This window comes from Haemorhous mexicanus, chromosome 18 (assembly GCF_027477595.1).
Source record: "Haemorhous mexicanus isolate bHaeMex1 chromosome 18, bHaeMex1.pri, whole genome shotgun sequence".
Taxonomy (NCBI): domain Eukaryota; kingdom Metazoa; phylum Chordata; class Aves; order Passeriformes; family Fringillidae; genus Haemorhous; species Haemorhous mexicanus.
In genome coordinates this window covers 7,102,887-7,241,794 of record NC_082358.1, presented here as the reverse complement: position 1 = coordinate 7,241,794, position 138,908 = coordinate 7,102,887, and the positions used below count along the sequence as shown (strand labels likewise).

Genomic DNA, 138,908 nt, shown 5'->3' with positions numbered 1-138,908 from the left:
CATGTGGTATCAACTATTAATTAGAGAAGGAATAATGACACTAGGAGTTGTTAATTGTCCTAAATAAGTTGCTTAGAAATTTTATTTGTCTTGTTTTGGTGATTCTGTTAATTATCTGCTAATCATTTTCAGGTGCTGTGTTTGTGATATGCTGCTGCCTCAATGCTGAGAAAATGATGCTGCAGTGGGGTCACAGCCTCACTCCTCAAAGTCACCACCTGAGACCCCTGGTCACAAGTTCTTCCAGCTGATAATTTAAAAATATTACAACTAGAAAGTGGCAAGATTGTTACTGAAAAGCTGATTGTGCCTTAAAGCCACCACCGGATGAGTTACTGGAGTTTAATTCTTCAGCTCTGCAGGATTTTCAGCTGCCTTGAGTGTCCTGACACTTAAAAATAAATTGGCAAAGGTTGGGAGGTTTGCTGTGGAATAGGACCAAGACATTTGAATTGAAATCTCAGCCCAAACAGTCAAACTAAACCTCTTGACTGTGCTAAATAGGAATACTTTTATTTTATGAGATTTCTGGGTTCACTGCTCTGTGCTGTGGCCAAGGAGGGATGCTGCAAGGAGAAGGAGAGAAAATGACAAAATTTTTTTTACCAAACTCAAGCAATGGTTCTTCTCTGACCCACGTTTGGGGTAAGGTGGGTTCTTTGGGAAGGTGTGCTCCAGGGGCACCAGGAGCAGCTGGTGGGTGCCCATCCAAGCACCCAGCCTGTTGGGCAGGCAGAGCCATCAGCCTGTGTCCACACACTCCGTGGGGATGAGTTACCCCAGTGGTAACAGCCCCTTGGATCTGGGAGATGATCTCTCTTCCCAGCTCATCCTTCCCCCTCCCAGCTATTCCCACAGCCTGCCAGCACCTGCTAACCCATCCCTGCCTGCCCAGGGCCCTGGCAGCCCCCAGCCCTTCCCTGGGGGAGCCAGGTGCTCATTCCTGCCGAGCCTCCCCTGCTCTCTGTTTTCCTTGGGGAGCACTGCTCACATCTCCATGACTGATTGTGTTTGAGTTTGATCCTGGAGTGTCCTGGGATGTTTGCATGAGAGGTGCTACATAAGCATAATTTGGGCTGTATTTTCTTTGCCTAATGGGAGCTTAAGCTTGAAGTTAAGATAGTTTTGGCCCTTTGCTGAGACACTTCCATCAGCCTCAGTGCTTTGAGCTCTGCAGCCTTCTCTATTCACTGCTGGCTTAGGAAAAGAGATCAAAAAATAATATTGTGCTTTGTTCCCTTGTGTCAGTGATGCCTTTGAAATGCAGCCCAGGGTGGAGGCACAGCAGCCTTTCTCTCACACTGGCCTGGATCTCTGCTGGATCTTTGCTGTCCATCCCTGATGGGAAGGGATGCTCTTCCTACCAGCCCCAGCCTTGCCATGGGTCCAGGCAGAGCCAAGGCTGACCTGAGAGGGGATGATGTGCTGTTTACAGTGGAGGTGATGAGCTGGGAAACAGAAGGGAGATGCTGGTAGCTCATCACCTGTGTGGCTGCCCAAATAAATGGGAAAGGTCTTTCCCTGTTCTGACCCCCCCAGGAATTTTAGAAAAAGGTGTGGAAATTACCCCAGGGAATTTAGAGTGAGCCCAGCCAGACCCAGCCTGAAAACCTCTGCAGGTCACACCTTTTCCCCCCAACTCTCCTCAAGTGAATAAGAAGGGTATGATCTGAGCTGCAGGGAATTTGCAGCATTTGGTGGTTACATCCAAAGATCAAAATATTTTGGTATATGGAGCAAAGCATAAGAAAGAACCAATTCAGTTTTCAGTGGTGCAAACTTTTATTACTGCTAAAAATTATTACCTCTTGCTGCAAAATATTTACATTTCTTGTTTGGCACAGCTAGATCACAGCAGAGCAGACTAATGACAGGGCTTGATTTACAGGAGAGAGTGGTCCTGTGACAAGCATGAGTTTAATTTGTGGCTCTGACAAACTCCCTCCCCAGCCACAGACCCTTAGGCTCTGTATCTCCACACCCTGAGCAGAGTATGGGAGAAATTCTGCTCTTCTCCCTCCTAAATGTCTTTCAGAGAAAATGGTGGGCTTGCAGAGGGCTGCCATAATGGTGTGAAGAGCTTAAAAATAAGCAGAGCTCACAAGGATGTAAAATAGCTATTCTGTGTAGAATACAGATTAAGGAGCCCATTAGCAGATGAAGTGGGGATGAGATTACATGTGAAAAAATATATAATTCAGGTGATTAAGAGTACATGTACTTGGGCATAAAATGATCTTAATTACTCACGTCTATCTCTAATTGCCTGACTTCCTTGAGCAGCTGTGGTGGCTGCACTTGCAGCTCCTTGATGAAATACTCCCCTTTTTTTCCACAACGCATAATTCACACCTTCCATGTTTGCCAGAGAGCCTCCTCATCCCCACACCTGTGCATTTGAAGTAATTTGATTCTTGATGTGTTTTCTGTCAGGGGTAGCTGCTGAAAAGTCCTTCCCTGTAGGCTGAGTGGGCAGTGCTCTCCCAGCAGCAGTTACAGGGAATTAACTCCTGCCCAGACCAATTAACCTTCCTGCTAGCCATGCACTAAAAGCATTATTTCTTGTTCCCTTTTATTCCCTTTCTATAAGGATTATCAAGCACAGATTAAAGATCACACAAAACTCAACGACAACTTCCACAAAATCATTTGCTGAGTAGCCCTTGAGCTACTGTACCAAAACATTGCTTTTTTTTATTTTTAGATTAAGAAACTACTGTTTATTGCAACTGATCAAACATGGGAAGGAAGCAGACTGTGCTTATTAATTCAAATTCAGAAATATGGACTTTTCAAACTTCACTGGTGCATTTTTAGCTCATATATTTGCAGGAAAGAATCTGAGTATAAAATTTGGAAGTGACTTTGTGTTGATTAGCTGCAGGACCACAGTTCACAGTCCTGGTTTCTTGACTGGATACCAGGTACAGCCAGCCACAAAACATGAGCTATTTCAGTCCAATGTATAATTATAAATATTTAAGTATACATCTAAAATATATGTATACATAATATTTAATCTGTGTTTTACTGGCTTGGATAATGATAAAAGTGTTGGCTGGAAATATGATTTAGATTTTTCCTGACCACAATGACCACTGAAGTGCTCTGCAGGCAAAAAAATAATAATTACAAAGATGTTCAAAGGGTGTGCTGAAGAGCCAGTGCACTCAATTCTGTCACGGGATTAATTTGGATGCCCAGTATTATAAATTATTATTTTTAAGAGTTATTTGTTTGTTTTATTACCTATGCATTCCCTGTGTTCAGTGAGCTCAACAACTCTGCTAACCTTGCCATGCTTTCACCACAGGGCTGCCCCATATGTCAACCTTTGGCAGAAGAAACCAGGATGCCCCAGGCCATGGGATTTATTTATATCTATTTATGATCATCAGCCATGGATGGCACCTGAAAGACAAGAGGGGCAGGAAGGTGCTGAGGTGAGAGGACGTGTCAGGTGAGGGTGCTCAGCCATCCCCAGGGTGAGGGCAGGAAAGGAATGAATTTGCCTCAGGTAAAAGCTCAGACCTGTTCTGGTGCCTGAGCTCCAGTTTTTCACACCTTTTCCCATCCAGGACCCTTCCCTTTATCCTCTGCAGGAGTTTTGGAGCCCCATGAACACAAGAACTGCCAGTAGGCTTAAATCTCCCTAACATCAGATTGAGCCTGAAGTGTCTGTTCTTGAGCTTCTGAACCTTCTCCAAGGCATCTCCTGGCATTTCACTGTCAGGCTCGAGGGGCTGGCAGGACCATTACTGGTTCATTACAGTCTGGCCCTGATTTTCACCAAGGAAGCCCATCCCAGCCTGCCAGGCACACAGCATCTGCCAAAAAACAGCAACCCAGCCTGCACCTTATCAAGTGGAAGGAAGGTGTGGAGGGTGGTCAGCAGTGCACAGGGACCAGCCCCTGTCACCAACAGCCCGAGGAGGAGGTAGGTGATGGGTGTTGTGCTCCTCCTGCCTAGACTCCACCTGTTCTGAGAATAAACAACTTTTTTTTTTCCTCCTCTAGCTTTAATTCTGGAGGAAAATAAAATTAAAGCCAAATCCTAATGCTTTAACTAAATCAGAGCATTTACCAACTTCACTTAAAGAAACAGGATTCTTTTCACAGGTGTTTATTTGTACAGTTCAAACAAGATATTTTTTTTAAATATAAGCCCACCACAGATGTGCAACTCAGCCCAATCTCTGTTGACACCACTCAGAGGTTAGGAACAAAAATACACGTGTAACATGTTCTGCCTCTTTGCTGGCACAAGGCCTTTCTTTGGGCTGATTATTTAATGTAGGCCCCAAACAACTGGCAAAGCAGATCCTGCTCTGGGGTGGGAAGATGAGCAGGACCCTGTGAGATGATGGAAAATGCCAGGACTGCACCTGGTGCCCAAGGAGGAGGATGGAGGGATGCATTTCCCTCCTTTCAGAGGTGAGGTTTTGCCTGCTGGGGACAGCTCCATCCTCCCAAGACGTCAGCATTGCTGGGGCTTTGAACTGCACTTCAAAGCTGGGGCTGGAGTGAGGTTTCTGCAAACCAGAGAAACAGGTAAATATTTGTCAGAGTCAATTAACCCCCCTCATCACCTCAACAGCCACTGGTGTGAGACGGCTGGAGGGGTTTCAGCAGGCACAGAGGGGAGCCTTGTTGATTTACTGAACCACTTCAGGAGGTGGGCAGACACAAAACACTGCCAGGAGACCTGGAGGCCTCCCCTCAGCACGGTCCATGAGCCCCTGCACACACCTCATCCTTTCCATCACTGGAGCAGGCAGAGGGGAAAATCCTTTTCTTGTCTGGGGAGAAGATCAGTCCTGCTCCCAGCACTGCTGCTGTAGCTTTATAACAACTTCATTGGTGCCAGTTACTCCAGATGGGCATCAGCTGCTCAGAGAGCACGGGAGCACGTTGTAGGTCCCACCTGCTGCTGCAGGTTCAGCCACGAACACTGTGAGTCACCTATTCCAGGAGACACACCACCATATAACACCCATGAATTTATCAAGTTCTGGCTGCTGACATCCCACCAACCCATTGCAGGGGGACTCAGGGTGTTTGTTTTGGAAAGAGGACTTTGCTGGACCACTCTGTCCATGATGCAGTGGCTGGTGGAGGGGGAAACTCAGACACATCATGATGGGAGAGTATGGGCAGAGAAATATGTATGGAAAGTGGTTTGCTCAATGTCACTCCAGAGGTAGAAAACTTCTGGATTTCATCCCTGTGTCACCTGTCAGGCACTTGCTCTGCTTCAGCACTGCTGGGGAGAGCTGAACTGCTGCCGTTTCCCAGCCTTGTGCAGAGATGTTAACACACCCAGAGCCTCTGGGGGCATGTCCTTCCTGCCCAAAGCCCCTGAATCAATCACCTCTGGATGTCCCTGAGAGTTCCTGTGCTCTGCCTTTCCTTCTGCATCACCTTCCTGCACTCACCAGAGCCTGCTTTTAAATCCCCCCAGGCTTTGGATGATCGTCACCCACCTAAGCAGCATCTCCACCTCCCTGCCCCAGGCAGACCCTGGGGGAGAATTCACACCCATCCCAACATCCCACGGCACGAAAAAACACTGCAAACATCGCCCTCTTCCTTCAGAGGCAGGGAGGAAAAGCAGTATCTCTCTTAGCCCCAGCCTTTTAATCTGAGCCAACAAACAAACACTGGCAGTGTTTTTCTACAGTGAAAACCTTTTTCAGCTGGAGACAAGGAACCTTGCACTGGTGGGATGGTCAGAGGGTGTTTGCTGGTGCCCCAGTGGAGTTATGGGCATGTGAGTAGTGGGGCCACCCCAAGAAGAGGAGCGGTGGGAACAAGACCTCCCTGTGCAGCCACGAAAAACCTGCCTGTGAACCAGTGCCAGGTGCTCAGTTTCTATCTTAATTTTGGTCTTGGAAAAAAGGGAATGGAGTGAATACACAGGGGCTGCAGTCAAGCTGTGGCACACCCCCGTCCAAGCAAGAAAATTACATGGTGAGGCTGCCAGGGTGTCCTGACTTCACTTCCCTGGGTCTGGGCTTTCGGGGCTGGGATCCACTAGCCCCCGTCCAGCAGCTGATCCAGCCCTTTGCTGGACCACTCCCAACCACTACACAGTGGTTGTGCCAGATGATGAGGAAAGACATGATCTCAGCTCACCCCAGGTGATGAATTTTCTGCAGGCTGGTGAGATGGGAAATTCCCACCAGGACTCCTGGGTGTGAGCAATGGGTTTCCCACCACCGAGCCTGGAAAAAAATCATGCAGAAATCTGGCAGCAGCAGAGTAAAAACCCCACCAGCACCGTGTTTCCAGGGCTGTTGGTTCTGGCACATGCTGTGGGCACAGATGGATGTGGGCTGCACCTGCTGGGGCAGCTGTGGGTGTGCAGTGGGGATGGGGGGTGGGCACAGCACTGCTGTGGGGCAGGGGGACTCAGGACCCAGCCTGATTGCAGCTGGTGAGGAGCTCACAGCTGATGCTCAGCTCCCAGGTTTGGGCCTGTCTCGGTCTCAGCTGACTCGGGGTGTGATGGGTCCCTCTTCCCACTGAGCTGAGAGTTTCTTCTCACCTTGGCAGTGTGCAGTGAGACCATCACACACCCACAGTACTGGGCTAAACAACCATTTAGCAAGCAGCAAATTAGCTATCTTCCAAATTGTGCTGAGAGGAGCTTCCGTGCTATTTAAATGAATTTCTAAACTTAGTCCAGTTACTGTAAAAAAATACCTTTGTGAGCAACTACTGTCCACAGAGCTTGACTTCAGAGATGTTTATTTCTAGAGCTAGTGGAAAAATTTCTCACCTTTCAAAGGTTCCAAATATATCTTGGTGCTGGCTGGAGCCATTGGCCATCAGAGTTTCCTCACAGGCAGTCACAGGCTGATGGTGGGGCCACAGCTCTGACAGTGCCACAGGTGTTGTGGGGAGAGGTGGGGGGCTCACACCCACCTCTTCACCAAGGAGCTCATGGAGGATCATGTCAGCCTTGAGGGACACCTTAGTCAATACCCCAAAACAAGTGGTTTTTACTGCAGGAATCAAAAGCATTAGTCCTGGCCAGCTGCACCACTAAAAGGAGCTAATTGTAGTGCCCAGGTCACTTCTGGAGAGGGGTCAGGAGCCAGACTGAGGGCAAAGCTGCTCTGTGCCTGGGTGGTCAGACCCACAGGTGCAGCCTCCCGCCCACATTCTCAGCTGATACCTCTCTACACCATCACTATACATAAAATGGCAAAGGTTTTTCCTCACCTCAGCAAATTCACAAGCAGGAGCTGTGGGTTATAAGAGGACATTACACCTGAAGCACAGGGATGTGCTGGGCATTGTATGAAAGGCTCCAAGAGAGCTCCTGTCCCTACTGATGGTCACCTCTTCAGTATGAGGTCTGACAGTAGATCTTCCTCCAAGGTTCAGCTTAGCTCAGTAAGGGATTCAGCATTTAAAAAGAACTCTTAAGTAGGAAGAAGGATGACTTTGGAGTCCTCAGACTTCAAGATTGATCTCAGTTGTGTTACACCTCAACGGGTGTTTCACTCCTGGGAAATGACAAAAGGACGTACAGGAGCTCAGCCTGGGCTTACTCAAGTCACAAGATGTGGAGATCAAATCTTCCAAGCTCCAAGTCAGAAGGAAGATCTCCCTTCACGATGTGTTAGGAGGAACCAAGCTCTGCATATGCTGGACTTCTACAGGGCTCCAGAAATGAAAAAATCCACCAAAAGCCCCACTTTTCTTCCCCGCCAGGGTGGGCACCAAGGTAGCTGGAGCTCTTGTTGATGTTTTGGGGTGGGACTGGGGGAAAGGAACATCTTTCAGCAAAGATGGAAAATGAGCCTTTTAGTTAATAGAAAGGGAATATTTTACTCAAGCAACAGAGTTTGTGCATTGCCTGGGGAAAGTTTTGTTCAGACAGGACCCTGGTTTCATTGTGTTTTCCCCCAAAATGAGAAGGCTCCTGCTATGGAAATCCACATCAACCTGCTCCAGGCATCAGGAAGCTCAGGGAGCACAGCAGATCCTGACGTCAGCAAAGGGCAAAGCCCTGCTCAGTCCTGTATGGGCTCATGTCACCGTCTGCCACCTTGGAATGTGGGTGATGCCCAAAGCCAACAGATGGGAGAAATAAACATGACAGAGAAATCCTGCAAGTCCCATTATGTCTTATTCTGGAGCAAGCTGCTGTCTATTGGTCATAAAAGCATCAGAGGGTGTCTCTGCCAACAGAGTGCTTGAACGCAGTGATTTATCTTTTTTGTTCCCCCTGATGCTCATTGAAATGGGAATTTGCCTGCTGTGGCTGTATCCAGCTGAATGCATGTGCTTCTTGGCTCCCAGCGAGGTCCTCGCTGCAGATACCGTGTGCTTTGGCAGCCGGGCCAGTCTGGGCTGCAGGATATTACGCCTGGCAGGGACACAAACCCCTTCCAGTTCCTGGAATTTGGATTGTCTCGTGGAGTGCTGATTAAGCAGTGCTTTCAATCTGCACCCAAGACAAAACCCTCGCCTTGCCTCTGCGCAGAGGCCCAGCTGCTGCGTGGCACAGGGAGCTGCGGTGGGTTCAATCTCCCTGAGCCTCCAGGGAGACAAAAACTCAAAAAAAAAAAAAATCCCAAATTAAAAGCTTTGCATTTCACAGTGTTGGATGAGTATTTGCTGCTCAGGGCTCTGTGTTCTGTGAAATAATAGATCATTAAAAACCACCCTCTCCACAACACAGCCCCGGCGTCCTTACCTCAGTGTGCACTTGGCAGCAGCTGCACCTCCCAGTCTGCCCAGTTAAGATCACTGCTGCATGTCCCCATCTGCCTTTTTAATCTGCTGGGAATGAAACTGCCTTTACCAGCCTCACTAATGAGAGATTTGATATCTGGTTTGAGTGGAGGGAGGCAGCACCAGTGCCTGTCCCCTCGGTGCAGCACGAAGCGCTGTCCTGCTGCTGGTCCCTGGAGCTGACACGCCTGTCTCCAAAGATGAACATGAAACAGGGGTGTCTGCAGGGCTGGCAAACTGGGGATGGCACTTTGCCCAGCACCTGCAGAGAGGTGGCTGTTTTTTGGGGTGATCTGGTGCTGGAAGGTGAGACTGAGCTGGTTAGACCCCTACAACAGGCAGCCTGGAAAGTCAGAGGGCTATGGGAGCCACCCTGACACCCTGGCACTCCCAATGCAATCCACAACACAGCACAGCCCCCCACAGGATACCCAGCCCTGCTGGTTCATGGGGTGCTGCTGCTCTCAGCACTGAGGGATTCCCTCCTGCAGTGCTGCAGTGGGGCCAGAGATGCCCCAGCTGCATTTTCCCTGTCTCCTCACTGGCACAACCATTATCCCACCTGCTGGGTGGGGAGTGGATGGAAATACCCCTCTGGCACAAGTCTCAGCAGCTCCCTGGGGCCCACAGCACCTTGAATTGCGTTATGAGAGAGACAATGCCAGGAAAAATGTACAAAGGGTCTCTTTTGCTGGAGGATCCCAGCAGGGTGAGGCTGTATTGATACAGCACATCAGCTCAGCACCTGGGCCTTATTCCTGCTCCATGCTCAGGTCTGCACTTCCCTGAGCTCCTGGTCAGCTTCTTCTGCACATCACGCCTCTGGGGCAGCTGGGTGCAGCCAGCCAGGCTCTGGGATATGCTGTCAGTCCCTGCACAGGCGGGAGTAATGGGTCTGGGATCCTCAGTTCTTGTCAGTCAGGGCTGTGGGCATGAGATAAAGTGACCTGCTGCTACTGTGGGACTGCCTTCTCCTTCCTGCACTCCATCTCTGTGCCCCTTGCCAGCTCAGGAGAGGGAATCTGGCCTTGGTGCTCCTCTTGATGCAACTGAAGAGCCAGATCCTGGCTCCAAAGCTGCCTGTGGTGAACCCAAACCTGGTGAGGCACAGGGGGACCAGCACCTTGCTTACCTGGGGCAATGTAGCATGGGGGGGATGACAGCAGCGAGCCCTGCTGCAGGTCACACATGGCCACCTGTGCTGGCTTTGAGCACGGTGGGAGGAAGATGTGACCAGCATTGCAAGCAGCCCCTCCAGCTAGCCAGGTGTCTCTGTGACCTGCAATAACTCAGTTGTCCTCTGGCATCATGACTGTGTGGGTTGTTGTAGGGAAACACACTTGATGCTGCAGGATATGGCTTTCAGACACTACAGCCATTTCCCCTCCCCGGGGACAGACACATGGACACCGTGGAGGGAGCACAGCCCACTGCTTTCCCCTAAGATAACCCTGGCTGGGCACTGCCAGCTCAGGTCAGTGGTGGGGCCATGGGCAGAGTCCCTGTGGGCTGTGACAAGTCCCGGTCCTTGGGTTACACACAGGGGGCAACGCCCAGCCCAGCAAGTGGCTTCATCTATAACGGGGAGAGCGGCTGACCCAGGGACGTTTGTGGCCACCAGGGACATCTCTGCCATCTGCTAAGCTTGCACCAAAGTGGGGTGACCCTGGGGCTCTTGCTGCTTCCTTACCGGGGCAAAACCCCCTGTGCATCCCTCACCGACCTGGGTCCGCTTCTCTGCCCGCTGCTTATAGCAAAATCCCCGCTAGGGAACGAACAGCAAAGAGATGACTTTGGGAATCTGTCCCTGTGGGTAGCCTGAACAAACCCCCAGGCAGCAGCGAGGAGCAGCCCCTCCGCCCGCCGAGGCATCGAGCCGTGCTCTGCTCGCTCCCCCCGGCCCCGTGCGGGGCTCCGTGTGCCTGCGTGAGCCTGTGTGCGCGGAGGCACTCACCAGCCTATAAATCTCCTGGCAGGGCTCTTTCCAAACTTCAGGACGTTCCCCGGGGGAAGAGTTAAGATGCAGCTTGTGCGTCAGCGGCCGCAGCGGGCTGCCCGCCGGGGCTGAGCCGAGCCTCCCGCATCTGCCCCGGCAGGTTGTTCCCGCAGCTCCATCCCGCCGCCGCCGCCGGGCTCCGCCGCTCCCAGCGCAGCGCTCACGGTACGTGCTCGCGGGAACATCCTCCCGCTGCTCCGGGAAGGGCTGGCAGGGATGCTAGGAGGTGCATCGGCTGATGGATCAGGGGATATTCCAGCGTTTTCCCGTTTTTTTTTTTTTTTTGGTTTTTTTTTTTTTTAATAAAATACTCGACTTTTGCAGCGCCAATTTTTCTTTTCCACCTAAATCCTAACGAGTCATTAGGATTTCTTGACAATGCTTTTAAGTCTTGCTGTGAGTTTCTTTATCTGTGTGAGGTTTCTGTTTGTGCTGGGGATTTATTCAACAAACCAAACTCCTGGGAAGTTACAGGGCAGGCGGCTGCAGTCACTCTCAGCATACTCCTAACTATCCCCCGTGCCGCAGGTATGTGCCATATGTGAAAAAATGGGGAGACTTTCTACTGATTTCATCTTTTTTTAAAACAAAAAGAAAATCAATTCCCCAGGTATATCCCTGACAGTCCTGGGGAATTTGCTCTGATAAATAAGGTTATTAAAGAGATAAATTTTAAACATTACTATTTTTAACAGGGAAAACCTACTATTATTAATAGGGGAAAAGAAAATTTGTTTCCACCTTATTTTGGGAAATGGTGCTTGCACAGTGTTTGCAATCCTGAGTCGTGCCTGTGCTGTTTTCTCTCCTAGACCTGCACACCAGCAGCAGGGACCAGCAATCTCTCTTGTCCTTGCTTAACTCCGTGCAGGAGCAGAAATCTGCCAGCTGATCCCAGTGGGCAGGCTGGCATGGCTGTGCTCCACCTGCACCTGTACCTCACAGCCCTGGGCTGCTGGGTGACACAGCTGTCCAGCTCCTTCCTGCTGCCCAACGCCACCGAGCTGCTGTCCCCGCCCGCGGGCGCGGCCGCGGGGCTGCTCTGGGGCGAGGGGCTCCCGCGGGGCCGGCGGAAGCGATTCCTGTCCCCCCAGGACATGAGTGTGATTCTGGACTACCACAACCAAGTGCGGGCACAGGTGTCTCCCCCCGCTGCCAATATGGAATACATGGTGAGTTGGGCTGTGGCAGGGTAGTCTGCAGCTCTGGTGGGATCAAGGGGCTCACTTCTGATGTGGGAGCTCCAGCCTAGAAGGGATGTCAGGGTGCTGGCCAGGTTCCTGGCTGAACATGTGCTCTGGGGGATTTTTTGGGTCCCAGGGGCTAAGCAGACCCCTGCAGCCTCTATGCAGGAGGGATGGAGTCCCAGAACAGAGACGTTTCCCCATGAGGGCAGATTTAGGATCAGTGGGCCTGTGTCTGGGACATCTGGGAGATGGCTACAAGCATGAAAAGCTCAGGTCCCAACCCAAAGCCCAGGCAGGAGCCTCTCCCCAATTGCATCCGTGAGGGACGATCCCATCACAATCTCCAGGGTCCCTTTTGAGTGTTCCAAGTGGCGCCAGCTCCCAGAAAAATAAACGTTCAGGAGTGAGTCAAGGAGGGGATGCACAGCCTTGACAGGTTGGGCAGCTCCAGATGAGTGTCACTATGGGCAGAGCTTTCCCCAGGTTCTGTCCACCCTGCCTGGAAATCCTAACCCAGCCCTAAAGGTCCTCCCAGAGGAGCTATTTCCAGCCTACACAGGGCAGGACCCTCAGGGCAGGAGGTGCCACATGCTCCTCTGCTCCCAGGAAGGGGACCAGCTCTGAGGGAGCAGCTGGGTGGTCCCTGGATGTGGTCTGGAGAAGCACACAGCAGCCCAGCTTGCTGGGTACCAGAGCAGGTCAGACATGCCCAGGAGCATCCTGCACTGCTTCTTGCTTGGCCTAAATTCCTGCCTTCCAAAGTAACTCACACAGGCATCTCCCCAAAGGCGTTCAGGATGGGTGAGGGAGCTTTAAATAATGCATGAAGGAACCAGCTGTGCTCACCGGTCAGGCTGTGCCAGGGCTGCACTGAGGGCTGGGACAGCTGTGAGGGCTGCAGGGTTTCACCCCTGTGCTCAGCTCCACCTTGTGCAGGAGCTCATTCCTAGAGGGAATCACAGAGATGACACACAGAGCTTGCAGCACTGCAGGGCATCCCTGCTCTGCTACACTGTGTGTCCAGGGCTGTGGCAGCAGCTGGGGAGGTCCATGGCTCCTGGACATGCTGCTGTGCTTCATTCCCCTGGGTGTTCTCTAGCCTAATGCATGAGTCAGTGTTTTTTGGACATTCAGGGATGCTCAGAAAGCCCACATAGCACAAGGGAGCAGGTTTCTCCTCTTCCCTCCTCTGGGAAACCAAAACTCCTGCCTGCCCTTTTCCTTTCCCTGGCCAGGTGTGGGATGAGAGGCTGGCCAGGGCAGCGGAGGCGTGGGCTGCGCGCTGCCTGTGGGACCACGGCCCCCCCGAGCTGATGAAGTACGTGGGACAGAACCTCTCCATCCAATCGGGCAGGTGAGTGCCCTGCAGGCACAGTGAGCTCCTGGGAAACCCCCCCCACCCCACAATGCTGCAGGAGGAGCGGCAGCAGCCCCTCAGCCAAGGAGCAGAGGGGCTCTGAGCTGCCATTGCACGGAGTGAGATAGAGCTGGGAGAGACATCAAGGACCTCAGGGTGGAGGAGGAGGGCCCAGCTCTTGCAGATGGGTAAATACAGGAAAGCAGAGGTGCCTGCTGCTCATTTGGGAAGTTTGCTGCTATTCCCCGCTCTGCCAGGCACCCAGACCAGGGGGATAGGGGTCCTGGATTTCTTCCACGTGGCTGAGAGCTCAGGTGTCTCTGGTTTTCCAGCCTCAAGCACAAGTGGGCTTGGCACGAGGATGTCCTTACCGCCCTTTTCCCAGGAATGCTTGTTCCCAATGAGCCCTGGATCCAAACCATTTCTCTCCTCCATTTCCTCACTGTGGATCTTTCCCTTCCTTTCCTCAACCCATGAGCTCTGATGTGGAGGAGATCCACCTTAGCTGTAGCACTGTTGCAGGTACCGCCCTGTCATGGACATGGTGAAATCCTGGCACCAGGAGAAGCAGCACTACTCCTTCCCCCACCCCCGCGAGTGCAACCCCCGCTGCCCCTCCAAATGCAGCGGCTCTGTCTGCAGCCACTACACGCAGGTGAGCACTGCAGCCCCCGGGATCCAGATGCAAGGGGGGCCTTGTGCAGCTCACAGCTCTTCTGCCAGCAGCAGCTGGGATCCAGGGTCAAACCCTGGCAGCTGCCAGCTTCAGATCAGGCAGGTCAAACCCTGGCAGCTGGCAGTGTGTCTGCTGGAGGGATGCTGGTGATGCCCTCCCACCCTGGGCTTTTCCAGCATTTGGGCTGTTGTATGAAGGTCACAGGGGTTCACAACCCTCTGGAGGAGCAGCTGGGACCTTCTGGCCAATTAACAAGGAGGTTTCTTTTTTTTAAAAAGCTTCTTTCTCTCTCCTTTGGCCTTTCCTCACTGCACATCTGGCAACTTAAAGGTGGTGAAGAGAAAAAAAAAAAACTGCTTTGTACTTTTGCCAAGCAGGAATCCTCTTCTCTGTGATGGAACAGCTTCATAGCACCCATTTGTTTCTGGCTCCCTGGGAATGCAGCCCCTTCATCCCCTGGCACATCCCCACACAGCCTGGCCAGCATGAGGTGGAAAACTCCTCTGTTCCTCTGCCTGGCAGCAGAGCTGTGCCAACCCCTAATTGCCTCTTCTTCATGGCTCCAACCTCTGCCGAAGCATCTGCATCCTCATGAGGCCCATCCATGAGGATACTCAGGGTTGCTCTCGGTTGCAAAAGGGCAATATACACTTTTTATGGAAGAGATTTAACCTGGAGAGGCTTTAGGAGGAGCTTTAGTCTCTGCTCAACCTCCCTGTGAGCAGGGTAAGCTGCTGGCCATGATTCAGTGTGAGGTTAAGGAGCTAATTTGGGTAAATTGGAGCAGTGACCTAGACTCTGCTGCTCATGAATGTGAGCTTGGCAAGGCAATCCTGTGCAGAGCAGTGCAGGTTGCAGGTAGGAGAAAGAGAGCAAAAACTCACCCTCTGCTAACACAGCACTGCCTGTGATGGGCCAGCATCCAGCCAGAGATTGAGGTAGCTGGGATGCAATTCCCTGGGGGAACAGAGCCCTGTGCTGGCATCCTGGGGCTATCACTGTGGGATGTCTGGGTGGATGGACACCAACAGTGTCTTTTCTCTGTCCTGGCACAGATGGTGTGGGCAACCTCGAGCCGCCTGGGCTGTGCCCTGGGCACCTGTGCCAACGTGCGGGTGTGGGGCAGCACGTGGCGTCATGCCACCCTCCTGGTCTGCAACTATGCTATCAAGTAAGTGACTGGGGAGAGCCCCCCGTGCCATCCTCCCTCCCCACAGCAGTGTCAGCAGTGGGCTGATGATGCTCAGAGGTGATGCCCTCCTCTCTTTTTAGGGGCAACTGGCTGGGAGAAGCGCCCTACAAGGTGGGGCGGCCATGCTCAGCCTGCCCCCCCACCTACGGCGGGGGCTGCTCCAACAACATGTGCTTCAGCGGAGTCAAATCCAACCAAGTCAGCTGGTTCTAGAGCTGCAGCCCCAGGAGGAGCCCTGGGAATGGAGATGGGGTGAACAAGAATTATTTATAGCACTGACCCCCCCCCGGCAGCCTAGCTGTCCAACCTGCTTCATCCTAATGCCACGTAGGAAAATGCTTTTCTAACACACATCTCCAGCAGTGCTGTCTGGCTGCTTCCCACCTTGGGGGAACTATGGACAGTTCAGGTCCCTATTTTCTGAAATGGGGATGGTTTTGGGGTGCATGGAGGGAGTAGGGCTGGCTGGCATGGTCCCTGCTCTGCAGACTCAGGGGGTTTTCCTCACTGTCCCCCCCCGGTGCTAAGGCAGAGGCTGGTGTAAGTGTTCCAAGATGTTCCCCTCGTGGTGAGCAGCTGGATAAGTGGGGAGCCCTGAGCATACTCCTGCTTCCCATCGGCCCCTCTGACTGTGGGGCCCCCAGCTCTGAGCCCCCCAATAAAGCAGCCTGGAGACCCCCATGCTTGTGTTGGTTCTCCCTCACTGGCAGCCTGAAGCCTCGGGGTGACACTGAGCAGTGCCTTTGCTCTGGTTTTTGGGGTAAGCAGCAAAAGGGGTGCAGAAGCCCTTGGTGGGGCCACGGGCTACGAGCACAGGAGATGCCTGGGCGCTTTGCTCCATCGTGTGGGAGAAGCCAGCACTGCTGGGACATGGACTGGTGACGCTGAAGGGCCACAAACTCAGTGTCCCGCCCATGCTGTCCCACACCATCCCACTACTCTACTTCGCCCCCAGTGCCACTGAACACCCTATTATTCACACCCTCTCCCTCTCTAGAACCTTTCAGCACTCAGCAAACTCAGGGATTCCTGAATTACAAGTCCTTGGATTTGAGCATCCAGCTGTGGATTCCTGTGCCGCAGCCCTCTGCATCCAGCAGCACTCTCCCCACTGCATGCTCCTTTGGGATGTGCTTTTCCATTCCAGAGGAGCAGATATCCTTAATTTGGCCCCCTCAGGGCTGCAGGGTTTCAATAGCTGAGGTGTTGGGGGGATCCTGAGACTGGCAAGGACCCCTCTGTGCCTCCTCCAGCCTGGTCTCTTCCTGAGATGTACAGGAGATATGGAAGGCTCTGTGCTGATGGATAATCATTTTTTCAGCTTCAGCTCTGGATTCCCCATGCACTTGGTGTCCTCCCAGCAACACTTGTTGCACATGGCCCTGCTGGCTTCACACAGCCCCTGGCAGCCCAGACTGCTCCTGACATGGAGCCGCCAGTGGCACAGGGGCTGCCACAGCCTCACGGGGAGCCCATCTGCACATCTGCTACCATGAGGTCCCGGATGCAGCAGTCCCAGAGGGAGCACAGATGACCAAAAGTGGCTGTGGCCACCTCATGGTTTGGGGAACAGAGAGAGACAGGGAGGAGCTGCAAGCACCCTGTGCCCAGTCCTGTGCTCAGGGCATCACCCTGCACCCACTAGAGCATCCCCAAGCAACCTCTCTGGTCTGGCACCAAGCAGACAAGCCCCGACTCGTGGCCTGGGCATTTTGCCCCTTGTGCCTCAGCCAGGCTCTGCTGTGCCCTTGCCAGTCCCTTGTCCCCCAGCCCCTGGTCCCCCATGCTGTGTTTTCCCTGCGCAGTACACAGGCTCAGACCTGGTTTTCCCACCTCGGGCGGGTGATGGCACAAAACCCAGCAGCACCTGGGGCAGTGCAGAGCTGGATCCAGCTGCCCCCACTCCCCGTGGCCAGGGGTGAACCCCAGCCCGGCGGCTGCCCCGGCCTTGACACCATCTGCAAGCGGGAGCCCCCAAAGAGTCCAGTAAAAGCCGTGTTTGAGTTTCTAGCTTGGCAGCAGTTACTATAGCTACAGCGACGGCACCTTGCAGATTGGTTTCCATAAGAGCTTGGTTACTATTTAACATCTCCACCCACATTAGCCCTGATTAAGCGAATCAATAAGATAACAGGAGAGGCAGGTTTCCTCGCCCTGCCTCTCCGCGCTCCCTCCTGCCTTCACCTAGTTCCTTAGTGAGAGACATTTTTTATTTATTTATTTAGATTTCTTTTTTATTCCTCTACTTCCTCTGGTTTTCGCCCCAAGTCCCCATAGCAGTAGCCGGCGAGACATGGTCAATGTAGGCACCCAGCTAAGCGCTAAGATGGAGGCTCCATATGGTGAGTACAGCGTTCCCAGCGCCCGCGCTGCCGGCCTGCCGTCGCTCGCGGGGAGCGGGGCTGGCAGCGGCCAGCAGCCCCCAGCCCCACCGTGCTCCCCCCGCCTCAGGCAAGGCTGGAGGTGGAGGCAGGAGAAGGGTTCTGGTTGATTTGGATGTGATGTAAATCCTCTATGTGTGTTTTCTCTCTTTCACTCTGCTTGACCCAAAGAGGAAGGCACGTGCCTGAGGGAGCAGAGCGGCCCCATGTGCTGGCAGAGGGGCTGCTGCTGCTGCTGGGCTCGCAGCAGAAGTGGCAGCAGTTTAGAGGAGGTGAAGTGCTGCCCTAGGACACACAGGCTGCAGGTGGCCCGTGCCATGCCTGGGCTGTGTGAGTGGGCACAGCGGGCACCTGCCAGCGCCGTGCTCCTGCCCAGGGCCGGTGTTAGGCTGGGCAGGTTTCCCAGCAGGGAGTGTAGTGCCTGGACAAGCAGCAGCCTCCAGCCTCTGCGGGGCACAGCATCAGCTGGCACAATGCTGCCTGGTCACCTGGCTGCAGCAAGATGCCTGCCAGGCCTGTGTCTCTGCTCCCAGCGTGGCACAGTGGGCACCAGCCTGGAGCAGCTCCGGGTTGTGCTCCTTGGCTCTGACAGATGCCAGCTGCCAACAAATGCACGTGGACCCCTGGGGACAGGTGCCCTTGCCTGGGCTGATATCAGCCCATGGTTATCCTCAGGATGGGACAACTGTGCCTGCGTGGCAGCATCCCCACACAGCTGGTTTGGTCCCGTGTGTTCTGGCAACCCTGGTTCCCTGGGCATGGCCAGGCTGTGGAGGGACATCCCAGCAGTTGAGCTATCACAGTTAAGAGGTTCTCCATCACATCCTCATAGCTCTCCAGCACTTCCTCGTAGCTCTCCATCAGATCCCTATGGCTCTCCATCACTCTCAAGGGCTCTCCATCGCTTTCCCTGGCTTTTCATCACACTCCATGGGGCTCCCCACCACACTACCTTGTTTTCCTCACTCTATTTTTCATGTCCTGCTCCTCTTCTCCTTTAAAACCGTGCAGCCCCTGCCCAGCCCACTTTCCAGGTACTGTGTGTGCAAACCTAGGTCCCAGGAGGGCTTGTGGGACTCAGACCATCTTCCTGCACTTTGCTCATGGTCTCTCTTTAGATGGTTGCTTCCCTTGATCCAGGCCTGCAGCCTCCCACAGGTGTCACCTCCAGCCCTAACCCATCTCTGTTGTGGCACTCATGCTGCTTTGTGACCCCTTGCCCCAGCCCCCAGCACTTTAGTACCCTGCAGATCACTTTATTTCAGGTAACATCACCCCATGGTGAGCAAGGGCTAGACACAGGGCACGTCAGCATTTTGGTGGGTCCATGGCCTATGGCAATGGAAATGTGTAGGAATTATACAGGATCTGCAGTAGTGTCACTGGAGCAGGCAGTGGTGATCAAGCAGTTACAGAATGCTGAGTTTTAGCCTGGCTTTTATCCAGTTGTGCATCCCCAGCCCACAGAAGCCAGGTCTCTGGGGGAGCTCCGTTCACTCCTGCCTCTGAGCTGCAGGAGCCAACAGCAGGAAAATACCTGGAAAACTGTCCAGGTTTTGGTCTGTTAAGTGCAGACTGTGTCTTTGTGTCCAGCTGGGGGTGCTTGGACAAAGTGCAAGGAGCCATGTGGTGAAGGACATGTGTGAGCTGATGAAAGGAAGGACTGATTCCTCTGAGATGTGCAGAGGGTCAGATCCTGGAGGAGAAACTGGCCCAGGAGGAGCCAGTGCTGAGCATCCCCAGGCTGAAGCCCCTGCTGCTGGTGGGAGCTGGCTCCTGACCCACCCAGCTCCCAGGGACTGACCTGCACCTCATTTGCAGGAAAAGGGGAGGTTCAAGGGATGAACATCAGCCTGGGAGACGTGGTGGTGCAGGGTGGCCAGGTCTGTCTGTCCCCACATCAAGGGTGCCTGCATCCAGCTTTGCCCCAGGGTGCAAAGCCAACTTAATTTCTGCAATGAGCAACCAGCTTTGCCTGGCACATGCAACAGGAGGAGCTGAAGAAGCTCTGTAATCACATAGGATGAAGTTATTCTGCCCACTTGCAGCTGGCTCTAATGTGAGCAGCCACTTGCCAGCCCTGGCACATCAGTGACCTTAAACACAGGCAGGTAAACATTTCTGACAGTGATTTTTTTAAAGATTATTTTTATTAATTACGATTTTTAAAGTTGTTTTTAACTTTTCGGTCTGAGAGTCAGTAATTGAGCCACGTGCTGAGCTTGGGCAAGTGCAGGCAGAACCAGATGCTGTGGGGTGGAGGGGGAGCAATCACTGCCCATCCCACCTGTGGCTGCTCTCCCCATCTGCTCCCGTGGCCCAACAAAAGCAGACTCTGGCCAGCACCTGCTGCAAGCCTGGGGCCAGGCAAGGGGGAGAGAGAAATAACGAGAATAAAAAAGTGAGATGGGCCTCCCAGACTAAAGTGAGAGGAAACTCAGAGTGTTGGCAGAAGGAGGGGAGTCCTCATAAATAAAATGGGTGAAAAAGTTATCCAAATAGAGGTGAGGAAGGCTTGGTGGGATGGGGAATGGGCAGTGCCTGGATTCCCTGGCAGCTCTGTAGGGTTGGGTTGGGGCTGGGCAGCAGAGTGGGCACAGCAGCTGGGATGCACCATCCTGCAGATGGCAAAGTGGTGACCAAACCCTTCCCAGGGTCACTGGGATGTTTATTCCCTTGCAAAGCAGTGGAGGGGCTCACACAGCAGTGGTGGTGCTGAGCCCCAGCCATGCCCATAGCGATGTCCTTGCAGCCAAGAGCTCCAAGCCCTCAGCAGGACAGGCCATGGAGCTGGCATGCCTGATGGGGGCACACCTGGGTCCTCCAGAGGAGCCGTCAGCCTTGGAGAGGGTCAGAGTTATTTTCCATTTCTTTTGATAGATGGAAGGATTTTTCTGATTTTTCCCTTCTCCCCACCTGTCTTTGGAGCGTCAGGATTTCAGCATCCATCTGAAGCCAGGGGTACATTCTAATAGGAGAGCCTGGCACTGGCATTCAGCCTTGGGGGCAGGTCTAGCCCTGTCTTGTCAGTGGTGGCATCAGTAAGAGCATCCCCCCACTGCAGTTACTGCAACCATCCCCATCCATCCCTGCCCCAGACTGTCACCAGCATTTTCCCTAAACAACACCTTGGGGACACTAATTTCCCTCCCATCAGAGCTGTGCCTTGTGTAAAGGACTTGGAGGATGCCCTGCCAGGCAGTGACAAAGCTGGCCTGTCCCCAGCACCCTGGGTGGGTCCCTGGGGGAGAAGGGAGTGATGCTGCAGCTCTGGAGAGACCTGGAGCTGGAGGCACATTCACAATCCTCAGAAGCACCAGCTGAGGACGGGCTGTGAGCTGCAAAGGGCTCCACTGGTGCTAAATCCATGCAGGAAGCTGCAAATAGGTGTGTGAGAAGGTGGAGGATGGAGGGGGGGGCAAGGGGAACATCTCCTCCTGGGCAGCAAGGAAGGGATGAGCCCCTTGATCCACCTTTATCCTCCCACTGAGACTTGGCACAATTTGGGCAATTGGTCTCAATCCCAGTGCAGGCAGCACCACCCCTTCATATTTTGGACCTCCTCAGAGCTGGGGATCCCCAGGGCTAGTAGTTTCAGCAGGGACCAGTGCTTGATCAGGGCTGGCCCTGCTCAGTAAAGCAGCTTTGGAAAGCAGCTGAAAAATGCCAGATGTCATTGGTGCTCAGGAGCACTGGTCAGATGTGGGCAATAGTTTCAACTGAGAAACATAAGAGGGGGCCAATTTTCACAGTATTTTTAATTTTCACTGTCAGATGCATTGAATTTTTTACAGGTTTCCTCTAGATATGACCTGAACTGAGCTTTTCCTCCTCAACTACTCACATCAGCTGCTCTTTAATTCCTCTGTTTATTCCTTGGTCTCTGTGTCCAAGGCCTGGACCAATGGGTCTTGGGACACCTGGCACAGCTCCACTCCTTGTCCCCACTCTGGCCACCCCTGCTGGATGTTGGGGTGGCTGTAATACTGGTGCTGGCAAAGTCAGCACTTTCCAGTGCCTGAGCAGGATGTTAGTGGAGGCAGGAATAAGCACAGGTATTTGCTGGGATGCAAAAGGCACAATCACTGTGTTAGAACCTTGGCCTGCTCCCAAGAGCTGTTTGCTGCTGACAAAGGTTTCCTGGGGAATAGCTGGGGATGCTGCTCAGTGTCACAGGGTGTCTGCACTTACCCACAGGGCTGTGACTTCTCCCACCTCATTTATGGGGCCAGCAGCACTCCCCCAGCTTCGGCTTTGCTTGAAACACAATGGTATTTTTATAGGGGGAGTGAGCCCAGAGGGCTGCCGGCAGCAGGAAATGAGCTTCAGCTCTGGAAGGTGAGCAGCAAGAGGCTCAGGAAGTGCCTGAGAAGTGCCTGAGAAATGTTCTGAGCTCAGCAGGGCAGATGTGGGTCTGCCAGTCATACTATGTTAGTCATCTGCTGACATTTCTTAAATGGCATTAAAAAATGTTTACTTAGCACGAGTGCAAAGGGAGGGTGAGTGATGGTGGTCCCACAGACAGCAAGGGATGGGTGAGTTTCTCCTAGATACAGCAGTATTTGGAACAGGATCAGGGCCAGCAGTGGGGCACAGGGCACCACACAGAGCAGAGCCAAGGGGTACATCAGGGGATGTCTGCAAGTATCTCTGCTGGCAGGCTTGTGGCTAAAACAGGGCAAAGACTGCAAAAAAACATCCATGACTGTTTGTGTTCAGGATCCTTCTCTGTTTGCTCTCCTCAAATATTCAAGCAAACAAGGTTCCTGGCAGAAATGTATGTGGAAATGGCAAATGTTGCAGAATTTTCACGGAAGCTGAATTTCAAGGTAGGGGTTGTAGGGTGAACCCGGGGCTGAGGGCTCTGCTCTCCTGTCCTGGGCAGAGGCACTGGGGCCTCTGAGCAAAGCTGGGTCCCAGAAGCAATTCCCCCCAGGAGCAGCTCCTGTCCAAGCTCCATCCTGAGCATCAACGGAGATTACTCAGCAAATACCTTCAGGAAATACATGTCTCAAAAAGTAAGGTAGGCTCAGGATGCTGCACCAAAGGGGTGGGAGGAGCAGCTCAGGCAGAGCAAGTGGCTTTGAAAGTCAAGGAGCAAACAGACTCTGGCTCTGCGAGGCTGGACCAGATTATCTATCCCAAAATCCTGCAGTCACCAGAGGGATTCCAACTGCATCCTCATGGTAATGGAGCTCTGGTGCTGAGACAGATGGGGACCATAACTGTGAGCTCAAGCCCTCCGAGCCTCCGGCACCAAGGTGTCCCTGAGGGCACAACTGCTGCTAGCAGCTCCTGCTGGGAAGAGGGCTGGAAGTAGGAATGGGTGATAGTGTGTGTCTCCATTGAGGGTGACCAGGCACAGCCCATATCCTCTGTGACGGTGCTTTGGGAGCATCTTCTCCTTCTCTGCACACCCAAGTTGGTTTGACAGCCTGATTTTCATCACAGCCCTACAGAACTCAGACCTTGCTCACTCCACTCCAGAATTTCAGGGCAGGACCTTCCCTGCAGCTTTGCTCATCCATCTGTCAGGGTGGGTGGCTCACCTCCTGTCACTGAGCATAGGGAACCCAAACCCACCAACCAGTGGTGGGGACCAGCAGACACCTTTCACCTGCTTCTGCACAAGAAACCTGTCCCAGCCATGGGTGTGTGTGAGATTTTATAGGTGATAACTCCTGGGAAAGTGGGAAACACAAGGAGAGACGCACACTCAGCTTCCTGGCATGGCCCAACGCTCTGGTTAGGAGAGCCAATGTCAACAGATAGACCTGAAGGAAGGAGCAAAACCAAATACATGGGTACTTCTCAGAAGAAGAGCTGTAAAACCTGCACAAACCTGAACAAGTGCCACAACATTGGTTTATATGGTCAGAATCAACAGTCAAGCTCACTCAACGTGTTTGCTGACACACAACGACAGCCACCGTGCTGGGTTTATGGCCCAGTGCCCCTCATGGAGGCAGAGCCCAGCTCCTCCTGCCCCACTCAGCCACTTCTGTCCCCCTCTGCTCCCAAGGCATGCTGATCATTTTGCCACACGGTCCCCAAAGCCCTGATACCCTATGGTAAGGGGGGGTCCTGTGCCAGGGACAGGCTCAGGTGGAGGTGGCCCAGCAAGGAAGGACAAAGCACTGATGGATGCCTGAGGGAGCAGCTCATGCAGCTCATGCAGTTTCGTTGTTGGCGGGCCAAAGGCAGCAACAGAAAATAAAGAGTGGAATAAGGATGCAGGAGGGACAAGGGAACAAACAGCCAGGCTTCAGATCCACAGCCCTGCCTAGGGTCTGCTGCCACCAAGGTGGTGGGACCGAGGTGGTAGAAGCAGAGCTGAGTGCTGCCTGTGGCTCATCCATGGGTGTGTGCCTCGAGACTGCCATTGTCTGGGAGAAATGTCTGTTGACTTGGGTGTGTTTCCCTGTTACAGCCACTAAAACCTGTGTGGCAACACAGGGGTGCAGGGAGGTGTCACGGGGTTACACACAGTTCAGTCCCAGCCCTGCCCTTGACGCTGCTCCCTGCTCCACGTGGGAATGCTGGGCATCAGCCCCTGTTGCCAGCACATCCCTCCCTGGGCACAGAGCTGAGGGACAGAGCTCACTCCCCACTCCAGGAGCATTCTGGAAGCTGCTGACTGTGGGCACTCCAGATTAACTCAAATATACCTCAGGCAGGCCTGGGTGGAAGCAGAAGTCTGTGGAGGCAGGGCAGGAATGGTTTAGGAACACTTTTGCTCCATTAGACTAGTGCCTTTGAGGTGCTGCTTGGGGCCTGATGTCTGGAGGGCAGGAATGAGCTCTCTTCTCCTTGGCACAGCAAAAGCAGAGGTGGGCTTGGCAGGAAGAGTCATCCAAGGAGGAAGGAAAATGCAGGAAAATCGGTGTTTGAGATGGGGTTTTTCCCTGAGTTGGTTCTTCTGGACACAGAGGTTGATGAGACCTGGCCCTAGCTGGGTCACAGCTATGCAGCCCAAGGTGGTGCCCAGGTCTCCTTTTCAGCAATCCAGTCACTCAGTGCCTGTGAAACCCTAGTGAAGTGCCACTCTATTCCCTCACACGATTTTCCTCCTCCATTATAAACATGGCCACACTTGCCAGACCACACTTCCTGCAGAGAAGAAAACTGGGTGCTCAGCAGCCTCCCTGCTCCCCTCTGGACTGAGTCATCCTGCATTGTGATGTCAGCTGGGAGGGGAGACCAAGGTTGTTGCTCAAGGATATGGTGTTCTGGCTATTTATATAGAAACACTTTAAACCAAAAGCAGCTTCTCCCTGAGGAGCCAGACTCACTCCTGCTGTTAGACACACCCAGACAATTTCTGTATCAACCTCCAGGTCTGCACATATGGTCAGGTACTCCTGCCCTAAAGAAACCCAGTGGCAGGGCAGAGAGCAGGCTCAGAAAGGTGGCCCAGAAAGCAGCGGGCATTGCTGCGGGCACTGGCAGAGGGGCACAGACTCAGAGCCACCTTATAATTTTCCTCCGGGTAGTGGCCAGAACCCTTTAAAACCTGTGGCTCTGCAGCACAAACTGCTGCTCCCCATCAAATCTCATTGTGACCAGCATTAAGGGATTAGCCTGTCCCTGCTCTGCGCCACAAGCAGCTCCTGGGCATGGCTCGTGCCCCGCTGCCCGCGGGGGGCTCGCCGGCTGCACGGCCCCAGCCAGGGGCCAGACTCCCCTAGCTCTGCCCACGGAGCTGAGCGCCCCTGGAAGATGAATGGCAGCAGATACCACCTGTTCCAGGAAACACCAGGTACCCCCCTGCTCCCCCAGAACTTGCAGCAGGGAGAGAAGCAGCTGCAGAGCCAGAGCTGCAGAGTTTATGTGAATGAAGGGCATTGAATGAAGGGTGTCCAGTGTGGATTTGGAGCTGCCAAAATATGCTCCTTCCCACTGGTATTGCTGGTCCCCAGAGCTTGGGACCCCCATGTCTCTGGTTTCTGTTTTGCTTTGTGCAGGGTGCACATATCAGGTTTGTGGGTGGTGATGGCTCATGTCCCCAAGTTGGTTCTGGAGCTCAAGAGAGAGATACCCCAACATGGGGCAGCATGGTGGGTGCTGTGACTCCTGGGGGAAGAGGTGGTGGAGTCAGGCTGGCATCCCATGGATACCCCAGTGATTGCCTGTGCTGTCTGGGAAATGATTCAGTCATTGTCAGGCCAGTTCCCAGTGCCTGGCATTACTGTCCTGGGCTGCAGCCTCAGCTGGCCTGGGGATGATCCTGGCACTCACAGCACAGCCTCTGCTCCTGAGCCAGATCTGCAGCAGGACTTCCCAGACCTCAGAACGAAAGCTTAGAAGCAACTAAGAGAAAAACACTTTGAGCGCAAACTTTACTGGTTGCATAGACTCCTTACCAGAAGAGTTTTTAGGGTTCCCCTCTGTGGCCCCCTCCAGGCAGCTCTGTGCTCAGCCCCTCAGCCCCAGCACCCATGGGGACCTCGGTGTGGAGGTCAGGAGGCTGGGTAGGCTTAGGATGCACCAAATGTGTCCAAGTTCTGCATACCACTGCCAGCACCGTGAGGAATTTGGACATGTTTGGTGCTTCCTGAGCCCTGGACCCCTGTGCCTCACACAACCCCATCCCCAAAACACCCCAACAGCCTCCAATCCTCTCTGGGACTCAGCAAAAACTGAGCTGCTCCTCTTGCTTGACCACAAGCAGGGCTTGTGCTGGTGGTGGGGTTTGATCTTCCAGGGGTAGCCTGCACCCCCAGTCACCATCCCCACCATCCCATGCCAGTGGGGAGTCACATGCTGGGGGCTGCTCCCAGCAGTACCTGCACTCTTTATCAGCTGGCAATTGATTTAGGAGAGCTCATGGCTTCAGCGTCCCATGATACGTTTACTTCAAGTGGTTCATTTCCTCAAATGATGTCGTTTATGGTCATAATATATTTTAATTTCTTTATGATACAAGAGGCCAATGGCACTGGGACTTGCAGGAATGTAAAGGGACAAACAATAGTGTCATCCAGTGTTGCAGACCTAGGCTGAATACTCACAGGCTGATCAGCAGTTCCCATGTTTGTTAGCTGGGAGCCAGGCAGTTGTCCCTGCAGTGTCCTGGCTGTGGTTTCTGGAACTGTAGGGACGTGCGATCCCCTGCCCTTGCTGTGTTCTCATGTTCCCATACCTTGCTTTCTGCTGTGTTTTTGTTTCTCTGGCAGTGGACAGGAGGGTTGTGTCACACAGGAGGGTGTGGGGGGGCGTGCAGCTCCTGTGGACGTGGAGCTCCTGAGAGTTGTCTGGCTCTCACTCACCCATTGCTGTGCTCTGGTGATTGAGGACATTGAGGACATGACAGGTTACTCAGGCATTCCTGCAGAGAAAAAAATTTTGCACTAACTTGTTTCCTTCTGTCTCCACAAACTAGAATCTCCCAAATTTTAACTGACCACACATTTGTGTGGTTTTTTGTTCTTTTTTTTCCCATTCCCAGCCTACCTTTCCCAGTTCAGAGCTGCCAGTGCTCCCACCTGCAGCAGCCTCCCTCCTTCGTTGTGTTTCCTCACACCAACCCCACATGGCCCTGTCCTGAGATGTTCCCTCAAGTTCAGCCCCCAGCTGGGGATGACTTTGCCAGCCAGCTCGGGGCAGGAGAGAAGCTGGAGCTGTTGGGTCCAAGGAGATGCTTTTTGCCCTTGAGGTGCTCTTGACTTGCCTTCCTCCAGGGCCATGGGCTTAGATTGTCCCCTGACACCCTTGCCCTATTGCAGCTCTCCCTCCACCCTTCAGCAGCATTGCAGTCTTTTGCCTTAATTTTGAGGGAGGGTTGATCCCAAGAGCCCCAGCAGCCACTGGAGGTCACTTCCAGGCGTGGCTTGCTGATGCACCTAGCTTTGCAAAAAGATATTAAAAAAAGGGAAAAATTTGATGTGTAACCACTGTTGATTTTGGCTGTTCTCCTCCTTCACCTATTGCTCCACAGCTGAAACGATTCAGGGGCTGTTTCATGTGTGTATAATGAATGCATAAAGTCAATGAAACCTAAAAGCCCTGCAAACAGCTGGCAGGGCTGAAGGGAGAGACTCACTTTCCTGCCAGACTGTGAGCTCAGTAGGGATCCTTTTCCTTGGAAGCTTCAGGATTACTTCAGGTCCAAAGGAATTATATCCACCTGCTAAACAAGTTCTCCCCAGGTCCAGAGCGGGCTGCTGAGATGCCTGCCACACTAAATATGTGAGCTGGCAAGGCACAGACAGCAATAGGTGTCTGCTGCTGGCAGCCAACTCTCTTTCCAGAACTGCTGCTGCTGCTTCCCTGAGGCTCCTGCTCCCCCATTTCAGTGGGGCTTAAACCACTGGATTTCAGCCAAGCTTTTGCCAGTGTAGTCAGTGAACCTGGAACAGCACATGGCAAAGTCAGAGTTTTCTGGACTTCCTCCCAAACAGGCAGGAGAGTGTTTAGCAGGAAAGTGTCCAGGTCTCTTCTAGGTCGGGGTTTGGGTGGAGTGCAGAGCCTGTGGTGTAGGGTTTGAAGGGGGCAAGTGGGATCAGTGGTGGGAGATGTAGCTTGGGCCAAGTTGCAGCCTGTAGTGTAATGGAAGAAGATGAATCTATTCCCCTTTCTCTCTTGGGCCCAGGTCATTGCATGATTTTATATAAAAACAGAGCAGACAGATTTCCAGAGTCACAACTGAAAAACTGCAGGTCCCAGAGTCAGATGCAGTCAGGGGCTCCAGGGGAGGCAGAGTGATGGCAAATACACATCAGCAAATGCCCTGGCATTTTCAAGTACAACCACCCTCCTGGGAACAGCTCAAATTTACTGTTCTTGCATAATAACAGCTCTGAGGAGAAATAATAATTACTTCCTCAAGAGTTCAGAGCCCTTGTTAGGCAGGATAATAAACCCCTCTGCAGTCCTGGGATGAAAGGCAAGCACAGTGTTATCACCAGAGCAGTATATGCTGAAATGGTCTGTCTGTCCCCACGTTTGCAGTTCTTTCCTCACCACTTTTGCAGAGCAGCTATTTCTTTTAGCTCCAATAATTGCCTCCAGGCTCAGCATCATCCCAGCTTTGTCTGAAATGCACTTGTTGCTTTTGGAGAGGAGTTCAGGCAGAGTCTTATACCTTCTTCAAAGTGACTCTTCCCCATGCCCAAAAGCTGCCTCAATTCTCCATATGGGGATTTTGTGGTCTGGAGACCAGGACAGTATTGGTAGGTGTGGCTACTTTTTGATAACTTCAGAAACAGCCTAAGGTTGCAATGGAGCTGCCTCTGTCACCCTAAGCTGTGCTGGGGAGCCTGGAGTGCCACCACAGGTCACATGCTCATCAGTGACAGCATGTCTGGGGTCTGCCCAGGGTTTGTCTGTCCTGGCCATTGTCCCCAGCTCCAAACAGCAAATCTGCCCCAACCCGAGACAGGCGCTTCAGCCCTGGGGAAAGCAAATCACCAAGAGTGATTGCTGTGGAACCGGATGATAAAATTGATTGCATCTTCCCCAGGCAAGGTCTGGCACATGGCTGTGGTCTCCTCCTGCCTCTCATTGCTGGTTCTTTCCGATCCACCTTCCTGGATGGAGTTGATGGCTCATTTTCACCTCTACAAAGTGTTTTGCTGGGGCAGGGATGTGCAGTGTGCACCTGGCAAGGGGCAAACAGACCCTAAACAACCTCTGCTGAATCATCTGTTTTCCTGGAGGCTTCTCACAGCTTCTGGGGACATTCTGGGGAAGGACATGGGAGCAGACCCCCATCTGTGTGTCTGTCATATGATTGCCCAGAGCAGAGGCAAAGATCTGCCCCATGATCTGGGGGCTTGTGCATCTGCACTGACCTGCAGCCCTCCAGCCCCCAAAAATTCCTTGAAGCTGCTTATTAACACACTGACAACTCTGCTCTGGAGTCACAGCATGCCGAGGCAGAAGGCAGGAGGGTTTGACAGTATGGCCTAAATACCCCTGTTTACAAAAGTCTGACAAAACACAAGCCCTTGGCTTTATCTTTCCCATTTGGAAATAGTCACCGAGCAAATATACTCAAGGCATGAAAGGAGGGGGGTTTATATTGACTTTAGAAAAAGCTGTTCTTTAAAAACAGGGAAAAAAAGCTCATCCTCGAGCTGTGCAGACTGGCTGTGAGACCCAAAAGAATCAGTGTAGGGGCTTAAAGCACGCCTGCTAATCTGTAGCAATTCTGTGTGAGCAAGTCATGCAGTAAACTGCTCTCTGTTAATTTTTTAATGCAGAATAAACAGGTCAAGAAATGATTAGCATGAGAATAAGTTGAACTTAATTGAGAGAATCAGAAAAGATGAGAGGGAAGAGGCAAATTGGAGTTATCAGTTAACCATACAGAGTGGCTCTGCCTCCACAAGCTCATATTCCCTCTAGTTTATCAACCCCTCTGAAGCTGCCTTTTTTTTTTTCCCCTTCCCTTACTTAAATGATGAGCTAAAATTGCTGGTACAAGCACAATGGAAGCCCTTGTTCCTCCTTCTCCTTTTCTCTCTGCAATGGCTGGCCAAATGAATTGTAGGTGATAAGGCTCCTACCTGGTTATTCCCGAGGTTCTTCCCAGAAAGGAAGCTGCTGACATTAAGCGCAAAATCCGCTTTGTGCAAATACCAGTGCTGTGCTCCAGTGCAAAATTTTCAGCATGTTCCTGGGAAATCCAAGGACTGAGCAGACACATCCGTGGGCAAGGGGAAGAACAGTCCTCGGGACTGCTTGAAGTGGAGTTTGGTCAGTGGTCGGAGATCTATATTCTCAGATAGGCAGGACTTTGTCCACAAACTGGAATTTGAAATTTCAAAGGGGAAAAAAAAAAAAGGCAGAAGGGACCTTTGCATGTGTGGAGATGACTACGCTGGTGACGTTCCCCTGGGACTTTTGTTCTTTGTCTTGTACCTGGGCTTCCTGCTTCCCCACAGCTCGCTCGTGAAATGGCGGCGGGCCGAGCAGGCCCTGCCCGTGCTCAGGGCTTTGCTGCTCTGCAGAGGTTCCACACCTGAGCCCACCTCTGCTTCGTGGGCATGAGGGGAAAAAATAAAGCACCATGTGAAATATTGCAGCTCCACAGTGGCCTTGGAGGTGTAAGTGACAGGGAGCAGAGCTCTGGAGTCAGGGCTGCCAGGCCAGCGATGGCGTTGCCGATGAAAGCTGAGGGGGTCCTGCTGGCTCTGGGCACTGCCTTTTCTGCAAGGCACTTCTTGGGAGAGAGAAAAGCAAGGGGCAGGAGGGCCCCTGGTCATGGTCCATGCTCAGAACATCTGCAGGCAGCCCCAGACTGGGGTACCTGGTGGATCCACTGGCAGGCAGTGCTGTGTCCTGCAGCAGGAGATGGGCCAGCAGGAACTGCAGGAGCATAACACACACAGGGGCATCAAAAAATGGGTCAGGCTCCTCAAGGGGTGCATGGCTGGAGATCAAAGGGCATAAAAACTGCAGAGAGGTTCAGCCAGTGTCTAACCATGAGGACAGTCAAGCACCAGCTGGCTGCCAAGGCTGGTCTCCATCCTTAGAGGTGTTCAAGACCCAACTAGATAAAGCTGCAAGGAGCCCATGCTGCTCTCACAGATGGCCCTGCCTCCAGAAGGAGCCTGGGGCAGAGACTCTGAGGTCGCTTCTAACATCAATTATCCTCTGATCCTACAACACCCTGTTCAAGAAGCAACAGGGAAGAGCCCCTTGAGAGCAGCCTGCTCACCTGCTGGACATGCAGAGCTGGCAAGCACAGTAGGTGACGGCATCCTTTCCAAAAATGCCCTATTAAATACTCTGTTCCTGACCCTCACCTATTGAGAAGCACAGATCTTATCTTCAGGGAATTCCCTTTAGGTTTGCATAAATTTGCCAGACAGGGACATATAGATAAGGCAGAATTAGTGCCATGATGTGCCAGCGTGCGAAAGGATTTACTGCTCCTCAACAGATAAAAATTAAATAATCACTTGGCACAGAACAGGTCAAGCCCCAGAGCTGTCATGGTCTCCTTTGCAACCATGTCCTGACATAGGAAACAGTGGGTGGAGTATACAGAAAACAGGGACAGGAGAGAGGAGCAGAACTTCCCCAGAGCACCTAGTCTGGGAACAACCTTCACCTGTCAGTGGGGGTCTTCCAGCTATGAGTTGTCTCTCTGTGTGGAATAAAAATGGCAAAATGTCTTCTGTAGCCAGAAGTGTTTGAAACAGCCCCACAAGTAGGTGCTGACTTGAACATCTCCCACCAAAAACAGCTACAGAGCTCTTGGTCAGTACAAGCCATGACAAGCTGCACTGGCAAGTTGTCCCAAAACTCACTACACGAGGATGCCAGGGGGAGACACCAGGGGAGACACCAGCAGCAGTGCCCAGGGAACAGCCAGTGCTTCCACCAGTGCCCATCTCCAGGGCAAAGGAAGTGCGTGGTGTCCTTGGCTGGTCCGGCCCTCGACCTCCACACCAACATGAGGGATTTGGGAGGGGCCACTGGTGATCCACAGAGGACACAGGCACTGAGAAAACAACAGTCAACACAGCCCTGGAAGGAAAACACCACGTCCCATTGACAGTCCCGGCCTCGTGAGCCACCTGATGCTCTCCAAACTTCCCTGCTCCTTATCTGCTGCTCTCCTGCACATGCTGCCTCTCTGATTTCTATTCCTGGCCCTTCTAATCCTTCTTGCCTGGGAAGTAAATGGCCTTTGCAGCCCCCTTGCTCAGCAGGCTATTGAAGCAAAAGGTTTGTTTTGCTGAGCAGGGTAGAACAGGCCCTGTTTTTACGATATTTTACTAGACGCTGTGGCAAATCCTGCACATATTTGACCTGGTGTCTGTAGCATTTATCTAATCAAAGGGATCACCGTGGCCTGGCTGGGATTGGGACTGAGGTCCCTGGGATGAGGCTATGGAGGGGGCTGTACTCTACTCTTGCATCTCCATCCCAGTCTGCACATCATAAAACCAATTTTTGGCAAGGACTGTATCTGCCTGAAGGAAGAGCCACCAGCACATTGAGCTCTGGCCTGTCCCTCAGCAGCACTGACAGAATGACTCTTTCCCCTGCAGCAGAGGATCATTTATCACCATTCCCAAGTGAGAAAGAAGGGGCTCTCCCCTGTGCTCAGATTCAGACCCGTAGCCTCAGGGTAGAAGAGCTGTTTAGAAGTGCTCTGCAGGTCATGGTTTTGGGGGGCAAAGTGCTGCTTGAACAATTCTGTGTGCTCCTAAAATGCGAACAGAAATCATCACTAGCACAACTGCTCAAAGGCGTGTACTGGTGTGGAGCCAGAGACCTTGGGTTCATGCTGTGGCAGTGATGGCACTGTGGCCAGGGAAGCTCATGGTGCCAGTGGGGTTGGGGCTGCATTGGGGTGCCTGGGAAGAGCAAACACAAGGCACTGGGAGCCCAGATCAGCAGCATGTGGACTTGGTCGCTGCTGGTTGCGAAACCACGGGGCTGTTTTCAATGTAGAACAAACTGATACCAAATCATTAATTGCTGATTCTCTTGCACCATGAGCCAGTGCCATTCAGAGATAGATTAAATTCCCACTCAATGATCTCACAATTGCACTGAAAACTCTCGGTTCTGGCTGAAGTGGAGGAGTGGTGTGGGGCAGCTGGGGAGGGGAGCACAGGCAGCTCTGGCCCCACTGCCCAGCACCAGTGGGCTCAGACCCAGGTCTGAGCAAGGCACAGAACCGCTGCTCTGATGACAGCAGACAGTGCACCCGCAGAAGGAAAGCTCCTGCTGCTCTGTTGAAACCTGTCTCATGAAACTTTTATGACAGATCAGCCAGTACCCAAGGCTGGGGGTGTCGAGCACAGAGTGATTTCAGCTGTGGGACAGGAGCCACCCTGGCCATTCCCAGGGTGTCTGTGCCACCCCTCAGCCCCGCTCACTGTTTGGGCATGGCTGCAGAATGGGATCTGTTTATAGGGCATCCAGCCCCCTGTAAAACTTGGTTTATAGGGAAGTAAAAGGAGTCATATATTTCACTTTACATAGCAACGTGTAAATTTCCAGGTAGGAGCTGACCTTCTCTGACTGTGAGGGAGAGAAAACGAGGAGTGGAAGGGATGGAGGGAGTAAGAGAAGGGAAAAACAAGGGTGTAGGCAATGGTGAGGAGAGGAAGGCAATGACAGAAGTGGTGAAGAACCTTGTTCACTTGGTAGGGTTTTTTCCAAATTTTCCACGCCAGGTATAATTAAGAGCAACACCAGCAGTTCAGCATCAAGGTCAATAGCCCTTGGTGAGTGCCTGCTCCTATGGTGCTGCCTGCACCTAGGAGCCAGGATCAGAAACGCCTTGAGATTCAATCATAAACAGTCAACAAGAATCACTGCTGCTCCACCAAAAAAAAAAAAAAAAAAAAAAAAAGCTTAGCAGTATTCGGCAATGGGTGAGATGATTAAAGATTAACCCCCTGCCCTCCTGCCTCCACCCCTCTGGGAGTATAGGCCTTGAGGCTCAGCAAATCCTTTCAGAGAAATATCTGAATTAAAAGACAACAGGTAGGGGACGCAGTGAAGGCAGAGGGAGGCAGGAGGGCCAATAGCCTGGGCCAAGGGAATCGGTGCAATCTGGCCCGTGTTTGCCCAGGATAATGCGCCTTTCCAAAGCCCTCATAGACATGGAGATGGCAGATTACAGCGCAGCGCTAGACCCGGCATACACCACCCTGGAGTTTGAGAACATGCAGGTGCTGGCTATGGGCAATGGTGAGTCCCCTCTGTCCTCTCCCCTCTGCTGGGTGGGATGAGCTGGGGGTTGCAGGAGGAAAGTCCCTGGGGTGGCCACAAAAAATATTCCTGGGGAGGGAAGGGGTGTCAGATGGGGAGCTCCCAGCGGGGGTTCTGTTTCCCCAGGGGAAAACAGAGGGGGGAGAGCAGAGCTGTGTTTGGTACAGGTGGGATGGTGTCCTGCAGCCCAGAGCCCCTGGCAGCAGGCACACACCAGGAGCTGGCTGGAATGAGAGGTCTCCTCCAGATATTCAGCCCAGGGAATGGGGCTGGGTCCAAACATGGTGGGGGTCTCCCAGACCCCAGCCAAAATTTCTGCTTGAAGTGCTGTTAATGGTTCAGACAGAAAACTGACCCTCTGCCTCCAGAGCTGAGAGCCAGTCCCTGGAGCAGAAAGGCATTTAGCACCTGGTAAGGGTGAAAATCACTGTCAGAAGTGATTTAGGCACTGCCGCTGCAGCTGCTGTGAGCCACAGCCCTTCCCCAGTGCAGCACTGGGGGATGGGGGGCATCCCCTTTCCTGGCTCAGCCCCCAGTCAGAGGGACAAGGGGACCTTGAGAGGACAGACAAATGTTCCCATCCCTTCAGGAGGGTAGCATCACACTTAACCCTGCAGAATTCACAATGTTGGCCCACCCATTTGGGGACCAAAGAGTCTTGGTGATTAAATGCTCAGAGATAACAAGAGATTCCTCTCCAAGTCTCCCCTAAAGTCTCTCTAAATATGAGGTTAATGACTAAACGAAGCCACAGAAAGTGGCCCTCTGAGCCCTTTCCTTCCATGTGTTGTGTCATGGGGGCTGCTGGGCACCTCTGTCCCACAAGTGCTGTGCTGGCTGTGTGGACTCTTCCATCACAGCCTGTGTGCGTCTTCCCAGGGTTGTGGCTCTGCTCTGTCAGGGATGTAACACTGTTGTGCCAAAGTGGATCTGCTGTGCAATAACCCCCCACCACTCTGGGTCCCAGCCCCTTCTCCACTCCTGGGGGCTGGTCCTACCCCTTCAGGTGCCTCTGGGCCACAAGTCCCCCCCTTTGGCTCTGTTGATATCCATCTGGACATTCTGGGACAAGCTCAGGCCCTGCTCCTTCCTGGTGCCCCTCTCCCCTCCAGTGAGCTGGGGCTGTGATCTGCCTGCCCCAGACCCAGGGCTCCATGGAGCAGAGGGACAGGAGAATTTCCTGTGACAAGATCTAGTGTGCTGTGACACTCCAGGATGAGTCAGCTGGGGCACACAGCACCAACTCCTCTCCTCCTGGGCCCAGCTCCAGGCCAGGGACAGCCCTTGCTCCAGGTCTGTTTTGGCACTGCAGCAGCTGCCCTGGAGGACACACCTCCTGCAGGACCTCCACCTGCAGAACCTGTGCTTCTTTTTCTGGCCAAGGACTGCTCAGAGCCCAACCACTGCCTGCCACAGCTCTGCAGCTCAGCCCCAGGGCTGCTGCTCAGCAGGGACCAAGTTTGCCTCTCACTGGCAAAATGCATCTTGTGCTCAGACAGTCTCAGGGATCTCTTGAGCAGCTCCTGTCCTAACACATCCTAACACAAGGCTCAGCTGCAAGGTCTCAAATTCAGATTTAACTCCAATCACTTGACTGCAGCAGCCAGAGCCCACATTTTTGGCACATATTTGTCAGAATAAACTTAATTGGAAAATTATCCATTAGGCAATAATTTCATTGTTGTTGACTATTAGACTGAGATGTTACAATTTCTTTGATAAGAGTGCCAGTTTTTCCTGCTCTATGTTCATCTGATTACAGCCTGATAGATTGCTAAAAAGGGATTTTTCTGGGCTGCCACAGATATACAAGTAATGGGATTACAGGCAGATCAGCTCTTCCTCTCACATCTAAGTCCTATGTTTAGCTGAAACTGGGAATTTGACTTTCCTTCTGGAGTGAGCTGCATTTAGCTGAGCCCTGGGGATATGCATGGAGGAAGGCTGTTTCAGAAACAAGCTGCTCACAGGGACAAGAGACAGCCAGAACAGCCTTGGGAAAGCTCAGGGCTCTGGGAGTGGAGACAGGAGCTTTGCACTGGTGCTGCTGGAGCTGTGTGACAGGGTGTGCCAGGCAGGGACACAGAGGCAGCAAAGTGACTCGCAAAGAAATACAGGAAGGACATGAGGAATTGGAAAGACAGAAAGCAGTCAGGGAAATGAAAGAAGTTACCAGAGGTAGGGAACTCAAGAACCCTTTGTGCCAGTTACTCCTGCTGAGGGGTGGCATGAGCAGGATGTGCAGCACCTGCTGAAATACCCCTTTCTCTGCAAACTAGAAGCTGAAAATGCAGCCCTGCCCCAGCCAGACTTGCCTTGGCCCCCCCAGCACCACAGCTGGGCTACCATGGGGAGCCCAGCTGGGACCAGCCCTTCTGCTGGGTGCCAGGTGGGAGCAGCTGTGGTCCTTCCAGGGTGAGCCTTAACTGAGTCCCTACAAAAACCCAGAAATCAGGGGCCAATAGACTCAAGCATTAAAAATCCCAGCAGGTTTCTATGGCTTTGTAGATCCTGGGTATGATTTGTGACTGGCATTTCCACTGAGGGAGGGGGATGTGCCTGTGCTGACACAGAAAAACGTACATGGGAGGGGACAATTAGATCAACTGAATTAAGGGCTGATCCCTTCAGCCTTGAGGTTTGTTTGGCCTGCTAGAGGGGTTTAGTGTAGCCCTTGTATGGTTTTTTAGCCTTTCAGATGTCCTTTCCTCCAGAGCCTGCTGCAATTCCCTATCCTCCAAAAAAAGCCCTGCGAGTCCCAGTTCCCCTTGGTCTATAAGGACTGCAAGACAAATCAATTTCCACTGTGATCCTACCAGACTTTAGAAGATACCCAGCCTACAGCCTTCTCCATGCCAGTGCCACCTTTTTTCTTTAATCAGTCCTTCCTTGCATGGGTAGCCTTTGTCCACATGAGCTTTCCAGCTGAAGTCATTTGAGTTTGCTATTTACCTAAAGTCTTGTTTTCCCAAAGAAGGGCTGTGCAGGCTGGAGCTCCATGGCTGGACAAGGGAACTGTTCACCTCATCTGGTCAGGGCTGTCTTGGGCTCTTTCAGTGCTATAACACAAACACCTCCCTAACAAATCAGCTGCTCACCCTGAGCTGTAATACCTCAGCTTTAACTCTGCATCAGCTTTTTCTCTGGCCACACTACTGCAGCCCAAAGTGTCTGCAAATCCCCGAGGAATTTTGGCTCTGCCCTGTGACTCCTGCGCATGGGCTTCCACTTTATCTGAAGGCAGTGCTGCTGCCAGGCCTTTGGGAAGAGGGGTCTCACCATGGAATACAGGAAGTTTTAGTGCACCCAAAATGCAATTAAGCAATGCAATTACTTAAGCACTGAGAGCTTGCACCCTCTCTCCTAACACACCTCTCACACAGCCAAGCTGCAGCTGCCTGATTTCTCCAAGAGTCTCTGACTCTAGCAAATGTTGGCTGGCTGTTGTCTCACTGTCTTGCTGTGTCCTTCCCCAAGCAGACACATCTCCATCAGAAGCAGCCAGCCTCAGCAGCTCCAGCAGCCTTGGGGTGAGCACGCTGTGTGCCATCTGCGGGGACCGCGCCACCGGCAAGCACTACGGGGCTTCCAGCTGCGATGGCTGCAAAGGCTTCTTCAGGAGGAGCGTCAGGAAGAACCACATGTACTCCTGCAGGTGAGGACAGAGGGCACAGAGACCCACGGCTCAGACAGTGCAGCCCCTCACAGCTCAGTGGCAAAGCCCTCAAAGTGCAGCAGCACTGCCCTGCATCCTCCCTGCATCATCCTCCACTCTCCCTGAGCTAAACCCTCAGCTGGAAGGGGTCAGGGACTGCCCTGACTTTGGGACTGCCCTGCACTGATCACTGGGAAGACCCTGGGAGGTCTTGTCCCATACTTTAGGGGCCAAATGGGTATGGCCAACCATGGATGTGGCCAGCAAGTAGCAAGTAACCAGGGGAGAAGCCCCATTTCAGGGACTTAGCAGCTCACTGCTCAGTGCAGCACAAACCTTGCTCTCCCTGGGGGCGATCCTTCTCCATCACCAGATGGATGTGTGCCTGCCATCCAGCTACAATGCTGTCCCTGCCTGTTACATGACACAAGAACACCTGAGGAGCACCATGAGGGGCAGCACAACATGCACTTTTCTGAGGATGAGGCACTCATGTTGCTCCTGAAATTCATGCACTGCACCTTGTGCCATTGGGGGTAGCCCATGGCTCTCCTGTGCCATCAGCAGCTGTGACCTGCTCACAGCTGGCTTTGAACAACTCACATGTAGAGAGTCACAAAGGAAACTGAAGAATCCTCAGTTCACAGTGCCTAAATCCCTTGGGCTTTTTGAGTCAGCTACTCCTGATGGCCTGACAGCCACAGGAGAGCATGAAGAGCAACATGACTCTAAAACCTGAGTGACAGAAGAAAGCCCCAGGTTTATGAATGCCTGTGAAGCACACCATCATTTGCACTCCAGGGTTATTTAAGGCGGCTGCCCAGGGAGCCCCCTCGCCACAACTCCATCAGAAAAGCCAAGGTGCCCAGTTCCTTGGAAGCTGAGGCTTTTATATGCACTACAGAAATATTTTAAGAGCTCCTTTCAGGCACACAATTGGGCAAATCAAAGCTTGGGGGCTTTAAAAAGCAGAGTAGATGGAAGCCCTTTCAAAAGCTACAGAATTCAGCATGGCTGGGAACCCTTCTCCAGCTCTGTACTCCTTTGTCTTTACTCTGCAAACTGGATCAATCTGCTGTAAATTAGAGCAAATTTGCAAGTGAAATTCATGCTGCAAGTGGCCACCAGGCTCATGAGTCACACACATGGGAGATCAGTTTTCTCCACCATGCACAGGGGATTTGGTGACACAAGCCTGGAGGGAAGGAGCTGATTTCTTCCCAAGTCCTCTCTGACGTGCAAGTGACAGCAGAGCAGTTTGCAGAGCAGCAATGCTGCCCAGAGGTCAGAAACAACCTCTGAGAATCCCAGACACAGCTCTGGAGAGATACAGGGACTTAACCTCACAAATGGGCTACTACAACCTTCCACTTCTTTTTCAAATTCACAATAAAGGTATTCTTCCTTCCGTTCTACTGGGATCTAAGTTAACAGCAGCTTCCAAGTTGGTTTTGACCCTCCTAGATCACACTTTTAACTTCCCTGGGGTTCGTTAGTTCACTATAAACATCCTATCCATAATGCTTACTGAGTAGTCTCAGCTCCTGCATGTGACTCAGTTCTAGTCTGTCCTTATTGACCATCCAGACGCACAGGGGAGAGCTGAGATTTTGATGCAAAAAAGAAACCACAGGCTAAAGCAAGAGTGCAAAATCACAGACTGGGGCTCCTTTCTCAGGGTGAGCCTCTGGGAACCTTCTCTGAACATGTTTTGGAGCTTGGGGCTCTGTCTTGTCCTGCCTTTTGGCTCAGTCTTGCTGCTCCTCACACCTTCCTTTCTTTCTTCCTTCCTTCCTTGCCAGGTTTAACAGGCAGTGTGTGGTAGACAAAGACAAAAGGAACCAGTGCCGGTACTGCAGGCTGAAGAAGTGCTTCCGAGCAGGAATGAAGAAGGAAGGTGGGTGCCTCTGCCTTCCCCCAGCAGCAGTCCCTCACCCCTGGGTATGTTTGGGGAAGCCCTTGCAGCCAAGGCTGGTCCCTGCCAGGTGCACACTTGCCCAGCCACCTCAGCCCTGTGTTCCCTGCACTGTGCTCTCCTGGGCACAGACCCTGACCTCCACCACAGGGGGATTTAGGGAGGGTCCATGCCTGTGTCTCAGAACTGCCCATGTTCGTGCACACAAATCACACCCAGGGCTCTCCAGCTCACACTGATACACACAGCACCTGGGCTCCCACACTGCCAGTCTACTGGAGGGGTTTGGGAATGCTTCTGCATATCACTGACGAGCAGAAACTTCAAAGAAAGCCTGGGAATTTGGTAATACTTTGGTAAAACTGCTCCAAGTGCTGTTATCCCTGAGTGACCACAAAACCCACAGCTGGCTAGGTGAGTCCAGCAAAAGTCACACTGACATTTTGCACTTTTTTTTCCTTGACAGATATGTAGGTTCTTGCTGACCTTCTGCAGAGAGGCAGTGAGTTTAGTTTCGTTTCAGCCACAGCAGAAAGGATCCAGAGTAAAGTGGAGCATTTTTGCTATTTAACTGTATGAAAAGAGTAGAGATACCCCTACATGGCCCATGCTCACCCCCTCAGCTCCCCTACCTCCCTGTCTCTGCAGCACTTATAGGTCCCCATGTCAGGATCCTCCCCTTGTTTAGCCCTGTCTTGAGAAGGGACAGGAGACCCTGGTGGCCTTGATGGTGCTCCTGTTAGTGGAGGAACAAACTGCCAGGGCAGAGGCATCCCACAGAGTTCACTTATGTCTGCAAAGGGACAGCTGGGAGGCATTCAGCCCTGTTATTCCATGCAAGGAAATTAAACCCCATGCTCCTCCCAGTTCACACTGCCTCAAGGAGAAACCTGCACCTTTGGAGTAAAAGGGTCCTTGAAGACAGCAGGCAAGTACCAGTGTTATGCTGGTGGCTGCAGGATGACCTCTGAGCAGGAACATTTATTCCCTGTGAAAAGGGATGAGGTATCACAAGCAACTTTTCTTAACTTTTCCTGAGGAATATAGGAATCCTCCTCTCCACGCAGCTCATCCCCTGCCCAGAGCTGTGCTGTTGTCTGTTAATATTCAATAGAAGTTACATTAGGTGCATGACCAGCTAATACTGAGCAAACATTTGGAAAACATCATGGCATGACTGAACTCGGGGGCCTGCTACTGATAACAAGCAGCATAACCTTGAGAGCTCCTATTTACAGCCGCTGACTGCAGGGCTTTTCTCCTGGCCCAGCCTCATTATTGCTTTTTATCAGCTGGATTTATACATGGAGAACGTATCAATCCACAGAGCCACCAGCCCAAGGCAGGGCCTGTGCTGTTTCCCCTGCCATGGATCAATAGCTTATTTGAGCAGATGGCTCTGAGTGGCGTGGCCAGGGTGAGTTACAGCCAGCCCAGGCCTCGTGACAGACAGAGCAGGCAAATCCTCCCCCTCCAAGCCCTCAAGACTAGACCAAACAGGGAGGCACACTGGGGTCTAACCTGTACTGGGATGCTTTTACAATAAGGTATGAGAGAGCTCTTTTGCTCTGGATGGATCAGCAGGAGCAGTTCTGCACTCCCTTCCTTATTGTAGTTGAGACAGAAGTTTTCCAACTACACCTACCCAGGGCAGGTGGGTATGGAGCTCTGAATGGAGCTTCTGAATGGAGCTCACAGGAGTCATGTGGGCAAGAAAACCTTGCAGATCCTCCTCCATTTCACACATCAGCTTTGGGCTGCATACATGAGCATGGCCTCTGTTTCAAACCCCATATCAGGAAATCAAAAAACTCAGATCCTTTGCCAGGAAATTTTCCCCTCTGAACTCTATAGGTGAATGCATTCTGAATCAACCCCATCCCTGGAAAGTCTAATGAAGCAAATAAGAAATCAGATCCCCCAAATGCAGTCAGCTCTCACTGGCATCCACCCCAAACCAGACACAGCTGCACCTCCACCCTGCCTGGCAGGGAAGCTGGGAAACTGCAGCTAAGGAAGGCCAGAAGTCTGTGCTAGTTTTCAGTGTGCATTGCCATGAACCACCTGCAGCTCAGCCAAAATCCTCTCTTGCAGCTGTACAGAATGAACGAGACCGAATCAGCACCCGCAGATCAAGTTACGAGGACAGCAGCCTGCCCTCCATCAATGCCCTCCTGAATGCAGAAGCCCTGGCACAGCAGGTACCTCCTCTTCCTTCTTTACCAAATACAAAAGCATCAGGCACTGCCTGGTGTGTAGAGCCAGTTGAGTATTTAATAGCCAAGTCTTCAAATTATCACCTCTTTTCTAAGTGGCTTATCTGCCAACTCAACAACGATTTTTCAAAAAGCATTTGTTACCTGAAACCATCCCTTTGAATCTCCTTAGTCCAGAACTCAGTTGTAACAATATGCAGTGATTTGTTCTGCTTTAATAGGACACAGGAAGGCTGGAGAGCCTGATGGAAGAAAGTAGGGTAGGATCATTGCAATCCAAAGAGCTGTGTCTGCCTAAGCCCACGAGGGGCTGGCCTTGCATGAGCAGCCTCCCTTCCCCAGGAGCTGTTAGGAACTTTGGATTCCTGCACAGTTTCATGAGGAATCAGTTTCCTGCTTGTTTTATGCAGAAATCTTTTCCAGTGCTTGCCTGAAATTCCCTGTTTCCACTCACATACTGCCAAGATTCGTTTCCTAGAGTGTTCACATTGAAAAGATGACTCTGATTTAACAGGCTGGATACTGCAAATGGTGTACACAGCTCTGGGAAGACACAGGACAGGATGGGCACACACAGCCTTCAGGGAGGGTTTGTCTGTGAGAACAAGTGATGAGGATGGAGCTGTGCTGGAGGCAGGAGCTGCCACTCTTCATGGAGCTGGGGAGAACAGAACTCTGTGTGCTGGGGAAGATGAGCAGGGGGTTGAGTTGGCAGTCCATGCTGCTTCAAGGGTCACACTGCCCTGCAGGCTGCCCTGGGAGATGCTCCAGGACAGGACGTGCTGTGCTCTGGGCTCTCCACATGAGGCTCAGGCTGTAAGGTCCACTTCCCCAAGGAGGGGATAAGCCAGAATGGCCAAGGGCTGATCCTGTACACAAAAAGCACATCCAATCTCATCTCACATCTCACCTCGTCCTATGCAGGCCCTAATATATTTATATACCCTATAAAAATAAGACTGATGCTGCTCCTAGAGGTGTGAGGTAATGGGGTCTCCAGCCACCAAATCTACAAGGGAAGGACATTTCTGGGGCTCAGAGTCCTGCAGTGCCATCACATGTAAGCAGGGTCTGCTGATAAAAACTACAACCATGGACAAATCCAGGGGAGCTCCTGCTCCCCCACAGAGCACAGAGAGATTCATTAAACAAGGCAGGCTCCAGCACGGTAATTGGTAACTTTTATGTGCCTTGCTAATTAGAACAAGATACTGCTGAGGAGCTGCTTTCTCCAAGATCTAGGGTCACTCACCCAGAGGTCTTTATTTATTTGCTAAGCCTTCCGGGCCCTCTGATTAGGGTAATACATGGTGAGATTTTTGCAATCTTATTTATTCAATAATAGCTAGTGAGCTGGAAAGCCTCCAGGTAATGCAACCTGAAAAAAAAAAAAAAATGCAGGTGGCATTTGAATTTCATTTCCTTGGGGAGGCCAGCAGGGTCCGAGCTGAAAATGCTGGCAGGAATAGGACAGGAAGAGCTGATGTTGTACAAGAGCACAGAGGGCAGTGATGGGGTTGAGTTAATTGCTTACAGAAGCATGAGGACAAAGTAGTGACTAAGGGCAAATTTTTAGATGACCTGGGTGAGCAGCTATGCATGAGAACCAGGCAGGAGGTTGGGTGCCTGGTTTGGGGAAGATGTCCTGTCCAGCTCTGTGTGAGAGTACTTGCAGAGTTGTGAGGGCTGTCCTTTGCAAAGGAAATGGCAATCACAAATAATTTGCCATGTAACAAATGTCACCCGTGCTGTGGGCATGTTTGAACTTGCCCAGTTTTGTCAAAAGGACCTAAAAGCCCATGGGAGGTGGGAGACTGTTATCTTTAAATTCTGTCCTTAGCTATTCAGAGTGGGTGATGTCAAATGTTAATGACCTGATGCTCACAGAAAGCAATGTCAGACCTAGAAAGCTGTGGCCTGGTGAGCTCATGATGACTCAGGAGAGGAGCAGAGCCTGCTGTGGAAAGCAGACATGGCAGCTCTGGCCAAGCCCTGCCTCTGGAGCAGGCTGGAAAGGGGAGCAGCTCTCTGGTGGGACCAAGCAGCTTGTGCAGCAGCACTGGCTGGATGTGTCTTTCTACTGGTGAGGCTGACTGCCACACAAGCCCCTCTGTTCCCTTCTGGATCTTCACTGAGCACACTTGTTCAGTGGGAGGAAGATCCTGGCTTTAGGAATGTTTCCTCTGTGCTTTCCAGTCTATTCAAGGCATTACAGTTTACCAAGATGATCCACAGCCTCTGCTCTGCAGAGTTTCATGTTCACAGATCCCCAAGCTGATCTGAGTTTAAATGAGTCTTGTTGGGTCACCTGTTCTGGGAGCTGGGTGTGTGCAACAGAAAAATGTAATTGAGTCTGCATCAACACAACCCATGGGCTGGGGATTTTCCTCTCTGTGGTTCCTCTGTGGCACTGAAAGCTGAAGGATTTCTTCTCTCATTCCAGATATCATCCCCTGTTCCTGTGCTCAATGGAGACATCCGAGGGAAGAAGATTGCCAATATTTCTGACGTGTGTGAGTCCATGAAGCAGCAGCTGCTGGTGCTGGTGGAGTGGGCCAAGTACATCCCCCCCTTCTGTGAGCTGCCCCTGGATGACCAGGCAAGTTCCCCCATCCACCCCACCTTGCTCTGCCCTGGTAAAGGCAGCAGGGAGCCAAAGCCAGTTGAGACCTTCAGAGAAAATGCTCATTGTGCACTCTGTTATCCTGACTGCTGCAGCTGATTGGGAACAGCATCCATACAATGCCAGCCTGGGCCAGGCATCCATACAATGCCAGCACGGGCCACTTGCATGTGCCTCTAATCAGCCCATGAGCACAGCCAGATAACACTGAGCTTGAATTAGGTCGTTATCAGATGAGCATTTCGGGGTCAGCCAGTCATTTATTAATTATGGTTTGCACAGCACTTTGAAAACCTGAAGTGCTTGACAAATGCTTGGGGCGATCAGAATTAGCAGGAGAGACTTCTGGCCTAAGGTCTGCCCAGAATTTAAAATCTGCCTGTCTCTTGCTGCTTCCTGCCTAGGGGTATGTTTTGTATCCATGCTCCCAGCATGGAATTTTGAAGCTATACACTAGTTTGCTCCCAAGGTAGTGGAAAATCTTTTTTCCAGGATTAAAAAGCAAGGATATATTTGCATTTAACAGAAATTACTAAAATGGCAATTGTGGGTTCCCTAATGAAGATAAGCAGAGTGGGTTTGGTGTCCTCTGTAGAACTGTACTGCAGGATCCCAGGCAGCCTCAAAGGGTACAAGGAGAGGCCTCCCATGGATGTCTGAATTTCAGAGGTCTGCAATAGGTGTTGAACGACATGATGTGTGCCCAGCCTTGAGCAGCACATGTGGCTGGGATAGCACTTCTGGCAGGGCCAGCACAGGTCCTGTCACAGGCAGGAAGGTATTTCCAGTCTGTCCAGTGTACAGTCACAAACTCAGCATGTGTTCTCTTCAGCTAGGACCAGTCTCCAGCCCCATTGACCTAGAGGTAATTTTTATATAATGAAGAAAAAGGATATCCAGTTGAGAGTATCCAGCTTATCAAAACCCCCTAAATCCTAAATCTGAGCACTTTAGTAACCAGCCAGCAGCACCCAGAGCTCTGGGGAATTCAGTGCTTTTAAAATGGGAGCATGTTTCTTTCTTTTCTATTGTGTACAAGTGCTAAATTGTTTAAAATTATAAGAAATCTGTTAAACTGCTAAGGAAAGTACAATTCATAATTTATGGAAACCACAATGGACTCCAATGGCAAATGCCATTTACACAGCATATACAAATAAATAGGCTGCAGCCCAGCACAGACCTGGGGCAGCTCTGCACAACCCATCACATCCTTGTGCCATTTGGAACAGAGGTCCTAAACCTGGCCAATAACTCTGCAAACTACAGCAACTTCCACATGAGCTCATTTTACAGTTGCGGGGCTGCAAAATTCCTCAAAGGAGAAAACAGAGCCTAAAGATGGCACAGTTTGAACCCTGCCTTCCCACAAGGGAGAGGCTGCTCCATGAAACAGATCTCCTTTGTAGAAAAGATCATACCCAGCCCCTCATTCTCCTTCTGCACCAAAATGTCAAAACTACCATGTTTGGTGGGGCAAAGACATTTAATCTCCAAGTTCAGGTTCTGCTTTGTTGTGTTACAACTGTATATTTATCCTAGTTCTCAATGGAATGATGTATCTCAGGTTCATCACTGCAAGAACAAATATCAAATGAGATGATTGGCCTTCTTGAAGTAATTCACTTTAACTCTGTTCAAACAAGGAAATTCTATGGACACAAAAAAAGGTGGCTACAAACTGAACCTTCTTGAATTTGCAATAGGCAGGAAATTTTTAGGTGAGAGCTTCACTCTCCCCTGGAGCTGGCAGTTTTTTCCTTGTCATAGCTTTGTCGGGTAGGAAAGCTCAGTTTTGTGCAGCTCTGGTAATTCCAACAGCTCAGCTAACATATCCACCCATGTTTGGACAGAGATAGAGAGAGGCTAGATTTTGGCAGCTAGATAAAGATTCCCCAGTATCATGTGTGCACAGTCTTTTTGCAAGGATCTCTATTTATTTTGCATAACCTTTTTTACCATCTGGGATGGAAAAAAAAAAAAACCAAAAACCCCTCTCCTAACCAGAGCTCTCTTCTATGGGTGATACATTCTCCTTGCATTCCTGGTAGGGTAAGACTTCTCTTGGCTTTGACAGATGCTGAGGGTAACACACTGGAAAAGTGGACCATTCCCATCAGGACATACTTTTCAGCATTTCTCTATTAATGTTTAATGATTGTTTTCTCCAGCAGAAGGTCCTGGCTGGACATTAAGAAGTCTCTGTGTCAGGGTGTCCAATTGTTAACTTCTCTTTCTGCCTAAATCTCTGAAATTTTTAACTGAAGGAGGGCAAAAGATTCAGAACATTCTCAGAAGCCACTGGAGGGTGTAAAGTGAAACACTTCAATCATTAACATCAGGGGAGAAAAACATCCCTTTGGCTTCCCTGTCCCCAGTTCCTGTGACTGTGCAGGGGATGAATGGCCAGGGGGTGACCCCACTGGCCAGCTGGACATGGGTCCCCACAGGTGTGATTGCAATGGGAGGTGGGCACAGCCCAGAGGGACAGCAATGTCCAACAGCAGGGATTGTACTTCTCCCCAGTTCCCAGGATGGAGTGTGGTCCCTGGTTCTGCACTTGGCAGGAGTTCTCTGCAAACAGCCCACACTGGTGGGAGGTCCTGGGACAGCCTAGAGTGGTCCTGCTCATGGCATGTGTCCTGAATATGGGATATTTCAGGTGCTGTCTACTACCTGCTGGTTCTGCTGGATTTATAAATGGTTTAGCACAGAGCATTATTTGATCTCTTTCTCTGCCTGTAATGGAAGAGGGGCCCTCACTCCCATCCTTGTGTACAGTACAGGATGCTGAGCTTTCCCTCTTGCTGACATGAAATCACAGCTTTGTCTCAGTCTCTGTGTCACCCAAATAACTTTTCCCTGCCCTTGCAGGTAGCACTGCTACGTGCACACGCAGGGGAGCATCTGTTACTGGGAGCTGCCAAGAGGTCCATGGTGTTCAAGGATGTCTTGCTGCTAGGTAAAAATTGAACTTCTGCTCCCAGCCCACCTGCTTCTGTGACACTTCCCTGCTGGGGTGAAGGAGAGGGTGGCTCAGTGTTTGTGGACATCCTTTTTGCAGGGTGGTGGTTTGAGCTGTTCTGTATTTTAACAAGCCCAGCACAGCTAGGCCTGGTTGACATCGACATCAAGGCCATGAGGTGTGACAAAATTGGGGACTGTGTGAACATTCATGGTGCACCCCCAGGTTTGTGTAGGCAGGCTGTGGTGGGATTGGGAAAAAAGCTCTCACTCCTTGGTCAGCTCTTCCTCACTTGAGTGGCTCCTGTGTAATGAGAAGCTGCTCTGGCAAAACAGATCAAAATTTCTGGTGTTCTGAGACAGGGTAGGGGCTGAAAGAGGAACTTCTTAATTCCTCCACCCCAAAATTATTGCAGCATTAGCTACCTGCATTTTGAACTCCTTGTCACCCCAGCTAAGTCTTGAGCAATCCTAAGGTGATGGTCTCTGTGCTGCTTGTCTGCAGGCAATGATCACATCATCCCACGGAACTGCCCCGAGCTGGTGGAGGTGAACCGTGTGGCCATCCGCATCCTGGACGAGCTGGTCCTGCCCTTCCAGGAGCTGCAGATAGATGACAATGAATATGCCTGCCTGAAAGCCATCATCTTCTTTGACCCAGGTATGCCCCAGCTTGGGGAGGGTTATCATCAGAGGGGCCTAGTCTGGATTATGCTGACTAACACCAGTCCTGAGTGGTAGAAAAGTTGCCTGGTCTCCTATCTAGGCCAGACTGTTCTTAGAGAGGGAGGAGAGATGTCAGTCTTGAGAAAAATTGTCCTCTGCTGTTATAGTAGCTTTTTTGAGCTAGGTCCTATAAGCTTTTGGAGGGCTATAACACACTTAGCTCAGCTACTTTTGGGAGCATAAAAATCAGCAAGATGGCTTCTGTTGCAATGTTAAAAACAAAAAGATTTAATAAAAGGCAAAATAACAAACAGAGAAAAACTGAGTCAAGAGTAGGAAGTCCTTCCTCTTAGTAAAACACCTTACAAAAGCGATTAGTTTCTTTGTTCATTTCTTCTTCTAGTAAATTGCCTAAGCAAGACTTTTTGGCTTCTGTCCAGTTAGTTCTCCTTAAGTTTGAGGTGAAGTCTTCTAAGCCTATGAAGTAGCTTTTACCTCTAATTAAAGAGAGAAACTTCTAAGCTTCTTCCCTTTTTAAAGAGACAAAAATAGTTTTGTCACCCCGTCAACAAAGAGCGCACTCCTATACATCGCAGCAGACAATGGGGAACCAGAGGCAGCTCCCCTCAGGCTGTGCCCAGCTGTCTCTGACAGGCAGCAGCCTGGAGACTGGCTGTGTGGGTCGTTGCAGATGCCAAGGGGCTCAGTGACCCGTCCAAGATCAAGCGGATGCGGTACCAGGTGCAGGTGAGCCTGGAGGATTACATCAACGACCGGCAGTACGACTCGCGGGGCCGCTTCGGGGAGCTGCTGCTGCTGCTGCCCGTGCTGCAGAGCATCACCTGGCAGATGATAGAGCAGATCCAGTTCGTCAAGCTCTTTGGCATGGCTAAGATTGACAACCTGCTGCAGGAGATGCTGCTGGGAGGTGAGCACTTGAGGGTCTGACAAGAGGTCTCTCAGCATTCCCTGACTGTTGTCCCTTTGAGACCCTCCTTAGTCACTGCTCCCTATCTAGCAAAGAGACAGCCAGTCTGCAGGTCCTTTGACTCACACAAAATCATCTCCCCTGTCCTTGACAGGGGTAACCAAGGTCCTCTACTTCTTCTTTTAAAGAGATGCATCAGCTGTGCCTCTGTTTACAGAGAGGCATCCCCAGCCTTCTGCACACAGACAAGCTTTGCTGTGCACCCCCCAGACTCCTACCTGGCAGCCATTCCACCAGTCCTCCTCTGTCAGAAGGGACTCATCAAAACAAAAAGGTCTAAAAGCTCAGGTTGAAAGAACATCCTAGATTTCCTAGTGGGAGCATCCAATGGGACAAAATGAAATGAAAAGTTCCCACTGTGCTATTCTTCATGTGGAGGTGTGACTAAGGAATGTAATCCTGTATAAGAGGACATGCAGGAAGCAGGCAGGGGCTAGTAAGTCCAAGGCATGCATGGAGGAAAAAGGGAAGGGTGTGCTCCAGGTGCACAAGGGGATGGTGCACAAAGCCTTGGACATTTGGGTGCAGTGGGTCTGCCCATCTGAACTCTCCTTCTGCCATTGTGGCAATTAATGTCTCCTGCATGTTCTTAGGCTCATCAAGTGAAACGCCGCACACCCACCACCACCTGCACCCTCACCTGATCCAGGAGAACCTGGGAACAAACGTCATTGTGGCCAACACAATGCCTCCTCAGATGCACAACGGGCAGATGTGTGAGTATATCCAGAGACACAGAGAGCTCTAGGGAGAAACCAGGAGCTTTCCCGTGTGCCTGTGGAGGTAGTTTCTACCTTGCATGGAAATCTGCAAGCAAGACAAAGTCTCTGGTAATGAGCGTGTGAGAAATTCCTATGCAGAAAGAAGGGAAAGACAAACAGAGAGGTGGGTTAGATTAGATTAGGCCAGACTAACTGATTCAACAAGATACTCCTTGGCAGACTGCAACTTTTACATAGCTCTTAAGGGATGAATGATCCTATCCAGAGCTTAGTGAAATCAGTGGAAAGGCTCCCCTTCCCATGAGTGGTTCAGACTCACTTCAGTTTGTCCTCTGCAAAAACACGGGAGGATCTGGCCCGCCACATGGAGCCACCACTGAGGACCTTGTGCTAAAATGAGCTTGGCTGACCAAAAATGTGGTTAGTACAGGTCAAAATGTCAGCAGCTCCCCTTATTTGATGTTGGTTATTGTGGTTCTCCTGGGGCATCAAACCGTGCCTGTGTCTGGGCTGCCCTACAGCAAACACATAAGCCCTTAAGAGCTTCTGCTGTGCTGACATCTGAACCCTGCACGACCGAGGACAGACCCCAGTGCTGTCAGGTTTGTGAGGCCCTCTTTTAATTTGGTTTCTCTCTCCTCAGCTACTCCAGAAACTCCACAGCCTTCTCCACCTGCGGGCTCAGGGTCAGAGCAGTACAAGCTGCTGCCTGGAGCCATTGCAACCGTGGCCAAGCAGCCCACGTCCATCCCACAGCCTGCCATCACAAAACAGGAGGTCATCTAGCAGCCCCCACCCAGCCAGCCTCCTTCAGAACACCGTGTGGGAGAAAAGCCCAAACTGACTCTGCCACTGTGAAAAGAGAAGCCATCCAGAGGTCCCTGGGCACAGACACAAGGATTTGCTTTTTGGACTGACCACCACCAGAAGGTGTCTTCCTGCAGCTACGGACAGCACGTGCCATGGACAGCCCCAGAGTCCCAGAACTAAGGCTGAAGCCTTGCCAAAATCCTCAGTCCTTGTAAGGAGGGCCAGATTTCTGCCTCCCTCTGCAGGGAGGTGGCAGTGACTGGCTGGGGACAGGCTGCTGCCCCACTGCCACCTCAGCACTGGTTCAGCCACAGCAGACCCTGCGAACGAGAATTCCCTGTGCCGTGGGAGTGGTGGGCTTCCCTCCCACAGCCATGCCAGCCCCCCGAAAGTCCCCAGTCCAGCCAGACTTGGTGGAGGTGGAAGCTCCTCCAGGAGCTTGACAGCAGGTGAAGCACATGGGGTTTGCCCAGGCAGCACTGCCAGAACTGCTCCTCAGCCTTGGCTAGTCCCAGGTCTTTGCATGGTGTCACCCACCACCACACTAAGCCCCCCAGCCAGACCCAACAAATCTTTTCAGCTAATGCTGGGGCAAAGTCTGGCCCACCAAGATACTCCACTATTTGGATCCCTCTGCCTCTTGAGGGGTTTTCGTATTTCCATGCCATGCCTGCTATCTGACCACAATGCTCAGAGAGGCAACCACTGCCAGGCCCTTCCCTTGCACCACTCACTGCCTCCTGGCAATCAGAGGAACCATGGGATTCCAGAGATTCCAGCTAATGGGATGGGGTCACCCCTTTACAGGCTGGCAGCACTGCCCAAGATCTCACTGGCCCAACTACTGCCTGTCAGCAGTCAGAAGACCACTGGATACCCGTTTGGAAGGAAGTGGGGGAAAGATGTAGGAAGGGGAATGACCTGTGGGGTGAGAGGAGTTTGAGCCTCACAGATTGTACCAAGGTCCTGGGCTCTCTAAGTGCTGGGAGCATTGAGACCCAGGACCTCAGTTCAGACCAAACCTAATGCTAAGATATGCCACACAATCTACTTCTCTAGTGCAGTGCCACTCCTTCAGCTTAGAGTGAGTGGCTGATAAAAGATTTATAGTTCTTCATAACACGATAAGAATTCGTTATGACTCCTTCAGACCTCAGAGTGTTTGAGAGCACCAACCTCAAAATACAATTCTTGGGGTCCTGCAGAGAAAAGCCACAGAGGTCAAACAATAACCCTGTCTCAGCCAAGCCCCTTGGGTCTGCCCCAGCCTTGGGTCTGCCCACCCTGCTCTGCTCCCTCCCTGTCCCTGTTCCTCTGTGCCTGCCTGTGCCAAAACCCTGCGGATCTGACCTTTGGTTTACAGCTGAAAGCAGGAAAGGAGCCCTCCTGCTCCAGGTGCCAGCAGGGCTGGAGCTCCCAGAGCCCCGCACCACAGCAGGTCTGAGCCACTGCTGGCCTCTCAGGAGGATGAGGATGGTGGCCCCACGGCTGCCAACAGGTCTCTGGTGGGGACAAATGTGAGCCAGCTCAGCCAGAGGAGCTGCAGGTCTGGCCCTTGATTTCCAGTACAAAATGAAACCCCTCGTGCTGGCAGTGTCAGAGGTATTGTGTGGTCCCAATGCTGGTGGCATCGTACCAAGTAATTTATTGCAATGATGAATCCAATCATTTTCTGTAAATTATTTTGTAAATCACATTGATTATTTATAATTGGGAGATTAAATGCAAAAAAAACCCAACCCCAAACCTGTAATAACCAGGCTGTCTTTTCCAACTGCAGCGACCTTTTTTCCTGTACGTAGACATACTTTGTGGGGAATCCTTTTTGGTCCATTTGCACCAAGTATTCCTCGATATTGTACATTAATTTTTGCTGGTTTCTGCCTTCCAATGGAAACAGAAGAATATTTCTTCACAAGAGTTTGTATTCATAAAAAAAAAAAAAAAGGAAAAAAAAAGAAAAATAAATGCAAAAATATTTTCTAACTTTTCCCAGACAGATGGATTTCTTTCTTCTGGGAGGATTTATTTTAAATCAAGGGGCTAACCTCCCTGTTGGTCTGAGCACAAAGCATATGTGTATGGAGAAAAAAGCCCAAACAAGTGTTTGATGCTGTTGCCAGCTGTCACTATTTCCTGGCAAGCCCAATGTGTCTGTCCTGAAGCCATGTGTGCTGGAACCATAAGATTGAACGACAATCCCAATTTTCATTAAAAGAAAAACAAACACGAAGAACAAATATTTACTTTCATGATTCTGGGGAGCTTAAAGGCTTGAGGTAACCACATTCTGAAAGCCAAGCAAAGGAAGCTAAAATGTATTATTCACATTTCAAACATGTTCATTTTATGTCCCTCTTGTATTTCAAAGGTAATTTCTGAGCACTTTGGGGTGGGTGATTGTCCTTTGTTTCAAACACAGCCACCCTACTGCTGGCAGCAGGTGGGAGCCAGACTGAGCCTGTGGGGCACAGTAAGATGATCAAATGAAAATCAATTTATCACTAGCTGTAAAGGTGAAGAAATACACAGGCAATCAGAGAAGGCTCTTAATGACCTGCTTTTCTGACCACGGGAGCCTGTGCTCAGCTGTAGCATGCCCAGGAAGAGAACAGGAAGAGAGGAGAGAGGTGTAGATGGCTGTAAAGATTAGCTCTCTGGGAAGGAACAACATCCAGCATTTCCAGCTCTGGTCTGCAGGAGCTGGCCCTCATTTACCCCATATCCTACTTCTGATGAGAGTTGTGGTGGGCAGTCTCATCCTAGGTACAAGGGATGAGAAGCAGCCTGATTTTCCATCCCATTAGCATATCCAGTGGTGTCCCAGTGACAGTCATGCTGGTGGAAACTGTCAGCAGGAATGAGATGCAGGGATGAGATCCAGACTGTGTTTGAGGGCTCTGTGGAGACAGCATTTAGAGCCTGCTTCCACTCTGAGTCAAGGACCTGGGAGAATAGATCTCCAATAACCTGCCCTCAGTACCTGTGCACCTGTGGTGATCCAGAGCCCCTGCACCACTGCTGAATGCCTGAATAAGGGAACCAAAGGCAGTCACAGGATGTTATCCCAGCACATACAGGACTGAGTGGTTAGTCCAGTCAAGGGAAAGAAAAGGATTTCGTTCATTCTTTTTAAAATAAAAGACCCCTGGGACTCCTCTGCTGTGATTCATGGTTGGTTTTACCTGGGTATATACTCTAAAAACTCCATATATGTAATATCAAATCTTTGAAGCAATAAATTCTCCTGGGCTCCTTCCCATGAACTGCTCTATCAAGGTTGCCCTTTACCTGGTTAATCTTAAATCAGAGCACTTCCTACAGGAGATTTCTTATTGCTGGATTCAGCTCACTTGGGAAAAAACCCCCATGAGCTGTCCCAGAAACAACCTTGTCCTTAATTGGCATCCTCAATCCCAGCTCTCACCTCTTGTCCCTCCAGGCTGGAATCACCCTGAAACACTGGTCTTGCCACTCGTGGGCTGTGTTTTATCCTGCTGGGCTCCCTGGAGCCTACAGGCCATGTCCCATGTCACAGGAGGTGGCTCTGAGGATTGCCCTTTGACACACAACTTCCCTTACATTGTTTTTGAACACAAGAGCTTTCTGTGCCTGCAGCTCAGCCCAGGGATGATTTCCTGGAGAGCACCATCTCCAGCTGCGGAATCTTTTCATCACATCCAAGCAAAGATCTGTGAAAGTGGTATTTTTAGGTCCTTTGGCCACCATGAAATGCATTCTTTTCATATTCCTTATATAACTTCCATCTGAAAGAGCCAGCAGGCTTTGGAGCCTTTTCCACAGCTTTCATATCTTAGTGGGAGGAGGGGGAAAAAAAGGCAAACAAGTTTTATGGCCTGCATATCATCTCTGACAAAAGCAACTATTGCTGCTATTAAACTTACAAGTGCACACACAGGCACAGATAGTCATGAACACCAAGAGGCAGCAGGGACAGCTCAGCAACGTGGCACTGCTGAGCCAGGCAATTCCATGTGCCAGGCTGGCCAGTTCCCTCTGGGCTAAATGCAAATATCACCAACCAGCTGGGGAACTCGGGCCATACACAGGTCCCTTCCACTCAGAGAGGCTGGAGGAGGAATGGTAAGGTGTGGGTATGTCTAAAATCCTTCTCCCCATTCCAAACTGAGGTGTGACCCTGACAATCATAAACACACCTAGCACCGAAAAATTGCCAGCCAGGCCAATAAAAATGGCAATATATTGTCAGCTTTGTTATGTGAGGAGAGCTTGGCACAAACAACCCTGCAGGCATGACCTGTAGTTGTGTCCTGTGAGAGGGAAGAGGCTGCTGGGACCAACAGAGTTCTCCCAGTTCAAACCCAGGGGAGAAGAGCTGAGTCTAACCCAGGTCTGGGATAGAAGGTGGTTTGGGAACTGTATTTCCTTGGCTTACTCTGGCTTTGGATCTGGAGTGATGCCAGGCTTGCCTGATCATGACCAAAATCTTCCAGAGGCCTGAGGGCACCCCTAACCTGGGGTTTAGTCCTGGGTTACACAAAGCCCTGGGCTCTGCTGCCAGGCTCCACTCCAGCCTCTCCCATCTGTAGCTCTGCCTGGCTGGAACCTGCAGTCCCTTGGGACCCCATGGATTCACAAAGACCAGGGACCCCTTGTGAGCCTGGAGGACCCCACACCAGATGAGGGGTCTGGGGGAGCTGTTGTGATTCCCCAGCTTCTCCTAGAAACTGCTCTGGGTGCAAGAAACAGCACAAGAGCTGCCTGAGGGGATGCCTGGACAGACACCCAGCACAGAAAGCATCCCAAGTCAGACAGGAATTCCTCTCAGCTGCTGCCAAGCCAGGTGTCAGCACTGGCTGGAACAGGACATGCTCCCCCTCACTGACCGGGAAAGTCATTACAATAAAGTAACTCCTAATACTCTGCTCCCTTCCAGGACTCTCCAAAACACCACTGTGCCTTAAAAACACTTTTAATTAATCCTGCTGATGGGTTACTTACCATTAACCACTGACATGGAGCACACTGGCTCAAGCATATCCTGGAATCCACTCAGAGCTGATTTGCAGGGAGCCACTGAGAAAAAAGCTTGAGGCAGAAGCAGCAAAGAGAAACCTCAGTGCCAAACCCAGAATGCCTGACTCAGACCTATAGCACTTCCAGCACAGATAAAGAACAACCATTGGGATCCTTGCTTCTGAGGGGTTTTAGCCCTCTCTTAACCATTTTCTAAGGTGTGGGATTAAAGTGGCACTTTCTCACCTGGGAGAGCACACAGGAAACCTGCTGTGCTGCACACCCTTTGAGGAGGCAGTGGAGACAGCTCCAGCATTCCAGGCTCTTAATTTTCTGTTGAAATCCTACTATTTACTGCATGCAGCCCCTCCCATCACAGTCCACCATGCAGCTGAATTCCTTCACCCCAAAGGTGTGCAAAGATTTCACTCAGAGGTTACTCTAAAACCCAGCCCTGCTTCACTCCTTCCCACAGATTTTTGGGCTTCTGATGAACCCCAGGCTGAAAGCCCCAAGAGCTGGAGCACCCAATGCAACCCTTCCCTCATTCTGCTCCTAGAAAGTATCCTCCACCATTTACCAACTGGTTTCCTGCAGGAGCAAACCTGAGTGTTTCTGACAGCTGCAGCCTGTGCCATGGAGGGGCTGCAAGGAGCAGCTGCCAAGGTCCCAGGGCAGCCCCATCACAGCTCCTTTCAGGAGTTAATCCTGCCAGGGACCCATCCTGCCTCGGAGACAGCTGCTCTCCTTCCAGAGAGCATCATGAAACACAGTGAAAGGAAATGCTCAGCTCAGAGCAAACTGGGCGTTGGACTAGATGACCTTTAAAGGTTCCTTCCAACCTAAGTTATTCTGTGATTCTATAAAATTAAACTGCAGAAATCCTGTAATATTTAAAACATTCAGAGGTCCTGCCAAGCACATTCCTCACCAAGCTTTTGCAAAAACACTGCTCATCTTGAAGCTGGTAGAGCCAAGGAGAGGGGAAGTCTTCCCTCGAAGCCTGGGTCGGGTAAGGCTGTGTGTCTGTGTCCCACCACACACTGGGCTTTCTGGGGGTCTATCAGCCCCTTAGCACAGCTTTGTGTGCCTGGGTGGTGGTGCCTGCCTGTGTACAGCTGCTTTGGCAGCAGATAGTACAGATTTGTGTGCATTTGCACATCAGTGCTTGTTTCCATAGCTGTGTGTGTGGGTCTGGTGTGCCATCTGTGTGTGGGGAGGGCATGAGCAGAGCAGGGATGGTCCCCTGCAGCCCAGGGTGTGCTGCTCCCAACTGAGGCTCCCATCTGTGAGATCCCCTCCTTGCACCAGCACATGCAGGGTGACAGCAGGCACGGAAGCTTGTCCTGGAGGATGCACACTTTCAGGCTTTGAGTGGAATAATTTTGGTCATTTAGGGCATATTTTCTTAGTCACTCCCTCCTCTGAGCGCAGAGCTGTTGGATTGTATCACAGCCAGGCACCATGTCTGGAGCCTGGCATGGCCCTGCCTGGGCTGGTTTGTAGGGACTGCTGCTCCCCTCCAGCCCTTCCCATTCTGCTGCACTGGTGCAGGAGGAGCAGCTCAGGTTTGAGATGGAAGCCCTGTCACGCAGGCAGACCTTGTCCAGCACTGCAGCACAAGTGGCTCTCTGCTCTGATGCTGAGTTACCCAAAAGGGTTCTGTCGTTTGTGGGGCCCAGAGGTTCCACCTGCAACCCAGGGACCAGAGCCCCTCCTGGACTGAACTGCTCACAGATTATCTTTATGACAGGACTGTTAGGTTTGCACAGTTTAGTGATTTAATATCAGTTTAAAGCCCTCTCTGTGAGCAGTGCTGTTTGAAGTCATGCTCTCGCTTTTCAGCCTCAGCTTGCCAAGACTGTAAAACCTTTATTGCTAATGGTGGAAAAGCTTAAAGAAGCCAAGATAACTTTCCCAGGCTGGGTACTAAGACTGGGATCGGATAAGTAAATAAGTGAAGAGTATTACATGGACTTCATTAAATATCAACCAACACCAACAGCCACTCATTTATAACACAACGGCAGAGCATGGGAGCACCCAGAGAGCTGAGAAAGGCATGAATCACATGTGATAGGAGAGATGAACATGAGAAGGGCTGGATTCCCCACAGGGCTCCGGGTGTGGTTCCCAAGGTCACAACACAACTTCTGACAAAAACTCCTGCAAGAATGTAGGTTTGGACCTAATAGAGTGCCAGACTTGGTGGGGTTCATCTCCTCTCAGCTGGGGAGGGTTGTGGGCATGTGTGCCAGACTTGGTGGGGTTCATCTCCTCTCAGCTGGGGAGGGTTGTGGGCATGTGGTGCAGCATGTCCTTCTCCCTTCTGATGCGGTGGACAAGGACAAAACTCTCCTTCCTAGGAAGGAGAATTTAAATTCAGGCTACAGCTATCACATCTCCTGGGACTGTCAGTTCCTAGATGTTTGTTTTCAGGTTTTAGCTTTTACTTCCTTATAGACAGATTCTGCCTTTACTGGTTTCTAGTCACAGGATGCCAACACCAGGAAGAGTAAATTACAGAAGCTCTTGGTACAGCTCCTGTGATTTCCTTTGCCAGTATTTTCAAACTCCCCCAACAACCTGGCTTGATGCTTGAACCCCCTCACTTCCATTCAGCACTCACTGCTCTCCATGAGTTCAACATTCTCCACATTAAAAAAGCTGAGGTAAGGCAGTCACTTCATTTGGGGACAATCCCCAGATTATACTCCACTCCCAGCTCTTCCTCACTGTGCAGTTTCCTCAGTTCTACTTTCCTTCATCACTCTCTCTCACCTGCCTAAGGCTCTTGCTCTTATTTTTATTTCATTGTTCATATCTCTCAATTTATTGTTCCTGATTCTCCCTTATTTCCTGCCCTTCTTGTTCCCCAAAACAGAGCTTCATTCACATTACTACTCCTTTCAAACATCCCTGCTCACTCCTAACACCCTGTTGCAGCAGCCATTAACCAGTCAGGACTGGAACTGTCACCTCCCTGCTAAATTTTCCTCCCTTGTCTGAGAGGTGCAAATTCCAAGCAGATTTTGCAACCTTTAGCATAAATTCCTGTTTGCAGCTCCAGTACTTCCCAGCTGTTTGGTGTTTTGAAGCCTTTTCTCAGATCAGCAATTAAATGGATCAGGTGATCCAGGAAATTCTGTCATCCTTTCAGCTGGGAGGCCACAGGTCCATGTCCACAGCACACACCTGCGACTCCAGGGCCCACCTGGCTGCTTCTGTCACACTTGTGTCTGTGCAGGAGGAGCAGGTCTCTGTGCCCAGGAGCTGTATGAATGCAAATGGCAGCAATGCAAAATCTCTTGTCCTCCTGAGGTCCCTCCCAGCCTCATTTGTCCCACAAATCTACTGGAAAGGGCACGGAGCAACATCACAGACAGGTCCAGTTTACTCAGATCCAGACTGGACCCAGCTTGCCAGGTTGCACCCAGGTCTGGAATGAATGTGCTCCCCTTCCCGGGAACAGCTCTCTGCAGGTGACACTGGTGACACACTCCATTTGTTTCCATGCTGGCATCTCTCTTACCAGATACAGCGCCCCTGAAAGGTTTTCTGTTTCGGAAGGGTGAACCCTTGGCAGAGAAACAAATGAGAGCTGAACCTCGTATGCTGCAGAAGGGCCCTGGTTCCCACTGTGGGCTCTGGGGCTCCCACTCTTTGTCCAGCTATCCTCGACTCCCTCTCCTGGCTGAGAACGCGGCTTACAGCGAGAGAGGAGAGGAACCACCGCGCCCCGGGGACAGTCCCTGCAGGATGCTGGGCCCTTTGCAGTCAGCCTCTCTGTCCCTTCAGCTCCGGGGTTAAACGTGGCATTTCCCTCCCCAGCGCTCCCCGTGAGCCCTTTGTAATGCAGCAAACCTGGGAGGGACCAGCTTTTTTATTACAAATTCCATGCAGACAGACCAGGCATCACCTCCTGGGGGATAATGTGGTTTTCTGTCCTGTCAAAAAGCAAACCAAAGCCAAACTACCCCAAAATTCTCCTTTTATTAACATTTAGTCCTTCTGTTGTGGTTTAAATCCAAGATACAGCTGGGACATCTCTCGGGTCCTGTTTCCATCCAGCTGTGCTTGCTTGGAGCCTGCATTGAGGCTGCCCTAGCTCTGGTCAGTGATCCCACACCAGCTCAGGCTGGCAGGGAGAGGCCCTGGGATACAGATTTGTATAGAAAATATATAGGATATATTTGTTTTTATATATGTCTGTGTATATGTGTATGTATATATGTAAAAATAAGATGTATTTTTATATATGTGATTATATATTATATATAAATACCATGTAATCTGTAGATTATATATGTAAATATACTTGCTGTGTTATATAACTACTTACATTATATAACAATATTATATACACACATAACATACATATATCCATACGTACATGTAAGTGTACACACAAGTGTATTTAAACGTATATGCATACATACATATGTGTATATATATATACACACACATATAGCATGATAAAAATATTTTTATACACAATATATTCTATACATATAAAACGTGTTTTACAAGTGTAAAATGCAGTTATATAATGTTTTATAAAATATACATATTATTTACATATGTGTGTAGATATATGTATGTATGCATGTGTGTGTGTGTGTGTATATCTATATATGCATATACAGATAGGTATACATGTATTTGTACATATACAGAACATAAAATTCTGCCTTCGGCTGGAGGCAGCGGCTGCCGTTGTCGCAGAGGATGAGGTGGCACTGAAGGACAGATGTTCCTTCGGGGAGCGTCCCCGGACCCCTCTCGCTGCACGGAGCAGCTGCCAGACGCGGAGGCAGCCCGGACTCCGGGCCCGGGCCGGGCCGCACGACAGCGGGCCCCGCGGGAGCCCCGAGCCCCGCCGGAGCCGCGGGCCCCGCCCGAGGCCGCGGGCCCGCCGCGGGGCCATGGCGCAGGCGCGGCCCGCGCGTCACTTCCGAGCGGCCGGGGCCATCCGGGGCGGCGGGGCCGGGACGCGGCTGCTCCGCGGGAGCTCCGGTACGGGCGGGTGTGGGGCCGGGAGCTCCGGTACCGGTGGGTACGGAGTCTGGGAGCTCCGGTACGGGCGGGTGTGGGGCCGGGCGCTGATGGGCTCCGGGAGCTCCGATACGGGCGAGCTGCGGGGCCGGGAGCTCCGATGCGGGCGGGCTGCAGGGCCGGGAGCTCCGCTGCGGGCGGGCTGCGGGCGGGCTGCGGTCCCTGGCAGCCTCCTGGCCCCTGTGCCCCGCTCCGGCGGGGTTGGTGCTGCCCAGCCCAGGCTGTGCCCCGGGGGTACATCGCTCCCTGGGAGCGGTCCCGGGGCCCGTCCCGAGCGGCTGGGGAAGGGGAGGCGGGAGTGAGGCATTGAAGGGTCTGTCAGTGCAGGAGGAGGGCGGTATGGTGACAGGTGTCCCTGTGGCAGGCGGTTCCGTGTGATCAGCAGGAGCGGTGTGATGTGCTGTGGGTGACGGAGTGCCAACAGCTTAGCAAAACAAAGCCATGTTTCACTGCCAACCCCAGGTCCAGCTAGAGGAATTATGGCAGGCTCGTGATTTTTCTAATTTTTACTCATCTCTGTCCACTTGTGACTGGATTTGGAATTCCATCTCCCAGGTCAGACATATTGACATCACACTAAAAAGCTAAAACTAGATTAAGCTAGCCTCAATACCCATGCAGTGCTGGCATAAGAGTCTGCAATTTTCTTACTTGCTCATCCAGTCTGTGCACTGCAGCCATTTTTGATATTCCTGAGTGCTCCTCCTCCCGAATTGCTCAAAACATTCACCTGGGCAGAGGTGTTGGTAAGTGCATGTGTTTGCCAGAGAAGTTAAGGAAAACACCTGGCTGGCTGGGCTTAGATGGGGGAGCTTCTCAGAAGAGGATGTAATTCGACCAAATGTGAGAATCATGACAAACTGGGATGTTTGCTTTGCTTGAGTTTTCAACTGGACATAGGAAATATACATTAAAGCAAATTTAATTGTGCTTTGCAGTGAAGTTGTGTAATTCTGTATTTTAACTTGAATTGGTTAGGTTTCATCCAAGGTAGCATTCTACCTGCTAGGTAGGATAAAGAGATTAGAGTAACTTGCACTTTCTAATCCTGGTAGGAGAATTAAAATGAACCTTGTGCCTTGACTGTTGTTGGAAAGGAAGCATCTTCAGTTAGGAAACAGAGGTATACAGTAGATAATAAATATGTAAACAGTCACTGTGGTTTCAAGCCTGTGGGTTTGTTTGTCATGTGCAGCACTTGTTTTTTGACAGATTCCTGCTGCATTATGTCAGGAGAGAGCGACTGCACCAGGACAAGTCCGTCAGCAGGGTCTCCATCAGACAATGAGCTCCTGCCAGACCGGCCAAAGTATGTTTGTACCCTGTCTCCTGATCTTGTTACCAAAGCCCGGGAGGAGCTCCAGGAGAAGCCTGAATGGAGGCTCCGTGACGTGCAGGCCCTCAGGGATATGGTGTGCAAGGACTATCCCTCCCTGGGCACGTGCCTGGACGATGCTTTTTTGCTGAGGTTCCTCCGAGCCAGGAAGTTTGATTACGATCGAGCGCTTCAGCTCCTGGTGAACTACCACACCTGCAGGAGGACCTGGCCAGAGGTGTTCAGTAACCTGAAGCCATCTGCAATAAAGCCTGTCCTGGAGTCAGGCTTTGTCACTGTGCTGCCTCACCGGGACCCGCAGGGACGTCACGTCGTCTGCATCCGCCCAGGTACTCCGTCCTGAGTGTGTCTGTTCCCTGTCCTCGAGGTGTGTCTGGGCCAAAAGCCTGTTCCCTGCTCTGCTGTGAGCAGTGGTGACTTGCACAGAGTATGTGGGCTTTCTCAAATTTGAAAAGCTGACTGGGGAAGGGACATGCTGGTCCTTAGCCAGCATTATTCCAGTTCCTTTTCCTGTGTCAGCAATAACTGTGGTCATGGCAAAATGAAAATGCAGTGAGGTGGGTCGATGAAAATTTTCAAGGAAATATAATTTCTCAAGGAAAATTATTATGCAGTCACTCAAATTGAAGCAGGGCTGCTGGCCTACCCTTAGAAGCTCTTAATTTGTTTTTACAATAAGCAGAGAGAGAAATGTATAGCTCTGACTCCTGTGTAAATAATCAGAGTCTTTCATGTGTTTTTGGTGCTGCCAGGCTTGCTGTAAATTTCTCTCCATTCATTCTCCTCTTTTCCATTTACCTGCCTTCTTTCTGAGCTGAAACTGCTATTAATGAACTGTGCTGGGTGGAGAACGGGGTTCTTAAAACCATTGCCTTTGCTCCCTGAAGTAAACGTGAGTTGCCATTTACCTCTTGTTTAAGAAAGGCTGCTCTGAACTAGAACTGTGGCTATACAAAGTAACTTTTGAGTCCAGGAGAACAGAAAATCAGTTTTTTGGAATGTGTATTGTTAGCTTATCTTCACTCTCCGACTTACCATCCCTGTCTTGTAACCTCAGACAGATGGACACCCAGTAATTATCCGATTACTGAGAACATTCGTGCCATATACTTAACCTTAGAAAAACTCATTCAGTCCGAAGAGACCCAGGTGAATGGAATTGTAATCCTGGCAGACTACAAAGGAGTCAGCTTATCTAAAGCGTCTCATTTTGGTCCTTTTGTAGCCAAAAAAGTGATTGGAATTCTTCAGGTAAGACCTGAACTGGTGGGAAAATAAGCTTGTGCATTGTAAATGACTGCTTCTGTGTGTCGAGTTCTTGACTATGTCACCACAAATGTCATCATCTTGGCTTTCACTAGCAGAGTTAAACAAGTCTCTGCCCAACCAGTTTCTCACACCCTTACAGCCAACTTACATGACTTGCCCTTTTTTTTTTGACTTTTGCATACCTAAAACTAAATTTGCATTAGAAACGCAGACTTTGAGTTGGAACAGACAAAAGCAGTTCTGCTAGGTAGTGGTAAGTAAGAAAGAGGGCAGAGAATTACAGTTAGAGATGAGACAGTGAGGAAATGGCCTGAATTTAAATGGTTCCTGTGAGCTGAGGTGGAGCCAGCCATGGGGCAAGTGCAGGTTCCAGCTCAAGGGCTGCTGCTGCAAAAATGTTGAGGACTTTTGAATGGGTGTGATTTGAGGAGGATTTCCATCCATGCCCTGAAGGCAGAGGCCTCTTTAGCACAAGAGACATAATGAAAACAGCTCTGCCTGTATGTGTGGAAGGAAAGTGTTGGAGAGCAGGTCAGAGCAAGGGTATAAACACAGTGAAGCTGGACAAAATGGGAAGGGGAAAGAACTCAGAAGTAGCCTGGCCAAAGTGGCTGAAGGCCTGATGATTTCATTTGATGTTGATACAGTCTTGGAGGAGTGAGATGAGAAAACTTCTCTTGAATGGGTTCATTCTATCATTACTTTTGCTCTGGCCTGAGCTGGTTACATCCTTTATTGTATCCATGGGATCAGGAAGGAGAGGGTGAGTCAAGGGAGTGTAGGAGATGAGACTGCTGAGTTAAGGAAGGCCTTTATAAGAACTCACTCCTTTACATTATGATCTAAATGTATCACTTAACTGTAAGCCCATATTTAATTAGTACAAATAAAGCCAGGGGTGTCCTGCTGTTCCTACTGGAATATATTCACACAACAATAGCTGGACTTGGGGAAAGACATAAAGGTATGGGGGAATATAAATGTGTTCCATCAGCCTTGCTGAGCTGCAGCTCCTGTAAAGATGAGGTAATTCACTGATGCTCCTATGGAGAAAAATATTCCAGCAGTGCCTCTTGTCTGCTTTTCACTCCAAGCACTGACTGATTTGTATTTGTAGAGCTCGTTATAAGGGAAAGAAACCTCATGGAGTCCTTAAGTGCTGATCACGAGCTTTTGCCTGTGAAAAATTTTTCTGAAACTAAATTTCTGCTGCAAAAATCCCATAATAAGCTGTTGTTTTAAACTGGCCAGTATGGGAAACAGTGTTTCCTGGTGATATTTGATTCCTTCTTCACATAAAAACACACTTTTAGAGTGTCTTGGGCACCAAATCTTGTTGGACACGCTGTTAGAAGCAGCATGCTCTGGCACTGAGTGTGGTGCACTCCTCAGGAGCTGCAGACATCACTTTGTGACTGCATCCTTATCAAGGCTGGGAATACCCAAAGGACAGGGGTAATCTAAGTGTTTTTGTCAAGGGAGATAAACATCAACATTAGAAATGAGGATTTACTGACAGCAGTGTATTTTTTGATGGTTTTCTTGTCCCTTGATTTTGTTTTTATGCTCACAGATGTCATCCTAGGACAGCTCTCTGTAACAAGTTGAATTTCTGTTGTATTGGTTTATGTTGGTACCTCAGATTAAAGTTGGGGAGCCAGTGGGTTGTGCTGGCAGTCAGTCTCAGAAAATTTTAAAAAGAGAAAGATGGCAAATGTTTTTTAAACTGCATTATAAAAATCTTTTTACCCTTCAGGATGGATTCCCCATTCGAATAAAGGCTGTTAACATAATAAATGAGCCTCGTATATTCAAAGGCATTTTTGCAATCATCAAGCCTTTTCTGAAGGAAAAGATTGCAAACAGGGTAAGGATCTATGTGATTTTAACATTAATATTAATGTTTGTAAGTTCCTTGCTTGGCCACTCTTAGGTAAAAAAGAAAGAAAAATTATAATACTTGACAGTTAGAAAAATATTGGTGCCATTTTACTTTCTGCTTTAAAACCTGTTGGGAAAATTCTCTGTGAGACAGAAACTTTGAGGAACTCAATACTGGCAAAATATTAATATGGAACTTTAGTACCTTTGCTCTGTATCCTGGACATTATCCCTGTGGTTAATTAATTGGCCCCAGTAGCACTTAGTTCATGAGGTGGTGGCACAGGAAAACTGTGTTGCCCCTTCCTTGCTCTTTTCCCTTATGCAAGGGTCCTGTGTGGCACACGTGTCCTCTCCACAGGACTGTGGTTGCCAAGGATGATTTTTTTTTTTTTCTGTCCACAAGGATAAGTACTTTCAATCCCATGAGTGAACTTGGGAATTAACTGAATCTGGAACCTGAGCCCAGGCACATGTCAAGTCTCTCTTTCTGGGATTTAATCTGCACAAGGTGTGGATTTTGTCTCAAGACTTCTCTCACTGGTGTGTCTGACTACACCTGCCCACTGTTCTGTGCTGCCACTTGCCCATGAACAAATCACTTCTTAAAGTTGTTCTTTAGCTCAAAATAAGCTTGTTAGCTGACTGTTCCAGCAGTTTGCTGCAAAGTGTTTGATGTGCACTTTTAAAGCTTTTTGCTTTCTCCTTCAGTTTTTTCTTCATGGCTGTGATCTGAATTCCCTTCACCAAAACATTCCTCCAGTGATCCTTCCTGAAGAGTATGGTGGTACTGCAGGCAAGCTGGACATCTCTGCCTGGAATGAGCTGCTGCTGGCCTCTGAAGAGGACTTCCTGCATGATTTCTCAGAGCTGGTGCTGCCATGTGACAGCTCTCCCCACGACCTGCTAGTGAGTGGGGATGCTGATGAAAAGCAGTGTGATGATTCCCTGCGAGGGATGAAACCTCAGCTCTATTACTGTTACTAACAAATCACTGGAGGGAAGTTTTCCAGCACAGTTAAGGTCTGCTCTGCTAGGTGATGTTGTGAACTCTGCCTTACTCCTAAACCTGCAGTTTTGGGACAGACTGCTGAGGCACTTTACACTATAGAACCAAAGGAAGCTGGAGAGGGCACAATGGGGGCAGGGCAGAGTTCGGGGAGGGTAAAAGCAAAGAGCACAAGTTATCTAGAAGACTTGAGGCTCATCAACCTCTGTGTGAATGGTGCAAACTGGCCTCTTCTTTCTAATGATAAAAGGAAAAAATTACTGCAGATAGGTAAGCTTGACAATTTCTTGTCCCCACCCCACACAGGTGAAAAGTGAGGATGATTTACGAGCTTTGTGATTATCTGGTCTCTTCCCCTTCTGCAAACACCAGAAATGAAAGACTGGTGAAAGAAAGAAAATGGCTTTTGAACCCTGCAAAATATAATTCTGTAATGAAGATTGCTTAAAATCATAGAAATCTAATTTGGCCTGTCCTCTGTCATGTGGTTCAGATTGTGAGTTGGCGTTTCTGAAATATCTCAGTAAATATTTCTTTCAAATTAATACAGAACAAAATTTACTCATGAGTACCTGTATGGAGGAACTGTGACTGATGGATTAACTACCATAACATCTATACCAAGGTTTATACAGCAGATGCAGTCTTTATTTTCAGAAAACAGCAAGTTTTTCAGATCATTTACTAAGGCCTTTGATTGGACAACAGCCTCAAATAATGAGGTTCAGAACCAAATAAAAGAAAGCTGTGTCAGCCACTTTTCCACATTGACAGTTCTTTTCTGGTTGAGATAAGGAATTGGGTAAGTACCTCATACCCAGGATGTGTGAGGAGCTTTTGTAGCAGTCGGCATGTGATGTATAGAAGGCAATACTTCATGTAAGACAGCAAGGTGCTGCTTTAGCTTGTTACTTTGGGCTGAATTTGAGTTTTAAGTCTGTGAAACCAAATGCAGACAGGCTTTTTAAAAGCACATTCTTAAATTTCCTGATATTGTAGCATTTTGTTCACTGTGTTTGTCAGCTCTTCTGTGAAATGTTACAACTTGGTTTTTAACTTTGTTGACCTCTTTTGTCTTTGGTTGTCATGTTCCTGTATGAAGTTAGACTTGAATCATCTCTGTGATATTTACCCATAACTTGTATGCCTGTGCTTCTAGGTCTTTGTCTAGAGACAGAACTAACGTTGATGTCAAACCAGGGTAAGATACCTGTGTCTGAATAAGCTGTTCCCACTCCCCAAGTTCATTTTATTTAATGGTCTTGACTTAACTCTCAGCACACTCTTTGCACACATTTTTCTGCACTATAATGGTGTGGAGATGGGAAACCTCACAAGGATGAGGAAAGCACAGTCTGTTACTTCAAGGTGAAATAATTCATTATTTGGTGGAAAAAAACATCCCTTCTAATTGGGAACTTATCACTAGAGCACTTTATCTGGATGAAATCTTGATTTAGTGCCAAATGTGATTATAGGCACCAGTTACATTTTTGTAAATATAAAACTAAATTATCTTGAGGATCTCAGACATTCATTTTTCAAAGTGCCAAACTCTGTTTTGAATGTCTTTCTTCCTCTTAGCCCCCTTGCAGCATGACTGCACTGCCAAAATGAGACTTCTGTAATGACTTTCTGACCTGGCAGCAGATCTCATCCTGGAACTAAGGGGTGGCAAATGCCATACCTGTCATCCTGACATTGTAAAAGAGACTGGGTTCTGAAAAGAGGTAAAACCATGAAGCTTTTTTCCTTTTCTCTGTGGCAGTTCAGAATCTGTAGGAGCAGAAAACTCATCACATGAGCAGTTGTAGGTTAAAGGTGGGAAGAGATTAATTTTCCTCACTGAAAGCATCTTGTTTTTCTTACCTTTACAAGTCAATTTTAACTCCTCTTTGGTAACTATTACCTTAAGTGCAGGGAAAAAAACCCAACTACCCTTTTCATCTACTTAAGGTAGAAGAGTACTGCTAGGCAGCTCCTCTGTGACCAGAATATGCTGTTTTGCAGAAATTAATTCAGCTTTTTGCTACCTAGAAGCCAGTAGCACACAGCACCAGGACTTGGACAGCTAAGTGGCTGCCCACACTGCTGAAGTGCTAGAACAGAGTGATGCCTGTGTTGTTTTAGTGCCTCTTAATTCCAGTCACAGTGTACCCATGAAAAAACCAGAATGGACCATTTTACCTAGAGATGACAGCCTCACTGATCATCCTTCCTTAATTGTGTTGCAGGGTTAGAAGTGAAGGTATAGTGACTGCAGGAACAGCTCCTTTCATCCCCTTATGTAACTACTAGAGAGGGATATTCAAAATTCAGTTTAGTGTCCTTCAAAAAGAAATAAATCCAGTGGTGTTCAGCAGAAGGCTGAGGAACCTCTACAAAACTCATCCTTTTTCAGGCTTTTACATTTTCTTGCATGCCTTAAAAAGTAGGCAGATTAGATCCACCTCACCCTCTTCTTTCCTCTGCTCACTAAGAATAAAGAATATGATTTAAACATAGTAAATGAGGTTCTAGGGTTGTGCTGGGTTTGGCTGGGGTAGAATTTTCTTCATAGGAGTTGAGGTGGCCCTGGGTGAGTGAGCAGCCATGGTGCTGGCTGGGGTTAAACCACCACAACTGCCAATGCTGAAAAGTGCCAGTCTTGTGCCTCCAAAATTTCTTTTCCTTAAAGCTGGCTTCTGGGCAGTGGATGTCAGGATGCTGAATTAAGCCAGGCTTTATCAGGCACCTGTTATTTCTAATTTGCTGTTCCTTGGCTTTAGAACTGAGCCAGGAAGTGCAGCTTCACTGAGCTGTGTCTCTAACCCTGAAGCCACTCTGCCCAGTGCTTGGCATGTCTTACAGAAAGCACAGCTCTGGCTCATGTGTGCCTGGCTACAGAGCTGAGAATGTTCTCTGAGCTTTAGCAATTAGTAGCAAAGACATCAGTTTGTTCCCAGAATTTCTCATGTTTGGAAAATAAACATTTGTGTCACGTATAGCATCTCCTTATCTGCAAGTAAAGAGAAGAGCTAGGAAAAGCTTACAGGAGGGGGTAGTTTTTTTGCTTGGGGGTTGTTTGGTTTTCTTGTTTTTACAGCACCACAATCACTTTATTTTCTTCTTCCCACTTGAAATAACTTTGTTTTCCATGCTTATATATGCCTTTTCCAGTACATAAGCCATCCCTGCAAAATCCAACCCATAATAAGGAAGGATACTTGAGCTGCATTGGCATTAGGTGGCACAAAAGGTAGCTGCAAACTGTACATAAAAGTACTTGAATTTATACTCTTGTAAATGGGTGTTATGAACCCTGAGGTATTTTCAGGAATTGGCTGAAGTATCATTTTCGTTAAACCTCATTTTGGCTCGAGTTAATCATTGTCTTATTCAAATATTAATTTTGCTTTCTGTTATATATGTGGGCCTAGAGGTGTTGGGTGGTTAAGTGTACATCTTATTTTGATAAAATTTATTTTTATATTGCATTTTATAAAACAAAGTTGTCAAAAATGTGTAAGTTTATGATGCATGACTGGGTGATTAAACACATTGTAACAGCTGCTCATTTGATATTTTCAGTATGTTTGTCTTGTGTCATGTTGGGATATTTTACTGTAAACCTCAGTAACAACACCCAAGTTCTACATTTACACATAATCACCACAGCACTGCATTAGCAAAAGGTGTTGCTTTCTGCTGGAAACAGAAGTCTGCTTGAACTGAGCAACTTCAAGGAACATGATTTGACAGTCACAGACTCACAGGGGAGATACTGGTTGTTTCAAAAAAATCTGTCACTTAGTGTTTAGTGCACAGAGAAAAGCCCCAGTCCCATCCAGCTGGACACTGCAGCAGCTGAGCACTGCATGGGGTATTTTCCACTGGAGAAGGAACTGCTGCTTCTTAACACTTCAACAGAGCTGGGCCACTTTCAGTAGTTAGTCTGCTTTATTCAAATGAGTTTACAGTGCAAATGCCTTAGAGCCAATAATAATAATTCTGTGTATGTTACTTTTATTAAGCATATTGGACAACTGAAACCACTCAATCAATAAGCTCTATTTTCCAACATAATCATAAAGTTGATTAAGCTACTCATACACTTTCCACTCTATTTGGCAAACATCCTAAAAATGAAGTTACCATAGAAATTGCCTCTTAAAAAGGGCAAGTTTGTCTTAAAAGAATTAAGAGTTAACCAGTTTTTCAACTTCAGAGTTGTTCTTTTGGTGAGGAATGAGGGTGCTTTTTGCCACAACACAAAGTTAAGTAATTTAAATAAGCTTTCCCTGTAAATAAACTTTAGCAGTGGAATGTAGAAATCAAGCAGCATGGCTTACACTTCCAGAAACTGAAGCATGAGCAGAGTAGTGCATTATGCTGATTATAATTGCTCTTTAAAATATATTACTTCATATTTAACTAAATGTTAACTTCTTTTCAGTAGATGGTTGTGGCTTTTGGACAGAATAGATAATTTATTTTGTGCTTTGACAGCACAGCTGTAGTGAATTTTAAAAATGCAGTAATAAGATAACCCTGGTAAAGGTTAAAATAGAAAGATAACTGATAATTTTGATGCTGCATCAAGCATTATGCAATATATAACTGTCTATCCAACTGCATTTTAATACCAACATAAGAAACAGTAACTAAAGCAATAAATGAACATTTTGGCTGTCAGCAAAGAGTTCCCCACTTTTGTAAGCTCAGACAGGTGCAGGAACTTAATTGAAGTCTCTATTAGTAAGGACAAGAGGAGCCACTAAGGTCCAAAGATAGAGAAGCAGACAAACCCAGCTGGAGGTAATCTTCACCCACACGGCTGGCCATTTACTTGTCATGGTTTTGAAATCTGCATCAGGGCTAAAAAGCAAAATAGTCCATTAGCACACACAGAAAGCACCTCCCCCTGTTCCTTGGTACCTCTCATATGAATCTGAACTGAGGGCAATCCTTTGGGGCACTCCAATGCAAGGCCCTTTGTGAGAACGTAGTGAGACAACTAAGCCAGCAGTTTCCTGTGGCTCCATCACAGGCTGTTCTTGGAACCCAGTTTTCAAGCCTGCTTGCCCATGCTGATGTGCTGCTGTCCTGGGAGCAGTGGTTCTGACCTGCAGCAGCACAGGGCATGGCCAAGTGTTTCCAACAGATGTAGGAAATCACATCTCTGATAAGCAGCACATATGGCTGTCCCTGCACATCTTTCCCAGGATGAAGAGCCACTAACAACAGTTTAGAAGTTTGGCTTCTAAACTGCACGAGGCCACCTGAAACCAACTCCACGTGTATCCTTCCTGCTACTCCTCCAGCTGAAAAATGGCAGCCACACTTTCTGCCCTTGCAGCTCTGAGGTAGTGCCCTGGAAGCACAGCTGCTGATTGTGCCATGCTGCCTTCTCGCATCTTAATTCAGTAACACTAAAGTGAGAAGGCACAGCTCTACTGCAGCTGGCACAGGGACAGCCCCTTCACCTGCCTGGCAGGAGTGAGTCCCCTATCCACAGAGAACCATCCCCTCCCCTCTGGCTCTTACCTGTACCAGTTGGTGAGTGTCATCATGATGTACAGGGAGGCGAGGAAGAGCATGAAGTGGAAGAAGGTGTAGCTGTACTGGACGCCATCCTTCTCGTTGTCCGTGACACGGCGCACCTCGCCCTCCTCGGCTGTGCCACTGCCTGTCCCCACAGTGTCCTCCAGGATGGCAGTGTCACTGCCAGACAGGGTCAGCTTGTTCACCTGGCTGTTACTTGAGGAGCGGATGCTGCAGTGTAACCCAAAGAGAGACCTGGTCAACAACTCCTTTCACAGGCAGCTGTGTTTGATAATCGAGCAAGCAATGGACCACAGTGAATGTCTGGGACTAGCAAATAATATGTTTTTAAATCCATCTGGAAGCATAAGGAAATTCCTCCAACTGTTTTTATCCAAGGTTTTGTTAACTTAATTAAACAGCATTCCTAGTCCCAGATCATAGAAAGTTGTGTTTTGGAAGGAACCCTAAAGATTACCTCATTCCAATGCACCTGCTGTGGGCAGGGACACATTACACCTAGACCAAGTTGCTCACAGCTCCATCCAGCCTGGCCTTGAACACTTCCAGAGATGGAGCACCCACAACTTCTCTGGACAATCATTCCAGTGCCTCATTACCCTCACAGTAAAGATTTTTTTTTCCTAATATTTCATCTAAACTTAGTCTTCCAGTTTTAATCCATGTCCTTGTAAAAGTCTCTATGTTCTTTGTCGGCTCCCTTCAGACACTGGAAAGCCACAATTAGGTCACCCCAAAGCCTTCCTTTCTCTAGGAACAACCTCAGTTCTCCCAGCCTTTCCCCATAGGAGAGGTGCTCCATCCCTCCTATCATCTGTAACACATGTTGTTCTGTTATCTGGATTGGGCTTACAAGGCTTATCCTCGTGCACAAAGCAAAACACAGGTTTATGAGCCACATTTGGCCTCGGGCCTGAAACAGCAGCTGGATGTGAATAAATGCAGGTACATTTTGCACTTGACCCAGATTTAAACAAAGGAGGCAAACCCCAATTCTTTCCCACTGGATAGCAGTGCAGATCCTACCTGGAATACAAGAGGCAAAGGACAAAGATAACCAGTCCAACAACACTCTGGGCATCCCACCACTGCAGGGACTTGGGTGGAGCAGGAGTGGCAGGTGGGACAGTGGCATTGGCTGGAACAGCTGTGGGTGCAGCTATCTGGGTGATGATGTTCAGCAGACTTGGGTTACAGGTTCTTTCTGAAAGGGATTTCAAGGCAGAAGAGAGATGAGCTTTGCCAGCATTCAGCTAAGAAAAGATGACAGGTAAGCTTGCAATTTTTCATTCCCTTCAACTGCTGATCTCTTCGATTCTCCAGAGGCAGAAATTGCCTGCAATAATTTTCCTGCCAGTGAGCTAGACAAGGCTATAATAAATAAATAACATCAGAATGCCCTGACACTGTTTCTTTTTCCCCCTTACAACACTCCAGTTTTGTTCTGCAAAGAGGCAGTTTGATGGTTTCAGTCAAGTCAGGTTTTCAGCCTCACTGGATTTGATCTGATCAGCAATTCCAACAGAGTGATCTGTAATAACCATCAACTTCTGCTTTCACACCAAAATATGTGACTCAAGACAGAGTATTGCTTACCAGGCTCATTGGACATGGCTGCCCAAGTGAGGTACATGGTGTAGAGTGTGATGACAGAGGACTGGAGGAGGCCAGAGCGAGGCTGATGTTCCTGTTCCAAAGCAGAAGAGCAAGCCAAGGTCAAAAGGGCAAGTTTTACCTAGAGTTGGATGGTTTTACCCCACTGCCACAGATGAAACTATTACTAGCATGAAAACCATTGCTGTAGAAATGTATAGGGCTTTGTTCTATGTTTGAAAGACTGGAAGAAACTCCTTAGAGTTATATAATTTATGCAAAAAGCAACTCAAACAGAGAAAGAATAACCAAATCCTTTTCTTTTTGTGCCTAAGACTCAATTACAGGCTTTTACTGAGTTAATAGCAACGTTTTAAAACAATTTTGTAGATGTGAACCTAGCACGTGATTTAAACAATACCAGTTCAGAGTCAAGTAACATGCAATTTTCCTCTTATATTAAACAAGTTTACCCCTAATTTCAAAGCCACAGTATTAAGCAAGTAAATCTCCAGCTACTTTGCTACTCCCTTACAGATTCCTCTGTTCTGCCAGGGCCTTCACCACTAAAACCATGCCAGCAGTCCTCCACATGGAAACAAAGTCCAAAACCATGTTAGCTCTAAAAGGCTCTCTTCAGCAATGTGTTACTAAGTAGTAAAATGGTTTCAGAGCAAGATATTATTTTTTTTTTTTTTAGTTCCTGACTAGCAGAGCTATGATAGCCAAGTTTTAAAGTTCTTATGTCCGTCTGAACTGCTACTACATCCTTCTCACTTCATCCCTGCTTGGTATGTCAGAAGAAAAGAGCAGAGAAAAGTAATACCTGAACTTTTGGAAGGATAGAAACAATGGAGACAGTAATGCACAGGATCATGTTAAAGCTTATGAAGAACTTGTTCTCAGTGCAGTCATCAGGCTTCGTGTAGAAAACGTAGAAGAGAATGACAAAAATCAGGGACAAGGCATAGAACAAGCTTGTACAGGACAACAGAGCTGGAGGAAAAAAAAATTTACATTACACATATAGTTTTACTAGTACATCTAAAATGGCTTAATGTCCAGCTAACACTGCAATAAGACACTCTTTCTTCCTCACGTGGCAGTCTGGGTCACAAAACCAGACTAGGAGACTGCACTTTTGTAAGGTAAGGCTAAATTTCTGCTTGGGCTCACCAAGCAGCAGAGCTCAGAGAAAGGCCATGGCTGCCATCAGGGGAACAGGACTTGCCTCTCAGGGGCAGTTTAATTAGTTTAACTGGTATCAGGCCACAGTGGCATAATGAGAGAGTGCTTTTTGCACACTTCTCATGGACATTTACCTGCCCTGGATTCCTGTGCTTGAGGTCACCCATTTTTGTTTCCACTCTGTTCTTTGTAAGAAGCTACAAAATGGTGTTGCAGCATTCTTAGCTATGAGCTAAGAACCACAACAATTAGCACTTTGTAATTAGTGGCCAGCTGGGGAGCAGGCACAAGGCACACTCAGTGTGGTACTGCAGCCACTGTCACAGACACAACTGAGCTCCTGGGGACACAGCAGGGGAGGGGTAGAGCAGAGCTCAGGTTTGAAGGGAAGCAGGCTCTGAGCTCTGCACACACCCTGCAAACCAGGCAAGTGTGGTTTATTAGGACTGTCAGATGTGCTACTCACAAGCCTAAAATATTTCACATTTTATTGAACAAGAAAAAGGAAACATTGCTGCTATTAATTTCAGGTGTTTACAGCTGTGACTCAGGGACACTGTGCAGTTTAGTTCTAGGTATGTCTGCAAACCAGTAAATGATATTCTGCAGCCTGCTGGCCAGTACAAACAAATCCTTTATAGGTTAAGATTCTTACCTGCATACCAGCATTTGGAATTCCCCTCTTCCATTTTCTCAACCCAGCTCTCATTCCAAGAGTGAGCAAAATCCACAAGTAGAACCAACTGGATAAGAATGAAGCAGAAGGCTCCAGAAACACCAATCCAAAACCAAGCTAGAAAAGGGTGCAAGAAAAAAAAAGGTTAACTTTCATCATGTGGATGTTACCTCTGTTTAAAAACAAAAAAAACTTCTAATTACACTGCAGACAAATAATGAAAAAACCTAAAACTACAATTAGATGTGCAGATGCTGTTAATCACTTTGGCCTCAATTTGACAGGAGCATGGAAGGAGTCCCAGCTCTTCAGGGATGCAGCCAATGCTGGTCAAGCTGAGTGTGTGAATGTTTAGCCCAACACATTTTCAGGACAAGGCAACATCTAACATGTGGCATCTTTGTGTACATAAGTGCCATCATGCCACATTTCTCTGAGGGTCAACAACCCTTTCAATTCCTCTGATGTGGCCAGACAGTAGAGGTTTCCCACACAGATGTTTCAGAGATTCTAAGGAAATATTCAGCATTTGTCAGTGTTCTGAGCTGCCCCCAGTCTAGTGTCAGAAGATCAGCTCAGTAGTGGCTGTCTCATGAAGGAGAAAATCATCAATAAACAAAACCTATTAGGTTGAAAAGGGATTTCTTATTGCCATAACTTCAGCTGGTCACCAAAATACTGGATGGACCAAGGCACTCCAACAAAGATGGGCAGAAACTGCATCTTCTACAAAAGAACTTTCAGTATTGCCTATTAATCTGTAAAAAGGTTTGAGCTTATACAAATCAGAATTCCATGATGAACATTAACTGTACCTCTTGTGAAAGGCCCTTCAGGGATATAAAATGCTCCAACCATGATAGCCACAATGGCAGCTATTTTGAAGAACCAGAACCTTTAAAAGAAGACAGAAATCATAAATATTGGTCTTACTCCACACACAGTCAGTTCACACACAGAGGTCATGTGCTACATGGTCTGTAAGCAGCTTGGTCCTGCTCCAGCCAGGGCTTTGGATCATATGATCCTGCTGACCAGGGAGGCTGAGGATTTTCCATCCCTGGAAGTGCTCAAAGCCAGGCCTGGATGGGGCTCTGAGCCACCTGGTCTAGTGGAAGGTGGGGGGTTGGAAGTGGATGGTCTTAAGGTCTCTTCCAACTCAAACCATTCTGTAATTTTATGATTCTATGCTCTCCAAAGGTCCCTTTCCAATCAAATGACTCTATGATGATTCAGTCATCTAGCCCAAAACTAACTCAGTTAAATCAGGGAATTGGAAATCAGAAACCAGTTTCTGCTGGCTGAGTCAGGCTGGCCTTGACAATGACCCAGTGAGTGCCAGAGACAGCACAAGGTTGGAGATACAAACTAGCTGCAATCTGACATCTCTATGAAAACACAGAGCACTGCCCTTTTGGTTACCCCACCTCAGAGTGGCACCCTCAACCAGGACACTGAACATCTTACATAAACAGGGAGCTTTTAAGGAGAGCCAAGCACTACTCTGTACTGGGTCCAAAAGAAAACCAAAGCTGTGTATGCATAAAGGAATTTCCACTGTGTTCAGCAGAGAAGCTGGAAGGAGGAAAGCAGCTGGAAGGGCAGCCAGCTGGCTCACACCTACCCATTGTGTATGGAAGCTCTCGGGTCATTACTTGTTTTCACTTCTATCATGAGCAGGGAGAGGAGGAAGAAGAACACGGCCATGGCAAAGCTGACACGATAGACAGCTCTGTACCCCACAAACACATCACAGCTGACAAAGCCCTCCAAGTGGGGGATCTGAGTGTGAAGCCCGTCGTCACAAAATCCAGGTATCTGGGTAAAGACAAATTCACATTCCATTGTGAATTTATGACTGCATTTGCAATTACACTTTCTAAGTCCTGTAACAGCCAAGGCTTTCAGTAAAAAAACTTCTGAGAGATCAGAGAATAAAAGACCTTGCACTCAGACCTCATTATCATCTGTGTCTCCCCGTGTCAACACTTTTCACCCAGGAAGATTAAGACACCCCAGCAGCAGGCCTCTGATAACAACTGACAGTCTCCAGGTCTGGTCAGATTTCAGAGACCAGGCATGCACCAAAAAAGGAACATTCACAGAATTTGCTGTTTCAGCCAGAAGCCAATCAGTACACACAGCCTCTTAAGTCAGGAACAAGGACACTTGGGTGTCTGCATCTCACACATAATCCATTCCAAGTAAAGAAAATCAATAGCCACTGGCACTAGTAATGGCATTTAAAACAGTCAGAAGAAGATTTTCCCCCTCCATACCTTTTTCAGCTGCTCTTCCATGCCTGGTGCCAGCATAATGCAGGCAAGTGCAGTACTGAGGAGGAGGAGGAAGGCATAGATAAGTCGTGTCACTGTCGAATTCTTGCTGTTGGGACAACATCGGCACAGCAAACACGAGGCACCGCTGCACAGACAGGGAATCTGAAGGGCAGAGACAGGAATAGTAAGGGCATTCCCCTCGAAGCTGACACCTGCGCGTTAGGCGACACCGAGGGGAAAACCCGAGCCGCATTTAGAGACACTCCACTACCGGACCGCACAGATAAACGGCTAATGGGCGTTTTTGACAGCGCGTTTGCGAACACCCCGGAGATAACCGCGTTTATCGGCCTGGGCTGCCCCTGGGGCCTCGCCGGGGCGGGCCCCGTCCGGCAGCCACCCGCTCCGGCCAGGTGGGCCCCGGCAAGGACAGGGCTGGCTCCAGCCGGGCACCGCTCCGCTCCGAGGGGCTGGAGCCGCCCGGGCTCCGGCGGGACCGGGACCGCGCCCGCGGGCACTGAGCGTGGTCCCCACGCCGGGCCCGACCCGGGCCGCCAGCGGAGGCGCCGCTCCGGGTCGGCCGCGCTCCCCGGGATGTAAGGGGAGGCTCGAGGTGCGAAGGGCGGGTTCGGGGGGGGAGCGGAGCCCCGCACTCACCCAGCTGGCCAGCGAGCAGACCCCGAGCACGGCCCCCATGGCGCCACCGCCGCCCTCCGCCCGCTTCCTGCTTCCGCCCACAGCCCGCGGCCAGGGGCGGTGCCAGATGGGCTCCGCCCCGAGCCGCCGCCGCCGCCGCTGATTGGCTTCTTCCCAGCGCGGGGACGACCACCCGCCAATGAGAAGGCGCGATGCAGCCGCCTGCCAGGGGGCGGAGCTGGAGGGTCGGCGAGGGCAGGGGCGGGGCGATGTTGTTTATCAACACTTCTTCCGCCTTCGCCGAGGGGAAGGGAGGACGCTGATTGGTCAAAAGGGCAGTGAGTGGGCGGTCCTTACAGCCTGACAGCCAATGAGCGAGGCCGCTGGGCAGTCCGACAGCCGTTCCATAGCTGCCCGCGGCCGCTGGGGGCGCTCGGCGGTGCCGGGGCGCGCAGCCGTTGCCATGGCAGCAGCGCGGGTGGCGGGCGCCGGGCCTGCACCGGGCTGGTCCCGAGGTGGCACCGGGCCGCCCCCGCCCGCCCGGCATTGTGACACAGCACACCGCGTTTCTCTTCCCCTGGGCACCAGCAGCCCGCAGGGCGCCTTGGCGCCCGTCGTGCCCCGGGTAACTGCGAGCCCTCGGGCCCACGGGGCGCGCCCAGCGCGGTGACAGGCGTCACGGCCGGGGGGGTGACACCCGCGTCACCGTGACTCACCGGCGCCACCGCCACAAGCGGGATGCCGGAGGAAGCGAGCCACTTCTGCCACTCCATGTCGAGCCTGTGTGGACCGTGGTGCGAGCAATGGCCGTGGCCCGGGGCCTGGCGACACTGCTGTCCCCTGCCCTGCCAGGGCGCCGCTGACCTGCTCAGCCTCTCGAAGCTGTTTGAATCTGTAACTCCTTCCCACTCTTGAGCGATCATGGTAAAAGACACAAGTAAGTGCTTGTGCCCCAGAACTCACATCACACAGAATGCCCCAGGCTGGGACAGTTCCATCAGGATCATGGAGCCCAGCTCAGAGCCATGCATGGACAGCCCGGGAATCCCACCATGTGCCTGAGAGCGTTGTCCAAACACTCCTTGAGCTCTGGCAGGCTTGAGGCAGTGACCACTGCCCCGGGGAGCCTGTCCCAACCTGTCCTTTTGGATGAAGAACCTTTTCCTAATACCACTTTGCTGCCCCTCCTTTCCTTTATGACTCGCTGAGCGCTGTCCATGAATTTTGGCCTGTCGTGTTGAACTCTGGGTGGAAGTGGGAAAGCTCGGGAGCTTTTCACAGGTGGGGTTTCTCAAGGTGACACTTGTGCAGCAGTTCACACTTGGCTCAGTTCATACTTGGAAGGTGCACAGCTGCAAAAGCTGTAGGTGGGCTCCTTTAACATGGAAGAAGAGGAAGGTGGAGGAGCCAGGTGAAAGGAGATGCTGTTTTGCAGCTGCCCAGAGCACAGGGGCTTCCCTGAGTCTGGATTCCCAGCACACTGCGCAGGCTGCAGCCTGGAGGAGTTGGAGAGGGGGACAGCTGAGTGATTTCACTCCTCCTCACAAAAGTCTGGGAGCAAATGAAATGGATGAGAGTTGGTTGTGATGATGTAACAGCACAAGGATTTGGCAAAAGTTTGCACAGAGGTTGAGGAAGGCAGTTTGCATTGGTTTTAATTGGCATTAGTGTTGCACAATATCACAGGGCAGAACTGACCAGCTGGGGTTACAGGATATTTTCTGGCTGTAACAGTTCCAGCTATTGCACATCACTTTACACTCTGTCAGACCCTTCACACAGTCCCTGTCCAAAAATCCTGCTTCTATCTCAAAAAGGCACTAACGATCAGAATGACAGCTTTACTGCCATCTAAAATTGCCAAGAAATGACAAAGAGCATCCAGTAAACCTGCCACTTATTTTCCACAGCAGTTTTAACACTCAGAATATATGAACACTATGTTAACAGTATCATCTCTTGCAATCAGCCTTATTCATGAGGACATACAGGCTTCTTTCAGAAAAAGGTCACTCCATAAATCATTGGAACTGTGCTTCTTTCAGATAATAGATGAGCCTTTACTTTATTGGTGATGTATTTTTATTACCCTTCTGGTTGCACCAGCTGGATCTCTAAGAAGGCTTTTGCCATATCCCTGCTCCCTCACTGTTTGTTCCAGTGAATATACGCAGAATAAAGGCACAATCACAAATTCTGTGTTCCCAGTAATCCTGGGCAAATAACTCAAATGCATCGGAATATTGTGTATTAGTAATGCAGTGATGAAACTCATCTAAATCTTGAACCTGCAAGTGTTTTCTTCTCAAGAAATTTATGAGACAAGTAGTTTTGTTAAGTACTGGTGATCCTCCACTGGGTTATGCTGGGCAGAGACAAAGGATGCAGATAAAAAGCTTTTTCCTTCCACTGTCCGCGTAACAAGAGATTTCCAAGTGCTCATTTTACTTCCCAGCATAAACCCCCTCTGACTCTGCATCACATCACCTAAACCCCTACATGTTCAACAGGAGATAAGGATGAAGTCAACCTAAGGACTGTCAGCTCTGAGAAGGAGACAGGATATGGCAGGAGGTTATCCTGGTTTGCACAAAAATACCCTGCTCTGGTTTGTTAATCAGCTCTGACAGCAGAAAGAAACGGTGCATCCCTTCTGTAGCTATACATTACATCCCATACATATATGAGCTGAAATGCCTAGAATAAACCCCTTGGAATTAGGTAATATTTAAAGGAAATGTGTCAGATTTAGTCATTTGAAAGCAGTTCTCTGCAGTTCCTTTGTGCAACTGAGCTCATAAAAAATTGTCACTCAAGCTTGTGCGTTAGTGCTATTCTTGTTACTCTCAAGGGTCTCCTTTCTGTGATAACAAAAACGCAGAATTTTTCCTGATCTTCCCCTGAGTATGTGAAGAGTTCCTGCTTTGCATGGGCTGTGTTTTTGCAGGCAGTGGATCACACTGACACATTATAATTGAATAATCCTTTGACCATCCAGAATCTTTCAGTCAGGCAATGGGAACTGCAACTTGGAATGGCTGTACCAAACTGTAAAATTTAAAAAAAAATTATCTAATTTATTTATAAAATTTTTAAATAATCAGACATTGTCTGTGTTTCTATAGTAGCCTTGGCTTGACTCATATGAAGGTCTAAACATCTTACTGTGCTCTGACCTGCATAAACTTCTAAATTTAGATGTATTGGCATACCTTTCTAATATGATCCTCCTAATTATTTGACTTCTGTAAAGTGTTTAGCTTTAAACTACGTTTACATCTGTGCTTTGATTTGAGCTCCAGAGCATAAAGAATTGCAGTTTTCTTGAAACAACTGCTTTTCCAGCTGTTTAGTCCAGAACTTGAATTGAGCTCTGCCCAATCATTCAGATTTTAAGCAGTGCTTTGAGAGCAGCTGTCAAAGCCCTCATCCATGAGGAGGTAAGTCATGAGATAATGGGCAAAATACTGCTATGGCTGGCACCACCAGTGGGTTTAATTAGTCTTTAAACAATCAGAGTTAACAGCTTCTACAAAATCACGATGCACCAGCAGGGTAGGAAGTCCTGCCAAGTATAAATATTGTTAAGTTTGTGGATGAGTTTCAGTGGTGTGTGATCTCCCTGTGTGCTGTGCACAGCTCACTCAGTGCTGCCATGCAGACACCAGGGCCAGCTCTGCTGCCATTCCCTGGGGACACACAGGTGAATGTCGCCAGGGGCTCATCTCTGCACACAGCCTGCCTTCACACTCACAGCCTCCTGATGTGACACCAAGAAAAATCAACCCAGTCCATGCCCTCGAGTCTCCAAATACACAAGCTGATTTCTCTGCAGTCCTTTGCTCCCGATTTTATAAATCTCTTCTTCCCTTGACTGCGTGCTCTGTGACTGTATTAGCACCTGCCTCTGCACTTCTTAGGCTCTCTATTTTCCTATCATGTCATGGATACGTGAGTCATCTTATTTGTGATCTGCTGAGCTGAGTGAGAGTCATAGTAGAGTTGTGTGCTTCAAGGCCATTAGTAACGCAGCTAAAACTTGCATAATATATTCTTCTGTGTCTAAATCCCTGAGAGATTGAGTAACTGTTTTCTTTTTCACCCCAAGTGACTATGCAACTGGATGAGTCACTGCTGTTATGATAGAAGGAATTGTAATCTCTGTGTCTTTCCAGTTCTGTTTGGCCAGAAATTTATTTTATTGGACACCTTTGTTCAATATCCTCTAAGTCTTTATATGTCACCAGAGACCTTTTCACTCTCTTCAGTTCACTTAAGATCATGTGCTCTGGTCTGGAAACTGCATTAGTTTAGGTTATTGGTGAAACAGATGGAGAAAAATGTTCACCTTAATCTAATACCCTGGAATGATATTACTGAGCTCTTTCATCTCCTTGTTTATGGAAGCATTTGTGAAACTTAAATGTATTGAAAAGTATTTAAATAAAATTAAATAAAAGCTTATATAAAAAAACTCATTACAATAAAACATAAACAGAGATAGATTGGAAGGAATATTTTGCACAAAAGATCTGCAATGACATCTGTGAATGAACCATGGAAGGCACTAGCAACAGATGGCTGGTAAAAAGGAGGAGGAAGCGAACAGTTTCATGATAGGTGAATGTGGTACATTCACCTATCATGCAAACAGCACAGGGCCCCCAGGGGTGCAGGATCTGACCCAGATGGGGCTGGCACTGTTGGATCAGCCCCAGCCTAGTGCTGATGTGAGCGGCTTCTCCCTGTCCTGGAGGAGCCTTGGAGCCAGAGTCATTGCTGGAACTGGCACCTTCCCCCATCCCAGCTCAGCAGAGCCAGCACCAACCCCTGCTCCCCTGGCAGAGCTGAGCTGGGCTCACCTTTGGTGCTGGAGCACCTCAGGCTGTGCAGGACCAGGCTCTTAAGTACCCACTTCAGGAGGGAGTAGCCACAAAGCAAGTAATCTTCCACTTGAGCATTGCCAAAGCACACTTATAAATGTTGCAGAGTTTATAGTTTCAAATGGTTTCATGCCTTCTCCTTGCTTGATATATTGTCTTTTTATTAAGGCAGGATTTATTTCCCCTGTCTCGGTGACCCCATCTCTCCCCTGAGAGCCTGCACTGAAATCCAGCTGGCCAGCCTTTGTGTATCAGCAGAACAGCTTCTAGTGAAACAACAGGGGGAGGAAAAGTCAGGAATTTCTTTATTTAATCCTGCCTTGAGCAGCAATGAGTTGTGTGGCTTTAGGTGAGCCACAGGACTATGTGAGTCAATATGCAATATGAGAAAATGGGCATATCCCAGACTCATGGCAGACTCTGTTCATTCATCTTTAAATTCAGCTTAAAATCCTATGAGTGCCTGACCCATTTTTTTTTTTCCTTGCACTAAAAAGAGCAATACAAAATCATACTGGCCATGATAATTTCTCTTAGCTGAAGATTTTTTTCCCCTTCTTTTTCATTGTCCCCGCACTGCTGCTTTCCAAGATGCTCTGAAGCCAGTGAAATAGTTCTTTCTCATAAATCTTTTAAATCATGTAAATCCTCCCAGCGTACCAGCTGACATTTCAGATGTTGCATTTTTGCATTTGTGCCAGGAAGCTTTGAGCATGTTACAGTTGCTTATGTTGTTATATTTTTTTAAAGAAGGCAAAACAGTTCCTTCCTCTTGTGTCTCCAGCAGAGACTGTTTCTCCTTGAGAAAGGAGTTCACATGATCATATAGATGCGTCAGATAAATCCCTTCCCACGTTTGATATTTGCTAAGTTGAATGATTGTTATTCCAAAGCCATAGCTGGGATGGTTATGTGATTTAACATCTCCAGAGCACTTTTTTCTTCTATTCACAAGCTTTAAAGAAATTGTCTAAAAACTAAAACCTTAAACTTAGAAAGACTCAGTAACCAAACACTCTCAGCTGTGTTATCTTCACAAATATTTCTCCCTGTTTGTTTGTTTAAAGTTGGCCAAGAGTTCCAGAAATACTTTTAAGATAACCAAAATGGGCATCCAGCTCAGAAAGGAACTCTGTATTTAGAAAGTCTGAAATACTGCTGGTGTGGGGTGGCTGTGCTGTTAACTCTTTTCTGGTTGTTCTGAACCTCTGTGGCATTGGGGAATGAGTCATGACATTCTTCTTTATCTAACTGTTTTTCCTATCCCAGATGATTTAGAAGCAAAAGTGCACTGGGGAAGTCTAATAATACAATGCCATGCTAGTCACATCTCTGGGTTCAATAGAGCTGTTGCCCAAGAGGGTGTAAATCAAATGGTTTGCAGAAAGTAGTGCAGGGCAAGAGCTGACAAGGCTCAGCATTCACAGCATCCGTGTGCACTGGGGGCAGAAACAGCCACAATCTTAATCCTGGAAGGGAAGGAAGGGGAAGAACTGAGGGCTGTGTGTTGGTTTATCAGGGGATCTTACAACCAGCTTCCTGCTGCAGAGCACACTTGAGAAAGCTGAGCTGCAGATGCACGCAGCCGTTTTACAGCGTGTTGTGTTCCTGCGAACCTGAGCGTGTCCGTAGGAAACCAAAGCAGGTCACCGTGCTCAGCCTGACGTACCCAGGTGTTTCAGTGGCACAAACAGTCATTTCCCCCTGGTACAAATAATAGCTCAGTTCTGACTTTGTTGGCTTTTTGAGATAATGGCAGAAATTTCTTCAGACTCTACAGGATGACTTAAAATTTTTAATTAAAAGGCATGCTGGTATAACTGTATTTACTACCTTGTTTTTCAGGGCTTGTGCAGAACCCAATGCCTGGACAGGCCCACAGTACAATTCTAGTGGATATCTTCTTTTCAAAGCTGTTTTTTATAAGTATTTTGTATCATTACAGTCTTCAAACAATTTGATGCAAGATCCATCACAGCAATGCCCCTGTGTGTTTCAGTGTATGCCACACTAACAGTGGGTTCTGGCTGCAAGAACTGAGCTCTCCCTCTAGCCAGTGAAGGTGGACAGACAGGATGAATTACTCCCTGATACCTGATCTACCACCGTTCCCTTAGTCCTGTCCTCTATTTACTGCCACGGGAACTTTGATGTCTTATTTTTAGATGAGCTTTTGTGGTTTTAAAATTGAAGTCTGATTGTAACTGGATATTCATTTCAGTGAAAAAAAATAGCGTGGAAAACTTGACACATGCTGGTCAGCAAGAAACATGCTGGGCACTGGGAATCTCAACTCAATTACCTGTCTCTAGGGTTTCAAATTTGCTTAGTGTTTTATGGTTAGGCACCAGCTGATGTGAAGATGTTGCTTAACTGAAGAGTCATTATTTACCATTAATAAAACTGATACCATGACAAATTCCTTATGGCGTAGATGTGCTATCATATCTTGGCAACGGTAGCAGAAGAAATTATTCTGCCTGGCTTGCAGGCTTGTCTTCATTGTAAAAAGAAAAATAATGAGGCTGTAATTACCCAGCTTGGAACTAAACGAACCCAACAGAAAGTGCTGAATGATTAAAGATGACTCCTAACTGCTTCCCAAATGTGGATTGTGTGGATACCATCACTGACAGTGCCAGCTCCTGGCTCTCACTGGGCTGGATCCATGGCCAGCAGGCACAGCTCAGTTTGGACTGTGGTGGTGTCCCAGTTTGAAGCACCGTGGAACAAACAGTGGTAAATATTCCACAAACCTTGCCAAAAATGACCTGCTTACGTGAGGAAGTCAGCATGCAGCAAACTGGGATGAAATTCAGAGCCCACAAACCCCTCCATATTGTTTCTTAGGGTAAGGAACCCTATCATGTACTCATTTACTCTAAAATAATAATTATTTTGCATGTGGGAATCACACACTTCTCCCTCCAACATCCAACATTTCAATATCAAATTTATCAGGTTTTTGTAATTCTGCATCTTAATTTTATCTAATAAACTAGTAGATTAAAGAGTCTGTTTTTCTCTCTTATGCAAATAAAGATGGGAAAAGCAAGTCTGTTTTTCTATTAATTCTAGTTCTCAGTTTCATACAATTTCTTGTTAACCAGTAACACAACATCTAGCAGACTTACTTCCCAAATTAGTTTAGATACTGAAAATCTGGTGACTTATTGTCTTCAGGACAGAAGTGGTGTGCTTGGTGGAGCTCTTGGAGAGATAGGGATGAACTTCCCCTGCAATGAAGAGGCATAAAAGAATGTTTCCTGGTGCCTAGCTGGCTACATTCTTGTTCAACTCATCCTTGAAGACAGATGATATTCAATTATATTATTAATGATAAATTACAGTGCCTGGAGACTTGGATAAATAATAACTAAAAAGGGCCTCTTAGCTACAATAAAGTGGATTTTCCCTCCTGGTCACTCAGTTTGAGCCCTCTTTCCTGCAGGAAAGCAGGTAGTGCTACTTCTTTGTTGACCTGCAAGATCTCCTGCTGGTTGCCATAGAGATGGAGAGCTGAGGCCCTTTTGTGTAACAGTTCTGCACTGCAAATGCCTGTTTGGTACCACGTCCCCTTTTAGCAGCTCAGCCCTGGCATGGGACACGTGCACTGTCCAGGGTGTTGTAGAGGCTTCTCCCTGGAACACGCCTGTGCAGGGTGGGCAGCACATCAAAGGGGGTTCAAACAGAGAAATGTGTCTGCCCTTACAGAAATAACAGCACAACTGCCACACTGATGGCTTGCTGCATGCCTGACAGGTCACATCACTGCCACCACTGCTGTGTGAGTGAGGAGCCATTGGGCACCACAGCAATTTGGGCAAATGGTGCTTTGGGTGGTGACTGGCATTTACTTCTCACTCAGAGGGCAAGGAACCAGTTCCAAACACAGAATTTAGATCAAATACAACTGAAAGTATCTGGCCCAAGACAGCCTGGATGCTGGCTTTTATTCAAGGGTCTTCTGCAAGACCTCCCTGTGAGACATCTAACTTGGGGACAGTGTGGAGCTAAGAATTTAACATATAGCTCCAGAAAGCTGACATCTATTTGAATGCTATTGCTAGATTATTCTTGCAATGGATAATCTGATACTTTGTCAGGCCAAGTTTTACAAAGCTGAGAGCTTTACAATTGCTTGAGAGATGTTATAAAGAGAAATTATTTAATCCACAGAAGTGAGTAGCAACAGGGGTCTGTATGAAAACATTTAACTCTGTCTCCAAAAAGCCATAATCCTGCATAAAAGTGAAAATTGTACACCTGTCCAGGAAAACCCAGCCCGACTTGGGGAGAAAGTAAGAATCTGAAACAAATATAGTGAACTAGGAGAGTAAGAGGAACCCTTTGAAAACTGGAAACCCTGGAATAACCATAAGGGAATAGTCATGACAGAAACAGCAGTACATAAAATACTTGTCAAAGCAGCAGGGAGTGAAATAGGCCATGATTAGGTGAGGAAGGTCTGTCTGCTGGCACAGACCCACGAGAGCATCGGGCCATCCATCTGTGATGGCCATGGAGGAGCTCCTGTACCAGAGCAGACATGGTTAATGTTCTGGGCTGGGTAAAAATCTGTCCTGTAGCAGTCATTTAGCTGTTTGTCTTTCCAGCAGACACCTGCCAGAAGGAAATGATCATACAGGTACCTCTTTAACTTTGTCTGTCTTGGCTATTTAAAGGAATAAGATTTCTGAGTCTGGGTCTATGCCTTATGACCTACTGCTTCAGTAGGGAAGGAGCAGGGATCTCAGACAGACACAACTCACTGAGAGCTGATGGCTCTGCCTCCTGGCAAATCCCATGCCCCACAGCATCCTGCATTCCTCCCAGGAGCCAGCACTCTGCCCACAGCTGGTAAGGAAGAACAGGGCTCAGCCACTGTGTCCACACTGGGGTGGCAGAGCCCTTGTCTGGGCCACCCAATGCGCAGGGCAGCCCTGTCACCACATCTTACACCTCCCTGTGTCAGCCACTGCACACCTGGGCAACACTGAAACCCAGGGCATGCTGCCAGCACAGTGCTGGGAGCAGAGGGCTGTGTGCAGGGCCCCAGGGAAATGCTCCCAGGTCAGCAGCCAAACCCTGTTTGTATTTGATGTACATTCTTGGCACAAACAGAATATTTTGTTCTCTGACCAGAACACAGAGCTCTTCTCATGGAGCACTGTGAATTCCTGCTGCTCTCAGACAAAGTCACAGTGATGCTGCACCTCCCTGACCTCAGGGTCTGTGGCCTTGGGAAGAGCTAGAATAGATAAATGGCACCATGTCTGAGGGCATGGGAGAGCACAGGACACAGAGCAGCCTTGCTGGGCTCATCGTGCCTGTTGCAGTGGTCAGCTGCTTCTCAAGAATGCATCTGGTTACTCGTACTCCCTTAATCATGGAAAGCAAGGAAACTTGACAAGAGGTTTTTTATTTTTTCCCAGCCAGAGGTAGAGCATGAGTGTATATGGTGAAGCCTGAAGGTTGAAGTCCTTTAACTCACACAGAGGATTAATAACACGAGTTGGAGCTCTCACTGTTCCAGAGCAGGAGTCATCTTTGCAGACTTTGTGGAATAAAGTCATATAAAAGTCCATTTAGCTGATAGCACAAGTTGGAATCAAAATATTTACTTGTCTGCTGCACATGGGCACCAGGAATCCTTGTCTGGTTGACAACCACCGGTGAACAATCAGCTGTTGGCTGGGTGGCTCTGGCATGAATTAAACACTGACAGAGATGACTATTTGCTTCTCATTTATCCCTTTATCAACAGGGAGAAGCACAGCTGCCAACTCAGCCTGCTCCTTGATTTCTTCCAGCTTCACTCTCTGTCAGAATCAGAGGGACAAAGGGAAGTACCTGTTTGTGGACCTCGGGACATCTCCTGCTTACCTGCCAGTAAGACCTGAGCAGTCAGTCATGATCAGTTTAAGCAATTCCTCCCCTACTGCACCTTCTCATCCTGACAATAATTTTTAGCTTTTTCTGTGTATCTGACCCTTCCTAGCAAGCAGGATGAACCTATTTAATTAACACTTGCATGTTCTTCCCCCCTCTGAACACACTCTGAGCTGACAGAGACTATTCACGCTGTGTCCCAGACAAGAAAGCTTTTACCACAAGGGATGATTTTCTGATGAAGCATGTGCTGGATGTGTGACCTTTGTGGGTTTACACTGGAGAAGCTTCTGGAGTCCTTTTGACAAACAAAGCCCTGACCAAGCAGGATTTATGCATGTTTTGTAGCCTTTGTGCCCTGAACCAGCAGCAGTGCTTGCTCCTATCAGCAGCAGGTAAAGTGCTTCTTATTGAGAGTGTGTGAGGGACTTTGGAATGGGCTGTGGGACCCCTTGGGAAAAACGTGGTGTAGGCAGTCTGCCACTCCCTGGGGACTCTGGCTTGCCATGAGATCTGAGTTGGAGATCCGCTTGTATTTGTTTCAGCTGCAAAGAGGTAATTGTCAACTGACTTCTTTCTTTTGCTGTCAAGTGACTTCTTTTGCAAGAGCCTTTGGACAGAAAGGATTTTGCAGAAATGAAAGATGAGAAGGTGCATGTCCATGATGAGCTTCCACCAAAGCCTTGGAACTGGGCTTTGGGGACCATTAAACACAAAATTCATTTTTTTTCTAAACTGAAGCGGTTCCCTAGGGAAAAATGAAAAAGCTGAAGACTCACACATATCTAGCTGGGACAAACCTTTTGGAGGTGTTTGGCACAGAGGCAGAGGAGATAAGGTCAGTGGAAAGAAGTGGCCGGGAAGGGGGAAGGGATGAGCTCGTGGAGTGAAATTGCCCAGAAGCAAAGCGCAGCCACTCACTTTGCAATGAAAAGCTTTATCATCTCTGCACAGATTAGTGCAGCTAAAAATAGCTTCAGCTCAAAGTAAACAGTTTTCTGAGTGTGCTCTGCCCTGCTGGAATGCCAGCCCTGCACAGAGCCACCATGCCAGCAGCCACAGCCGTGTCCCCACAGTCCCAGTGCCCAGAGGGGCTCCCCACAGCCCTGCTCAGCCCTGCCCGTTAATAGGGGTGACCCTGGAGGGGGGTCACTAATGAGTTTAGCCTCATTACAAGCTTTTTTGTGTTTCACTTGTTGAACCTTTCTGGATGAGCAACTTCTATAAAAACAAAATGGGTCTGAACACCGGGTAATTCATTCAGACATCCCAACACCCACCCTCTCTTCCCTAATCAACAGCAAACTGTGTCCCTCCCTTGACAGCAAAAAGAGTGGCTTGTCACTAAAGCTGCTTTTACTTGTTGGTTTTTCTTCTCATGAATCTCCAAGTGAAGCTGTTATTTGATGGCTTCAGTTATCCACTCTTGCCTTGGGGAGCCCAGCACATCAGTGAAATATGTTCTGTGGGTTTTTTTTTTTTTTTTTTTGGATCAAAAATAGTTTATTTATTTAGAGTATTTATTTTATGGGAGGAAGTCTAGAAAAAAAACAGGTTGTCCCATTTTTTCCATGCGTATCTTGTGCCATTCCACATTTCCTTGCAATCTTGATGACATCAAGTGACACGGAGACCTCAATGCCTGGGAAATGCAGGGGAAGCTGCTCTTACGTGGGCAGGCTGCGTGCTGCACCGGCGACTGCCACCGCGCTGCTCTAGCCCTGCCAGCACGGGCTTCTCGGGACAGCCAGGCTCAGGCTGTGAAAACATTCGGGTCAGAGGCAGGTCAGATCCCTCTGAAGTGACAGCCTGTCTCCTTGAGCTCCACAGCTTCCCGGAGTGCCCTTTGTGCTGGTGGTTTTCCTTGCTGGGGAGGCAGCGTGCAGTCCCACACGGCAGGGCGGCTTCAGGCTGGGCTTCTTTACATCTCACCCTTGGGGATACTCTCACCTCATTTTGACATTTGCCCTCTAAGATTGCTTCGGTTTTGTCCCTCTTCCAGCTAAAGGTTGACAGTCAGCCTGCAGGGCAGCTTCTTGCTCTTCCCTGAGCCGTGCTCTCCCATCCCATGTGGCACCAGAGTAGCAAAGGTGGCACCCACAGCATGGGCTGCCAGCCAGCAGAAGACCATCCTTTCCCTGGGACATTGCTCTCTGCATCCCACTCTGTGGCACAGAACTAAAAAATCCACAGCTCACTGCAGACCAACTGCAAGGTCAAAAGCAGCAGAGCCAAACCTCCAGTTGTCCAGAGTGGTAATGGCATCACCATCGATCCTGGGCCATGCAGGACAGCACAGTAAGAGGCAGATGGATACAACAACCTCACCAAAACAAACATGTGAGTAAAGCAGGGGCCACTAAAGGCTGATGGCTGCAGCTGAGTCAGTCAGCTCAAGGCTGTGACACCACCCATCTCACAGGGTGAGCCAGGCCAGGCGGCTCCAACATCTGCCCATCACCTCAGGATGAATGGTGCACAAAGCAGCAGGACAAGAGATGGTGAGCATGAGCAGCAGCTAGAAGTTAGGGTGCATTATTGAAAAATGTCAGCTTTTGCTTAGGAACAGGAAGACTGAATACACTGAAAGCCATGCATTTTTATCCTAATAGATAAGGCTAAGATTTCAGGCAAACTTTTTGGCATCATGGGGGTGCCACCCCTTCTCCCACTTGGGAAAAAAAAAAAAAAAAAAGCAATCTATGTAAAAAATGAAACTGCATTTTTTACTTAAAAAGAGTTTTGATGGAAAATGTTTGAGTAGTCCTTGCAGGGGCTGGTGTTAGATGAGAAAGTCACTGTAAGGACACACAAGTGTGTGCAGAAAAGGATGGACTTTGTGGTAGATGCTTTGGGGCGTTTGTTTCCAGGACCACACACAGGATTGGGAGCTTTGAGCTGGACAAGACACGTCTTAATTTAGCAGTACAAACACTGAGTCCCTGGCTTTCCAAAGGACTTGGCTGTTGCCATTGTTCTTTGTTGTCTGCTCTGCAATGGCACTGGCCACTCTCTGCCAAGGAAATGCCTGGGTAACTGGGGTAGCACTTGCATTCTTACCAGACTTAGCCTCCAAACCCTGTGGTCCAAGTGTTAGTGTGAAGCTATAACCTTTTGGATCCTTTTCAAATGTAAGCTGGAGTAAAGGGAAAACTGCAGCCTTGGCCAGACCAGCAGAGCAGTCTCCTGAGGCTGTGCTGGCCCTCCTCCCTCCCTGGCAGCTCATGAAGACAGGCAGGGCATTGTGGTGAGTCCCTTACTGCTACTTTTGGGTGAGCAGCAGCAATGTGTGACTCAAAACAGCTGGAGAGAGATGAGTTCTGCCAGGCAATGCACCTCAGGAAATCAAGTGGGCTTCTTGGGGCTGCTTCTGAACTGAAACTGAGTTGAGTCAGGAGGCTGCACCAGGTTGGTTTAGGGATGCACAGAGCATGGGTGTGTTTTGCTCCACTGAGGTCCACTCCCCTTCATCTGTGCCACAGTATTGTCATCAGGGTGTTTCCTGTGCTGCTTGCTGCTGTTGTTGGTGTTTTTATCTCTTCCTCTGATCCTGTGGGTATCTTTCACAGCAACCACCACGTTTTTGGCCACACACAGATCTGGCTGGAGGTGATGGCAGCAGAGGTGGAAAAGGTCCAAGTGTGCAGGGTGGTGCCGGGGTGGGAGGAGAGGCTGATGCTTTTCACCTGGCACTGAGTGGCTCTGGGTCCCATCTGTCATGGGAGAGCTGCAGGAATGCAGAGATGCAACTTCTGTGCCAGGCTGGTGCTGAGTGAGACAGTGAGTTGGGAAAGTGCTCCTGGCTCACACCACTGACTTTGCATGCAACCTGAAACAAAAACTCACCTAGCTCGAGTTGGGGCTGGATCCATTCCTTGGCAAACACCCTTTGTGCTCCCCAGCTGAGTTGCAAGGACCTGAGTGTTCTCAGGGCAGGGATGGAGCAAATCTTTCACTCTCTCAGCAAAGCTATTAGCACTGATGAGCCCTGTCCCAGCCGGCAGGAGCAGGCAGCACTGTGCACGTTCCTGAGTGCTCACATACCTTCCCTCCACTCTGGCAGGAGCTCAGGCCCAGAGGATGACTGCAACTTTGATTGTTTGGTTTCTGCCAGCCAGTGGGGTCTGCAAGGCTGGTGGAACACAGGGGGGTGATGCCAGCTAAAGGGATGTTCCTCAGTCCATGTGATACCAAGAGCATCCAAAATTTCCTCTTCTTCTGTAGACCTCCAGCTCCCTGAGAGCTCTCAGGGTGTGCTTCACACAGCAGGGTGGTACAAAGGTGTGTGTTTTAAACGGGGTACTGCCTTTGCACCTTCCCCCTTAAATCCAGGTGCTGTCACCAGCCTGCACTTCGCCCCCAAATCCAGCTGGCGCTCAGGGACAGGTGGGCCGGAGTACTCCTGGGCTTTACTCCATGGGAGACAGTGGAGCAAGAAGCACTCCAAAACAACACAAAGCTGGGTTTTTCTTGGGAGGCACTTTCACCGTGCTACACCTGGTGAGATAGCTCAGGCTGCGCGGGGTGTGAGGGTGTCTCTGGCCAGGCCCTGGTGGAGAGGATGAAGGGTGGGATGCAGGTGGGAAACCTGGGGGAGCAGCAGGCAGGAGGGAACGCCCGGCAGCAGAAGCCCCAACGCTGAGCATCGCAGGGAGGATGCTCGGGCACATGCAGCTGCCGGGGGATGGGGTTACAAGCCGAAGCTAAACAAAGATCTCTGTGAAAAGGAAACGGATCCCTCCTGCCGACTGTAAGGTAGGAGCCGAGCGGGAGCTGCTTGACATCATCGGGCAGAGCATTGGATTACAGCAGGCAGGGACTGACTCGAGGGGAGGAGAACACGCCCCTTGGCCCCACAAGTGCAACTTCATTTAGCAGCTCCCAGCCGAGGGAAACTGCAAGTCTGGAACTGGCTGTGAGGCTCCTGGCCGGCTTGGCTGCTCGCCACAGCGGGCAGGGAGGGCAGGAGGGTGGAATCCAGCGCGATCCCTTCCTCGGCGGCGGGACCGCGGGGCTCGGGAGCGCCGGGAGCCGGGGCTGTAGGTAGGGCTGTGCTCGCCGTGCGGGGGGCGAGGGGCTGGCGGGGGGTGACAGGGACACCTGGCCGGGAGGGCAGCCAGGAGCTCTTCCCCTGCCACCAGCGGGGTTTGTTGGGAGATACGGGGAACTTTTACCCACCCGACTGCGAGCAGCGAGGGGTTTGCTGCCGGCAAACCGTGGGCTCAAAAGCAGCGCTGCATCCCGGTTTTCCGCTGTCGGGAGGGAGAAGCCGCTCGCAGGCTGATGGCAGGGAGGTGGCTGCTGCTCCGCTCGGGAAATAACGCGGGTCGGCGAAGGGCTAGCAGGGAGAGCAGGCTCAGAGCATAGAAATCACAGAGCACCGTGGATCAGTGACCCCCGTGGGGATTTCTGGCCTCATTTCCAACATGTGTCCGTTTGTTCGGAGCGGTTTGCCGGAGGGAATCCCTTCCAACACGGGGGCTGCTCTGTGCTCGCACGGGAACGGGACAGGCACCCGGGTCCGTGCCGGGAGGGAATCAGGGAATCCATCCCTCGGGATGTCAGGGAATCCATCCCTCGGGATGTCAGGAGCCGGGGGGCTGCTCGGGACTCCCCTCGCAACTGCGGGCACCGGCAGAGCTTTGGGAGCGTGGCAGCGGGAGCAGGCTCGGAGACTTGCTGGCATCCGGCTTTCCAAGCAAATGTTTGAAAAGGCAAAGACTTGGGATAAAAAAAGAACTGCTGTGTGGTGGTATTCTCAAGAGGCTTTGCAAATTCCTCCACCTCGAAGCTGTGTGTCTTTCCTCTCTCTGGATTCCCCTAAGCAGCTGGTAGCGAGCCGCGGTGGGGGAGCTTTCACATGCATGTAATGCCTTGGCCCCAAAGGCGTGTTTGGGAAATTTCCCACTGCTTGGAAGGGGTGAATGGTTCTGCAGATGAAGAGCCAAGTATAGCTGTGAACCCAGAGGCAATGCCCTGGGTGGCCACGCTGGTGACTCAAACTGGGAGGGGGACAAGCTGGGGTCAGTGAGCACAGACAGCCACAGCAGGGATGCTGCTGCAGGGCGAGGGTGAAGGGACATTTGTGGGGTGGGTACGGCTTGATTGGGTGGCTGAGACTCTCCCATGGTGACAGCCTCTCGAGGGTGACAGCCCCTCGAGCTCTGGGCTGTTTGCTCAGTGTGCCTGGCTTGGTTGGTGTAGGGCAGTGCTTGGCTTCAGAGACTCTTGGCTGGAAAGAGCCACCCTGCTAAGGTGTGGCCACCCAGCTAAGAAATTGCCACCTTTCAGCCCTTGTGAGCAATGGTGTTTAGGAAAGAAGGATCCATGAAGAGATCCTCAATGGCTGTATTTGTTTATAATGCAGATGCAGGTTAAATGGCCATTTATAAACATGGATATACTGATAGAGCTTAATGTACCTTGGGCACAGAACACAGCATTGAGTCCTTCAGACAGAGTTCCACAGGGATGTGAGCACCCCTTGCCATCGTTTTGGGGCACACTTTCCACAGAGTGTAGACTCAGATGCCTCAGAGAACTGGAGACCATTAGCTACAGTACATGGAGGGCTTGGTCATGAAGAGATGAAACCCAGGAATGTTCACAGCTGTGCATCTTCCAACCACCTGGCACTTCTGTACCTGATTCTGAGGGGTGTACAGGCTCATGATGAGCTAGGATGGGGAGTTTTGCTTTTTCCTCTCATTCCAAAGAAAAAGCAATGTACTTTTGATCCCACTCAGTGGAATACCCACAGGCACACAACCTTGTCACCCAAAATAACTATGGAAGATGTTTTCCAACCTGCTAACATGTCCTGATCTCCCACATCTCAGAGCCAGTTCCTGCAGCACACTACTGTGCATTAATGCCTCCAGCCTGTCTGGGCACCCAAGCACCAGCATCATTCCTGTTTTACATGGGTCTCACACAAAGCAGATAATTTCCCTGGGCTCACACAGGTCTGTGGCAGAATGGGGGGTGAATCTACAAAGCCATAAGGAACAGCAGAAGCTTCAACCTGTTTTTTTGTTTGCCTGTGTCATCCTGTTCTTATTATTCCTATTTCCACATTCCAATTTTTTCTCCACACCATTTTTCTTTAATGTCAACAAAACTGTTTATGTGGACTGAACTGGAAAATAAGTTTTCCATCACAACACCCATTTCAGAGAGGATGAGAGGGGAAAAAGCCCACTGCTTCTAGTTGTCTTTTGTTCATGACTAGAAAAAGACAAGTCATAAGGGAAGCTGCTCCCCTGGCTTGCCAGCAGCCAGGGAGAAGGGAAGGTTCATGTGTTCATGGGCCTTGTCCCAAGCTCCTCATGGTGGCAGAGAGGCTGAGATCACTCCAGACCTTGCCTGGAACCTGCAGCACAAGCAGGAAGAGCATCAGTTGGAATATGAACTGCCCTGGGCCCCACTTCAAAACTCTCACTCTCTTTGAGCCTAAGGGAATATGTATTTTACACCACTCATTTCTGGTTTCCACAGCGAGTTCCCCAGCACTTCCCCTCCCAGGAGAGCCCTCTGGGCCGGGTGCTCTGTGCACAGCTCCTCCATGCAGGCCCATTGCTGGTCACAAACCCTGCTGGGGAGCTCCCTGGCAGCACCAAAATTCCATTTCTGTTGATTTTTGCAGTGATGTCATAAGCCAAACATGTCCCCACCAGAGCGTCACCAACTTTACTGGAGTTACTGTTCCCACAAAGTGTAAATAATCTGTGCTCATTGCCATGAGATACCGGTGGAGCAAAGAGCTCTGAAGGTATTTTAATGGAGATCAGGCAGTTATCTCAGTAACAAAACAATCCTGGCTATGATTAAGAGGATATTGCATTGTAAGGATTGTAGCACCTCCTGGTTCAGAGTCATTAGTGACTTATGAAAAGCATTCCATTACAATTAGAGGTTTTCTTGTACATCTGAGGCCGGGGATGCCAGCTGCTGCTGGAGACAGGGCACTAAATGAGGCTGTCTGGCTGCTCTGGGAGGACCAGGCTGCTGCCCTGCTCAGCCATGCATGCAGCCTGTTGTTTACCCAGCAGCCAGGAGACACGAGAACAACCTTCTCTCTGCTGCTGTCACCTTGCTGGGAACCAGGAAGGATTTCCTCTCTGGATCAAAGCAGCACCACAACAGCTGTTGTGTAGAATGGTCTTGAATTCTGCCAAAAGAACATTCTGGGGTGGGTTTTTTGAAGCATGCATTCATTTTGAAGTAATGCTGAGAGAACTAAGGTTGTTCCATGTGTTTGCTCCTTTTGGGCAACAGCTGATGACCGTGGAGGGAATCTGAACCTCAAACATGTGCAGTCGTGCACATTGAGCAGGACAAGAGAAAATGCTCTTAAGTTGCACCAGGGACAGTTTAGGTTGAATATTAGAAAAATTTCCTCATCAAAAGGGTTGTCAAACACTGAAATAGGCTGCCTAAGGAAGTGGTGGAGTCACTATCCCTGGAGAGATTAGAAAGATGTGTGGATGTGGCACTTAGGGAAATGCCTTAGTGGTGGACTTGATGACCTTAAATATCTTTTTCAATCTAAGTGATTCTATAATTCTGATGCCCTTGTAATTCATTTCTGATGGGCAATGGATGCTTACCTAGCCAGTGAATATTTCTTCTATTTCAATTATCCGTGGTACCTTGATGTGTTCCAGGACAAAACTACAAAACAAAGTGTTCTTTAACAATTCCCTGTAGCCCATCCTTAGGTGGCACCAGTCCATGTGCCACCATTAAAGTTCCAAACAGCCTGGCCTTTGTGCTGAGGGGCTTCTGGAGCTCTGCCCATCACCCTGGGAGCAGCAGGACCAGGTGAGCCAGAAGAGGATGAGCCTTTGGGGATGGAGCTTCAAATCTGCAGACTCCAGATGCCCAAGCAAGGGCTGTGGGAAGGAACACTGAGGTAGAGCCAGGCCTGCAGGGCTGGAAAGCCAATACCAGCTGCTAAAGAGTTATTGTCTCCAAAGTCAGCTGGTTTTGAGAGAGAAAATGGGGGTTTCCCATCATGTCCCATCACAAGCAGGGCTGCTCTGTGCTAACTTCTACTTCAGAGCATCATTGCTGCTCCAGTTTACTTTAAGCCTCTCTTGGCAGAGGCCCACGTGTTTTGAGATATTTTGCAACACTGCTGAAGTGCTGGAGGTTTAACTGTTTGGGCAGTGTAATACACAAGCCAGAGCAGGAAGGCCGAGGAAAATAAAGACTTGTGGATTTCCAAAGCTGTGTTTCTTCCTTCCTGCTTTTGTTTGGTTGTTTGGTGCCCAAAAAGGGCAATGCATATTCCCAGAGTTGTGGGAATGCTGTTTCTTTTCCGGTCCAGTGTTGCCAGTAAGCACTTGGCTATAAATGGGGTTAAGACTAACAAAAGTTTATTGTTAAATCCCTGTGTCTTTGTTTAGCTCCTGTCATGATCATAATTAGCATTTTCCACTTCTGCAAGCCTGTCATCTGCAGAGCTGAAAGTGCTTTAAAATATTTGAAGCATCTAACAGGGGGAGGGAGTATTAATAGCTCCATTTAACAGATGGGCAAACTGACACATAAAAGCAGCAAGTGCCCTGTCCTTGAAGCAGGGCCAGAGCCAGCAAGTAGTCAGCTCCAACTACAAAGTTTTGAAAGTGGGTCAAAAAAATAAAGAGAAAGGCTGTAGATCTGTCCCAGTTTGGAAAATGATGGGAAATAGTTCCAGTCACAGTGGTACTCAGCCCAGATGGACCAGACAGATGAATTGCTGGATGAGCTACTGCTTATATGGTTAAGTGGCTCATCTCTTGATTTCTGTTCTGCTAACATTTGTCCCTGGGACAAAGGGAAAAACACAGTCCATGATGTTCCAAAATAGTCAGAAAGCTGAAACAGCTGCTAAAATAAGCAAGTGTCCTGTTGGCTGGGCTCTGCAGGTCAGGGGATTGCAAAGCACCCACAGATGTTGAGGCCACAGAGGAAATGTCTTTGAGCAGGGCCTGGGACAGCAGGAGGAGGCTCAGCTGTGCACAAACAGCAGAGACCCAAAGAGCTGGACACAGACCCAGCAAAGCGACCAGAACCAGATTAAACTTCCCCTTTCACCTCAGAGAAGCTGATATGGGAGTTTCACTTCTTTAAAGGGCAGCAGAGCTGCAAACCAATATTCATTTATAGTCTGGAGGCAGCTGCTGGTCCCTGCAGTGCAGGTCAGGACATGAGCTGTGTCAGTGCTCCCAGCACCTGTGGGAGGGCAAAGAAAGGAGCAAAAGCAAAGAGGAATTCTCTGTGCTGGACTTTCCATGTGCTTTGACACAACAGCCCAAGTCTATTAGCACAAACCCTCCTGAGGAGGTGCCTTTTGAACACAGCATCCCACAGCCCCTGGGCTGCTGTGTCCACCAAGCCAGGCTCCATCTGAGCCTGCTGGGCAGAGCCCTGCCACCCCTCTGCTATCCTGCTCACAGAGAGTGGGAAGAGCAGCTGAGCTTTGTGCTTCCCAAAACAAGCACAGATAATGTTTTCTTACTTTTTTTTCCTTCTTTCCCAGAAGCTGTTGTCCTGCTGTGCATGAAGCGTGTTTGAAGTCATGTCCAGAAGGAAAGTCTTCTAAACCAGGTAGGGACTCACACTATGGCTCATAAAGCTTTTATTCACAGGGAAATATTGCAAACAGAAATGAGTTTTTTCCTTCCTGTAGCATTGAGTCACTTGACCTCCCTCTGTATTCTGAATTACTAGATGCTAGAAAGCTGCTAAGAGGAAAAAAGAAAAATACCAACAATTCTGCCATAATGACTTTTCTGCTGTATTATCCACCTGTCCTTGTACCAAGGCACATTGCAGCTCTGACTCCAAGCAGCCCCAGTGCCAGTTGTGCTCCGTGGCCTCTCCCTGCCAGTGCTGTGCAAATCCTGCCAAAGGCTGCCCAGATGCTTTGCAGGGGATTGTTGTTTGCCTGTCCATAAGGATGTGAGTTCTGCTCTGCATGTGGAGTCAGCCCAGCAAGATCCAGGGAACCCCCCAAAGCTTTCACAGCTCCTGCAGAAATGCCAAGTCCTCTCTGTGGTCTCACCTGTGGCTCCTGCACTCAGGGCATCCCCTCTGTCCTCAGATCATGGCATTGCTTTTCCCTGTCCTGTGCTTGGCCCTTGCACAGAGCTCCCAGGGCTGGTTTGGGTGAGCTCTGCAGTGCAGGAGCTCAGGACTCTGGTGCACACAGACATCCCTCCTCTTGCAGGTCTCTCAGTTATCCTCTTGCATCCAGCACCTTCCCAAATGTGCTGCAGACACCCTGTGTCAGCCCAGGCTGCACCTCAGCAGCCCACAAAATACTGGGCAATTGATTTTATTGGGAGCTTTCCCTTTCCTGAGACTACAGCTGGCAGTGATCACTGAGCATCCCCAGGGCATCTCCAGCACCCCTTCAGCTCAGGTTTGGATGTCACATCCCTGGGCAGAAAGATTTACCCTGCCTGCAGGAAGGATCAGGAGCTAGTGTCACCTGACACAGCTTTAAGGAAACTGAAATCCATCACAGAAATCTTCAGCAAAGGGGGTGTGCAGGCCTGCAGAGCTTTCCCTGCCCAGATAAGGCTCCCAGCAGGGCAGCACAGCCAGAGGGGCTCCTGATTCCATTGGGTAACAGAAGCCATGGAGCCACCTGGAGCCTCTGCCACCCCTCACTGCCAGCCTGTTCTGAACCCCAACACTTCCCTTTTCTGGGGGAATAGCACCAATGGCACCAGGCCAGCCACCAAGGACACATCTCCCCCACCCCCTTCACAGCCAGCACTGCCCTGACCCAGGGTGGGGGTCCCAGCAGTGACTTTCCTTGCAGTGGAGCAGACACACAGGGCAGCCAACCCCAGGGAGCAGAGCTAAGCCTGGCTTGGCTAATCAGCTTCATTCTGTACTGACACTCTTAAGAGGTGCCCTGGTTATTTTTAGGCACCTGGGAGCTGCCAGGGCACCCCAGGAGGCTTCACAGCCTTTCTCTCAGCCCCTTACACTGCTTTGAGTCAGGAGGACTCTCTGGATGCTGGATGCAGATTCCTGTGGGATTGTGCAAGCCTCAGTGAGGCAGAGCCAAGGCAGGGGCTCTCAGCTCCAGGCACCCTGCTCTGAGCAGAGCTTCCCCGAGCAGCAGCAGCAGCCAAACCTGCCCAGTTAGAGCCCTCCCAACTCCTCCCCAGTCATGCAAGCCCAGCTTTCCCACAGCAGCAGAGCTCAGCTCCTCAGATCACAAAGAAGAGCTGGACTGCATGGCTCTGTTTCATTTCAGGCAGAAAAATAAGGACTCATCCTTGCTTACCTCTGTCCTTGTAGAGAGGTCTCCCCCGACCCAGAAACAGAACTACACCACCAAAGGCTGCTGTGGCTTTGCCTTCCTCTCATATGGGCTAGAAAACAGCCCCAGCTGCATCTCCTCAGCACTTGTTTGACTCCTCCTTAGCCAGGGAAGCCTGCAAGGTGTTGTGGAGCTTGTGCTGGGTTTGAGCATCCCTGGGCTGGGAATTCAGGTGGGGTTCTAGAAGGTGATGGTCACCCAGGGGTTGGTGCCTCAGTGTGATCAGCTCTTCTGAGCTGTGGCACTGCTGGGGATTCTCCAGCCTTTGAGGTGGAATCCAAGTGAGATTTTTCCTCATGAACAATCTGGAGGAAGGCAGGGAAGCCAAGCCTGAAGGGGATCCCCATTGCACAGGAGTTCAGCCCAGGGCCTGGGTGGGACAGGGTGATATCAGGGGGAGGATGCATGGCACCTGCCTGCCACAGCAGCTGTGGGACTTCTGCAGCTGAAGGGCCCCTGGCCTGTGGCTTGTCGGTTTTGTAGCTTCAGGCACAAGCAGATCTTGCACACAGCTGTGTGTGTAAAAATACATTGACACATAAAGGCAAATAAGAAGGAAATTGTGAGAAAATAAAAGTAATGGAGAAGGGACTCATAGTCCCAGACTCCTTGGAGCTTTGAGAGGGTCCCTGCAGGGGACAGAGGGTCCTGTGGGTGCTCATGGCTGCTCTGGGGGAGGATTTGGCTCTCTTCTCTCTGCCATGCAAAAGCCACAGCTCTGTGTCCATCCAGTTCAAGCCTGCCTTGGGGGGTGAAAATGGAGAAAGGGAGCCAGCCTGCCATGTCCTGAAGGCCTGCAGGGGCTCAGCATGCCTTATCCTCCCTGTCACCCATCCCTCAGAGCCATGGGTGTCTTTTGGAGGGAGCTAAACCAGAGTGCCCAAACTCATTAGCACCTTGAGGCTGAGAGATGGGAAAAACAAGCTCGACCTGGGAACAAAACAAAAATACAACTGCTGTCACGGCAACTGTCTCCAGATGCACAAAGAGACCAATTATTTCCATTAATCAACTTAGCTGGAAGCTACAGAAGAGGTTTAAGCTGCATCAAAGCTCGGTATTGAGGGGAGGGAGGAGCAGAGGGGCTCCATCAAGCAGTGATTCTTCCCATGGTGGAGGATTTTTGGAGCAGATTCTCAGCCCCTGTGCCTTGGGGGGACTGACAGAGGGATGCTGCCTGCTGCAGGCATGGGGATGCAGGCTGGCAGCCCTGCTTGGCCAGAGCTGGGCACTGGGCTGCCTTCCTGATGGGTGGGTGGATGGACGGACGGACGGACAGGCAGCTCTCTCCCACCATCACCCACACATCCTGATGCTAACAGGAGGTCACTGGGGCTGAGCATTGCCCTCCTGCCCCCTGAAGCTCCCCCTCTCCCCTGGGATCAGAGCAGAGCACACAAGGACTCGCCCTACCCCATGCCAAGGCTCAGCTGGGACTTTGAAATCTGGCTGGACCATTTCTTACGTCAGTGGGAAGGCAGGCAGGGGCTGTGAGGATGTGGGACAGCAGGAGGTGCCTGGGGACAGTGAGGGCTCTGCAGTGGGGGGCTGTGCTGAAGGCCAGGAGGGAGGGGAAGGGGTTTGGGGAGCTTGGCAGAGCTAAATACAAAGTTTGTGAAGTCACAGAGGAGTCAGTCTAAGCCTAATCTTAAACACGGGGCTTAGCAATTGGTTATCAGTTCTACAGGCATTAAATGATCTTTATTCTGTAAAACCAGGCCAAATGAAAAGAAGGGATCTATTTGTGGACACTGAACCTCAGCTGTATCTGCTCTCCTCCTGAAGGAATTAAAATTTTCCAGCAAGTCCTGGAGAATGCTGGAAGCTCTGTTCCTGCAAAGCCATTGCAGTGGCTGGAGCAGCTGTGATGTCTGTCCTGGCTGAATTTATCATATTTAGTGTAAGAGCCTGAGGGTGCAGAGTTATTACAAGGAATCCCACAGCAAAAGCCTTCCATAAATACAGATGTGCTGGACCCAGCTTGATGCCTCTTTATCACTCAAGTCTGGTGAGGCTTTTCTGTGCTATTCCTGCCCAGACAGAAGCTGCTGAGCACAGGAGATGGATGTGCCCTGGTGGGAGATCAGGCTGCTCCTGCCTGTTTTCTCTCCAAACCAGGAGAGTCAGAGCTCAGCAGTGTGGAGCACACCAGTTCTGGCCAGTGAGACCCATCATCACCACCACCCAGAGCCAACAGGAAAGCAGGGCAGCTCTGTGTCTGGTGCAGACCCTGTCCCCAGCCTTACACTGCTTGTTGCAGCCAGACTGGGCTCCCAACTGAAGCATCTTCATCCTCAGCTGCATCTTCAGCTCAGTGTCTGGCTATGGATCTGAGCTCTGCTGCATGGGGATCATGAGACATGACGAGCACAGTCACAGAATCCCCCAATAACCCCATCACAGAGCCCTTCCTCTCTGATGCACAGCCCCTCACGCCTGTTCCCAGACAAGACCCAGTGGAAAATTTGCTGAAATTCCAGCTGGATCTTGTCAGACAGTTGGTGGAAACCCCCTGACCTCAAGTGCTGGCTTCAGCCCTACGGGATATTTTTTTTCTCCTGGCTGGATGCGACTCTCCCAGCAGGAAACCTCAGAGCAAACCCCCAGGGAGCACAGAAATCCCCGTGCTTCCTTCTTCTTTGTGCTCTACCAGGCCCCCCTCGTTAGTAAACCATCCTACACTGTAAATATTTTAAAAGCCCAGCAGGGCTGTTGAGTATGTTTTGCTGTTGTTATGGATCCGGCCCCAGCAGGAGAGGTCTAATAATAGTCCCTGCACCCTGGAATGAAAGGGCAAGGGGCACTGCACAATGAGCAGAGCTGCAAGGAGGCTGCACCGCTTCATGCCTTGCTGCTGGGATGAGATGCTTGAGCAGAAGAAGGGGTCAGATCCCTGTTCCCAAGCAGAACTTTGGAATTTCACCCCAGGAACACAGCAAGGTTTTGTTCAGCTTCGGAGCTTTACAACTCCAGAAGTTTGGAGAGTGTTAAATCCACTGGGCACAGATTATAAAACTCTGCCCCCACTTTCCCAGGTTTACTGCCCAGAAACCAGCAGGATTGGTGTCAGTGGGAAAAGGTTAAATCCACTGGTTAAATCCACCAAGCAGGAGGGTGAGTGTGTCCGGGCTGTGGGATGTGGGAGCCCTCTCCAACCAAAAGCTGCAGCTCTTGGTCCCAGCTGCCACTGGGAATGGACAGCACGAGGCCAAAGCTGGGCTGCAGCATCTCAGAACAGGACTGTGCCAGGGCTCCTGAAACTGGGAACTGCCTGCAGCAGGCACAGGGAGGGCTGAGGGGGTCCCTGTCCCTGCCTCAGGTGTCCCAGGGGCTGTGCTGGCTGCCCCAAGGGACAAGGATGTCCCAGCAGGAGTCTGAGCTGCCTCAGGGCTCTGGATTGTGCAGAGAGCAAGGTGAGAAAGGTGAGAGGGGCAGAGCAGGAGGCACACAGCAGGCAGGGGGGAATGGCTGAGTTCAGCCCAGCCTGCTGATAGCCAGCACCCAAAAATAGCCCTTCCTAGGCATAGGAAGTTAAACCTAGACAAGGGACAGATGCAGGATCGTGTGAAGGGTTTCCTTGAAACTGGAGTCAGGCCTGGGTGTGACTGTAGCATCCACCCAGTCCCAGGGATCAGCCCTGGACACTGCTGGGATGACAGAGCTTGGGCAGAGCCCTGGGCTGAGGGTGAGCTGCCAGGTGTGCCCAGGTCACTTCTCTGCCACTCTGACCTTGTGTGCAGGAACAGTTTGCTGCAGTCACTGACATCCGTGCTGAGAAGGAGGCAAGGGCACACAGGAATTAAATGCAGGCTTGTCAGTGGAGCCCAGTGGGACATGGAGCTGAGCCAAAAAAAATGCCTCAGTTTACTCTGCCAAAAGGCAGAGGAAACATTTAACCCTTTAATTTCTTAGCACCCACCTTCTAAATGGGCAAAACTCAGCCCCAGAATGAGTAGGGCTGGTTTAGCTGCAGCCCCCAGGGCTGAGCCAGCTGCTCTGTCAGCTGCTGGGTGATTTCCCTGGAAAATGCCAGCAAGCCCAGTTGCAATCCAACAGCAAAACCACTCAGGAAGCCAAGTCCCCACCAGCAAAGCCAAGACTATTACAGCTCGGAATTTTTAGTACTCACAAGACACCACAGAAAAATAAGTCCAAACCAAAGAGCAGGCTTGGCAGATGCAGGCACGGGAGCAGAGGCAGCTCTGGGGACATGCCTGCTGTCAGTGGCAGCTTGTGAGGGGCTTCTTCACTTGCCAGCTGCCCCAGGACAGGCAGCACCACGTCCCCATGGCAGAGGGGACACTGCCTCCCTCCAAGCAGCAAACTTTTGAGGGATGTGCAACAGGCAGCAGATCCCAGCTTCCCTACCCCGTCCCTGCAGGCTGGCACACTGTGCTGAGGGCACAGGGGCTGTTTCTGTTACCACCAGCAGCAGAGAGGAAAGGGAGGGCAGGAAAGGACACTCTGGGGACCAGCTGAATCACCTGTGTGAAGAGCCCTGGAAACCTTTGCAGGCTGTATGTGTGTGCCATGGGATTATTCCTGCAATGCCTGGCAATAGCAGGCCCATCTTCCTGTCCGTGGGAGAATGAAAAACCAAAGGTGGCAGCCAGCAGGTGATGCAGCTCCCTTTGCACCCCCTGCCACCCCGGAGTGACTGCCCACAGTGACACAGGCTCAGGTTCCACTGAGCTGTGCAGGCAAGAGGCAAGGTAGTACCTTTGCAGCTCCTGAAAGATGTTAAAAGCAGCTACTGAGTGAAAACCCACAGAACTGTGGGTTCTGTGCCTGGAAGTATGGAAATGCTGTTTGAAAAGTCAGGTTTTCCTATCACAATCAAGGTAACTGCTCCCATCACCCTCTCAGCCCAACAGCTTCCCGGAGCTGGAGGCTGGAATCTCTCTGCCAGCGGGGAGGGATCTGCCTGCAAGGGTTTTGAGAGCCACCCACCTTGAAAATCCCGGAGGAATTGCTCAGAGATGAAAGTTTCGCTGTTAAATCTGCCTGTCTCCAGCTCTTCGCACGGAGAGCCGAAGGCAGGAGCCCTCCCAGGCACGGAAATAAATAAATCCCATGCGCCATCTCCCGGCCACCGAGTCGGGAGCCGGAGCTCCACACTGGCTGCCTTCTGCTTCGATCAGGATCCCATCCCTTTCCCCTGAGAGGAGATGCAGTTATTGGCACAGCACTGCCAATAATAATAAGCCCCATGTTTAGGGTTAAGCTGGGACATCTCTTGCAGGGGCAAAGCTTGCAGCTTTTCCCAGGGCTCATTTACCAGGAGCTAGATGGATGCCAAGTCTGTAGAGGAGGCAGGTGCTCACAAGAATTGTTAGCTTTGGGGAAACAGAATCTCCTGCAAGATCCGGGTGGGCCAAGCCCCACATCCCACCAGTGAGCTGGGGCCAGCACTCCCTGACAGCCATCCCCTCTAGGAGAGGAGTCCCTGGGGCTGCCAGAACATGCTGGGTTTCTGTGGGTTTTTGGTTCCTGCACCCTACTCAGCTCAGGAGCAGAGAGAATCTAACCTCTTTCATCCCATCTTCATCTGCATCTTTCTACTACCATAACAGTAAAGTGAGGAGTGTGATCCCTGTTCAGGCTGGTGCCTGAATTTGCCAACAGACCTCCCTGGCAGAGAAATCAATATCAAGCAGGGTTTGTAAAGGAAGCTGAGCAAACTCCTCTGTGGGTCATTAACCCCAAGGCACAAAAGCAGTGAATGTGCATTAAATGTGCATGAATTTGTTTTCACTGCACACGAGCGTTTCTAATGGGGGCCTGCTCCAAGCACTGCCAGCAATCAGCAGGGCTAGAGGCACATTTCACAGTGATCAGAGGCACAGATAAGACAGCAATTAATTCCTTAATTCCACTCAGTAAAACAAACAAAGTGCCAAACAGGAGCAGGAACTGAGAGCTCCAGGTTTCCTGTGCAGAGGCAGTGTGTGCTTGCCAGCTCTGTGCCCCGGAGCCAGGATGCCCACAGCACCATCCCAGGTTCCTGCACTCTGTGTGCTGTGCAAGTGCTGGCAAGGGGAAGCAGCAGCCAGAATGAAAACCCAGCAACTTAAGGATTCATCAGTTGCACTCAGAGCTGGCTCACAGCAGAGCTTGCATGTGACAAGTGGCTGCTCCGGGCCTTTCTTCGTGCTTTGCACTTGGCACTGGCACAGCTCTGGAGAGAAGGGATCCAAATGTCTCACAGAAGGGCTGATTTTCACATGGTAAAGTGTTTATCTCACAGCAGTCCAGCCCAGCACTTCTTCAGTGACATCCAACAGCCGGAGGAGGCCAGTACTGCTCCAAGCCCATACCTATAAAATACTCCCTGCTCCCCCAGCTTTCCAGTGGGTATCCATCCTTTCCCATTACAAATTCAGGTTGGATCACCACCCCATCCCCCAAGCAGTGAGCCAAATTTGGCCTGGGTTCAAAGCTCCTGTGGCACTTTGGGGAGGAAGCAGGAAAAGTCCTGTAGGGAAAAGCTGCTGCAAGCGACCTTGTGTGCCCGAAGGAGAAGGCTGGAAACTCCCAGGAGAGACAAACACCGTGTCTGCCTTTGCAGGGGGAAGGCAGAACAAGGCAGGCATCTGGGATGGGACCTTCCTGCCTGTCAGAACACAGGACATTGCAGCATTGGCTGCCCTGGATGACTCCAGACCCTGGCAAGGGGCTCAGAGACCTTAGCACAGAGTCAAAACCACCTGTGCCTTCAATCTTAGCCCATGGAAAGAATTACCAACTTTGTGTGAAGATTTACAAACCACAAGAGTTTGAATAGAATGAGAGTTATTTTGTCACAGGGTGAAAAAGTAGAATTTTGGGAATTTAGAATGGGGGTTCAAGAAGCAAGATGGAGGAATCTGGGAGCATGTAGGGGGATAGAATATAAGAAAATAAAGATAGTGTAGAAAGTAGTCTTACCCCTAAGGAGTTGCAGCTGGACCAATTAGCAAAGATTAGGAACAGGCCTGACTTTAACAGGCCCCAGCTGTAAGCAATGAGAAGAAGAGTGCTATAAAAGAGTGGGGTGGCTGGGTGAGAAGGGAACTGGAGTTGGTTGGCTGCTTTGTGAAGAGGAAAGAGTCAGTGCTCTGAGGAGCTGCCCATGAGGAAACACCAAGGAGGTATGAAACTTTTGTGATAAGGAGACAACAGTATGGAACCCCTGCAATAAGATGGCAACAGGTGTATACTGTCCTCCTTCTTCTTGTCCTCCATCTTCTGCTGCAATGGTGACACTTTTGGATTGGTTTAGAGTAGAGACAGACTGTCTAACATAGGTGATAGGTATTGGGAAATTATTGTAAATAAAGGACTCAGTTCTTAGTGTGAAAAGCTAACACCACTCCAAGAAGAGGCAGTGTGCCACAAACTGAGGTGCCAGACAGCTCTCAGCAGGTCAGAGAAAGAATTTAATAGATAAGAGAAAATAAACAACCTTGAAAAGCAGAGCTGGGGAATCTCAACTTCTTCTTTGGTTGCGGGGCTAAAAGAAAAAAGACTCTTTCTCATACCTCTGGAGCCATTTCAACCACACAAAAGCCAAGACCTGCCCTCACCTGGTACAGTGGGTCACCCAGCGTGGTGGGTTTCCCCACATGGGGGAGGTGATATCTGACATTTCAGTCCCTGCTGTCAGAGGAACTGGAGCACTGTTACAGGCACTATTCTCTCATGCTGTAACATTACCCCACAGAACAACCTAACCTGTAGGGAGCCATGCCGAGCATCCTGGGCCTCACAGCTGTGCTTCCTCCACAGCATTTTGCAAGTGAATAGAGATGCAATGGAGGTAGAGTCCAGCACCTACACTGACTTCATCTCCTGTGACCGGGCTGGCCGGAGGAACGCTGTCCATGACATCGAGAGAGAGGCCACCACCATCAGCATGCGCCAGCTGAGCCAGGGCATGGGGGAGCTCGCTGTGGAAGGAGCAGGTGAGCTCACACACACACACCTGGGAGCCCAGCACTGCAGGTGAGCTCACACACACACACACACACCTGGGAGCCCAGCAGTGCAGGTGAGCTCACACACACACACCTGGGAGCCCAGCAGTGCAGGTGAGCTCACACACACACACACACCTGGGAGCCCAGCAGTGCAGGTGAGCTCACACACACACACACACACACCTACCTGGGAACCCAGCAGTGCAGGTGAGCTCACACACACACACACCTGTGAGCCCAGCACTGCAGGTGAGCTCACACACACACACCTGGGAGCCCAGCAGTGCAGGTGAGCTCACACACACACACCTACCTGGGAGCCCAGCAGTGCAGGTGAGCTCACACACACACACACCTGGGAGCCCAGCAGTGCAGGTGAGCTCACACACACACACCTGGGAGCCCAGCAGTGCAGGTGGGCTCACACACACACACACACACACACCTGGGAGCCCAGCACTGCAGGTGAGCTCACACACACACACCTGGGAACCCAGCAATGCAGGTGAGCTCACACACACACACCTGGGAGCCCAGCACTGCAGGTGAGCTCACACACACACACTCCTGGGAGCCCAGCAGTGCAGGTGAGCTCACACACACACCTGGGAGCCCAGCAGTGCAGGTGAGCTCACACACACACACCTACCTGGGAGCCCAGCAGTGCAGGTGAGCTCACACACACACACACCTGGGAGCCCAGCAGTGCAGGTGAGCTCACACACACACACCTGGGAGCCCAGCAGTGCAGGTGGGCTCACACACACACACACACACACACACCTGGGAGCCCAGCACTGCAGGTGAGCTCACACACACACACCTGGGAACCCAGCAATGCAGGTGAGCTCACACACACACACCTGGGAGCCCAGCACTGCAGGTGAGCTCACACACACACACTCCTGGGAGCCCAGCAGTGCAGGTGAGCTCACACACACACCTGGAGCCCAGCAGTTCCTGGCTCAGGCTGGGAGGGCAGGCCCACAATGGCAGCACAAATGAGCAGTGCTGTCTCCAGGAGCATCATGCTGATGCTCAGGAGGACCATTCATTCCTCACTGCCTCAGTCAGTGCCTCCATGCTCAGGTGGTGGGAGACTCTCCAGGTCAAGGGGTGCTTGCAGTGAGCAGAATGATCCCTGGTTCCTGGCACTGCATGCTCCAGCCCAGGCCCTGTGCTCACTGGTGCTTAAACAAGGCATGCACTGACCAAGACCCTTCCCAGAGCAAGTTACACATCAGTTATACCTTAGGCTTTATAAAAATCATGCATTGGGCAGGCTGTGGTTTGTTTTTTCTATTTTGGTCAGTTGTAAAAAAAAAAAAATCAACCTTTAAATAGTTCAAATAACAACAGAAATAACTTTGACACCAGCAGCCATCTCCAAATCCCCCCCTTCAGCCCAAATGTGGCAGCAGCATCACCCTGCCCAGTGTCTGCTGGCCAGCAGGCTGTGGGGAGCTTGGGTCCTCTGTCCTCAGCTGCCACTCTCATTTCACTAATAAGCAGCACAGCACAGACTGTCATTGCAGAAGGGAAACTCAGTTTCCCCCCTTACTTTCTTAATCCTCTGGCCTTCAACCTGTAACTATAAAAACACTTTAAATACATTCATTACCCCAGCTGTACTTCTTCTAGCACGACCATGCCAGCATGTGTCCATCCACCCGTCCCTAGCAAGCACAAATTGGAGCTGCTTTACCAGAGCAGCTCAGGCTCTGCCAGGCTGTCAGGAAGACAGTTCTGGAGCACTTGAAAGTTGGGTGAGGGCACATCCCTACCTTGAGGCTCCCCCTCAGCATTGCCAGGCGTGTTGAGAAGTGTTTGTACTCCAGGAATGTGGAGGGAGAACCCAATACTCTTAATCATAGGAAATCCTTTGGTTTGGAAGGGACCTTAAAGACCCCCTGCCATGGGCAGGGACACCTTCCACTAGACCTGGCCTGGCCTTGAACCCTCCCATGGATGGGGCCAAGTATCTGGTCACAGGAGGGGAGTGATAGAGCTTCAGGTAAAAATCTTTTGTCTCTCTGGATGAAGTCAGTTATAGCAATCACTGATGGCTTGTGTGTTCAGCAGGGTGTAACTGTGCTTTCTTCCCAATCCTCCCTTCTGCAGAAAGCCAAAGAGATGCCAGTTCTTCTGACAACGACCCTGGAGCAAGACCAAAGGGGCAGGAAAGCAGCCCCTCCCCATGAGAGCAAAAAGGGTGTGGGATGGGCAGGAGGAGGGCCTTGCTGTGAACATTAAACAAGAATTTGTTGAATCTGTGGACAAAAGCCAACCCGGAACAGCAAGCTGTCTGTCAAATGCCTCTGCTGGAACCGTGCTTGTGTAGAGAGACACAAGGCACTTGCAAGGACTGGCACCTCCAAAAGACTTCTGCCCCCATCCCTAATGGTTTAGAGCAACACTGCCATGGGTGTAGTGATATGAGCCATTCTCAAGATGCCTTAGCTGCAATTTTCTCTTAGGGGAAAACCAGTTTCAGTAATAATAGACACACCAGATTCTCCTGTCCAAGGTACCTTCCTCCTTTGCAGATTTAGACTATTATTTATTCTGTTTCCATAGATTAGAAATTTAGATTATTGGTTTTTCTAAGCCTCACCCTCATCTGCATCTTAGACCTGGCCTCTGGATTGTCTACATGGCCCCTCATCAGGGTGGGCAGTGGGGAAAGGACCCAGCCTGTCCTGCTGCCCTCATGGCAACACCACTCACCTGTGCTGCTGCTGCTTAGCATCAGGAAAGGACCAAAGCACAGCTCTGTGGGCATGAGCCCCACCTGGAGACCCGGCAGCACCAGCCACAGGCATCTTTTTCTTCAGGTTTGAACACTTCAAGATGTTCTTAAGGGGAGGGGAGAAACATTTTGCTGGTTTGACTGTTGACATTCAGGCTTAACTTTGCAAGCTGTTAGCTGAGATGATCTCTGGTAGGATCTCACACCCTTCTGTCTTTAAGGAGACATGTTTTGTGTTAAAGATGGTTTGATAAAACTACAGAAGCTGTTGGAATAAATGACACAGCCTTCAAGTACTGAAGGTGTTTTTTTCTGCCTGGATGTTTCTTCTTCCTTTGTTTTGCCTTCAGCTGCAGGGTGGTTTCCTAGGGAGGCACAGGGCTGTGCAAGCAGAGTCCCATGGATCTGGGTCTGTGAAACCCCATGGGTTTGCAGCACACAGATGGAGGCAGATGTAGCTGGGCACAGATTATAAAAGTCTGCCCCCACTTTCCCAGGTTTACTGCCAGTGGGAAGAGGTGTTTTCCCTCTGCAGCACAGAGCTACAGGACATTGCTGGTGTTTCACTGATCCCAGTGGAGCAGCCTGGCTGGGACTGACCACCAGCACAGGGACAGGGCAGAGCTGACCTGGAAACTCTCCACTGGTGACAAATCATCTCCCTGACAGCCTGGAGAAGAACTGAGTGTTACAAGTGTGAGATTTATCAGCCTAAATGAGGTCATAAATCAGCAGAGAAGTGGCTGCCAGACAGAGGGAGAATTGTCTGTGAGAAGTGATGGCCATGGGGAGAGCACAGAGGGGTCCACAGCTCAGCCCCCACAGGAAATGAGGATTTGGCAGCCAGGCAGGGGCCCTGGCTGCTGCTTTGGCAAAGGGCTCCTGGGCTGGCTGGGTGTCATTGCAGGGCCATGCCTGGGTGGTAGCCAAGAGCCTGCTCCCACTTCCCGTGCCCAGGGGCAAACCAGCAGGGAGCTCCTGGACCTGGCTGACTGCACAGTTGTGTCTTTAAGCCCCATTTCCAGCTCTCCTTACCACAGAACAGTAATTTTGGCTCATGCTGACACACACACAGAGCTGAAAGGCAGTACAGAAGGACTGAGCAGTGCAGGAGGACTGACACAGACCTCCAACAGTCAAATGTGGGCTAATCTTAGCTCTCCCTGGTCAGAAAATATCTGTTTCAGAATTATATTTAGGCAGAGGAGTTGGGACTTGTTGGCCAGCTTCTCACAGGGGATGGGTGAGAGGCATCAGGTTCCCCCTGCAAGTGACAGCCAGCTCAGCCACTGTCACTGCTGAAAGACCAAGGGCACTGCCTTAATCCAGCCACATCCTCATCTGCAAAGCTGCTGAGCACAGGGATGCTCCCAGCCCTTCCTTCCAGCTGAACACGGGCAGGCCAGAGCTGTCAAAGCCCAACCAAGCACTAAATAACCCAAAAACCTTTGGGCAAACACTGCCCTGCCCACACTGTTGGCGTAGCCCAGCAGCCCAGACTGCCTCTCTTTGCTCTGAGCATCAACCAACTGTGCAAAACCCAGGAAACAGGAAAAAAAGTGACTGCTTTTGATGAACACCTGGAAAGGTGAGATGAGATGGCGTTGATGGTCCAGCACTGGTGCACACCCCTTGTGTTACTGAAGGGAAAAGGACAGGGGGGGTTGGAACAACCTGGAGCCATAAATCCAATTGGGCTGCTTGGCAGGGGAGCAGGCTTCCCTCTGGCTGGCAAAGTGCTCCAGCCTGGCAGCAGGAGAAGGCAGCAGTCAAGGTACCAAAGGCCCCATCACACCCATCAGTGAACCCCCAGCAGGGATTGCACACCACAGGCCACAGCTCCTCACAGGCACCCCTGAACAGAAAGGCACAAGGATTTCTCTTTTAATATAAATTTGTTATTTTATTAAACAGGATTAACAATCAACTGTCCAGAATCCAAACAAGCAACTCTTCTTCAGAAACAATTGTTGGAGAAAAATGACCCAAAACCAAAATGACCCAAAACCTTCAGAAACTATTGTTGGAGAAAAATGACCCAAAACCTATTTCTTACCACAATCATGTCCTTAAAAGTGATACTTTGTCTTTTGCTTTATAAAAGTAAGAAAATCACTCTCTCATCTTCGTTTATCTATCTATGTGTATATATGCACCACGTACTTCAGAGATGAGTGTTTTACTCTGAAGACCAATATGGAAGCCCAGAAAGAATGGAAATACTCCCAGCACACCATCAGTGCTGGCAGGGACTGGGCCAGTCCATGGTCTGTCCGTGGCAATGGTGACCATGGCCCCTTTTCAAAGGCAACTTTTTGGTACAGTATCTTTGGAGTGAGCATCTTGGCAGAGCCCTGGGATGCTAAAGCACACCACACACTCAGGTAAGAAAACAATGGTCTCTTCTCTGGATGCACAGCTCTATTGCTTATTGAGTAAAAACACTATAATGCTATAAAATCACTAAGGAAATTTTGGTGAGTTTCTCTGTATAAATTCTACACCAAACTGAAGATCTGACTTTTAGCCAGTGTAATAATTGAGTGAGAGAAGCAATCAGATGGGACCTGAGTCAATGTGTGACATTGGGTCCAAGTTAATTTACTTATTCAGCCTTAAGAGAGCCTAATGATTGTGTCAAATCAGAAAGAGAGCAGAATTGTTAAACCAGGCAATCAATCATGTTTTTTCCAAGTCCTAAACAAAGGTAAGAGGAAGATCAAACTGCAGTTCACAGGAGTTCTCCAAGATTAAAAAAGTGGGGAAAATCCCAGAAGGCAGATTTTGGCCTGAAGTGATAAAATTATGCTCCAACTTCCTCTGCCTGTGCAAGCAAGGTCATGGCCAGCTGTGAGCACAGCTGGGGCCTGAGCCCAAGGTGTGCACTTCTGCAGCAGTGACAATGGCAGGCCTGATGCATGGGAGTTCCTCTGCAGGAAAGGATGCCAAGAAATTGTATTTTGTTTTAAATGCCCTTCGGACTTGTGCACGGGCAGGGGCGCCAGCTTGCAGCTTGTTCTTGTTCCAGTCTTGTTAGTACAAGACTAACCCTGGGTAAATATAGCTGTGAGCAGACCCTCCCACCCACAGGGACAAGAATAAAGCCTCTGTGTCTGAAAGGGCTGCTCTCTCCCTGCCAGCACTAGCACACCTCTCCCCTGGAAAGGTGAATTAACCCAGGCCACAGCCAGAGCTGCAAGTGGGTATTTCAGCACCGAGGCAAGGGCCAGGCAGGTCAGTGAGACAGGACAGGTAAAACAGGGAAAGAGGGGAGCAAAGGAACTCTAAGGGAGGTTGTTCTGTTTGCATTTGCAGCACAGCAACCCCAGCAGAAGGAGAAGGGAGTCAGGCCAGCAGGCAGATCCAGTCTGCTTGCACAGCAGCAGGACAGGAAGCTGGAGATCATTCAGGAGAGAGACTGTGGGCTACAAGTAGGTGTGTGTGATAGTCTGATTCTGATGAGCACTGTGAGGGTCAACAATGGGCTGCCAGGAACAGAGACTGACTCTGGGCACCCCCTGGCACAGAGGAGAGCCAGGGTCTTGTGAAGAAGGGCCCTACTCCCGGCTGGCTCCCAGGGACAGGTCAGGATGCATTGGGGACCATCCCATAGGCTTCATACAGCTTGTTGAGCAGCTCCTGCTTTTCCTTCTCAGGTAAGAAGCTGGACTGGGCTGCATTGATGTTCTGAGGAGGCAGAGGGGGAACACAGGGACATTAGGACACATCAGACATGAACACACAGTTGTGCACATCCCAGCACCTGGCTCTGAGCAGCAACAGGTGAGGGAGACTGTAAAGTTTGCACACTCAGATTCTTTTCCATGGCCTTATTTTATGCCATCTGCTCTGGCCCATCACTAGCAGCAGTCCCAAGAGAAAGGAGACCAGCACAAAGCAGAGGTCTTTAAATACGCTGGAATTTTTGGGATATGTACTTTGAGCCTGGTCCTTTCCTGCTTACATGGCCAGAGTGGAATTTTATGGTTTCCATTAAAAACTCTTCAGCTTATAAATAAAAACCAGCAGGTTGTTCTGGGCTGCACTGAGACACCAGCAGAACACCCAGCCAAGGCTGACTTACAACTCTCTTGAAGTCCTCTTCAGTGAATCCCATGTGTTCCTTCACAATGCCATAGTCCTTGTCAATGGTGGAGTTGAAGATGAGGGGGTCATCTGTGTTTAGAGAATAGTTGGCACGATCCTTCTTAAATCTGCAAGGAAATCAGGTTGAAGTGGTGGGCAGAGCACTGGCTGTGATACTGTGCAGTTCTCAGGGTGAAATTCCGCAAAAGCAAGGACTTTGGGACTGCTGGAGAAAAGCACAAGGCTCAGCTTGTCCCCCTTGGCTCTGCACTGACCTGCCAGGAGTGGCTGGGTTGGAGCTTCTCGTGCCCCATAGCTCAGAGCAGGGCAGGAGGGACAGGAGAGCCTCCCCAAGGGACCCCCACACCCCTCCAGCTGCACCAGGCCAAGGTACATGGGTGTGCCAGGTACCAGGCTCTCCCGTGCCAAGCTTCATGGATGTGCCACATAATTAGATGTGCCTTAGCTTTGTAAAGCAATAAAACAGCTGTAATCAACCCAAACCCTGGTTATTTGAGATTTCACACAATTGACAAGTCTTACTGTATTATGGGGTGTTTGGTGAAGTCCGGAGAACATGCTCCAGTGAGATAACTGGACCAAGGGCAGACCTGTTTGGGGGAGTTGAGCAGGAAAACCAGAATCAACCACATGGATCTGAACCCCAGCTGTGGACACAGATAGCTCAGCACACTGGTAAAACCAGATTAGAGCTCTGTCCACAGCTGCCCCTCAGACCACTGTGCATCCCAGGACAGGGATGCAAGGAGCCCACAGGACTGTGACAGGGGCTGTGGGATGTTCCCCATGGCCAATCACAGTTACAAAACCACCTGCACTAGGTATATAGTCCCTCTATTAGTGGATATGTCCATTCTGGGGAAAAGCAAAAGAAATCCTTACATGCACTGTAACTCCCAGGCATTCCCACCCTCTAACCAGACCTTCAGGCTTGAGGTGTATAAATCAGTGAATAAGCCCTCCAGAATTTATCCCTGGCAGGATCCATTCTCCCTGCTACATCCCTCCCACAAGCTGCTGTGCACACCAGTGCTCCCAGCAGACAGACAGGTTTGTCCCCAACATTTTTCCTGTGCAGCTTTGGGCATAAACACATCATCACTGTACACATGGTCAGCACCTGGGTGTCAGGTTCTGTCCCAGGCTGTAGCACCGAGAGGGCTTCTCTTCCACTCAGCACCTACCTGGCTGTCACAGCCCCACCACACATCCTTACCTCAAAATGCATCTTTGCTTTCAGCAGCTGCCTGTAGAGCTCAGGGTCCTCCACGACGTGGTATCCATGGCCAACACGCTCGGCCTTCAGGACATAAACTGCCTAGAGAGCAGAGGAAAAGCACTCAGAGCCTCAGGCACAGCTCAGCCCTGCCTGCCCAGAGCCCCCATCCCACTGCAGGTACAGCCCACACCACCGAGCTGGCCCCTGGCATGTCCCCTGCCAGCCATCGGGTCCGATCCGTGCCCGTGTCCCCAGGGTTCACTTTGCTATGGATTTGGGGAGGACCTAGCTGCCTCTGTGCCTGGGCAGGGCACGTCCCAGCCTGTCCCTCTGTGCCCTGAGGCAGGAACTCCTTGTACCTCCTCGACCATGGCAGCCGGGCCGGCCTCCCCAGCATGGACGGTGCGATGGATCCCACACCTCTCAGCTTCCTGCAAAACAGGGGAGAACATCTTCCTGTGCCATCACCTGCAGCAAGGACAGCCAGCTCTGGGGCTGGCACTGCTCTCACAGCAAGGCTCCAGTGCCAAGAGCCCACAGATCACGAGCCTTGCGCTCCAAGGGCTGCAAGAGCTCGGTAATGTCACACACAGAGACACTTAAAAATCCTGGTTATCTTCCACTGGAGCCCAGCCAGGCTCTTCACGGGCTTTTAACCCTGGGGGAGTTCACCACTGCCTCCTCTCCAGACAGCAGCAAGCTCTGAGCTCCTCTTGCTCCACCCACTTGCCTTTCTGCATGAAACTTGCAGCAATTCCGTGCTTTGGAACTTCTACATTTTTGGCTAGCTGCAGCCACGTGCAAGGGTGTAGGAGCACCCCAGGGCAGAGATGAAGAAATGCTCTGACACTGAAAGGGGCTGGGGGTGGAGGCAGCCCAGCCCTAAGGACCCTGTGAGTGCAGCTTTGGGTCCAGCTCCATGATCACCCTGAAAATTTCTTTGCCAGGGGGGTCAGAGGCCACCTGGGCTTTGGGAAGCCATGGAGCCTGGAGGGAAGCCTGGCTCCTGCTTTCCTGGAGAAGGGCCACCCAGCTGGCAGCAGCAGACAGGCTGCAAGCCCCATCTTGCAGCAGATGTTCTTCACAGACATTCCTTCAGGGCTTTGCACTCAGGAGTGTTTTTCAGTTACTTAATATGGATGGGAGGGGGGGTTGCTTCAGCATCTCAAGAGCCTGAGTGAGCCCCCGGCACAGAGACAAGACGCATCCTTCAGACAGGGGAGGCTGGACCTGGGTACTGCTGGCCCACAGGGCAGGATGAGGCTGCCTTCCATCAGTCAGTGAAGCCCTGTTCCCGTGTCATTGTCTATAACCACCCTGTTGTTCACTGAGCACAGCAGGGCAGGCCAGCCTTGTATCAGCTCCCACTGATGGGGTGAAGAGCCCAAGGAAGCCCCATGTCCTTTCAGACCTGAGCACTGCTGGCAAACCACCTCCCTTCCTGTCAGTGATGGTGCACAACCTCCTCCCCCACTGATGGTGGGGACTGACAACCCCAAATGTCCACCAGCAAAGAGGAGAGAGGCTTTCCCTTCCCTTGGAGCCCCTGCAAAGGCTGAGGTTTGGGGAGAGCCTGGGATCAGGCTCCTGAAGCCATTCCAGTGTTTGCATTTGAGATGATCAGATAAAAGCCCTGCAAATGTGCAGTTTCTGCTCTGCTCCTCGGGTGACTTCTGCCAGACTGGAAAGGCCAGTCTCTTCCACCCTTGGCTGTGGTTTCACCAAGCCCCAGGAGCCAACAGCAGTGGGGGGGGGGGTTGATTTGGGCTCCCTGGAACTCATGTCACCCCCAGAGTGTGCCAAGCCCCAGCTTTAAGGTCCTGTTTTAGCAATGATGCCTGCCATGAATCATTTAGGAAATATAAACAAATGCTTTTTCTATTTAACTAAATGTTTTTAATAGCTACAACGACTTCTTAAGCTGTCCCAGCTGTTTTGCAGTTTGAAAAGTGTCCCTTCACACATGTCCCCTCAATATATATTCTTGTAATTTCTTTTTAAAAACTTATTCCACAAACCTCATAAGCCTTCTTATGCCCAGAGCAATCCTCCACCTTCAGGGTCTCATCTCCAGCCAGGTCAACAGCCACCACAGAGTCATTCTGATACTTCTTGCAGAGCTCCACCACCTCTGGAGACCAGCCTGGGAGAGGCAGCACCAGCATTCAGGAGGAAGCATTCACAAGGGTCACACCTCCAGCATCTTTCTAAACAAATCCTGCTCCTATAACTAGAAGGCCAGAGCTATTTCTTTATTCTTTCCCAAAATTTGATGCTCAAAAAGAAAGCTAGCAAATTCCTAGAAAGGTCTGTCATCTCTGTGATCTTCAGGCAGATAAAAGCTATCAGCTGATCAGTCTGTTGTCAGTGAAAGGGAAATTAAATGCATTCACCAGCTATAAAACTGCTCCCATCATGTTTTTCTGCTCACTTCAAGCAGGGGAAAAAATTAATTAAAAATCTTCCAAGCAGTGGTGACTGCTGCAGTAGCTCAAGGTAAGATGAACTGCACTGCCCTGGGGCTGTAACATGATGTGCTGGAGAAATCCCTCAACTCCTGAGCTATCTTCCCTTCCCTGGCTGGGCAAGGTGAGGGTAAAGGCAGGAACTGTCCCACCACATGAGCTGTGTCAGGGAGGAGATTGGGCTGGGAGGGATCTCTGGGGGGCCCTGTACTGCAGCCATCCCTGCCCTGTTGCAGGGCATCCTTGATTCTCCCAAGGATTCTATTCCTGATAGGAAGGAGCTGAAGTTTTATCTCTTTGCCAGCAGTGAAAAAGAGACTAACAAGTGGCCAACAACGGCTTGAGAGTTCTCTCTGATCAGGACAGATAACCTCTGAGAGAGAAACTGCATCTACCAGCTCACATAGCACTTAACCCTAGCAGAAAGGCCAAGAAACAGAGATAAACAGTTGTGTTAATAATTAACAGGCACCTGCTGTGTACAGAAAATCCCCAAATAATATGAACACACCAGGATGATGTGTGCAAGTTCATCATCTATTTTTTTCCCACCATTTTCCAGCTTGCTGGGTTAGAGTCATTATTTTATTAACAAGTTCAATATGAGTCAGTTCTGGCTGGTATCTCAGCCTTTCTCTCAACAGTTCATTAATTACAGGGTGGCTTCTCACTGTGCAGCACATCCTGAATGCACTGCTAAAGACTCTTTATCAAGCACACCATTGATTCTGGGTAACAGCTGGTGCCCTGGGACACAGGTATGAGAATGCCACCTCTGCTGGCTGCAGCAGCAATCCCTCCTGCAGGGAAGTGCAGGCTGCACACAGCCTTGGATGCTCCTGCCACCTCCTGCATTTACCACAGGGACTGTAACTGCAGATCACTGTGCCTGTGCCTTACAGCTCTCCAGTTTCTACAAAGAAAAAAACATTTTTCCCCTAGAAACCAGATATATAAAGATCAAGTTTCCAAAGTATTGTTTGGTGTTGACTGTGCCAGCAGGGGAAAAAAAAAAAAAAAAAAAAGAAAACCCCTCTTTCAAATCTACCAAGACTCTACCAGCTTCCAAGAATATAATTTTTCACATTTCTAGACACAAATTAATCATGCACTCACTTGGAAAAATCTTTCCACCATCTACCCTACTAAGCCTACATAAAACTGGTGTGAGATATGAAGATACTCAGAATAAAACCTTCACATAAAACTGCTGCTGTCACACAGCCTCTCTCTGGCTGCATCCTTCCCTAGAGGAAGATGCTTGTGAAACTCAGCAGCCCATTGAAATTCTGCTAATTGGGTTTTCTTCCTATTCTGGGTCACAGCACCTGTTACCAACAAAGCTTTTTGTCAGAACTGCTGATTTTTTAAAAAACATTTTATATATGTGCCTTAAGTCTATCTGACTTGTGTTTTCAGCTTTAGCCAGCAGAGACTGGCTGCTGCCAGTGGATTCTCTGGCTGCCCCATGACCCAGGCTAAGGAAGGAGCATCCTGCTGTAGGACCACGAGCAGGGAAGTGTGAGATGTCATGCCTGCTCCTCCTTCCATGACCATTTGCTCTCAGACCTCCAGCCACTCATGGCAGATGCAAGTGCTCATTGTGACAATGTCTTTTACTGGCCCAAGGCGAGCTCTGGCCTTTGGGCAGGGAGCAGAGACCACAGCTCCCCCAGGAGAGCACAGAAGAGCCCCTTTTGTCCCTCTAGCAAGACTTTTCAGATACTGGTTGTACCCACAGGCCCCCACTCCTGCATCCAGCACACCTTTGCCCTACAGTGAAAGGAGCAGAGACCCCCAGAGACCCCCAGCACTGTCTGGCGCTGCACCAGCCCCACAGGCTGGGGCTCTCCCCACATCCTGCAGGGCCCCAGCCCCAGGGACATCCCCCCCAGCCCCTCAGGGAAGGGAGCAGAGCAGCAGGGCAGCTGCAATACATTACTTGGCATATGGCGCATGCAGCATAGAATAGACCTGGCTTTGATGTGGAAATCCCTCTCTCCATCCTTCAGTCCCTGATTTACGAGCTGAACCACTTCATCTGGAGTGAGGTCCCCCCTGCAGGGAAGAAAAGCCATCAGCAAGAGGCCAGACACTTGCCAGGGAGGCAGGAGGGAGCCAGAGGTGCAGCCCAGAGTACCCACAGGAGGACAGGCTGCCCCAGGTTCCACCTGCCCAAGGAGAACACCAGAGCCCTTTTACACCCATGCCACAGCCACATTTACCAGGAACAGGTGGGACTTCTGTCCCACTGCAGCAGGCACAGATGACACTAAGGTTTAGAAAGGCCTTGGGGAGCTGGGTGCCCATCCTGCCTGAGCAGAGGAATCCCCTCTTTGCCAGAGCATCTCATTAGGGCACACAATTCTCTGCAAGCCCAGGGCTCTGCACCCACCACAGCACACTCTGGAGGGGTCTCAGAGGCCAGCACTGATTTAATAAGAGGCACACATCACAGAGGGGATGACATGAAAGGAAGGATCAGAGCAGCAGCCCCCTCCAACACCACCCACCACCTCTGCCAGCTCAAATTCCCATTCTGTGGTCAGGCAGTCCCTACGAGGACATTCCTTTCCCTCTCACAGGGAAGAGCTTCAGCCAGAAGGTTGAGCACAGCTGCTCTGCACATGCAGAACTCAGTGCCCACAGCAAGGGACATTAAGACACTGCAGCACACAGAGGTGTTCAAGATGAAAAACCCCATTGATGGGAGAGAGAGGTGGAAGCATGCTGGCTCTCGCTGCATGGGAGGAGAAAGGAGGTTTGTTACAGCAGCCTTTGAAGGGGCTGACTGGCATGGGGATGCTTTCTCCATGCCCAAGCAGCCAGCCAGCAGCTCCCCAGCTCCCCAGGATCACTCACTCAGCTTGTCCCCAGGGGATGGGAGCCACACCAGAGTTGGCCAGGAGGTGAGGGCTGTACCGGACCTCCACGTAGGCGACTCCTTCCCTGGCTTTTGTTTCCACAAACTCGTAGGCAATTCTCTTCACTGCCTCACGGTCACCCCTGCAGGAATGGCAGTGGACTGTCACCCTCAGGGCCCACAGGGGACCTCCAAGGCTGAGCCAAGGGATCCTGCCAAGGGTGAGGGGGAAGATGCAAAAAGCAGGGTACTTACGCAATGGCAGGCATGTAGTAATTAAATTTCTCTAGAAACTGGGGAAGTGTCAGTGGTGTGTCATAGGTGACATACTTCAAGAGCTCCTCAACAGTGTTCCCAGGGAGAGGGATGCCTCTTTTCCTGGAAACAAAGTCACATGTTACTGACAGGGAAGGTTATCACATTTTTAATCAGCCCATTTTATACACCAACTGCATCCAAAGCTGGCAGCATCAACCACCATTTCCTCACAGGAAAGATACAGCACACACTGTCCTTCCAAAAGCTCCTCATGGATGGAGCCCTGAACCTCAGCAGAGAGGAAGGCAATCCAAAACACAGGCAAGGCACAAACAAACCCAAATACAAGCCCAGGCTGACCTGGCAGGAACACAGCCAGGGCACATTTCAAGCTTAAGAAGGAGTTCATCTAAAGGGGCTCTGGATTGTTTCTTGGCACCTCACAGACCTAGCAGCAGAATTGCCAAAATTCTTTAGAAGAGTTAATTTCCACTTATGCAGGCTCAAAGGATTAAAAAATCAAGTTGATGCTCCAAGGCCTGGGATCACACAGGCAGAAGTGTCATGGCTCATGGGTTTAGTGCCAGCAGCTCCTGCAAGGGAGCTGCTTCCTGAGCCCAGCATCCTGGTGGCATCTCCTGTGACAGGAACACCTCCCACACAGGAACAAAGGGCAACAACTGCTCTCACTGAAGGGACACACATGCCCACAGAAGTGCTTCCAAGAGGGAAGAGCCATCCTTCCCAGGAGCAGCTGGAATTCCGAGTGGGTGAAGGTGTTCCTGGTGTGGGGACAGCTGAGATCCAGGGGGCTGCCAGCCAAGGCTGCTGCAGCTTCCTGGGCAAGCTTTGCCACCCCCCGCCCTCTGGTACCCTGCACGAGCCAAAACAAATTTGGAATAATAACCAGACATTTGTTTTTAATCCTCTTTCCTGCCACAATGAATTACAGCTGATTGATGGGAGAACTCTGCTAATAGAGACAAAACACAGCCAGCTTCAGTGCTGCCCTGCCAGCAGCCATCCCAATGAGCCATGCAGGGACACAGTCCAAAGGACCCTGCTCCTGGGCTTGGTAAACACTGCTCCTTCCCCACTCAGCCAGCAAGGGAACCAGCCCCATGCTCAGCCCTCACATGCAATCTGCACAGATTAAGTTGCTGGCACTCAGCAGGGAACACTCACTGCTGCCAAGGCATCGGTTTTCCGCCCTGCCTTGCCCTTTCCATGGCACTGACACCTCAGACTCTGCTCCAGGAACCGACCTGCACCTTCCTCCACCTGCCCCAGGAAGGTTTCCTACAGCAAAGCCACTTCCCTGACCTGTTCCATGTGCTTGCTGAGGCAGTGCCTTCCTGCAGGCATCACTGGCAGTGCTTTGGCATGATCCACACTGGAACCACCTCTGGATGAGATCTGGTGGATCATGCCAGTGTGGCTTTTGGAGCTGCTGCTGCCCCATCCAACCCTCCTTGTAGGTGGGATTCTTCTTGAAGCAAAGTGGCCAGAGGGAAATGTGTTTGTTCTCACTGCCACCTCGGTGTCCTGCCCAGAGCTCCCTCCAGCCTGGGCAGCACCATGCACACCATCCAACCACAGAAAGGGCACCTCTCCTGAGGACACCCAGTCCCCATGAGGGGTCTGCCACGCCTCTGAGCCCTTTGGCTGAGCAGGAATGATGCAAAGACCGACCCAGACCTGAGAGAATTGGAGACAAAGCTCCTAAAAACAGCTGAGTTCAGCAGTGCACTGCCCAAGGGGGCCTGTGCATCCCAGCAGCTTGGGGTTCTGCCTACATGGTCAAACACCACCTAGAAAAACTACTTCCAGCTCTTTACTTTTAACAATAGACCACAAGCAGCATTCTGTGCCCAGGGTGAGGTTATTAAGGCAGTCAGTCCCCTACAGCCCTCTGCACTGCCCCAGTGGTTTGTGTGTGAGTGCAAGTTTCAGAGCCCATGAATAGCACAGCCTTGCTCCACCCGAGGGCTGGCAGCTCAGGGGGATGCCAGGGCTGTTTAAAAATAAGAGGGAACTCAGCACACACTCAGGCAATGAAGGTTTCTGCCCTAAGAAAGGATCCTGGCACAGGATCCCCAGACAGCCAGTGCCTCCTGGGTTTCAGGGCTCCTACAATTCTCCTAGGGGACTACACTGGCATTTCCTGTTTGCAGGCAGAGGGACCCAGCAGAGCCCCAGGGAGTCAGCACCAACTCTTCTGTTCACTTGGACCTGTATTCCAGCCCTGCACCCACCAGCAGGAACCCTGAGTTCACCATGCCAGCATCCAGCAAGGAAACGGGATGGACAGCCCTGAGCCACCCTCCTTTCTCTGGCTGCACAGCAAAAACTATGGCCAGGCCCTGCAGAAAAAGTTGCTCCAGAAAGAATATTTCTCCCTAGGACTGCACTGCTTGGAATCTCCTGGGCTCACAGGATGCTAGAACCACTCCCCATCCTCCTCAGAACTGACTTCCCCCCCAAAACTCCAGAGCTGTGCCTGAGAGCCATTTACTGAAATCCTTACCCTGGCCACCTTCTTGATCTGAGCTATCAGTGACAGCTGCAAGAAATCTTGTTTGTTTTGCTTATAAATGTGGAGCCAGGCCCTGGCACAGGTTAATCATTCACCCCGTGCTTCCCACACAATCCACACTGAAGGAAGATGCACGTGGGCTCTGTCAAGGAAAAAGCCTCTCTCTAAACCACTGCCAAGTGCTTCCCTGGGTCAGCCCCACACCGGGGTGACTCCTGGCCTGCTGGCACCAGGCAGACAGCCTGGGATTCAAATGCACATGGCAGCAGGGCAGGCAAGGCCACCCAAGCTGGTTTTTCCTCCCAAACCATGTAGCAGCAGCACCACCACCAAGACAACACTCCCAGCCTGCTGCCATTCCACTTGGTTTTGTGATTAGGAATGTGGAAAAAGAAATGAGAATACAGCACCTCTGCTGTGTCCTGGGCACACTCCAAAGGCAGGCAGCTCTTTGTGAGACATCTCCTGGACTTTTCTCATGGTGCTCCTCTGAGCTTGCCCAGCTCTCAAACCCACCTCAGCCACATTCCTGCTACCTGGGAAGCCCCCTGTCTCTTGGGGTGTGCTCAGTGTCCTCACAGTGTGCAGTCAGGTCTGGGCAGAGACAGAACCAGCACCAGCCAGGTTTGCTGCCTGCAGGAGCTCCTCTGTCACAGACCTGGAGAAGCAGAAGGGAGGATGCCTTTGTACTGCAGCTCCCAGAGCTTATTTCCCCCCCAACTCACTTGCCAAAGTACAAGATGGTCTCTGGTCTGATGGCTCCATCCAGGTGGACGTGAAGCTCTACCTGCAATGAGAGAAATGGGTCAGGCACTCTTGAGCTGCAACAATAATTCAGAGAGAAGTAACTGGTGCTCACATGGGTATAAATGTAGCCAATACAGGGACAAAGTCATGACACATAAACATTTTTAAAATATAATCATTATAAAGCTTATTTTTCAATATCTATGTATTGTCTAAGTATTTTGCTGCAGCTCACACATTTAATGAATCTTTAGAAATTTATCCTGTTTCCACTAATTTTGAGGAACTGCCCTATCTCTATTTAGAGTTCAGGAGGAGTGAAAAAAGCAAACACCAAACACCTTGACTTTCCAACTCGCTTTCTCCTTGAAATCACAGGAAGCCAAACCCTAATTACTTGGCTAAGAGTCATTACATGAAAACTTTGACTTCACTTCCAAGAATCACCTCCTGATGGGTTGTAAATTACATGGTATTATCAGGGCTTACAGGCTCTCTAATCCTACACAAAGGGTCACAAAGGTGCTGTAAAGAAATAATAATAACAAGTTGCCCCAAAGAGCTAACAAGGTTTCAAAATAAAACACTTAAATTTTTACCCATTAAAAATAGGACAGTAATTCAAGTCTTTTCACTCTGAAGCCCTATTTCCCCATTATTGCTGAAACATTGAATTTTGGAGAAAGAGAGCCAGAAAAGCAAAAGCAAGCTTTTTCCATTAGCCAGCTGGGGCTTTCAGAGGAACATGACAAATGTGATTTGGAAGTCAAACTGGGAAGGAAAATATTAGCTCTAAAATGTTTCAGCTAGATATCCATCTTTCCAGAACTGTTTTCTTTTAAGTAACAGAACAGCCTACAAAATACATATTTGATTTTCCTGTATTTTTAGATGAAAGTGTAGATTAGAAACTTAATACACAAGGTTCTTTTTAGTTATAACATTGTGGACATTTAGTTATGACATCTATGCATTTTCCTGCATAGATGATAGCTGCAGGGTGCCAAGGGTAAGAAAGGAGTAGGATTCAGAGGAGGACTGGATATTTGCGTGGATAACTAAACTACCCAGGGTTACTAATTAAAACCCACAAACCCTCTGGCGTCAGGGTATGCATCAAACAATAACTACGAGGAGCTGGGAGAAAACTGAGTAAGTGCTGCCTGCAAGTGTCCAAGAGCAGGTGAGGTGAGCTCCTGGCACAGGGCTGGCAGTGCCCATCTCTGGGGCGTGCACTGATGCCCAGGAGCTCACTCCATCCCCACACACACCCTGCACACCTGCCCTGCAGGCAGAGGCACCTGACTCACTGCCAGGGCTCCTGCTGCAAAAGGCAGGGCAGGGACAGTGCTGGGGCTCAGGCCATCTCCACATGATGGCCACCAAGCTGCCACTGAAACACTGGTGGGATGTAAAATGCAGGTGGGGCAGGCTCAGGATGGATCAAACTGCTGGTGGCAATCAGCTGGCCCAGGGGTCATGGATACACCCACAGCCACCACTGATAGCAGATTGTGAAAACACATCCCTGCCACTGCTCCTACCCTTAAGATACCATCTGAATCTACAGAGAGGAAGATTTAATAAGGGCAAAGACTGATCCTTCCCCCCTCCTTGAGTTATGCAATCCTGATTATGAGGACTAAAGGTCCTGCAAAGCAGCAAATAAAATAACAGGATACAAATGTGGTCTGCATTGCCAGATGTAGATGCCTGGCATGTTTTCCACTCTTGAGCTCCAATTCTTATTCCAAAACCATGCAAGATCTTGAGGGCTGTTGAATACCTTGAGGTATTCAACCGCCCTCATGACTTTCTGATGGAGTTACAGGCTTGACATTTGCCCACACTGGATTTAAAAACAAAGCAACCTGAACCTGTTGAGGTCTTCTCCCTCAAACTCTTTTCAAGTGTTTCCTGCAAGAACATCCCAACATGACATTTCCACCAGTGAGAAAGCAGATTCCATGGCATCCTTCATCTATGTCACCTCCTCCTGCTACTTCTGCAGGCAAGATGCATGTCAAGCAGCAAGTTCCTCTCCAGTACCAGCAACAGGCTTTGTCCCCTGCCAAAGAGCAGGGGTCTGGAGACACTTAAACCAAGTGCTAAGAAACCCCAATGCAATGCTGTTCAACTCAAAACGTTTTGGGTTTCCTCAAGACCAGTGCTTGAGAGCAGAGTTCAAACTCTTCTACGCTGTTTAGACGGCCAAAGGACATCCAAGAGAAGGTGGAAGTGTGCCTGCAGGGCTCCAGATAAGGATGCAATCAGCAGAGGCACAACCCAGCAGCTCATCTGCCCTGGGCACCTTGCTTGCAAACCCTGAGGGCTCCCAGGTCCGTGGGAGGCTGCTCACTGCAGATTACATTTCAGCTCTCTTCCTTCGTGTTTGTTTTGGGTAAACAAAGCACAAGTCTTTTCCACATACAAATGGGTGACACGACCTTGCCTTAAGCCAAGGAAAGTACCCAGATAAGGATGAAAGAGTTTTCTCTGAACTGTGGCTCCAGGGGACGATGCCTGAGCAAGCAGAAATTAGGTGATTGCAGGAGCCCAGTGCTTCTTCCAGAGCTCTCTGCTCCTTAGAACACAGCTCCGTGCGCATGTGCTCTCCCACCCCAAACCTTCTGATTTATTTGTAGAGAAAGCATGAGCACACACATGACACCAGGATCCCAACACCTGGTGAAGGATCTGAACAGCACCCCAGGCTGCACCAGCCCTGGACAGGAGCCTTCAGCCATCCCAGGACCACTGGTCATAGAATCACAGAAAGGTTTGGGTTGGAAAGGAACCTGAAGGTCATTTAGCCCCAGCCCCCCTTGCCGTGGGCAGGGATGCCACCCACCAACCAGATTGATAACTTCCCTTATCAGCCCAGCTGATGTGGTACCACCTGCTCTGATGAAGAACAAGAGAGCAGCAGAACTCTCCAGTGCTTTCCTGAGGAAGGAGCTTTGTTCTTCTCCCAGGTACTGGGAGGACCCTCAGGACCAGCTTTGTGCAGGAACCCTTCAGTCCCCCCTGCACCTGCACTGACCTCCCACCAGCACATCAGAAACCCAGAGTGTAATGCAATAAAGCTTTTAGTTTCACTCCAGACTTGCTGGAAGTCAGAGGGATGGGTTCAAAGAACGTTCAAGAGGCTGTAAATTGTGTGTCCTCAGCACAGACAGCCCCCAGCAAGGCCAGCAGAGCAAACCCAGACATTTCCACTTTTATGCAAAAAAAGTTTGAGCTCAACTATGGCACATGACTCATTAGTGCAGATATCAGCAAGTTGGTTCAGATTTTTAAAAAGGAGAAGTTTTAAGGGCTCTGGCTTGACTTCTCTGAAAATACTGTAATGTTTTCTTTGAGACATAATACGCTTCAAAAATAAATTCAAACACAAAATGAAGGTACTCAAACAAGTACGTTCCGTTCCAAGATCAAGTCTGATTATTTTCATTTTAGTGAAATTAAGGGGGAAAAGTTAACCAAACATTCAAAGTATTTTCATCCACAGTCGACCCAACACAATTTCTCTATTATGGTTTGATCAGTGGACCATGGCAGAGCAGTTACCTGCTCAGCTTGCCCATTATATGGCATAAAAAGAGCCATTCAAGCTAAGGCACTTGAAGGATTTTCTGTATTAGGGGGTGTTAGGATCTTTTTAAAAATATATACAATGACCAAAGTCAGTCCACCCCTTTTATGGTGAGGTTTCCAGCAGATGTTAATAGATAATCAGGCAGCTGATAAAGTTGCATCATTTTAGAATCCTTAACAGTGACTTTGCCCAGGATTATTTATCAGCCTCTTGAAAGATGATGATTTAGGCTCATTCTATTAACCTCAAAGGCGGAAAACCAGGCTAATTACAGCTGTAATTTGTCAATTATTTGATAAGCATGACAAATCACTGGAAAAAACAATTAACTATGTTCCCTGAAGTCTGGTTTTAAGGAAATGTGCTGTTAGGAACAAAGAGTTCCTCATCCTTAATCTCAAATGCTTATTTAGAAGCAAGAGGTAAGAGTGGCTCAAGAGAGTTGTGCAGTGGAAGTAGCACAGCATTATCCTCAACCCTGAACACACCACAAATGCACCTGGAAGATGAACCTGTCACCTGCTGTAAGGGGTGAGCCTTTAAAGAGGACCATGGGAGACCACAAGCCCCACAGAGCTCCACTGCAGGAAATATCTGTGCTTTCTATGCACCTGGACAATGACTCATGGGTTTGGTGGCTGAGGAAGAGGAGGATGCTTCTGCGCTGAGCAGCCTGGCCCCAACTACATCACTGACCTCAATGTGAGACTCCTGGTGACATTAACAGGTGATGGTGGCTGTGTGTCATCACAGGTGATGATTCCCATGGGGTGGCAGGGCCATGTGCCCACCAACCCACCACAGAGCTCCCACCCACCCCTGGCTGGAGCAAGGCACCACTTCAGAGCAGCAAACAGAGTCCTGGCACTTGGTGCAGCACCAAGACAACCTCCTACTGCCACCTGGGTCTGGGAGGGTTATCCAAGAGCATCCCTGTAGCACACTGTTAAAGAGCTGAGCACACTAGGTAGCACTGTCAGGCACAGCTCGAGCTCAGCACAGTCTCAGCAGCACCAGGCTCTGACCATGCCGAGTCAGGGGTCAGGCTGGGCACAAGAGATGGACGAGCCAAATCCACCATCATCCTCAACACACCTGCAGTCCCCTGACAGGCAGGGAGGGTGTGCAGTGCTACAGGGCAGGACATCCACCCAAACCCCTGGGTACAGCCAGCACAGGCACCTTTGGTACCACCCAGGCTGGGCCAGCAGCCACTTCTCTCTGAGAGGCTCACACACACAAGGTGTGCCTCACAGAACAGCTGTCCCATGTCACCTGATGATTAGTTTACAAATGAGCTACACCTGTCCCTGGAGAGAGTGGGCCTGACCCCAGAAACCCCTGCTCCCATTCTGCCCCCCACAACATGGCACATGGAGCTGCAGGAGAAGACAGCCACATGTCCTGAAGCCCCCAGGCTGGGGCTGGCCTATGAGAAGAGGGCAGTGAGCAAGGACACGGTCTCTGCTCTGGCTGTGGGACAGAAAGGTTGATGGTTGACATCAAAGGAACATGAAACTTCTCTGTTCTTTTATGGCCTGAGATAAGCAGGGTTCAAAGTTGTCCTGCCACAGCTCCCTATTCATCACTGCAGTCACTGGGAGTCAGCGAGTTCCTGAAAAACACAGAGGCAGCCCCAGCCCCACATTCAGCTGGGGCAGAAGCTGCTCCAGTTACCAGAAACATCTCTAAAACACAAAACTGATCATTCCCAATGGCAGAGGATCCAGAGGAATGAATAGGGCTCATTAACTGACTTCAGGCCCATTTTTTTTCCCCAAGCCTGACTTAGCAGGTTCATAGGACTGAAAGGGACTGCCTGAGTCAGGAAAACCAGTCCCATAATTGCCAATAGCCAGACAACAGAAGCCTGATCTTAGCAGTCAAACCCTGCAGTTTTCCCTAGGTCTTTCTCTCTGGTATTCCAGACTCCCATACACTGAGAAAGTGGAAACACAAATGAAAGAAGAACTTAAGTTTCTTCTCTTGACCAAAAGTTTAAAATCACCAGGGCGGATCAACAGCCATTTTTCTTAGTGGAGCTGATGAAGTACCACCATCTCCCAAAACTGAAGTGCACTTAAAAAGACTTTAACCATTAGCAGCTGCCAATGCTCCCTGGATTTTGGTATCAAGGTTTGCCTGCTATTGCATGGATCAGTTTTTCCTAGACAGGGAACCACAGTGATAGAATGAAACCTTAATCAGACCTGTGCACGCTGCCCTTTCCAAGTATGTGAGACTTTCCTGGTGCAAACTCAGCTGAAAGATAAATGGTTTGGGAGTGGGAGAGGATGCAAACAGCAGCAAAAACCCCCAATCCTTTAATGGTTTTGGAGACAGTCATCTTCTCTGGAAAAGCTACAAGCAGTTGCCACCACTCACGTTCTCCCAGAGCAGCACCACAACTCTCACATCACTTTTCTTGGTCTCCTCTGCCTTAACTCCTACTTTCCCACAAGAGCCCAACCTGGCAGACCTGCTCCCTGTACAGCACCTTACCCAGACCACAGCATGAGAGCTGAGCCATCCTGCAGCACAGGCAGTGTTCTTCCATCAGATATAGGACTATTGCTAACCACAGCTGTTTCTTCTTCTTCCTCCTCTAGGTTACAATCTGGATAATAAAAACATTACCATATGATCCTACTAGAGATGTAGTATATAGGGCATGGAGAGAGTGAAAGACCGGTGCCTGCTGTCAGAGAGTGCTTCAAAGTGGTGTCATGGGTATCTGAGGAATAACTGAACTAAACGTGTAAGAATAAAAAAAAAAAAAAAAAAAAAACAAACAAACAAAACCAACGAAACCACAAAAAAAAAAAAAAAGTGCACACAAATCAACCCCCAAAACAAAACAAAAGACACAAGAGAAAACATCTGTTTAGCAGACAACGACAGTGGTGGTGATGCAGGGCCCTTCAGATCTTCCCCTTCCCCAGCCAGGCCACCTGTGCATCCCCAGCCCGGCGGAGCCGTGTCCCCTGCCGGGCGCTGGGACGAGCCTGACCCGCATCGCCCCGGCGGCGGGATGTGCGGGACACCGGGACAGCCCGTGCCCGTCCCTGCGGGGAGCACCGGGCCGGGCCAGCGCAGCGCCCGGCCGGGACCGCGGGGCGACAGCGTGCACCGAGCGCTGTCCCGGGGCACATCCCCAGCGAGGGCTCGGCCGTGCCGCAGCTCCGGCCGGGGCAGCCCCGGGCTGCGGGGAGCAGGTGCGGCCGCTCGGCTCCGGGGCACGGCCGGAGCGCGGCACCTCCGCCCCGGGCACGGCACCTCAGCCCCGGGCACGGCACCTCAGCCCCGGGCACGGCACCTCAGCCCCGGGAACGGCACCTCAGCCCCGGGAACGGCACCTCAGCCCCGGGAACGGCACCTCAGCCCCGGGAACGACGCCTCCGAACCGGGCACGGCGCCTCCGAACCGGGCACGGCGCCTCCGAACCGGGCACGGCGCCTCCGAACCGGGCACGGCGCCTCCGAACCGGGCACGGCACCACCGGGCACGGCACCTCCGAACCGGGCACGGCACCTCCGAACCGGGCACGGCGCCTCCGAACCGGGCACGGCGCCTCCGAACCGGGCACGGCACCTCCGAACCGGGCACGGCACCTCCGAACCGGGCACGGCGCCTCCGAACCGGGCACGGCACCTCCGAACCGGGAGCGCCGCGTTCGCCGCTCCCGTGCGCAGCGCCTCGGTGCCGGTGCACGCCCCGTTCCCGGCCCTGCGCCTCCGGCAGCACCGCCAGCCCACCTTGGGTCCCCCGAAGATTCTCCGTGCCCGCTCCATGCTGCCGCTGCCGCCGCCGTTGCCGCCGCTCTGCCGCCGCCGCTCCGCGCCCGCCCCGCCCGCCCCGCTGGCCCGGCCCCGCCGGCCCCGCCCCGCGCACGCCGGGCCCGGGGCAGGCACACGGCCACAGAGCGCTTCGGCTGTGGGGACACGCTGGGGTGTATCCCCTTCCTCCCCCCTGCCGTGGGCAGGGACACCTGTCGCTATTCCAGGCTGCTCCGAGCCCCGTCCGGCCCGGCCTTGGACACTGCCGGGGCAGCCACAGCTTCTCTGGGCAAGCTGTGCCACCCTCACCATTCTCACAGGGAAGAATTTCTTCCTCGCATTTAATCTAAACCCACCCTTCCTGCAATCCCACTTTCGTTTCCTTCAGGAGCTGAGAGCCCGGGTGGACCTGCTCCTCCAACGATAACAGTGGCAGAAAATGGAACTGAAAAAAATGAGAACTCGGCCCAAAGAACAGGAAAGCGATCTCCAGCTTTGATTTCAGTCTTCAGCCAATTCAACAATGTTTGTTTTAACCTTTCCTGCTCTCAAACCTGTTGCTTAGTGACCCACTTTATTTTGTCTGATCGCTTTTGGTCCACCACATCTACTTGCAGCTCCTGCAAATTCACACTTAGCTTTCCATTCCTTATTTTCAGTGACCTGGCCGTGTTTTATGCTGCTCCTCTGCCTCCTGCTTTCCTCTCCCGTGGGTGATGCATGGCAGCCCACATCTTTGAAGACAGTGAGGCAGAAAGCCACAGAAGAATCACAGAATGGTTGGGAACCTCTGGAGATCATTTAGTCCAGGGCCCCTGCTAATACAGTTTCACCTAGAGTAGGTTGCCCAGGGTTGTGTCCAGGTTGTTTTTGAGTATCTCCAGAAAAAGAGGCTTTCAGAGTAGTTCTGAAATCCTGCTCCTCTCTCCATGGATTCTCTGATTCTGGGGAGAACAAAGTTTTGGTCACTCCAGACCTAGGTCCCCATCCAGCTAAAATCAAATTTGCCAAATGGAACCTTTCCTAGATGGACCCTTGGGGAACACCCCTGGGGCCCCTGTGCAGCCCTGGGTGAGATGAGATCTAAGATTCCCAGAAGGCACTGAGCAGGCAGCTGGTATTTCCAAAATCACTGCAGGCACAAGCACCACAGTTAAGTTCTTCATGACAGGAGTTCACCTGCCCAGGTGAGGCCATCCCCAGACCACAGGCCAGGTCTGCAGGGAGCCTTGGAGACAAAAGTCACTAAATCAATGAAAAATACTATTGTTATTTGCTCTCGTGCGTAAGCAGAGAAAGCACTTGGGGCTGTGGTTGTGAACACTACCACAAATGGTTGCAAAATAAACTTTCCTCATCTCCCTCCCCAGCTGTTTTTACTCCAGATGGACACTGTTTGTGGAAGCTGGCAGCAGGGGATTAGCTGCACAGAGCTCTGCTTGTGGGGGTGGGCAAGGCTGGGTGCTCCTCCAGCCCTGTGCTGTCACAGCCAGGTGACAACGAGGGGCCTGAAAGCAGGGGCTGCAAGCTGGTGCTGGCACTGCTCAGTGAGTGCAGGACATGCCACAGGCTCCCTGCTCCACAGGGAAATGTCACCAGCCTCCCTTGTCACTCCTGCCCAGCTTTGCCATGAGAGCAGTGATGGAATTTCTGCCCCAAAGCCAAGTAGGCATTGAGAAAACAGTAGCTTTTCAGCTCAAATCCCAAGGTTATTTGGGTATGTGCACTGCAGTGGGGCCTGTGGGAATAGCCCAGGGCTTGGCTGACGTGGAAGGTTCATCACCATGTTCTCTTTTATTAAGTACAACCTTTCAGGGATGCCCTGACTGCATCCATGCTGCACAGACAAAGCACATTAGTCACAGCTAACAGGCAAAAATATTCTTTACAATATAGTGACTGGCAGGGGAAAGTAATCATTGGCTGCTGCCAAGTGTGGGGCCAGCACCACTCGGGCTTCCAGGAGGCTGTGGGATGGAGCAGCACTGACCAGGCTTATGGAAAACAAGCAGGAATAAACAGCATATATTTTAAAATTGTTTCAAACTCCCAAAGCTTTGAAAGTGCTGAATTAGGAAAACACAACCCTCCCCTCTCTGGGTGTGCATGGATGGTTTGGGCACAAACAAAATGGTCCAGGCAAGGTACAAATTAGGCACTGGGTGTGAAACTGCCTCTGGGCAAGGAGAGCTCTGTCTCCCATGGACCATTTCCTCTGCATATCATGGGCTTTTTTTATCAGCCACCTGAAAAACATCTATTTTGCCTAGGTAATGACTCACAGCATCACATATTTGATGTCTTACTTCTGGTTCAAAGCAATTACTCCAATAAATGGCAATTTATTGTATTTAATGACAACAAAAAATAAACAATGGTGGAAATAGACAGTGCTTTACAAGGTTCTTTTGTGGCCACAGCCCTGCTTGGTGTGCCATGTACACTGGGAGGACAGAGGTCAATTAGACCATTTATTTGAGATTAGAGGAAATTACAAGGTAAAAAAAAATAGCCTGAGGGTAATTTTCTGCTGGGAGGAGAGTTGATAGCAAAGGTCAGAAAGAGGCAAATGGAGCTGAACTGGCCCCATGGACTGGGAGTGGTGCAGGAAGGGGGTTTTGGTGGGTTTTTTCCTGCTTAGCAAATACACGTGTGCTGCAGACTCAGCTCTTTCCAGGAGTGTCAGCACAGTGCATTCATTGGACACAAGTGTGTTGCAGAGCCTTAGAAACACAGCTTGGGCTGATTTTAATTGACCTGACCCTGATCCACTTTATCCATCTTTACCTCTGGCTTAATTGGGTGGCTGCAATAGCTGCTGGGCTGTTGGCATTAAATCTGTGTTCTCCTAGGAGAGCACCACATCTCTCTGCAGCCAGAAAGCTCAAATCTGTCTTTTAATGGTGAATTCCCACTTTGGAAACCAGAGAGGCACAAAGAGAGCCCTGTCTGGACAAGCACAAGGATGATCCAGGGCCATCCTGGAGGAAAGCAACTGCTCCTCTGCATATGTGTCTGGTCCCCGAGGTTAACTGCTTATATTTTGCATTTTTAGGGAAAATTCCAGGCAGCAAAGTAGGGGTAAAACTGATCTTGGAAGTTATTCCAATGCTTATTTCCCAGGAGCTATATTTAAACCTGTTCCCTTTCTCTTGCCCCCAGAAGTTAATACCAGCTGTGTCAGGGCTGCTGACACCTGCAAGCAGCATTCCAAAAATAATAAGAAGTATGTTTATGCTGGGCTTAGATCTTAAAAAAGACACTTTTCTATTTTGGTTTGGGGATTTTTTGTTGGTTTGTTGGGTTGTTTTTTGTTTTAGGTTTGTTTTCTTTTTTTTTTTTTAACCAGATACCAGTATCTCACCACAGCCCATTCTAAGGGGTTAATGGAAGAAAATGTGTTTAGATTCATTAATTCTATTGGTATAAATGCCACTGTCATGTATAAATATGACATAATGCTGTATTGGTCAACTTTGCCAGATAAGACATTCTCAGCCCAAACATCCATTGCTTCTGCAAAATTTTTGGTTTTGAAACAAAGCCTTAACTTATCTCAGCAATTCCCATGTAATTTCTGCAGCTTCCCTGCAGGGCAGGGAGAACCTCTGCCCCAGGGTGAGCCATCACTGGGGTCACTGGTGGGAGCTCAGCTGTGTCCCATTTGGCTCCTGCTGGGGATCATGGGACTCTGTGCTCAATGGGAAGGGCAAAACCCTGCTGAGGATCCACCCTGCTCCCCAAAGGGACTTCATTTCCCCTCTGCTCTCAAAGGAGCTGGAAGCAGACACAACACTGGTCTCCAACAGCAGAAGCAGATCCTGAACTACCCCCTGGTCTCAGGCAGACTTTCTCCCATCAGCAGGGAGAGGGTGCTGGGCTTTTCCTAAGGGCCCAATTGCAGCTGCAGGGCCAGGAGTGTCAGAGAAAACAGAGAGGGCCACCAAGCAGCTTCTCAGAGGGCTGATGACTCCTCAGAGGTACCACTGGGCAGACCCCTCTGGGGGGCTCCTGTCTGGCCCCGCTCACAAGGAAACCACAACCCTCACACCCCTGAAACAACACCAACCTGGAAACAGAAAGAACCTCTGCAGTAACCCCCTGAAACACACCCCAGGGAACAGATGAGGGTTAAACAGGTTGCATTTTCCCATTTTGGGGCATTTTTGAGCAGCACAGAAATTCACACCCAGCTGATGACATGCCCAGGATGGGCACAGCCCAGGATGCAGCCACTGGCAGAGCCACGTGGGCTGCTGCAGCCTGCTGCACTGATCCCCTAACCAGATTAGGGCTGTAACACAGAGGGCCAATTTGCACCAGCATCGTGTATTTCAGCCTATTCTGAGCATCTCCTCGATAGTAAAACTACCTAAAATGAGCTAGGAGGGAGTTGGACTTCTCCAGGTCCCACTGGATGAGAATGCACCCCCCAGGGCTGGTACATAGCCCAGCTTTGAAAGTGAGAAAGCAGAGAGAAGGCAGAGAAACACAGTCAGTGCTTTGGGCTGTGGGAAAGAGCAGTGGTCTGAATCTGGGAGTGTTTCAGGTTTGGAAATGCCTCCAAGGCCCACCCTGGAAGCTGTGGGATGTCGAAGGATAAAGGCAGCCCCACCCTCACAGAGCAGTTTGGGTCCCAGGTGAGAGGAGCACACAGTCCCTGCAGTGCAGAGCAGCCTCAGCTCAGCAGGGGCACCACCCTGCCCTCTGTTCTACCTGCTTTGGCAGCCTTTGTCACTGCTCAAATCCAGTGTTCAACTTCCAGAGCAAGGCCGTTATCATCACAAATGGAAGCAGGCTTCACCTTGGCAGATAGCTCAGCTCCTCCTGGGCTCTTGGGCTCTGGCTGCCCTTGGATTTCTCTTGTGGGTAAAAACAAGGAGCAATCTCAAGCCTGTGGGTAAAGACAAGGAGCCAACTCCACCCTGTGGAAAGATGTGGCCCCATTCCTCTTGTGCCAGTGCTGTCAAGAGGAGCTGAGAGAAAGCTGAACCAGCCACAGCAGCTAAGACAAAAACCTCACCAAGGGCAGACCAACATCATTTCATGCCAAGACCAAGGAGATAAGGGGGTAGGTGGCTACAAGGCTTCCCTGGCCAAGTGCACCAACCACCTTCACCGCAATGGAAGATGCCTCAGGTTCTGGGAAAGGCTTTGCTGCTGGAAATTCCTGAACCTGCTGCTGCTTGCAACATTGGAACTGCCTTACTTAAGGTGGGATGGTTCCCCCTTCTGCCTGGGTGAGTGCCCAGAGACCCCACCGTGCAGAACAGGGGACCCTTGTGCAGC

At 50.2% G+C, this 138,908-nt stretch overlaps 6 protein-coding genes and 1 long non-coding RNA gene across 11 annotated transcripts; 4 read left to right on the top strand and 3 right to left on the bottom strand.

Moving 5' to 3' along the window:
- The first annotated feature begins 11,601 nt into the window (after window positions 1–11,601).
- On the top strand, window positions 11,602–15,369 carry R3HDML (R3H domain containing like). Its single transcript, XM_059862861.1, has 5 exons — window positions 11,602–11,916; window positions 13,167–13,285; window positions 13,811–13,943; window positions 15,020–15,135; window positions 15,237–15,369. Exons 1-5 carry the CDS (start codon window positions 11,656–11,658, stop codon window positions 15,367–15,369), a joined length of 762 nt encoding a protein of 253 aa, XP_059718844.1. The 5' UTR covers window positions 11,602–11,655.
- An 11,030-nt stretch (window positions 15,370–26,399) lies between these two features.
- LOC132335851 (uncharacterized) lies at window positions 26,400–30,257 on the bottom strand. Its single transcript, XR_009488748.1, has 3 exons — window positions 30,047–30,257; window positions 26,807–26,865; window positions 26,400–26,706 (listed from the first exon to the last, which is right to left on the bottom strand). It is a non-coding gene; the product is annotated as an uncharacterized LOC132335851 (long non-coding RNA).
- A 3,731-nt stretch (window positions 30,258–33,988) lies between these two features.
- HNF4A (hepatocyte nuclear factor 4 alpha) lies at window positions 33,989–52,720 on the top strand. The gene is made up of 10 exons (XM_059862858.1): window positions 33,989–34,199; window positions 37,701–37,875; window positions 39,678–39,772; window positions 41,885–41,991; window positions 44,450–44,605; window positions 47,504–47,591; window positions 48,099–48,254; window positions 48,951–49,187; window positions 49,841–49,963; window positions 50,613–52,720. Exons 1-10 carry the CDS (start codon window positions 34,085–34,087, stop codon window positions 50,753–50,755), a joined length of 1,395 nt encoding a protein of 464 aa, XP_059718841.1. The 5' UTR covers window positions 33,989–34,084; the 3' UTR covers window positions 50,756–52,720.
- Window positions 52,721–60,710: 7,990 nt separating this feature from the next.
- Window positions 60,711–69,888, top strand: TTPAL (alpha tocopherol transfer protein like). 2 transcript variants are annotated; one of them, XM_059862939.1, is made up of 5 exons: window positions 60,711–60,793; window positions 62,045–62,497; window positions 63,226–63,419; window positions 65,194–65,304; window positions 66,030–69,888. In XM_059862939.1, exons 2-5 carry the CDS (start codon window positions 62,059–62,061, stop codon window positions 66,303–66,305), a joined length of 1,020 nt encoding a protein of 339 aa, XP_059718922.1. In that variant the 5' UTR covers window positions 60,711–60,793; window positions 62,045–62,058; the 3' UTR covers window positions 66,306–69,888. The 2 variants fall into 2 exon arrangements, with proteins under 2 accessions (XP_059718922.1, XP_059718923.1); XM_059862940.1 differs by having other exon boundaries at window positions 60,749–60,829.
- A 359-nt stretch (window positions 69,889–70,247) lies between these two features.
- SERINC3 (serine incorporator 3) lies at window positions 70,248–78,412 on the bottom strand. The gene is made up of 10 exons (XM_059862937.1): window positions 78,265–78,412; window positions 77,608–77,769; window positions 76,953–77,146; window positions 76,144–76,223; window positions 75,308–75,445; window positions 74,291–74,460; window positions 73,468–73,558; window positions 72,898–73,075; window positions 71,854–72,081; window positions 70,248–71,184 (listed from the first exon to the last, which is right to left on the bottom strand). Exons 1-10 carry the CDS (start codon window positions 78,301–78,303, stop codon window positions 71,046–71,048), a joined length of 1,419 nt encoding a protein of 472 aa, XP_059718920.1. The 5' UTR covers window positions 78,304–78,412; the 3' UTR covers window positions 70,248–71,045.
- Window positions 78,413–93,874: 15,462 nt separating this feature from the next.
- PKIG (cAMP-dependent protein kinase inhibitor gamma) lies at window positions 93,875–112,351 on the top strand. Of its 3 annotated transcripts, none has more exons than XM_059862291.1 (4): window positions 93,922–94,061; window positions 99,547–99,611; window positions 109,111–109,286; window positions 111,423–112,351. In XM_059862291.1, the coding sequence occupies exons 3-4, from the start codon at window positions 109,136–109,138 to the stop codon at window positions 111,500–111,502; spliced, it is 231 nt and encodes a 76-aa protein (XP_059718274.1). In that variant the 5' UTR covers window positions 93,922–94,061; window positions 99,547–99,611; window positions 109,111–109,135; the 3' UTR covers window positions 111,503–112,351. The 3 variants fall into 3 exon arrangements, with proteins under 3 accessions (XP_059718275.1, XP_059718274.1, XP_059718273.1); XM_059862290.1 differs by having other exon boundaries at window positions 99,544–99,611; XM_059862292.1 differs by lacking the exon at window positions 99,547–99,611 and having other exon boundaries at window positions 93,875–94,061.
- A 1,575-nt stretch (window positions 112,352–113,926) lies between these two features.
- ADA (adenosine deaminase) lies at window positions 113,927–133,684 on the bottom strand. 2 transcript variants are annotated; one of them, XR_009488703.1, is made up of 12 exons: window positions 133,599–133,684; window positions 126,224–126,285; window positions 122,960–123,082; window positions 122,704–122,847; window positions 121,784–121,899; window positions 119,395–119,519; window positions 117,736–117,807; window positions 117,374–117,475; window positions 116,680–116,747; window positions 116,135–116,264; window positions 114,096–115,737; window positions 113,927–114,058 (listed from the first exon to the last, which is right to left on the bottom strand). XR_009488703.1 is itself a non-coding variant. In XM_059862288.1 (11 exons), exons 1-11 carry the CDS (start codon window positions 133,632–133,634, stop codon window positions 115,636–115,638), a joined length of 1,080 nt encoding a protein of 359 aa, XP_059718271.1. In that variant the 5' UTR covers window positions 133,635–133,684; the 3' UTR covers window positions 113,927–115,635. The 2 variants fall into 2 exon arrangements, 1 of the variants encoding a protein (XP_059718271.1); XM_059862288.1 differs by having other exon boundaries at window positions 113,927–115,737.
- Between the last annotated feature and the right edge of the window lie 5,224 nt (window positions 133,685–138,908).

Excerpts from the sequence above, each read along its gene's own strand:
- SERINC3 (XM_059862937.1), bottom strand. The coding sequence starts at position 78,303 with ATGGGGGCCGTGCTCGGGGTCTGCTCGCTGGCCAGCTGG. Across the intron at positions 77,147-77,607 it reads TGGAAGAGCAGCTGAAAAAG|ATACCTGGATTTTGTGACGA; the intron begins GTATGGAGGGGG and ends GTCTTTACCCAG. Across the intron at positions 76,224-76,952 it reads AGAGCTTCCATACACAATGG|GTTCTGGTTCTTCAAAATAG; the intron begins GTAGGTGTGAGC and ends CTTCTTTTAAAG.
- ADA (XM_059862288.1), bottom strand. The coding sequence starts at position 133,634 with ATGGAGCGGGCACGGAGAATCTTCGGGGGACCCAAG. Across the intron at positions 117,476-117,735 it reads CGGCTGCCATGGTCGAGGAG|GCAGTTTATGTCCTGAAGGC; the intron begins GTACAAGGAGTT and ends TCTGCTCTCTAG. Across the intron at positions 116,265-116,679 it reads ACCAAACACCCCATAATACA|ATTTAAGAAGGATCGTGCCA; the intron begins GTAAGACTTGTC and ends ATTTCCTTGCAG.
- PKIG (XM_059862292.1), top strand. The coding sequence starts at position 109,136 with ATGGAGGTAGAGTCCAGCACCTACACTGACTTCATCTCCTGTGACCGG. Across the intron at positions 109,287-111,422 it reads GCTCGCTGTGGAAGGAGCAG|AAAGCCAAAGAGATGCCAGT; the intron begins GTGAGCTCACAC and ends TCCCTTCTGCAG.
- TTPAL (XM_059862939.1), top strand. The coding sequence starts at position 62,059 with ATGTCAGGAGAGAGCGACTGCACCAGGACAAGTCCGTCAGCAGGGTCT. Across the intron at positions 62,498-63,225 it reads CGTCGTCTGCATCCGCCCAG|ACAGATGGACACCCAGTAAT; the intron begins GTACTCCGTCCT and ends TTGTAACCTCAG. Across the intron at positions 65,305-66,029 it reads AGGAAAAGATTGCAAACAGG|TTTTTTCTTCATGGCTGTGA; the intron begins GTAAGGATCTAT and ends TTTCTCCTTCAG.
- R3HDML (XM_059862861.1), top strand. The coding sequence starts at position 11,656 with ATGGCTGTGCTCCACCTGCACCTGTACCTCACAGCCCTGGGCTGCTGG. Across the intron at positions 11,917-13,166 it reads CTGCCAATATGGAATACATG|GTGTGGGATGAGAGGCTGGC; the intron begins GTGAGTTGGGCT and ends TTCCCTGGCCAG. Across the intron at positions 13,286-13,810 it reads CTCTCCATCCAATCGGGCAG|GTACCGCCCTGTCATGGACA; the intron begins GTGAGTGCCCTG and ends GCACTGTTGCAG.
- HNF4A (XM_059862858.1), top strand. The coding sequence starts at position 34,085 with ATGCGCCTTTCCAAAGCCCTCATAGACATGGAGATGGCAGATTACAGC. Across the intron at positions 44,606-47,503 it reads AGCTGCCCCTGGATGACCAG|GTAGCACTGCTACGTGCACA; the intron begins GCAAGTTCCCCC and ends CTGCCCTTGCAG. Across the intron at positions 47,592-48,098 it reads CAAGGATGTCTTGCTGCTAG|GCAATGATCACATCATCCCA; the intron begins GTAAAAATTGAA and ends GCTTGTCTGCAG.